Below are 144,179 nucleotides of genomic sequence, written 5' to 3' on the forward strand. Positions count from 1 at the left end.
TCATTCCGTTTCCACCTAATAGATCTAAATATGGGAATGAAGTCAAACCTGCAGGGTCAAGAGGAATTGAAAACCCAAAGAATTCAGCACTCTGGGAAACCGTTTCCACTTGCCTTTGCTTTTTCTTTACCTCTTCCCCTTCTTGCTTTTATTAACAGCAAAAGCAGAATTTAAATTTAGTATATTGCACAAGATCATTTCCCCCTCTGAGCCCTGTCATGTGACTTGATTTAACACTTCTTCATCTATTTTAGAGAAGCTAGACCCACCCTGGTTTCAGGATACTAAAGTAGCTATAATTCATTAGAAAAGAAGCCACTTCTTTTCTAAAAGGAGATTTGCAAAGACACTTAGATTTAGTTCTGAGAACTGGAGATTTCTCTCATTTAGTACCATCTCCTTAGAGAAACTTTTGCTCTTTGTAGTGGTTACGGACAGCAGCCTCAGAATTAAATTCATTAAAATATTCTACTTACTCTACATTAAAATACTCTGCTTTTTATTTTTATTTTTCCCTCTTGGAGAATCCATTTCAATTGGAGATTGCATTGGACAGAGAAAACGAAATGCGAGTGGGTGAGAATGGGATTTTTCTTACTTGCCTTTTCAGGTATACATCTATAACCCCAAAAGAAAAACATGTGGAAGGTACAGCTCCAGGAGAGAGGTTGATGTTATTGAATATATTGCTTGGAAGTTGACAGCTGAGACCCAGAAAAGTTAACTGGTTAAAAATTACTGTTTGAAGTGGAGTTGAGACCTCCATCCAAATTTGCCCACCCCAAACCTTCCAGTGCACCTGTGTCTGTGTGGCTACACTAGGTACCCCTTCTTTCTCAGAGTGGGAAATATCGGTGCTAGGCCCTTTTAGAAGCAAATACTTGGCCTATTTCTGGCTTCTTTTGATTTTGAACTGAAGAAACCGAGGTCAATGTTTCTTGGTTCTGTGTTTGAATTTCTGCTTCTTTCTTCAAATTAATCTGCGGGTAAGTGGGACTCTTAGTCCTCAAGTTGTCAGTAGAAGGCCACAGCTTTTCCAAATCCTTGCAAAATAGATCGTTTTAGTCATGAAATGAGCACATGCCCAGGGTTTAAAAATATAAGGGCCATTTACTAGTGATTTTAAAAGCTGTTACTCCTTTCTGTTTTTGTCCCTCTTTTCTGTTTATACTTCTTTGTTCATCACAGCACTTGAAAATAGCTGGACAAATTTTCAGCAAATCTGGAGTATCCTTGGCATGGCCTGACTTAAAATACAGGTTAAGTGGCATATGCATACTTCTTAGTGAGGTCCTACGGGCCTACAGAGATGTGCTGACACTATCTTGACCCTTGAAAATGAGCAATGATGCCTATGGTAGGATAAGAAATACCACCTTCAAAAGATACCCATACGCTAATCCCTGGAACATGTGAATATTAATTTATGGGAAAAATAAGTCTTTGTGGATATGATTAAGGATTTTGAACTGTGATTATCTGGGTAGGGCCTAAATGCAATCACAAATGTCTTTATAAGGAGACAGCAGAGGGGGATTTTACACACACACACACACACACACACACTGTGAAGACAGAAGTAGAGACTGTAGCAATGTGGCCATTAGCCAAGGGATGTCAGCAGCCACCAGAAGCTGGAAGAAGGCAGGAAATTCTTCCCTAGAGCCTTTGCAGGGAGCATGTCTCTGCCAATACTTTCATTTCAAACCTCTGGACTCAGAATTGTGAGAATGAATTTCTGTTGTTTTAAACTACCCTGTTTGTGGTAATTTATTACAGCAGCCACAGACAACTGATACAAGGCTTATGTGACTCCACCAGAAGAGAAACAGATCAGTAAACAGCCTGATGGATGTTTCAGACGTCAGCTCTAATAGTGTCAATGAAATGAAGGTAAACACCATGATTTTTAAATGTTGCTTTTTGACTGAGTTATTTCTCCTATGGGCAGTTCCCTGTATCAGGTTGAAACATGCAATCACCATTTCCATAGGTCAAAAATATTCACATAGTAACTATATACGGCCCAGTCTAATAGTATGTCCCCAGTACATGACAGGATTTATTAATTTAGAAATTATTGAACATTGCAAACCAACTATAATTCAATTAAAAAAAAGACTGATTATGCCAGTGACAAAAATATACCATATGTTACAAGGCTATGAATTTTGACAAATTAACCATGTAAATTAGTAGTAGGGCCTACTTTTTCTTATCAAAGGACTTCCCTATCAAAAATGATAGAAAGCATTTGGCAAATTTGGAGAATATTAACAACCCTGATTCAGTTATCTTTAAAAGCTTCTTTTCAGATTAAACTAGAGCTAACTTTCATGTCAGGATCTGCAGAGATCTATCACATATAGGAAGGGACGGCTCCTTATTAAAGAGAAAACAGTGGTCTTGAGAGGCAACACAACAGTAGGTTACAAAAAGCATTTGCTATTTGCTTAGAATACGTTCACAGTAATCAGTGAAGGATACGATTTTAAATTGGAAAAAGGAAAATCCTATAACTAGCAAAATATAGGAGCTTGAGAGCAGAATCATCGTGAGAATAAAATCAAACAAAAACTTCAAAGTTTTTGAAAGACTAAAAAATTTCTCACATGTATCAGAGATAAGAAAATTGCAATGGGAGCAAACAGGGAACTTGCATGTGACAAAAAATTTTCATTTGGAACAAGAGACCAAGTCAAGAGAGCTCAAATAAAGAGGTTTGTTTTAATGACATGCAAGGATTCTCATGGAAATCAAAGGACCAGAGCTCTAACAGGGCTTGGCCTTATTGAGATCAGAGCTGTAGGATGCTCACTCTTCAACCTGGCTCTTGGTCCCTAAGCAGCAGGCATCTCTGAAATTTCAACATCTAAGGTTACATGTAAAAGGTAAGCTTTCATGGTCAAAGTGCTTTTGTAAAGTAGCTTAAAATGGTTTCTACAGGATTTGTCAAACCTTTTATCATTTACCATGTATTCTCAATTATCAAGCATTGGATATAAGGTACATTTTCCTAAAGATCTTTTAAAGTAAAAGCCCAGGAACTAGTGGACCATGACATACATTCTGAGAAATGCTGTGCTAGGCATTCTCATGGTACTGGATGATTCTCCTCTAAGCCTCTGCTACAGTTAGGGCTGACAGGGCTGGGACAAAGCTAGTACAAATTACTGGGGCCCAGAGGTCCAAAACTCAACACTACATATCAATATCAACTCCATATGACAATTGTTAGCCTGTCTGCCTTTGCTGGGCAATCTGAAGTCACTCTCAGCAGCTGTGAACCTAACAGCCATAGACTGTTCTAGGGGGGGAATCTCCAAAAACGTCTTGGACAATGACAGCCTTATCGAAGTATAAGGCCTCCCAAACATTTCAGACATATTTCATTGTTTTCTCACTCACTACACGTAGGAGTTCTAGTGTTTAACTGTCCTCATTTTCATTTACTTGAAACAAGAGACCAAAGTGTTGTCATAATCAGAATGGCAACACTCCCTTTACTATATGGGTATTACCATGTTACAGATCAGAAGAGTAACTGTAACCATAAAGAACCACTACAACATAGCAACTGACATTTTCACAGGGTATTTTGAAGCTATACATCTGACCATTTTTAGGTTTTCATGATTTCAAGGGAAATTAGCCATTTAAAACAAAATTAGGCATTTGTCTTAACCCACTGAACTATACATGCTTATAGAGGGTAAACTTTACAGTTTATAAATCATACTTCAATAAACCCGTCTTTAAAGAAAATTAGGGAACGCTATATTTTAGTATATTCTCATGAGGCAGGTACTTGCTTTAAGACTTGTGCAATTCTTGGCCAATTCTGGGTGATAAGGTTATCACTGCAGGCAACTATGGCTCAAATCAACTGAAGCCCTCTGGGAGATAATGTGGAACATACCTCTTCCTATCTGAGATTAGGAAGCTGTTGTAAACATGAAATTGTGCCTCTCAGGTCTCCTACAAGGAGAATCTGGTTGTACCGGCCATGGTCCACAGGAACTGCTCTCTACCAATTACTGAGTGTGGTGGGAATACAAAGGAAGGTAAGAAACTGGTGACATGAGCCATAAAAACCGACAACATAACGCCATTTGCAGCAACATGGATGTCCCTGGAGAATGTCATTCTAAGTGAAGTAAGCCAGAAAAAGAAAGAAAAATACCATAGGAGATCGCTCATACATGGAATCTAAAAAAAAAAAAACAAAAAACAAAATAAAACAAACAAACAAAAAGAAACAGAAATACAAAACAGAAACAGACTGACAGACATAGAATACAAACTTGTGGTTGCCAAGGGGGCGGGGGGTGGGAAAGGACAGACTGGGATTTCAAAATGTAGAACAGATAAGATTATACTGTACAGCACAGGGAAATAGATACAAGATCTTATGGTAGCACAGCTAAAAACAATGTGACAATGAATACATATATCTTCATGTACAACTGAAAAATTGTGCTCTACACTGGAATTTGACACATTGTACAATAACTATTACTTAATATAAAAATGTTTAAAAAAAAAAAACTGGTGACGTCAAATTCCTCAGAATCGTGACTTTGGATTGAGGGCTTCATCAGCCTTGCCCAAACTTTTAGAACTGCACTGATGTCTGACACCTTCCTTAATTCCTTCCCTCTCTCCTTCAGAGATCACACCTGCCTCGTGACCTCTTGGCTCTAAGGCTAGCTCAGCCCCTTCCACTTCCTCTCCTTTGCCCGTCAATGTCATTTCCCTCAACAAGTCTCTTGTACATCTAATGCCATGACAGTGACTGCTCCCCAGAGGACCTGAACCAACGCACTGGGGTATTTATCCTCCTGCTGCTTTCTTTGGCTGAGGGTTGCTCCCAGGGACATTAGGTGACAGACACTCTAGCCTGTAGCACAGGCCAAGGGAAAGCCCTCAGGTAGAGCTGCGCGTGTTTGCAAGTCACCATGGCATCAATAAGGTCACCAACACCATCTGGTACAATAGTAGTTATCAGTCTTCATGACTATGATTAATATTGTCTCAATAAAACAACTTCCCTTTTCAAAAACATTCCTCACCTATTTTGGAAGTATTTCAGAAGACCGCTCCAAAAGACAAAACTGAAAGGACAAAACCTCCACATTATTAAAATGTCACTCTCTGAATTTATCTTTTGACAATTTACTTCATAAGAAAGGATGTCCTTTAGCTATTTCAGGAATAAAAAACTTCTGGCTGCAGTGTGAGAACCACTTGTTTTCTATGATAAATTCACCTTACATTAAGGTTCTACTGTGGGTTCAAACTCATTTCTGAGAGTAAAACAGCCTGATGGATTTCACAGGATGAAAAAGCTAAGTTTACTTCAAATGTCCTTAAAAGAAGATACCTGAAAAGTAATCAGTCCAGTGGGTTTGGAAACACAAATTAAGGCACAAATTATGTGTGTCATACACACACATGTTTATATGTTCTACCCCACTGAAGGTGAGAATAAGCGTTCTCATTTTAATTCTATTTAGTATGCCACTAAGGTGTAACAAAAAATTCATCCAGAATGAATTTGTAGGGATAAGCAATGTTCCTACAAGAAAGATAAAATTGACAGCAATTAGAGTGCATGACATTGTTCTAAATATTACTTGACCAAGGGTACATGCTAAGGTCTCATTATTTAGTCACGTGAAACACTCTAACTAAAATTAGTTGTCAGCAAAATACAACAAAGGGTCTATTTAAAAATTAATTTAATGTTTGGCTAAAGCTTAATTACATATATAATTATCAAACAATAGTCCTTAATTTCCAAAAAGTTCCTCTTTTGAAAATCACAGAATCAGAAAGCATAAACTTTAAAACAAGTTCTCTGAATATTTACAGCATGGTATAAACATTATAGAAGACCATGGATATTAAACTGCCTGGGTGTAGCTAATTGGCAAGGCATGTTCTTTATTGCATATATAACTCACATATGTGGGATTTTAAATATAATGACAGACTACTAAAATTCAAATGCATGTATTTTTTTAAGCTGGTCAGGGAGTAAAATCATGAATGAGACAGGACAGTCAGCCCAAAACCATGCAGTTAGGTTGTGGGTCTATCATTCCCCAAAATTAAGCTGCTATGTTCTTTTCAAAAACCTATGTTGCATGTACCACTTAGAGCTCATGTTAAACCTGCATTTGACTGTAATGTTATTCAAGGAAGGAAAGTTCCCCATTCACCCAATAACCAAGTCCACACTCACGTCTCAACTTTAAGGCAGCATAGCTACAGTGACAGCAACTGCTAACCAAAAGGTGATGAATACTTAGTCACCTGCCAGCCCTTTTTTTGTAACAGTGTAGTATTTCCCTAAGACAATATGCTACTGAATAGTTTTCTGCTGTTAAAAGGCTTACTCTGTAGAAAAACACCACAAATTTCCAGTGTGAAAGTTAACTCCATGATGATATAAATATATATATATATGCATAATTACACAATATACAGTGCACACATCGTTTACAGAAGACAATTAACTGAAAGGGTTCATTTGAATGAACATATAAAATACTTCTGTAAACAAAGTATGACAGGCAGTAAGGAAACCATTCATAGACTTCCTAGAAATAACCCAAATTCCTTTCATTCCAAAGAAATTGCATTTAAGGACACGTATTGAATATTAATAATGTTCTTTGTATTAAAACAAGAATCCATATTTTACAGTTTAAGAAACTTTACATATATACAAAATTTGTACATTGGGAATGGTATTAGAGCAAACAGGCTTTTTTTCAGTCTCACAGATCTACTTTCCTTCAATCAAAGACTTAAATTCTTTCACATTGTGGTCACTTGCAACAGACATAGCATGATCCAGAGCTCGAACACTCGCAAGGAGTTTTACTATCTGCTTTATGTTTTCCCTAAAAAGAAAAAAAAATATAGCAGCATCTCATTAATTAGCACAAAAGCCTTGAAGGAAAAATCTGTTACTGACTTTATGATCCTTTCTGCACTTGGTAATCAATTTTTCCAAGCACATACTTTCAAAAAAGGGAAACAGAGACAAGCAAGTCACAATATGTCAAAAAAAATTATCCACATTAAACAAAACTTGCCTGTGTTCAAATGACCAACCCAGAAACAGAGGACCCATTTTCAAAAATAAAACCCTAAATTTTCATTCAGATCCATGATTTTCAATATCTAGAAAGGATAAGAAAATTTATTGCCTAACTGCTTCAGAGCCCTGCCTCCCATTCCTTCCCAAACCAGAGTCCCAGCTCTTCTAGAATATACTTGGAACACAAATTATATTTGTCTATATTCATCAAAATCCATTAAGATCCAGTATAATTCCCACTCGTCCAAAATTCACTAGTAAAGTATAAACTGGCTTCCTTTATCACCCCAGCTAGGAGTCATTCTCAGTAATCCTCAAACTTCACCGCACTTCTGAATTACCTAGAGGGGTGCTGAAACACAGACCACCAGGTCCCACCCTCAGAATTCTGTTCGGTAGGTCTGGGGTGGGGCCTGAGAATCTGCATTTCTAACAAAGCTCCCAGGTGATGCTGATGCTGCCTGCCCAGAAACTACTTTCAGCATTTAGTTTGAACCACTGTGAGAAACCACACACAACGTGACATTATTAGTTGTCTCTTCTCTACAAAATTGTAGGAAGCACCTTTTAGGGAAGAATTGTAATTTGTAAGACTTTGTGATCCATGTGGAACCTACTTTATGTGCATTGCACAGAGAAGGTGCTTAACAGCTGCTGAAATTGTTTTCTATAGAAAAGAATTTACTGTTTGTTGATATTTAACTCCCAAACAAAAACACTGTTAAACATACAAACTAAACTTTAAAAAGTAAATAGGATTTATCTAGTAAGTAAATGGGATCTATCTAGTAAACACCAATATTGAGAATATTAGTGCCGATAAATAACAACCAGCACCAAAATGACACATTAAGGATGAAATAAACATATAACCCAAAATCACCTGCCAAAGAATTTTACCACTGAAGGATTTACTATCTACTTGGCTTTTAATTTTATTGTAAAAGTTAGCAAATTTTCTCTCAAGAAAATAAGGTCCTTTTTTGTGGAAGGGGAACAAGGAAAAAGAAAGAGATTTTGTTATAGGGGTATGACTAATGGTGTGAGCTAAATGAAAATAAAACTGACATAGGAAGAATATATGAAATAAAACTTTCAAAAATAAAATTCTTCTAAATGATACTAGTTGTTATTATTACCATTTACTTACTTTTTATGCTAGAGATTTATCCCCAAATTACATGAACATCCAAGACAATGTCCCGAGAAAGGGATAATGGTTTGTTTATTCATTCCTTCCTCAAAACACTTGATTAAAAAATATGCATGAGCTTCTCCCCAAAAATCATGAGTGATGACCTTTAGTCCACAATATGGATACAGAAAACCTCAATGTAGAGCACAAATGTCCCCAAACTGGGATAGAACCTTCAGTACACTTTAGGTTTCAGTGGCCATCTTTCCTGGGGTTTACATCTGTATAATGAATCTCCAAAGACCAAGATCCATGACATTCTTCTTCTTCTTCTTTTTTTTTGAATTTAAATTTTATTCTTTTTTGGAGGGGGGGTAATTAGGTTTTTATGTATTTATTTTAGTGGAGGTACTGGGGATTGAATCCAGGACCTTGTGCAAACTAGGCATGCACCCTACCACTGAGCTGTACCCTCCCCTTTCCATGACATTCTAAGAGCCTAAGATCTTCTCAATTCCTCAAGGGAGGAGACAGAGAAAACAATGATTCATTCATTCCCCTTATGGCTGGTGCTTACCAGAAGTCTTCCCTTAAGACCTTCATATATAACACATTGAAAAAAGATTAGGTAAAAGCTGCAAAAATGAAGAAATGTATAACTTTGGTAGGTTTATCAATACTAAGTCACTGTACAGTTTAAAGTAAAATAGAAACATCTCTACTGAAAACATTTTACTAATACTAAATCTGACAACTAAAGACTCTCGATCACTGTTTCATTCAATAATTATAAATAATTACCTTGCATTTCTTTTTTCCACATCAGAGCACCCAATACTGTTTCTGTAAATTGTATCTGCTAAGTGTACAAGGTATCGACAGAAGTTTTCTAACTGAGAAATAGTTCTTTCTCCTTTCAGATTCATGAACCACTGCTTGGGGAAACAATTGATTACCTATGAAGAAGAAAGATATAAAAGTTAAAAACAAATGAGTGTCTAAAAGCTGAGTCTAGATAATGGGTATAATCTATTTAACTAAGACTTCCTATTGAGCTATATGTAACAAATTACTTAGAAAGGATTGTCTTCTAAACCTGATTTTCTACATAAATTATGCAAATATACCTGAATTTTTAACTTCAACAGATAGGTACTAAAAGCAAAATATATTTCTCCAATATTTAAGTAAATTAGGAACAAAAAGTTAATAACCAATTGTTTCATTTTGCAGTCTTCCAAGAAGCCTTAAATGAACTAAACTGTCCTTCATCAGTAGCTTTTGATGTAAAAACATGTATAGTATAAATACCAAAGTGCAGCCCCTCCTCATGTGGAACGGTTCAGTCATCCGTGCTGGCAGTGGGAGCCATGCTAGCCCAGAATGGGGTAAAGAGAGCATCACACCAGAGAGGCAGCCTAGGGCAAGAGCCTACGCAGGGGAAACAGAGCATGGTGGCAGCCTGGCATGGGGTACCACAACCCAAGCAAGGGCAGGCTGGTTCCCACAGGGGAGAAAGCAGTCAGTGGGTAGAGAAGGCTCCTCATCAAAGAACCCAGGGATGTTCGAAGAAATGACTATTTCCAGAACTGGGCCGAGCAAGTACAAAATGGACCTGGAACATTGTGTGCCAGTAAGCAAGAAAGTGCTTCCTCCCAATTACAGGACATGTCACAAGATCACAGAAGTCAACCTGGAGGGATTCCCACTAATGAAGTCTAGGACAATTCCTGCCAGAGATGCAAAATCTGAATCTAAGCATGAGATACTATCAGACAAACCCAAATTGAGGGATATTCTATCAAATAACTGAACCATGATCTTCAAAAGTGTCAGAGTTACGAAGGTCAAGGAATGAAGAAGTCTTCCAGATTAAAGCAGACTAACAAGACACGACAATTAATTGCAAAGGACAATCCTTCCTCTTGCCAATTTCTTTTGGATATTATTGAGACAGCTGATAAAACCTGAAGAGAGGCCTAGGATTAGGTGTGAGTAATATATAAATGTTTATTTACTGATGTTGATGGTTATATTGTAATCGTGTACAAGAATATCCATGTTTATAGGAAACAGACACAAAAATATTTAAGGGTAGAGAAGTATCACATCAGAGAATTACTCTGACATAGTTTAGGTAATTCTAGCAAATTTTCTTTAATCATATGACTGCTTAAAAAATATTTTTAAAAAAGATCAAACTCATGTATATAAAGTAAAAAAAAATTAACTAAAATTATTTCTTTAATGAGGAGAGACCATTTCTTTAGTAACACTCAAAATAGCATTCACTCAACTGTTAAAAAAATCCCCAAATTAAAACTATTATTAATACCTACAAAAATAAATACTGATATAGATAGATGGATAGAAGGATAAATATACACATAAATAACAATATAAATCTTTATTTAAAAAGTGCTAAGGGGGTTTGGAACTACTTGGGAAGCAAGGTGATTGTCAACATTACACCAAGTTCAATAATCAAAGGAGTTTTCATAAAATTCTCAAATCTCTTCAAACAAAACTTAATTCATTTTAACTTACATGCTTTAAAAACTACCATAAATCATTTAACTCACATTCTGGGCTTTTTTGATGCTGTCATCTCCATATTCTGAATTCTGAAAAGCCATGAGAATGTATCTATTTAACAAACCATCTATTGATAACTCCTGCAGAGTTTTGTTTGAGAAAATGCCATACCATTGGAGAAAATTTCCTAAGAGCTAGAAAGAAGAAAAAAAATTATTTTCCCCAGTTTCACTGACATATAATTGACATGTTACATTGCATACATTCAAGGTATAAAACATAATGATTTGATACAAGTATATATTGCAAAATGATGACCATAAGTTAACATACCTCACCTTATTTCACAGTTATAAATCTTTTTTCTATTCTCTTAGCAACTTTCAAATATACAAATATACAATACAGTATTGTTAATTACAGTCATCATGTTGTACATTACATCCGCAGAACTTATTTTATCTTAAAACTGGAAGTTTGTACTTTTTGATCCCCTTTACTCAATCTCCCCACCCCTACCGACAACTCCCTACCTGTGGCAACTACAAATCTGACTCTGTTATTAAAAGTTTGGTTTTTTGAGAAGGAAAAAAAAATTAGAGGCAACGTTAAGCAATTAAATTAAGTACAAAGTAAGTTAGTTACACAGTAAAACACCTTATGAAATACAGTGGACCATGCATGTCTTGCCCAAGTACTAATAAGCAGTTTTAAAAGGTCTGAATATTTCCCAGAATGACTGAGATCAACTAAAATTTAAATAGCCATGTGGAACAAGTGGTTACCGTAATAAACAATGTAAATACAGAACATTTTCCATCATAACAGAAAATACTAGTGGTCAAGTGCTGATTCTTAGGTAAATGCCCTCCTTGAAAATCATGCCTAAACCAGTCCTATGTGCCCCCGCCCCCAAGAGATGGAAATTCTCTTTGTGACTATCATACTGCATGTTTACCAGACCTCATGATCCTGGGCACTGGAAGCTACTTAAGCTCAAAACATATAAAATGGAAGCCCCCAGCCCATTCCACCGTAAACATTTTTCAGCTTCCAGTATTTCTCATCTTAGGAAATGGCAACCCTATCCAACCCATCAGGCTGGAAGCCTGCGTATCATTTTTAACCTCTTCCGCAAGTTCTTGGACCCCACCTCTGTCCATTCTGTACATTTCTCTCGGTTCCCACTGCCACCCCCTAATCTAAGCTGACATCATCTCTTTATGGACCCTACAGTTACTCAAGTGGTTACGAACATGAGCTCTGGTATAGTCTTTGTCAAACAGCATTCTGTGAGAGAACTAAAACCTACAGAAAATGATTTGAGTGATGCCTTAATTTTCCCAAGGGTGGTACAAGCCAGTACCATTCTAGATGCATACACAATGGAGGCCTTAGGGCATCAGCTATCAAAGAACCCTAGCTGAGAAGAGCTACTCAAGAGTCAGAGTGCCCTGAGTTAGACTCCCATCTTTAACACTTAACAAAGGAATGAGCCTGGGCAGGTTATTCTGTGCCTCACTGTCCCATCAGGAGCTTGAGAAAAACAATGTCGAGCTCACAGGGCTGTTGTGAGGATTCAAACAGATGATCTATGTAAGAATGTGGTGCAAGGCTTAGCACACAGTAAATATGTAAGAAAAACTAATTCCCATTTTCATTATTACTATATTCTCTATTTCAATCCATTATCTCTACAGAGCAGCCAGAATATCTTTAAAATGGCAATTTTTTCAAGTCACTTTCCTACTAAAAACCCTTCCATAACCCATATAGGATCAACTGATTTTCAACAAAAGTACAAAAAACAACTTAATAAGAAAAGGGTAGCCTTTTCAACAAACCATGCTGAGACAAACAAACTTCAATCCAAGCCTCATGCACTATACAAAATTTAACTCAAAATGTATCACAGACTCACATGTAAAACCTAAAACCATGAAATGTCCAGAAGAAACAATAAGAGAAAAATTTTGTGGCCTTGTTTTAGGCAAAGACTTCTTAGATATGACAACTAAAGGACAATTCATAACAGGAAAAACTGATAAGTTGGACTTCATCGAAATGAAGAACTTCAACACTTTGAAAGACTGTTAAGAGAATGAAGACAAGCCACAGATTGGGGGGGTGGAGGAATGAGGGGTCACAACCCTGCAAATCATGTATCTGACCAAGTACTTGTATCAAGAATACAGATTTTGGGGGAGACGATGGAAGCATTATCCAACTTGATTTGGGCAGTGATTACATGTCTATACGTAAATTACAGCTCCCGTATCATTTGAACCACTTATCTCTTCCCTAACTCTAGCCATCCTGGACTTATTCTCAGTTCTAGTATGCCCTGCTTTCCCTCACCCCAGGGTCAACTCTTATTTATTCTTCTAGTCTAATAACCGAAATATCACTTCCTCAGGGTGGACACACCCATCAAGGTCTCTGTGCCCCTTGTCATATGCTCCCATACTACTTTGAATTTCTTTATTAAAATTCATCACACCTGAAGATTACTTATTTTCTATCTGTCGATTGTGCTGGATTATAAGCATCATGAAGGCTCTACTTCTATCTTATTCAGTGCTACATTTCCCAGCTTAGAAGAGTGCGCAGTACTCTGTTTGCTAAATAAGTTAACAATGGTATAGTAGGGCATTTTGCTGGCCAGGTGGACCTTACTGGAACTCAGGATTCATTTTCTCCTCTGGACACATCAAACCTGAATAAACTTTTGGAATAAAATCAGTTTATAAAATGGAGACTTTGTATTTAGATACAGACCTAAGCCTATGAAGTTACTGAACCAAATATTAAAATACTTTTCAAGGTATAATGTGTGAAGTCAAACAAAATCTGAGGTCTTTTAGTTTAGATAGCCTACAGACACGTACCTTAACTGAAGACCAAAACTGTCGTTGAAAAAACAAGTAAGGCCCAGAATTTTTATTTTCCAAGACACTAAGGAAAAAAGACAAACACATCACGATCAAAAATATTTTGTGTTAAGTGCCATCTGATTGCTAGAACATTTGTACAAGTGAAAAAGGTGAACAAAAGAAGTAACTAATTTTTCAAATTTTCAAACAACTGTACTCCAGAAGGTAATAATTTTATTTTTTGGTTGGGGGGATAGTTAGGTTTGCTTTTCTATTCTTGGAGGAGGTACTGGGGATTGAACCCAGGACCTTGTGTATGCTAAGCATGTGCTCTACCACTTGGGCTATACCTCCCCACTCCAGAAAATAAATGTAACGGCAATTTATTCTGAGATACTGAAGAAGAATAAAGGGCATTATTTGCTTTATTCCGCTTGAGGGAACAATTTACCCACTGAACTAGTCTCTTTGGACTACAGGTTTACAATACATAAATCAAGTTTGTATTTCAAGCTATGTTTAGTTGCTTCAGGATTTAAGAAGCCTTTTCTGAAAGATAATGGAAAACGTTACCATCTTTCATGTTCTCAGGAGTTACTTACTTTTTGGGATATAAGGGCATGAATACATCATCATCTAAAGTTCTCCTCATCCTCAATAAAAGTGCTTTCAGGTACACCTAAAGGGTTAAAAGTTGAGCATGCATTTTAATAAGGGTTATGACAAAATTTTAAGAAATAAAAATAAGCTATATTCCAAATCATATAATAAACTGAGTACTCAATTTTGAGTGTACAGTTTCTCAAATTTTTTACTTACCCCACTGAAGGGTCTATGGTCTTTAATATTTACTACTCTTAGCTTACCCTTCTTCAATTACCAAGCAATGAACCCATTTAAAAATCTTCCAACCCCTTAATCTACTACTATATAAAGACTTAAGATCAAACCTATAATCCTGTTCTTCTCAAAACGAGGTCAGTGAAAATAAAACAATGATAAAGAGTACTTGTTCAAGTCTAAATAGCTCATAAGAATGTCCGGTGGGGGACAGTAGCCATTTGAAGTTTGGAAACTAGTTATAAAACAATATTTAGTTGTTTTATATGCTATTTAAATGTTTCACCATTTAAATCATCAATTGTTACCTATTCTACTAGTTTCACGTTTTCCTTTTTCCTAAAAAACACAGTTCTTCAAGAGATGTCTGATTACTCTGGTTGAGAATGGGGGTGGGGTGGTGAGGAGGGTGACAACAGTACAAACCAGAGTCTATCAAGACTAATAGTATCATCCTTACATATAGATATTTTAAAACTAAAAACCATTATCTCAAATCTTATATATTTCACGCTATAAAGGACCAAATGGTCCAAATGGGAGAATCAGATTTTCTGGCTGGCTCAGGACATAACCACTCAAATTCTCTCAACTCTTACTCATTTTCAAAAGGAAAGAAGGTAAAATAATAAATGTTTAAAAAATTTTTAAATGTTTCATGATAATAATTAAATTACCTGCGTATTTTTGTTTTCTGCATTCACTACTGAAGGATATCCATTTATTAATTTTAGTGTAATTCCAACCATTCTTGAAGTCTGTGTTGTAGAAAAGGGGTCCCACATATTTTCAGCTATCACTATTAAGGAAGAAAAGTAGCATGTAGTGAGATGCAGAAGAAATCTGCAGCTGACTGTATCTGATGTCAAGTAGTCCTCAACTTAGAAATGCCAATTGTGATTTATTTTTTCTTTTTCTAGAGTATAAGCTTCAGTCTTCCTTGTCCTACTAACTGTGGGAATGTTGAAGATTAGGCAAATGATGAGAGGGGACAGCCTCCCATTGTTTTCTGGTGCTTGGCAAAAATAAAGACTGGGGAAAGCGGGATTTCTATATCCTAGGAGGCAATGCCTCCTCCATGAAGAATTTTTAACTGAACTTGAGCTCTATTTTTAATATTTTAAATACGTTCCTGTGTCAATGATTCCTTATCTTTTGTGAGAAATTGATGAAAGTAATAAAACTGCTCCACAGAAAAATGCATATGCTCCCCTGTACCAAAACTATGTATTCAGTTTTGCTTCAGGCAGTCCTTAAATGTCTAAAACTTGCCTGTGGATCAATTACTGCCCCCAACTCCAGACCCTCCCGAAGGTGGTCTTCAAATCCCAGGTTAAGAAACGTGTACCCTTTAGGTAACTCTGGGCCCGGGGGTAACTTTATTATTTATAATGTAGTTTCTATGAGAAAATATGCTTTGATTAAAAACTCCTAAAAATAGATTAAAAAACTCAATGTGTTTGAAGATTCAATTCAGTAATCTCTACCTGTTAGTTTAGGAAGAATCACCTTTTCCACAATAGTAGGTAATAGCGCAACATCTACATCATCTTTTTCTTGCTCTCGCTCTTCACAACCATAAAACAGCAAAGATTCAAACCACAGCATGTTCTCAAAGTCACGACATTTTGCCTGGAAAATATTTAAAAGGTTAGCCAAACTTTTAAAATGGTGGATGTTTCTGCGTCTAGCCATGCGGAGTTAACAGGAACTAGATTTAGCCTTCAGTCGTAAACTAAAAACGGGATAAAATACTATGAAACATCTATTTTCAAACAATGGACCACTGACAGTACAGGACTGTGACCTCTGAAAGAAGGGAATGAAATGAGGTGAGCTCCTAGTCAGGACTGCAGTGCAGGGAAAGGAATTGCAAGCAGGGCGCAGTCCTGCTGACTTGAGAAGAAACTGAAGTTCAGGGAGGCTGAGGCAGCTGGAAGTTCTGGGGCAGAGGAGGGAGCCACATGCACAAGGTGGAGCACCACAAGGCCTAGCAAAGAGCAATCAGCAGGAGCTGTAAGTTGAATGGTTCCCAGACCTTACCTTTTTTTCCCCTGTTGCTTCCAGGGTTTCAACCTCAGCCTTCTTTTCATTATAGTTTACATACTGAGCCCAGCCCATCTCATTCATGCCCATAGCTCCATTCACATGCTGGTAACTTTCAAAACTGTATCTTAAACATGACCACTAACATGTATATAGACAATTCTAGTTTCCTCCCTTATGTAACAGGCAACAGGTCCTACTGATGCCACCTTTTAAATCCATCAGTTTATCTCATTCTCCTGATTTCCATCACCAGTGACTTAGTTCAGGGCCCCACTTCACATGGGCCTCATTGAGCTTTCCCATGAGGCTCTTACAGTTTCTGGGACCAAAGAACCAAATTCTTATTCACTCACATTCATATCTTAGTGTCATTACGTGTACTTTTAATTGATTGAGAAAGACACTGCATATAAATCAGAAAGCAAGAGACAGCTCTCTTGAAGAGGGACAGAGCATAAACGTGAACATCATAAGATTATACCCAAATATAATCTCTATTAATTATAGCCCCATGACCTATCTCCCCTGAAAAATACTTTGCTCAAGCTTACATCCCTAGCTTTGAGATTAAAATTACCCAGGCATCATGGTCTATTGCTTTCTAACAGTGACAGAAGCCACTCACCTCAAGAGGAGTCCAAGTGAGAAGCTGTAGCCTTATGAGGGGATTGAACAACTTTGGCAAACAAAGACCGATGTAAGCATCCTTGTAGGACATGTAGTATTTTGAACGCCATGCCTCAAACTGGGATTTAATACAATCGATTGAATAGAAACTCTCAAGGACATCCTCAAAAACCTTGCTGGACTCTTTCGAAATGCGATCTAAAAACAACAACAAAAACCCCCACAGAAAACCGTAACTTAATATGCAGTAGAAAAAACACAGTTTTTTTCCAGTGCTTTCTTTGCAGCTTGCCTAACAATAAAACAGGCTTATTAACAAAGGAATAATTGTTAACTGAAACTGAAAGGATAACCAGAGGTAAGTTTAGGTTCCAAATGTCTGTCATGCAAACCACAATGCAGGCAGTCTTCGTTTTGTACGGTTTCAATATGTACCATCTTCTGTCAGCACAATTTAAATAATATCTCTCCCCAACATCTTGGTTCAAATTTCAGTTACCATGGTATAGTAACTGTGAGTAACTGCTTAAAGTACAAACTCTGTATCTAGCTCTTCAGCTCACAAATCACTGTGTAAATAACAGATGTGTACCATGATCAGTGACCAATCATATCGCTTCTTTCAAAGTATGCTGGTGACTGCAGTAACTGACTTAGACAAGTATCAGCAATGGATGTTAGCATCTCTAAATGAAAGGTTATCTAATGCTTCATATGACTTCAGAAAGAGAATTCTTTATAATGGAGAGCTTTAGTCATGACAGCCTACTTCTCAAGATCCATCTTAACATCACCAATAGTGGGACGATCTAACATTTGCTCTCTGTATTATGCAATAAGAAACAGTTTAATCTGAATCTTATCAAGACTTCAGACCTAAATCCCAGTTTACAAGAAGTACAGTGAATGGAAGAACAAGTTAATACCATGAGGAAACAGACAAATCTAGAATGTAGGACGTTCTACAAGACAAATGACCTGGTCTCTTCAGAAAGTTAATGTCTTAAACAAATACATACTAGGGGTGTATGTATGTGTAAGTATTTGTGATATTCATTAATTTTAGATAAAAAGACATAACAACCAAATGCATGGCAGGAATCTTGTATGCGTCCAGGTTTGGAAAAAACAGAATAACCACAAAAACAGTCCCAAGAGTTTTTGTGGGGCTGCTACTGAGGAAAATTAAATACAGACATGGTATTAAGAAATTTTAGTTAATTTTCTCAGGTGTGCTAGTGGTGTTGCAATTAGGTAGAAAAGCATCCTTATTTTTAGGAGACACATGCTAAAGTGTTTAGAGGGAAGTGCTATGATGTCTTTAAGTTACTCTCAAATGGTTCAGCAAAACACACATATCCCTACATAGAGAGTTAAAGCAAACTTGGTTAAATGATGGTAAGAACTGTTGAATTTGGATGACAGGTATACAAGTTATCAATGTGTTATTCTTTCCAATTTCCTATGTTTGGAAATACATGTAGAAATACACTATAAAAAAGGTGGGGGGGGGGGAATAAGCTTCTCCAACTAAGTTCCAAAGGGCCTGCACTTAATATAACTCCAAATAATTATAGCCATTGGTGGGAAATGAAGACTTTTCTTTGGAAATCCTTCTGAAAATGCCTGACATGTAGCAGCACTAACTATTCCTCTTAGTTGAATTATTCAGGACTCTCTAAACCAGGAATCTCCTTTAGGGCTGAGTGCCCTAACTTTCTAGACCATACAGGCTGCATGGGGCTGCCCCTGGGATCTGAAACATATTCTTGTCACTTTCTGAATTCTATGATGCTGAAGGCTAATATCATTTACGATGCAAGTACTAAAGAAACCCCATGACAAAGTGTTACCACTGATCTTGAGAACTCATCATGATATTCAATAATAAAAAAATGGGTGCAAGTTTCTACAATTAAGCAAAAAGCGCCTGATTCTAAAGCAGAGGCCACAAAATGGTTTTACCATTTCATGGTAAAAACCACAGCCAAGTAGAAACCCTGGTGACAACGAATCTCATTTCCAAATAAATGTCTAACCTTTTTCCAGATTGAAGTTTGTAATATCTGTAGAAGTTTCTTCATCATCACTGGACAGGCCTTCAAGGTGATCTGTCGTCTTACCAGTTTGCTCTCTGGCTTGTCTACGACGAGTCCTAAACAACAAATAACAAGCTCCCACACCGGACAAAAGGAACTCCACCCCTCACAAGCAAACCAACAGCAAGCATTGGTAGAACTACCTCCTGGCCTCCCGTTCTGCAATCCGACGCTTTGCGTGCTCCTGATACAGTGCCCGATCCCGTCCAAAGGAATCAAGATTTGGTGCCATCAGAGCCTTATCTGTAAAACAGTAACAGTTAAAATTAAAAGCCTTCCTTCAACAATCTTGAGGAAAGAGTTTGCATAGAATAAGCCATAATGACAGACTGCTTACGAATCTCAACAGCAGGGTTCTGCAGTATCTGGTAAACCAGACAGTTTTCTAGTTCAGAGCAATCTCAATATTATTGTGTTCCCACAAAAAGGAGTAGAAAAATAAACAGAGAGCTCAACAACACTACACAAATGCAACTGGGCTTAATCACTGTTCTTATGTCTACTAAGAACAGAACTAGTTTATGCTATCATGATGACCAAATAAATTAAAAATCTTAATTACTTGTGCAAAGGGAAAAATAGTTAAGATTTTTTTTAAGGATGAACTTAAGCACTAAATGTTGACTGATATGAAATGACAGCAAAGAAACAAAGGTAGGAAGGATGAAAAAGCAGCTTTGTTGCAGGAGTTTAATAATTTATTCTAATTTTTCTTTGTAGAAATTAATTCTCTATTACTATTTTTAGAACAACAGCAGAGTCAACATGTAGACTGAAAATCGTATCTAAATAGGAACAAATCGTGCTTTCTCAAACACTACTTTCAAAGCACAATGCTCTTATTTCTTTTTTTCCCCATTTTCCATCTCTATTTTTTAACTTCCAGGGCAATTCTCTAGCTTTAGTTTTCAACCTTTCTATTTAAATATCTATTTCAGTTACCACATTTTTTTAGTTTCCAAGAGATGGTTCTTACTCTTAGAATATCTCTCTTCTACAGCACCCTCTACTTGTACTATGCACAGGATACCTTCTAGCATCTCTCTGAGGATATCAATTATGTTTTAAATTTTCTCCTGCCACCTGCAGTCTTTTTCCTCAGTCCTTTGGTTCTATTGCTTTTGTTGCTCTCTGATGATCATTAACTACCTCCTACGTAAGAATGAGATTGGAAATTCCATGGAAATTCCATGGAAATTCCATAGGTGGGAGTTGTCTAACTGAGGCATATCCATCACATCACTGGGTAGAAAGTCAACTTTTTGTTGGGGCCCCCAGATGTTAGTGTCTAAGGGTTTTTTCTCTGGACCCATTCTCTTTCTTCAGAGAAGAGTTCTCGAATCTCTCGCCTAGGGTAGAGGAGGAGTGGGGGAAACATCTGTCTGTGATGCTTCCTCACTTCCTATATGGAGATATTCTTATATATGGGACAGTAACAGGAAGCAAAAAATCCAATGATGGGGGAATCACATGCAAAATGAAAGACAACAATTAAGGGCTTTGGCCTATTCTTTCCCTGGTATCAAAGATGTGTCACCAATAGCAGCAACAGGAAAAATAAAAACAAAAATTAGCTCTTATCTACTTCAGTGTATCCTAACTAACCTAGATGCTACTACTTTTAAAAGTTGTCTTTTTCACTGAGTCTTTCATTCATATTTCAGAACAGCTTAAGATATTAGGAAGTGTATTCCAGAGTTTACATTACACAAAAGATTAGTAAACAAGAAAGATGCCCCAGCTCTACCTCAACTGTGACTCCACTACACACTACAGATGAATTAGCTAAGACATCCCAAACTACAGAAGTGATTCCTGCCTCTTTAAGCAGTAGCCTTCACTAAAGAAATATTTTAAAGAAAATTCACTATAGTAAATGCTTAAAATGTTACTATATTTTTTGTAAAACATATATTGAGGGAGATAAAAGAGTAGATGACTCAAGTGATAGCCTCCTTCATTTTTGTAAGAACTGCATGCAATAACTGTGAGAAGTTTACAAATCTAAACAGATGAATTTCAGGCTATGTTTTGTTTCTTCAAAAAAAGATCAGAAAAGGAATTGATACTTTAATATCCCCCACAATTTTCCTCAACTCTTTGGCAATTAATGAATACTCCCTCTAGGATAGTATTTTTCACTTTCTCATTACCTTTCATTTCTTTCCAACTCTCAATCTAATTAACATCCATCATTCAACTCTTACTTCAAATTCCATGTAAGTAAATAGCTCCAAATTATAAAGAACAGATTATAAGCAGGAAAAGGTATCTGATGAAATGCACAGCTCACACAACCTTAACTTAAAAGGAAATTACCTCCCGTCGTAGGTATAAAGATTACCTGAAATCTGCCCCAGAAATCTGGTTCTGTCTGGATCAAAAGTGATTTGGGAGGGATGCATTAGTCACTTAGATGCCCAACATGGCAACAATCCAATTCAAACATGTGTGGCAAAAACAGAAGGTCAAAGCCACTCATATGGCTTATATCTGAGCCTGACTCATCTCTGATTATCGTATTTCCACCTCTGTATGCTGTTCCAAAACCCATCGGCACAAAGAATGCTTTCTTAGGGATCCAATGTCTCTCTAATCTAGAGGACATGCTATATGGCAAAGCATTCTTTTCAGAAAGAATAGTAACTTAGGGCCCTTTGCACCTGAAACACCTAGGGTGGCTGTTTAACATGCAGATTACTGGACACTACCCAAGACCTGGGGACAGCACCAAGAAATCTGCATTTTAAACCAATATCATGGGTAATTTCAATGCATACTTCCATTTAATAACTGTTGACATAGGGACCAAAGAGATGACAAAAGAAGCCACAAGAAATTCAATGAAGGAAAATTCCCAAGCATCCAAGAATACAGAGGGCAATGAAAAAATAGAATTAAAAGGTTTAAAATGTCTGATGTTTAAAGAATTTCAGCTAAACTATTTAATACGAGGTTTCTAATTAATTTTGGTTTTTCAATTAACACATGTAATGAAAGGAATATAAATTCAATTTCCAAATTTTTACATTAGAATTTTAAGAAGTGTAGGAATCAACTGATCTGCTAAAAAACCCAGTATATAAGGCAAATTGGAAAATATTAAAAAAATGTAAATACAAAAAATTTTGCTTTATCCAAGGGGTGAAACTCAAAACTCCCCTAATCCTGGAGTTATATCGTTTGTTATATAAAACTCCCCCCTCCCATTCAAAAATTCTCAATTCCTAGTTAAAAAATCTTTGCTATGATCAACAATAGCATTTGTATCAGTGTTATAAACAAGACAAAAATGGGGGCAAAAATCAATTAAGAGTCAAATAAACAGTGGTTTTAAGATAAAATACTGACAATGTCTTTTCTATACTCAAAAGAATGAAAAAATATACCCAAAGAAGAGTAAGACTGATAGAATACTAGTGCATGATTTGAGCTCCTTTGCGAGCTATTTTTCTCAAACACAATCTAAGCACATGCTATTATAATTTTTAGATCTACCTGACACAAGAACAAGGAAATTCATTTCCTTAAAAAAAAAAAAAAGGCTCTGAGATGTCTAATTTTCAGTTAGGATGCACTAAGTAAACAAGGTTGTTTAATGAATAATAAAAACCTTCAAGATGGACTGACTTGAATGGCTTGAAAACTCCGAAGATTCATCTTTAATATCATCTTGTCGTCTTTGGACAAGGCGGGAAGCTCGCTGTTTGTACAGCTGATGTATTGCTGATTCAAGTTCATTAATCAGTGGCACCTGTAAAAATACAACACACTCCGTAACACCAAACTCCTCAGCTGCTTATTTATTTGAGGGTTCCATATTATTTCCGGATTTCTGAAAAAGTACCCTCTGGACAGAATAACCATGAATCCCTAATGGGACACAAATAGCAATTCAGTTTTAGGATGTTTGGGAAACACCACTTCTTCTTTTAATCCATATACAGAGCTATAATGTCCAGTGCCTAGTTATTGGAGCAAAAGTTTGGTTAGGAAACTTAACACTTTAACAGTAGTAAAAAGAGCAAGTAAAGAAATGTCAGAAATTTTAGTGCTTTTCTTTTAAAATAAAGTATTTGGAAGAACTTTTTGAAAGTCTATTTTTAATTTTCTAGCAACGTGATCTGCCTTGCAATTTTTATAGTTTAAAATGAACCATTATTGCAGTGTGACACCAAAAAACATGAAATGGCTCTGAGTAGACAAGAACAGGAGTGTGCTAAATGCCCAATTTTGAACACTTATATTGCTCTGCCATTCATGTGTACCAAGTACCTTACAGTAATGTTACACTATTTTGCAGCTGTGTTGTACATTTTAAATGTGAACTGTATTCATTTACATTAATAAGGTAAATAAAATTTCTATCACTAACCTATCTAAAATCAATCTATTTCAAACTCAGAAAGTTCTTCTATTCTTATCAAATGTTTAAATTTTTCCATATTCGTAATTATAAAATCCTTTGCATGAACCGCCAGTTTACAAAGTCAACAAATTTTTCCAGGTTATTATCCACAGCTAAGCATTCACTTGGTTCATATGGAATACATAAGCTTATAGAATGAAACCTAACTTAAAAAGAAGAAACCAGAAAACTTTCTCTTTATAAATACCTCATGTTATAACCAAATGCTATGAAACTTTCACAAAACACTAACAACCACTACACATACCTGAGGAAACCAGAAATTCTAGTTTCCTGATGGTTAGTACAAATGGAAAACACATTATTTAGAGTTTGGGAAACACTGGCACCAAGTGTTATAGCAGCTTCCTGAACTGAACAGACTGCAAATGGAAATAAAAAAAGGCAGGTGGAATATAAAGATGTCTGTAATAAAAGCAATTTCATACACTTGCATAATTCCATTGCAAAAGCAGCAAATGTTCAGAGGTCAGAATGATGGAGTTGTTTTATTCTTTAATATGCCACACCATGAGGAACAATGTCCCCAAATTTGCATTGATTATCTTGATATTAGCTGAGCCCAGAGACTCTAAAATTTACTATCATTGATTTTTAAAGTAATTACTTCCACATTATTGTGACTTACACTTTCCCACCCCCTCATTTTTTCAAACCACGCAGTACTAAAGACAAGTGTACCCATGGACCTATGATGCATTCTTTTAGTCCTGGAGATTGTTAACACTCCTCTACTGTAAGAACTACATGCCTGAGATTGCATCAGACAGAATTTCATTATTCAATTTATAGTTACAATTCTGATACTGTAATTTTTTTTGTTTATGTACTTGAAATACTTTTTAACAAAGCCCAGAGGAAATTTTACTGAGAATAAGAGCCCTAAAATACATTTCCAGCTCTCATTCATGTCTCTTAACAATACAATTTATCCCAACTGCACCATGACAATTTCTTTACCCTCTCCAAACTCAAAACTGTTATTAACTATTATTATTTCAGGAACAAATTTAAGGCAAAGAACACAAGGAAGATGACTACAGGAAAATAAAACAACAGAAAGTTAAAATGACCTGCAACATAATTAAAAATCTAAGTTCAAAACCACTTAAATTTTTATAAGCGGAAAAGGCAAAAAGAATATCTATCTTTCTATGGCCTTACCCTGAAACAATACTTTTTATAGTATAACTGAAATGAATATTCAAATCTATCCAATTATTCCTAAATATTTCCAAAATGACAATTTATGACAATAGTACCTCAGGAGTGGTCTCTAATAAAACCAAATACAGAAGAAAATGTCAAAACGAATTAACACATCTTTAAAAGAGGGGTTTATCTACCTCTTTTATTAATAGAGTAGTCACTATATAATAGATAAGGTTTAAGAACTGCTCCAAACATTTATCTAAATAACTCTAAGAAAACATATGAACACAATCTAAGGAACAGGGTAATCAAGGAGAGAGAAAGTGTACTACTGTTTTTAAAATAATAAGCAGTTGAAAACTATAGGAACTAGATGGACCTAGTACCTAGACTAGTACCTAGCCTCTTTCACTGAAACATGGTATACTCTGTGATCATATTATTGCCAGGATTTTTTAAGAGTTCAGTTTGCAATTACAAGTGTATGAGTTTACTCAAGTAAGTTCCAAAGCAAAGACCAAGGTACTTCAAGAAAAAGCTCCACAAAGACAAACTTCACTTACAAAGTATGGTCTAAAACAAAGATCCTTTCTCTGGTCACAGAAGATTTTTAGACCAGCCCCCACCACCATGCCCGCTTGGCTCAAAAGGGCTTTATCTGAAGAACACAACCACCAGCTCTGACCCTTCTGTCCGCTTCCCATTTTGACTCTAGCCCCTCTGCACAGAGTCTAACCCATGTTTCTTTCTCACCCCTGTACTTGTCACCCTAAGCCACAGATCTGCCACAAGGGATACTGTAGCTCAGAATGTAGCTGCTTCTCCAGAAGTTAAGCACAAAACCATGAACCCTTCAGAGAAGACTTGGTGAATGCTGTCTCAGCCTGGATCTGACCACAGACAGGTTGGAACTATTAAGACCCATTAGGAAGATAGTCTGCCATTGTTCTTTGGCCAGCCTTTGCCCTAAGGGTATACTGAATTAACCAACAGCGATAGTAAGAGTTAAAATACTCATTTAAACATACTATATGCTTACAGATTCTATGCTAATTCACATAGCCAAGAATAAGAGAAAATGTGCCTTCGAAACCTGTTATCTCTTGAAAGTATAGAGACAGGATATTCAAAAGCACCATATTTTAATTTTTTTTTTTAAAGAGAAGGCTAGAAAGTCCACAGGTGCCTACAAACCAATGCATCAAACAATACATTTATCTTAAAAGAAAAATCAATTAAAAGGTTGTCTGAGAAAAGGATTCTGTGTGCAGCTAATTTTTAAAATGCAAACAACAGAATGCAAATAATTGTGCCAACTATCATACTAAAAAAAAATGAACTTAGAAGAAATGAGACCTTAAAAGAAATTATGGCCAGTGAATGGTTTCTGAAATGGATAAAGCAGAGGCTTATTCAGATGAAAACTATCAGCAGCAATGGCAATCAATTTTATCTAGGATAAAAAATAAAAACTAACAAAATTTTGCAACTTTATGCATATTTGGAATTACTTGTAGAAAAAGTTTAAAGATAAGTTTGGATCTGACCACAAAAAAAAAAATTCTATCAGATGAGTCTCTTATAGTCTAATATTCAAGGCCAGACCAATTATCTGCCATTACATTAAGACAGGACTTGCCAAAATCTTATTTAAATATGCTTTGAATTATCTCTTTTTGTTTTCAACAAAGGTACTAGATTAGCCCCTAGGATAGAATGTCGCTAATGAAGTGAAGAAAATGAGGCATGACTTTTCATCTCTTTTAAAGCTGAATCCAGTGGGTATTTTCTGAGAAATATAGAAATGATCTCTACAAGGCTGTCTAGACTTCCCTAATTTTGCCTTATTCAAAGAGATTAATATTTTTGCATTCTTACCTTTTCACTGAAACACTCAAGCAAGTCTTGGACATACCCTCGCATTTCTTGCAAAAATTTATACCGTTCACCAATACCCCCAGAAGACCCTTCTAATCTTTCAATAGCCCTGGTGGAGTCCACTCGGCTTTGCAGATGTTTCTCATGCTGCTGTCGATTTGTTTTGTGCAGCTCTTTCATGGAGTCCAACCTTAAGAACAGAAAAGGATAAATATAACACATTTACATCCAAAAGTCTATGCTGTCAGGACTCTTGCAAAATTATAATAATGCACTTAGATCCACTATTAGAATACAAAAATGCATGGAGTGGATCTTTTCATTTGTACTGCTTTTTTCTCCAAAAGTGGCAGTTTACATACTTCATATAAAGTTATTTGGTGGGCTAACCAAAAATCTCACTGTTTTGCTTTTCCCCCCATATCTTGACTACACTTTTTCAGAGTCCAAGAGGTGCAAACTCAGAACTGTCTTCAACAAGACCATGGAGTGGCATTTTTAAAAACTTTTCGAGGCTTCCACAGAAGTAATCCAAGAAGGTAGCAGAACCAAGTATGAAGTCATCTTCTGTTTAGCTTTTGAAGGTGGGCCAGTGAATCTTCTTTGCCGATATTCTGCATCTGCTGCTACCCCAGACTACATGTTGCCTGAGGGAACAGAAAGCTAGGACAGGTCTTTAAGAAGTTGATCTGCCCTACCTGTCTTTAAGCTGTTTCTTTACCAAATCAATAGTAACGGGAGTCATCTCATTACTGGGAGTTTTGAAAGGGACTGTATTATCTGTTTTTTGAGATTTGGCATCTGATGATCCATAGGCGGTATAACTATAAGGAATGCCATAGGATGAACCGTAAGGCATTGTCTGGTAAGTGTTCTGGTAGTACATATTCACTTCAGTGGGCTGACTTGCTTGAACCTAGAAAAGAAATGGGATAGAAATGAAAACTAGTAGTAAAACTATGAAAATAATCTCATGCTTTTGGAGTTAAAAAAAAAAGCAAAAATTACACCTATTTTCTAAACAGTATAAAATAAATAATCACAGAGCTCCTTAAAATCAAATAAAAGTAGGGATAGATGAAAGTTCTAAGTCTTATGGGATTACTGGATTCATTTCTAATAATTTTCAGAAAAACAGTATCAAAGAAGTTTAGAGTTAGAAGGGACATTAAATTATGTCAAAACACTAGTAATAAAAATAGCTTACATTTATGCAACATTTCCATTGCACTATTTACTTCTATAAAACAAATTGTTGTAACTATTTAGGAAGATATTTTTCATCTACAGTGAGTTACTGCATTACTGAGAAATACATCTTCTACAAAATAATTTTTAAAGTCAGAAAATAAACAAGCTATATGAGAAAGAAACATTTTATCAATACAGTGGTCCTCATACTTGAGTGAGCATCAGAATCACCCAGAGGGCTTATTAAACAGATGGTGGGGCCCACCCCCAGAGCTTCTCATTCAGTAGATCTCACTCAGGAGGGTGAGAGAATTTCCATTTCTAACAAGCTTCCAGATGATGCTGATGCTGCGGTTGAAAGAACACTTTGATAAATATTTAACTAAGAATCTAGAAATTCTTTCACCATGTTGACTGTAAAAAGCAAAACATAATAGTTTCTTCTAATAGCTCAGTCAATTCAATATACAATGTTTTTACTTCAACAAAATACAACAAAAAATTTTAAAATTAATTTCTTAATTTTTGAAGTTTAATTCTTTCATCTTACCTGAGGGATATTAATTCCTTTTCTTATCTGCTCCTGTTCCCATCGGCTGAGCTCTTCATCTTGTTCTCCAGTTACTAAAGCATCATCATCACTCCCCTCAATACCTACAGCCATAAGCAGCAAAGAAATGTAAATTACACCAGAAAAGCAGTGATGGAAGGGATGCTATTTTACATTTATTAACACAAAAACTAAGCAAAACTATTGGTATTAACTCAATCTTACGAAAATTAAATGTCTATTATGATCTCCATCTCATTTGATACAAACTTTGCTTGTCTTATATACAGTATCCCTTAGCAGATGGCAGCATCAATGTAACAGTTAAAACCTTAGATAGGTTTCCTTACCTCTGTGAGCTTGACATGAATTCAACAAAGGGAAGAACAAAACCTAACGCCTCCTAAGAATGTTGAGCCAGTTATGTATCTCTACGTATGTCAGGTGCTTAGCACAATACTGGTCACACTGTACTCAATAAACAATAGCTATCAAAACCATGCTCTACTTTTCAAAAAATCCCAGTGAGACACTTGTACCCAAGCAAGAATGGTTCTATAACATTAAACGTAGTTAAATAAATATAGGTACTTTTTATTTGACTTTAGTATCAAATCATATTTAGTAGCATTGTAACAGGCTTATTGTCCCATTAAATCAAGTTACCTATTTCCTCTGCAATTTTTTGTCTTTGTGACTTTTCCTTCACAGAAAAAACTATACGGCGTTTCTCATCATCATCTTCGTCATCGCTGGCATCATTCTCATCTTCTCTAACAAGGCGGCCTTTCCCAGGCTCACTATCATGAGGCGTGAAATCCCCCAACTCCCGGGCCATCTGACGCTTTTTCCTTGCAGCATGTATAAAAGCTGCATCTGGAATTTCTCCTGGAAACAGTTGGTAAGGATTATAAACTATAAAGTATTAGGGCATATGTTTCTATTTTCTTAAAAATATAAAAGATAAAAGAATTTCACCAAGATAGCCTTGCATAGTGATGTTCTAATGTTAGTTGCTTGCACCCCCTTCCCAAATTGTGCTGTGCAATCCAACTGATTTATTTTTAATTTAGTTTAAATGGAAACTAAAAGTCACTAAGGAGACTAAAAAGTACACATAATGGCAATATGTATGGGAAGGGAGAGAAGGGAAAATATACTAAAGCAGTTAATTTTAATAGTAATTTTTTTTCATTTTTTAAAAAATAAGCAAAAGTAATAAAATCATTACTAAACTAGGAAACAGATAAAAACAAGGTACCCACAATTTTTTACAACGCTAAAAAACACCATTAGATTTCAAATATATTTCTCTTGCAAATAGTTTTCCGTTCACCTGTAAGCACACTGAATATATAATTCTCATCAATTTTTCTTCATATTAAAGTAAGCTTTTTTCCAAGTTGCTAAGTATAAATTTTAATTGCTTAACAACACTCACTCCATAGACAAAGTATAATCTACCACATAACCAAACTGACATTTTTACCTACAGTAAAAATTAATGTCTTGCTACTTTTCTAATTGTTATTTAAATAGCTATGTAATATCCCATCATGTAAATGCACCTTAACTGACTAATCCATTCCTCTTCTGCTAGACATTTTATCTAAATGTTGCTCATTGCAAACAATGTTGCAATCAAAACATTATTTCCTTGGGATAAATTTCTAGCTATGGAATTACAGTACAGGGTCAAAGCGTAAGAGTATCTGAAATCTACTTATTTGTATTGTCAAACGGTTTCCCATAAGGACTGTACCGATTAAAATGCTGCTGGATGTATGTACAGTATTTTCTCAACTTTACCAACACAGGGGGAGCGCTTTTAAATTTTATAGACATTAATGAGTTAAATGGAAATTCTTCATAATTTAAATTTGGCTACCAAGCACTTACTCAAAAGCTGATTAGCCAGTGAATAGGTCTGCAAACTATTTCCATAAAATAGTTTAAAAAAAAAAAGTGTGAACATAAAATAGCTAGTTTTGCCTTTAGGGACAGTTCTAAAAAAGTTAAAAATCTTCATCTGAAATTCATAAAAAAAGACTTTAATACCATTTACCTATTTACTTGACTGATACTTGCTTTGATAACTGCCTGTCTGAGGATGAACTTAGAAAGTTGGGAAGTTTCTAGTTCTCTCACTTTCTGTATTTGCAAAAGGAAACAAACACCTTGGCTTCTAACAGGGATGTCATAAGAAATACCACTTAGCTAACACCTTCCTTAACAACCATCTTTACAGATGGCTCATTCCTGAGGGCTTAATTCAGTTGTGAGAAGTATTTGCGAGCACACACCTGGACGGAGAACGTTCAAAGAAGATAAAGCATTTGAAAAGGCTCCGCCAGCTTTTGGCTTTTCTTCCTCCTTCTCGCTTTCCATATCCATTTCATCTTCCCCATGTTCACTGATGATAATTCCATCTTCTTGATTGGTGTCCTTAACATGACCTGTTTTGTCCAAAGGTGGTTCGTCTACATTTTTGAAAAAGTAATTGAAATATATTTAAAACAAAATCCACAGATTAAGGAGATACTCTTTCTCCTATTATGGGCTTGATTCATTAAAGCCTGAATTACTTTAATTGTTTATAAAAAAATTCAAATTACTGATGTGTGAAAATGAAATACCACAACAGACACAACTGAGAGGTAAAAATAATAGGGGAAACGGATGCATGAGACCCTGCTCAACCCCTAGCTCTAGTTAATTTTATCAAAATGTTACTAGTTTATCAAAACTAACCGTTCCTTCCTCTAAATTCCCATAGGTAACTGTCTGTACCTCTTGGAAGCATTATTTCACTTTATATGTCATTAATTAATTAAACTTTTAAGCCCATTCAAGGCAGCTTTCTATCAAGAACGAAGATTAAAGACCAGATAAACCTCTCTGTAGTCAACACTTACAGGTTATCTTCTAAGTTCACAACCATTTGTCACCTATCACCTTAAGGGGTGAGACCCAAACATCACTTTTACACTGCACAAAACTCTGACTCCACTGCATGACCAAAGAGCGGATTGTGTTATGTTTTAAGAGTGGATTTGTGACTGAACCTAATCTTTCTGGGAATCTGGAACTGGGACACAGAAACAAGTCAGAGACCAGGTGGTACTAAAACTCACATGCAAACTAGGAAGGGAGCTGTGGAGCAGCCCCACGGACAGAGAAGAGAACTAATTCTCAGGACGTTCCTGAAACCAGTTTCAAGACTGCTTTCCTGCCACAGGGTTCCGGGAGGCACCACTTGGTTTTACTTTACACCAAGTGGTTTACTTTACTTGTAATTAAACAGTCCTATTACTACCTTCCAAGCCAGGCAAAAGTCAGAAAGTGTTTTCCACCTTGAAGCACTGAACCTAACAATGTTCACAACAGGCACAGCGAATATAATGAAACAGTTAAAACAAAAGTTCATTCTAAATATGAAAGGTGTACTTCTGTTGTGTCCCTAGAATGTTTCCTTCCCAAAAACTGCTTCAAAAATTCTCAATTCTTCTCAAACCATATTCTACTTCCCTAAAGAATTCCAGGGATAATTATCACCACCACCCCCCCTCCTTAACTTTGCTGATAAGATTTAGGTCACTGTTTTAGGCTGTCTCACTTTATCAGACATATAAAGACATATGCTGTCAAGAACTACCCATTTCCTTCTGCTCTAAATCTAACTAAATCAATGGCTTTTAATAGACAAAACAGAACTTCGAAAGTTTTACAAGATCAGATATTCCCAGATAATGATTTCTGCAGTCCTTAAAAGACTCACTATTTCAACAAGTTTCCAAGTATTTGCTTGTGACTGAGCATACACAAGTCTAAAATACGGTGACAGCTGAAATTTTTGTAAGTTGTCAGGCATTTTCCTTCCAGACATCTTTATATGAAAGAGATGCCAAATAACCTTTTTCTAGGCTACTCTTGTGCCTCAATTTCTTTGACAACTATTTTAGCAAACTTGCTCTCACAAATATTCTCTTTACTTTGAATTTGGTCAGGCCCTCCCTCTCCTCTCTTCTGTCTACAGACACAGGCTTCTCTTTAACAACAGAACTTCTACTTGATTCCAGTTGTCTCTCTAGCTATTATCCTCTACTTCTCTCTCTGCCCAGCTTCCCAAAGCAGCAGCGTGGACCTGCTCCCTACGACTTTCTCACCAATCTGCACACCTGAACCCTGGCAAGTGGCCTTTGATTTCTCCCATTCCACGCTCACCAGTTAACTCAAAAGCTGCAGCCACAGCTAATTCATACAGTATCACTGAGCAATTTAGCAAAAGATGTTCCTTCCTCCCAACAGGCACACAGCCTGGCTAGTAAACTAGCCTCTTTTGCCAGATGCCCTCCCTTAAGAAAAAAAACATAGCAACCCTGGCAATAGCCCTTCCTCAGCCTTAACTTTTCCTGACCTTTCCCGTACTATTTCATATAACTGACAATCACCACCCTGAAACTTTCCTATCTTTTCTCCTTTGGACTTTATGATTCTTTCCTCTCTTCAGCAAATCCTCTTCTCTATGTAACGCTTATTATAGGCAGAAGTTTTTGGTTCAAAGGAATTTTTCTTTTATGCTATTCCTTTATCAATTTCATTTACTTTTGGTTTTAATTATCACTTCAATGTACCTAAATCTACATCTCCAACTATTCACTGGCTCAAATCAAGACAGTGATTCAACTTGAACTCAAATTCAAGTTTAAAAGTGAACTCACCACTGTAGGAATATCACAAAATAGGTTTTCCAAGTTGATACTCCCCTAGTTTTCAAATCAATGCACCTCTGCCTATCTCAGGAGGGTTGGGGTAGGAAGAGTTCAGGACTGTGAGTTGATTAATGAAAGAGCTCCAGAGAACCAACATTTCAGGGATGACAACTTATAATACAGAGGCTCTACCTTTGGGGAGGACATTAACTGAGTTATCTGGTGAGTGGAAAATCAGTTTTATGAAAGCAGAAGACAGAGAAGGTCACAGAAGGTGGCCTCATAAACCTCTTACTTGCTTTAATTTCTAAACTCAACACTGAATGGTCCTTTCTCGATTCTCACTTTTCCTGATCTTTCTTATATGATTTCATTATACACAGCTGCTTCTCAAATGGTTTGGAAAAACTGAAGCAGCTTCCCAGACTCCAAAATAATCAGTTCCCCTAAAAATACTCCTCCTCCCACCTGCATTCCCTATTTCTGTATGTAATATATAATTATTCACTCAGTCACCTGGCACAAAAGCTCAAATTTGACTATTTCTTTTCAATCCAATAGTTAAAGCACTCAAGTCGACCAATCCTTCCCTTGGAATACTTCTCAAATAATCCCTTTTTTTTCCATTTCCATTTTTTTCCATTTCCCACACCCATAATAAACATTTTTAACTCATCCACAATTTCCAACCGAGTCAAGAAAAGCCTCAGTCTTGCTCAACTGAGACCTTTTTAAACCCACTATTAATGGATCAAAGCTGGCCCTTGCATTTAAACTGCTTTATGCCTCCAATCTCTCCTTGTGCCAATACATGCTGCATGCTAATACCAGGTTAAGGTTTCAAAAGGCATTTGTCATGTCACCATCTCAGCAGGTCACTGAATACAGCCAACTCTAAACCCCTTACTACATACTAAACATCCTTCACAATCTGTCAACAACGTATCTTTCACCCTAAACCTCTGCTTCCTCCACAAATCATCTATTTTGGCCGTCAGGTGTACTTGCTTCTTTCCAAAGCAGCCTAAGTCATTTTAATCTTTGGTAATATCCCCATACACTCCCTAGTTTTTGGAATTCAAATTATCAAAGATCCAGCTTCAAATTCTACTTTATCTATAAGACATTCCTTGACCCACCTCTTTAAAAAGAAAGTGGTTAACCTTTAAGTCACTCATTGGACATTTTGCCAAACACTGGGGTCCAGTTATACATTTAAGTGATGCTGTCTCCAAAATTAGATTGTAAATTTGAGATATAATGATATACTTTTTCACATTAAGCCTGTAGTGGAAAACCTAGGAAACAATAATTTTACCTTGAATTCCATAAAAGAAAGATTTCCCTAAAGCATTTGCATGAGAGTAACTCAGACCACAGCATATTATAATGAAACGACTTTCCTAAGGACAAATAACTGCTTAAAAATTTTAACTGAGGTTGTGAGAGGAAGCAAGAAATGTCTATACAATGTAGGCAAGCACCATCCACTGAGGAGTCTTCATCTGCGTATCTGACAAGGCTGCTGAATGGGAGTATTATCAACATTAGACCTAGGACATTCCTAAAAATTCCCTAAGAATTAAACCAACTGTGTAAATAACACCAAAGAAACTGAAAACTTGTCTCAGCGAAGTACATTTACAGGAATTTGCACAGTACTACTTCAAATAGGAATAAACCTGCATCTCAGGTTTAAGTGGGAAACCTCCTTTCTCTGTCCAACAGGAATCTGAACACAAGTAAAAAAAAAAAAAAAAACCAGGAGAAGATTTAGTCATTGTAGCTGAAACATTCCAGCCTAATGGTTCAATCTTTTGAAAAAATGCACTTACAATGCAATTGTGTTAGAATTAAATAAAAGAACTCAATCATCACTCAACTTTGAGTCTTGACAAAGACAAAGTCAAATGAACAAGTTCACTATATATACCAAACCCATTCAATTTCTATGAGAGTTTCATTTTGTCATTTCAAAAGAATTTTATTAGTTTGACTTACTGTCAGCTGATGAGTTGAGTTCTGTCTTAATCTTCGATTTTTCAAGATCTTCTTTATATTCTTTCTTAAGCAATTTTACTATCTTTTTGCTATAACTTGATTTCTTCACTTTGAAAACTTCTTCATTTTCTTAAAAAAAGAAATTAAATGAAGTCTGTAGCAACCATTTTCAGACAGTATCTTCCATTTTAACTTTAAAATTTAAAGTGTACATACTCATACAGTCCAAATCACTACATAATATGAAGTTATTTCAAATCTATCATAGGCTCTCAAAAACTGAGTCAACTTCTTAATTTGCAATAATGTCAAGTTGAGACTTTTAAAAAGGTGTTAACACACGTAACTGAACAAAATTTTCCTGTCTCTTATTGTCTCCTTAAATCATATATTTCAGGAGGAAAAAAAAATTACTGAAAAAGCACCTAGTCATCAAATTCTTAAGGAATATGAAACAAAATATCCAAAATCAAAAGGTGCCAGTTAACAGAGCTGTCAAGTCTGAGTAACTTTTTTGATTATAAAGTGACATGTTATTTCAAAGACTAAACTGAGGACTAACCACTTTTCAAAAGTGAATTTTAATGACGTATCCATCATCTTCGATTCGAAAAATTTTAAATCAAACACACTTGACCAAACTGCCCCTATATCCTCAAAAACAAAAATGTGGCTGTACTCCTCTCAAACTTGAAATAAAAAATAACAGAAAGGCCAAAGAGAAACTCTCTATTACTGGAAACAAGAAAGTATCATGCATCAAGACGCAAGAGTGGTTTCCAAAAAATTTTAATTTCTTTTTGCGTAAAGTGGACTTAATTGAATTATATAAAAACACACTGAGCACTTCTGGAAATAAAATGATTTAAGGCTCATTTATGATCAGAAACCTAAATCCACTGCAGCCTGGCCCCTCACACCGGATTGGACAAATTGCTTTCAATTACCATTACACCTCTTCATTGTTCAAATGTCAATGCAAGGAAAGCCACATATTTGCAGCTCTATTCACTTTTACGGGGAAACTGAGGCTCAGCCATCGCAGGGGACTGGCCCAAGGTCACCCTGAACCAGAACTTCAACTCCAGACTTCTGTTCCCAGACTTACTTAGTACTACTCTTCACAAACCCGGCCTTCCTGACCAAGAATGTCTGACCAAGACCAGGATGCCAAGAGGCGTGGGCACCGTGACCTGCACAGGGCTCAAGGAACGTGCCAAGACCAGTCAGGACACTCGACTCAAGTTCTCCCTAAAACACCCGCCAGGAAAGAGGTAGGGCAGGGGACACTGAATTTCCACTTGAAAAACCCAGAATGACTGATCTGAGACCGGGCCCCTCAGAATAGGAAATGCACGGGAGGACGGTGAAGAGGAGGCGGTAGTTAAGAAAAGGCTGGTGGCGGCGCGGGAACGCGTTCCCTGCCGGAACAGAAGGCCGGAGGCGGGGAAAACTGTGCAGCAAGTCGGGCGGGAAGGGGATCGGTTCCCGGGCGCTGAGGCTGGGCGTGCAGGGAATGTGGGCACCCGAGGTGGGGGCCCGGGGTAGGGATGTCGGAGTCCCGTGGGGGGTCCAAGAGCCGCAGTTACCTTCGTCCTCGTCCTGGAAGCTGAGCAGGCTGGCCCGCGGCACCTCTTTGTTCTCTCGCTGTCTCTTGCGCGGCTTCAGCCCATTGCCAGGCTCTGCGCCGCCCGGGAAACAGCCCCCAGCCTCAATTCCGGGGCCCGGGGTCAGCGCGGAAGGCGGTGGCAGCCCCGGGCCCAGCAGCGACTCCCCCCCGGGGGCCCTGTCGCCGCCGCCGGGGCCCGGCTCTTCGCCAGTGCCCGGTGGCGGCAACAACGGCGGCGGCTCCTGCTCCTCATCACGCTCTCGCTCCTCCTCCTCCGAGTCATTCCGCTTGCGCACGTTCACTCGCCGGGCCTTTCGGAACATTCCTGTGGCCCGAACGGAGGTCTCACACCCGATCCTACACCGCGGCTCCGGCAACACTGAGCTCGCGACGGCGCACGCGCGCTCTCCGGAGCTCCAGCCGGGTCCGGTCTTCCCTCCAGCTACCGCGCTCCACTGAGTGCGCATGCGCTCCCGCTCTCACTCCTTGGAGAGGTCTCCGCGCCTCTCGCGAGAGTGTCAGCTTTTTGCACCGTCCTCTGCTGGCCTGGAAGACTATTGGTACGAAACTGTGGGACTCCCATGCTATCTGACAGGTCACAAAGAGGATCATAGAGATGAGAGGAAAGAGTAAACCCTGCCGTTCCTCAGCCTAGGGTGCTGCAGTGCGTCTTCCGCGCTTACGCAGAGTGTTCACGCGAGGAAACCTCCCGCCAAGCGCTGGGAGGGGCAGGTAGGGGAGGAGGAGGAGGGGAAGGGGGAGGAGCGGGAGAAGGGGGAGGAGCCAGAAGGTGCAGCCAGGTTTGATGAAAGTGCAGCACCGACGGTGAGGTGGTCTTCTTGAGACTCTAAACTAAGGTGTGAAATGAGTTATTATTAACTCGATTGAGTAACACTTAGTATTTCTACAGCTTTATGGCTACAGAGCACTTCCAAAAACACTGAATTTTATTCATGAGAAAATGTTACCTGGCCTGATATTTTAGCCCCCTTCCCTTTATTACACTGAAAGCAAAAGTTTTTGAAAGAATGCCAAGTTTGCTAGGCAGTTCCGAAACATGGCTGATTTCAGAAACAAACAGGAGAAAGCAGCTCGAGGGGTGGGGATGGTTGTGACACTTTTCAGACTCGTGTTACAGAGATAAGAATCTTAACGGGCAAGGGCGGGGAACCGCTTATCTGAAGTTGAACTCACAGGCTTTCTTGTTTTGTAACCAAATCTAGGGCCTTTTCCTTCACCTGTGTGCGTATATGCAAATTACTTTTCATGTCTCAAAATTCAGAAGGTAACAAAGTGCATTCATATAGTGAAAAAACCCCACAGGCCTCTAGAAGCCTTCCAGTTCAATGGCAATGTTAAAAGTTTCTCATGATCCTCCAGAGATACTCTACGAAGATAAAAGCAAATAGGTATATTTTTATGAGTTACCTTTTCTACACAGTATGCAAATGGTGTATTTTTAATCTAACATAAATTGAAGGTCAGTTCATATCTGTACATAGTGTGATTTCTTTTATCCAGCTACATAGTGATCCATTGGTAGACTGTACTGTAATTTATTTAACCAAGCCCAAAAAATTGGTATTAAGATTTTTTCCTGTCTTGCTGTAATAATCAATGCTGTAATGAAAAGCTTCAAAAAATGGTCACGAGTGAAGAACCTAGGTTTGAAATTGCTGAATCCAAACTGTGCATTCGTAATTGTGCTCATTCTGAATTGCTCTTTGTAGAAGCTGCAACAATTTGTACTCCCCATCCTGTCAAAATTTCCACTTGATCTTTAAGTTCCAAGTTGAAGCAACAGATCCTAAACCCAAGAACCTCTGTGTCATACACATCTGCCCCTTTTCTTTGGTTTCCTTTGATTGGATTTGAGATCTGCCCACCCATGACTCACTTTTGGAAACTAGAAAGATGGTCTAGGCTGAGAGCATCCTCTGTAACATTTTCTTTCCAGTTAATAGGGAAAGTTACTAACATCTGGCTTCCATTCTACTCTCATCACTCTTAAGTTCTTATATTCTGACTGTTCAGCATTGATTTAAGTTCTGATTCCAACAGAGTGTTTCATTGGTGAAATTAAACTCCAGTTCCCATCACAGAAGATTCGAATTGTGCCCGATCAGCCTCTAGACACCAACTCCAGAGCCAAGACACAAATCTGCAGTAACATGATTAGGGCAGAGGTAACAAAGATAAGGTCCCAAGCAGAATACATTAATATCTTGGCCTAAAACTTCAAAAAGATCCTCCACTGTAAAATTGGTGGTTGGCTATGAATAGAGAGGAGGACACTGTTCATTTTAAAGCAAGCCAACAAATTAAAAGACAACATGTATTTATAACTTTGACAGTCTACCTATTCAGATAATTGAAGGGCAAAGCTAAACACTGAAAAGCTATCTTGCTGCCAAAGGTCCTTCTAGAGGTTACAGACCTTGCAGAAATTAAATTCCTGAAACTGAATGGCTGCTTCAGTCGCCTGTCAGCCAGTATATTATACAAACTAATTATTATATAAAATGCTCAGTGCTTTGAGCATTAAATGAATTTGTTTATTGAATATGATATGTCATCACTATGTAATATTGGAGTGTTTTTAATATTCTGGGAAGACAAAGGTGCTTCCATAGAACTGTTACATCTTATCATGTTGTTTGAATCAATCAGTTAGTTCAGTTTTTTTTTTTAAATCAACCTTCCAAGCAGTAAGTCTTATTAGTTTTTTCACCGAAAAATTATGACTTTACATTTATTGACCCATATATTCAGACACAATAGGCAAACCAGTGTGTTTGTTTTCTTTGCTGATTCAGTACTAGACTCTGTAGTCTGGAACAGTGCAGGTCTATGAATCTGTGAAAAGTTTTCCCTAGTCAGCTGCTAAATGAGAAGAGGAAGAACAGTCTGTTCGTGTAGAATAGCCAGATGTCCTTTCTTGGGGGGAAAAGGTCCTTTATTCTGAGATTATCTTTCCCTTTCCATGTCACTATACTAAAATCTCTTTCTTTATATGAAAGAATGATGATAATATCTGGTAGAGTGTTAATTTGTTGTTACACCTTTATTTGGCAAACTAAAAAGTAGTGAAAACTGTGAGTCCTCCCAAATGGTTTATTTTAGCTGAAATTTTTATTTGGCAGGCAAAATCTAATAGTCTAGGAAGCTCTTATCTATGAATTTTTTTCTTTCTAAAACTATAACTCAATAATTCTATTCTAAGGGGCGAAAAAGCTGAAATCATTTAATTATTTAATTAAGTTTCTTTAGACCTTGCCTTGGTGAAGGCAGCTCTACATTAACTTAAAGTGTAAGCTTCATGGGGGAGGACATTTTATGTTCTGTTCACTGCTAGCTTCACAGTACCGACCTGGCACACAGTAGGCAGTACATATCTCTCGACTGAATGGTCCTGGACATTATCTGTTTGTTTAGTTAGTGGTAAATGTTTTGCCCTATGTTGCTATAAATCAACATTTTCTACAGCTTGCATCCTTTTATTCTCAAAACAAGATGGGAAGACATTTGTTATAAATTACTGGATAGATTAGTTCTTAAAATAGTCATAGATACCGCCCTCTCTGCCTTTAGGAACTACCTCCTTTGGGAGAAGGGCACCCATCCCAGCGAGGCTGGAAGCCTGGTTATACAGTGTACTAACTAGGCAGAGGATGGGCATCTGATCCAAAGGAGGCCAATCAGGTTCTACCAAGATTTTGTACTTGGAACAGAGACAGTGAGTCCCTGCTTGTGGCTGGAATTGCAATGAACTCAGAAGCCAAAGGAAAGCCATAAATTACCATGTCAATTCAGGAGCTGAGAAAGCTAGTCTGTGCAGCAGGAGAGAAGGATTAAGCAGATGTGCTAGAAAGCAGAAGAGGACAGGAAGAATAGCATATGGGATTCTCATATCTTTCCTGGTTCATGTTCTCAATTCTTCTTAAAAGCTGGACTGCACTCCTGCCTGTGGGTTCCCTTCGATACCCCAAAATCCTTAGAATAAATTTCTTTTTTGTTTTGCTGTTGATGATGTTTTATTATTTGTGTGTGTGTTTGCTTAAAGTAATTCAAGTTTATTTCCATTAATTAGGAGCTAAGAACACTAGGACCAATGAGTTCTAACAAAATAAACAAGAGTTACTTAAATTTCGTAGTAATGGTAATTTTAGCCAGTTTAATAACTCTTCAGCTATAGCTTTTGTTCAGAGAGGAGCTTTTCTTTCTTCCTTTTTTTCTTTTTTTAAAGATATTCATACAGATATGCTCAGTGGTATTTAAGCAGTGGGTTAAACTGAGTAAAGCTCTTTACCGTGCAAGTATGTAGCTTTTGCAATTAAAGAGAGCCAAGCACCTCTCTCCAGAGCATGTGAATGGTCCTCTTAAAAATGTTAGAAAATTTCTAAATTCTTTACCTCAAACTGCATTTAGCCATTGTATCTAATTCAGTAAGATTATCTTTTCTAGAAAACTACTATTATTGGTGTAATTCAGATTTGAAAGCTTCAGACTTTTAGAAGTTAAAAAATAAAATTTTTTTTGCCACATTAGTATCCCCACTGGAGAACCCTCAACTGTTATGAATGGATTGGCAATTGAACTGTAATGGCTATTCCTTCATTTTCTGAAATGATAGTTTCTTCAACAAAAAGAAAGTTAGTGAAATTTCTTTCCATCCAAATTTAGAGTATCTTAAAAGTAAACAATGTTTTATTTACTTCCATGGAAATATTGAGCTTATTCAGTATTTTAAAAATACATCTGCTATTTAGACCAGGTAATTCTATCATCATCCAATCATCCATTCATTCAACAAAATTTATTTAGCATCTGCTATGATCTGCTATGATGCTAGGTAATAGGAATATAAACAAGACAGATGTGTTTTTTCTCCTTTTAGGTCTTTAATCAGGTACTGGAGATAGATAATAAAACAAGTAAAAAAACAAAAATTAATTACCGATTGCAGTTAATATTATGAAGAAATCAATAGGATATTATAACTTAAAACCCACAGATACAATAAAATGATATAAATTTCAACTTGATTCATTTTTTCTCTATGTGCCAATGGCCATTTAAATCTCTTTATCATTAGTAAATGTGGAAAGATTTCTGGGATTGAGCAGAACATTTTCCTTTAAGATGATTACAATTAATAGCTCCAGGATGTCTCCTCTTGTGAACCTTTCTTTGAGTATTTCATGCAAAATAAGGAGCAGCTGAAATTATTTTATCTGGTTTAGTATTTTATGTCTTCAAGTGTTACTGTGTGAAAGTGTAATTCATTATTGTAGTATGATATTTATATTACATTCACAAGGCACACTTTATGAATACATCTAAGAACTACACAACCGTTGCAGAAGCAAAAATAGCAGTGCATCCTGTCTAAAAGAACATACTTATCTCTGTTAGCGCAATACCATTCATGCAGTATTGTCTTTCCTTCTTGGGGGAAAAAATCAAAAGCAGATACATTATTAAAGACAACAGAGTTGTAAGTATCTCTTCTGGGTATAAAAGAAGTTAATGTTTCTTTTTTCTGTTATTTAGTTTTACTCAAGGGCAGCAAATTGTACACTAAATACACTGTAGTATGGTTATAGAAGGAAGTATCAAATCAAGCTTTGAATTTTTAAAAAACTAAGTGGACTTTTAAAAATAATCTTTTTCTAATTATAAAAGTACTACCTGCACATTTTAGAAATTTAGGAAATGCAGAACAATACAAAGAAGAAAATAAGAATCACTGATAATCTTAATACTTCATTTTTGGTACTTTTTTTCCAGAATTGTTTTATGAATATTTGCTTATTCATTCTTAGTGGTTTCAACCTTCCAGTGCAACACCTACTTGGAGTTTGTTCTCTATCCTCCTGATCTCCTCCGTCAGCCTTCTATCATAATCATAATGATTGCACCCTGGACCTTCTCAAATTACTAGGGAGTTACTGGGAGTCTTCTCTAGTTCACTTTCGTCCTTTCAGACTACTGACTCTACCTCCAGTCCAATGAGCCCTTCACTTTTCACCTCCCATCCTCTTCTTCCTGCCTTTCCCCCCTCCTTATCCAGATTGGATTTTTTGGGACAAGATTACAGTCACTTCCTTGCAACAACTTCAACTCCCTTCCCCCTCTTCCTTTGTTGTTCTCACCCAGAAAAACCCTAGCCATAGTTGAGCCAGACTGTGGCCTTCTCTGTATCTGTCTCTAATTAGTTAACCTTCCTGATTTTCCCTTAAATTGACTACAAACTTCAAATGGACACTAAATACGTAATTTTTTTTGTAATGCATTATTTTACTATGCTTCTTAGTCCGAATTTTATCCCCAGATAAAACAGTCAAATAATATGCATGGTTATATGGGATTTTAATAATAGAATCAGTGAGCTCAAATGTACAGATAGAATTTTGTACTCTGCACAGACTACTTAATCTCCTATTTGTTACTATCAATCATTAACCTGGCTACAAAACAAGCAAACAATAACCTGAACAAATTCTTCAAAGCAGAGATTGTATAGGGCACATTCTCCAACCAGAGAAAAAATTAGATGACAAACCAAATTCAAGAAAGTGAGAGATCCTTCCTAATTAAAAAAAAAAAAGGCCTTAACTACTTGGGAATTAATGAATAGTCATCTAAATCTCTGAATCAAAGAAGACAAAATACATGTACATTATCTGAAAACTCCAGAAACTAATAAAAATGTTATTTCCATATAAAAATATATGGTACATAGCTGAAGGGGCACTCAGAGAATAATGTGTAACTTTAAACTAAGTTTATAATTATAAAAGTAATAACAAAAATAAAGTATTCAGCCTCAGAAATGACCCCAAAAAATAAAACTAGCAAAACAATTCAAAGAATTTGAGAAGTAGGACTATTCAAAGATAAAATAGTAATTTATAAATTAGAAAATAATAAAATAAAAACCAAAAACATAGAAATTACAAGAAAAATGAAGCCTAATAATACAGAGCACACACACATATCACCCACAACTTCAGATATAACCAGATACGAGGACGAGCCAAATTAATTATGAGAAAATGTTATATGGAACCCAAAATACATTTGAAATTCTGCAGGAAATGTGTATTCTAGCAAAACACAAATTTCACAAAACTGTCCTAAGAAGAGACTTATAGGTCTTAACAAAATGATAGATTAAGAAGCTGGGAAGATTTTTTAGTAAGAAGTAAAGAGACTTTGAGTAAAGATGTGAGAATGACTGTGTTTTTATCAGTTCCTTTCCCCATCATTCCAGTAAAACAATGACAGAGACTTTAAAATGTATGAACATATGGCAATGAAGAGCTCACGGGAGAGCCAAATGCAGAAATTTCCACAAATTTATCTATGCAGTATTTTTAATGTCTCCTTGGTAAGTTTGCTTTCCCACACCATGAGCTTATTACTATATACCTCTTCCCTAACCCTTCATGCCTCCCCAACTGATAACTACATAATTCTTTACTGAAAAGATAGAACCATCAGAGGGAGCCACATAGACAACCTACTTGTGTCTGGACTTGTCTCCCTTGCCTCCACTCAAATGAAAATGTGAAAAAAAGTGAAAATGTGAAAATGAAAAAAGTAGCCTTCTTCCTATCAAAGATGAATTCAGCAACTTGATCTCAGGATTCTGTTTCCTCAAGGACTTCTCTCTTTTGTCCACCCTGTCTTCTTTTTTTTTTAACATTTTTTATTGATTTATAATCATTTTACAATGTTGTGTCAAATTCCAGTGTTCAGCACAATTTTTCAGTCATTCATGGACATATACACACTCATTGTCACATTTTTTTTTCTCTATGAGTTATCATAACATTTTGTGTATATTTCCCTGTGCTATACAGTGTAATCTTGTTTATCTATTCTACAATTTTGAAATCTGTCCACCCTGTTCTGCCTCATCAACACTTTCCACTGTGTCGTTCCCAGCAGCATGCATACCTATTTTAGTATGTTCTGTCCTAAAACTTCTTTTAACATCTCTTTTCAGCCACTGCTCCTTTTCTCTGGTCTCCTTCATAGCCAGGCTTCACACATTTGTCTCCACTCCCTGCCAGCCCTTCCTCCTGTCCCATTCATTCCTCAAACCTCTCCAATCTGACTGTCCTCACTACTTCACTAACACTCCTGTTATGGAAGTCACCAATGACCTACCTCTTGCAAATTCAGTGGACTCTTCTGTGTCCATCTTATTTGACCCATATACAGCCCTCAGCCCAACTGACTCCAGTCTCCTACTTGAAACACTCTCCTCTCAAGCGTGTGCTGGAGTTAAGGCCCTTTTGGCTTACAAGAGCTGATTGTCCACTCTCCTCTCAACTTCAGGGTCAGTGATGCCACCTTGTAGCTTGAAATTGGCCATGGTAGGAGTATTTACATCATGGAAATCAGCAAAAGCCTCAGATTAGATCTCTTTTTCCTGGAGATTAAGTATTTACCAGTTATTAAATATTTACCAGAACACCATTGCTTCAAAAACACCCTAAGCTTATGTTATTTCCTTCTTCACAAATCTTGTCAACCCCCTTATTGGATCTCCTCTAAGTGATCCCTGAGTATTCAGGTGCTTTGTTGTTTGACCCCGGGTCCTCTTTTTCACTCTCTTTTTAGGGACCAAATTAAGCCCTATGGCTTTAAATACTCTTATAATAAGGATGCTCTTAGGTCCGTGGCCAATATGGATCAGGTAGTAAGGTGAAGTGGAATTCAATTAAATGACAAATGAGTTGTTTTCTTTTGAGAAATTGCTCCTGGCTTGATGTAAGTCCTAATAGAGACTGAATGCCTAACCATGGGACACCAAGGGACCATGTGATCTTAGCTGCCCCTAATAAATGGAAGTTATCTGATCTACTAAAAATATAATGTTGGGCAAGCAAAACAGAGTGGACGTAGTATATAGGTGACTGGATGCTAGCAGTCTCCAAGACACGAGCAAGTTGGGAGAACCTTCCTGCTCCCTGTGCTTTTCTGCTCTCACTCTTTATACATTGCTGTCTGTCCCTTGAACTATACTTGTGGCCTCTTGAGAAATTCCCTATGACTTACTGATTAAGGAAGAAAAAATTCAAGTCTAGGACACATATATTTCCACACATTGTGCTGGCATCATCTAAAGTGGGCTCTGTAGCATTACAGCCCCAGTCAGAAGTGGACATGAGGGAGGTGGTGAAGGGGAATCCTTCCAGTATCAGAATACTGAGCAGTTCATCTGGTTGTCTGCTTTACCTGGAAAGAACATGGTGAGAAGTACAAGTCTATCCTGACTCATTAATAGTAACTGATGGCTTGGCTGTTTCACCACTTCTCAACTGGGATTCCTAGAGAGAATTAGCCATAATGCCTAAAGGCATCCATTTGATGTAATAAATTAACTTATTTTGTATGCATCTAAGTATGTTCCATCTTGGAAGAATTGAGAAAATAGTCATTCAGGTAATTTTCTATATGGTTTACTTCTCTCATAAAACCCAGAATGAGAAAGGCTGGAGTGGATGATTGGGGACTTGGAAGGAATAAGAATAAGGGGGTATTTGTGTCTATGTGAATACTCCAAAGTGCCCCCACCAAAAAGGATGCTCTCAATAAGCAGGTGGGTGAGATGACTCATTCTATAGATACCAGTCTACCTCTTTCCCTGCCTATGCCAGTGCTTACACAATGGGCTCGTGAACAAAGTAACCATGGTATCAGGGATGAAGGATGGATTCAACATGGACTTCTGATCTGGTTAGTGCTCAGCCTGTCAGCAGCAGAGGCCAGTGTTGATCCCCCAATATGGAACACTCCCTGGGAGGATCAGCCAGTTTCATTATATTAGACCCTTTCCATCATGAAGGGGGCGCAATTTGTTCTCACTAGATAAAGTGATTGCTTATTCTATGGATTTGCCTTTTTTTGTCTGTGATAGTTAATTTCATGTGTCAACTTGACTGGGCTAAGGCATGCCCAGATAGCTGGCAAAACATTATTTCTGGGTGTGTCTGTGAGAGTGTCTCCAGTAGAAATAAGATCACCCTCACCAATGCAAATGGACATCATCCAATCCTTTGAAGGCCTGAATAGAAGAAAAAGGCAAAGAAGGCGAAGTTTACTCTCTTTGCTTGAGCTGGGACGTCTGTCTTCTCCTGCCTTTTATAGCTGTTGGTTTTTCCCCTAACTAGGGTCCAACGATGATCGCACGTTACATTTAGTTGTCATGGCTATTTAGTGTCCTTCATTCTGGAACAGCCCATTCCTTTTTTAAAACTTCCATGACATTTTTTAAGAGTTCAGGCCAGGTCTTTTTTTTTTTTTTTTTTTTTTTTTTTTGCAGTGAGGGAATGTTTATTTGTTGTTTTTGTTTTTGCAGAGTGTCCCTCAATTTGGGTTTGGATTAGATTCAGTCTTAACATTTTCGGGAAAAATACTACACAAGGAATGAGTGCCTTCTCATCAGGCAGCCTGCGATGCCAATTTGTTCCCTTAAGTTGAGTCACTCACTTATGGACCTTTCTCCATCATAAAGGTACAATTTTTAATGAATAAGTAATCTGAAGGATCATGATACTTTTAGCCAATATTTCATCCAATCATTTTAGCATCTACTAATGATTCTGTTCAGAATTCATCATTACTGTGGTGTTTGTAAAATGCTGATTTTGGTTTCTAATATTCCTTTTATATGTATTAGTTGCCATTCTTCTGAAAAGCAGTACTTTCCCTTCCCATTCCCACTTCATTCCTTTTTCTCTCTTCCTCCCTCCCTCTTCCCTTCCTTCCTCCCTCTCTCTTTCTTTCCATCTTCTTCCCTTCCTTCCTCCCTTCCGACAGTACTGACTCATGGAATCTTTTCCAAATCAGTATGCTATGATCACTCCTGTAATTGATCACACTGATGTTCAGATGGTCCTTCTGTAGCTAGTGAAATCCTCTAAGCTGACTCCTGTATTTTTTAAAATGTCCCCTTCAATTTATTGAGCTTTTCTTACTTTCTGTCACATTAAGATGTTTCATACTCACCTTAAGTGTTTTGCTGCCTTCGCCCCCTGGAATCAGTCCTTTCTTTAAGGCTCTATTTTCTTTGTTGTGGTGGTGTGTTTGTTTTAATGGGAAATGGTTTTGAGAAACTAAAATGCAGATATTGGTGTGCTCTTTGCTACAGGAGTGTCATTGCTTCTTGGCTGTCTCAGTGGATAAAGCTAAGAAATACATATCTTAAAAATGTCTCAAAAAACACTACATGTCAGGGTTTGATTTATTGTTTTGTTCAGTGTGATAGAAAAGAAAGGTTAACAATGCAACTGAACTTAAAAATGTATCATGTCTGTAGCCCTTACATTGTGAGTAGTCCCCAAAAGTGAGGAAAATTTCTTTCAGTATTTGAAAACTATTACTTGATTCAGCAAAGAAGTTGTTTACAGCACTGACTAGCAAGTGACATTCCCACACACATCTTTATTGTTTAAATTTCCTCTTACTCCTCATGTAAATGAAAATATCCACCAACATTTATGCCAGAATTATACTTGCTCATTAATTGTAACCCTAGGTTGGCTTTGGATACAAGCATTTGGCAAAAATCAACTAATGCATTATTTGAAAATTAATTGTATACAGAGTTTATTAAAACAAAGATCATTATATATTTTATTATCATTTGTAAATTATGTGCTACACATCCTTTGTATCAGTAAAATTTATAATAAACTCATGGACATTTATATACACACATACTTTCTGGGGGAGAGCTGGTGGTTAAACTTTCACCAGCACATCACTGATCAAACGGCTAGCCCCAGATTAGCTGCAGACCACTGACATAGTTTGACCCACACAGTGCTATTTAAAGCAATGAATAAAAAAGTGAGAGAGTGTGCTGACATTTACAAATTACCTGGAATTCCTTCTTCTCCTAAAGGATCAGATCTGGCCCCACTGTGTTCTCCCCTTGCAACACTCAGCTGGCCTGAGCTGCTGTGGCCCCTTCAGGGGGGATGTACACTCTCAGTTTGCCACCATCCCCACCACTCCCTGCTGTCCTCCCAACCCTGTGGCTGAGCACCACATGCCATTTTCCGCCATGTATAGGCTGTAGATTTTCTCTGCTCCTTGTTTATCCTCTGCCACCACAACCTGAAATGCATTTCAGCCCAGAAATCTGGCAACCTCACGTTTGATTTATAACTTAATTAGCTTTCTTCTTCTATTGATTTAAATCCCAGTGACCCACAATTATTTCTTAGAAGAAGCACTTAAAACATGTGATAGGGCTTTGAAACTCTGAAAAGCCATCAAATGGAAGATACGCACTTTAAGATGCTCATAATTTCTAAAGTCATTTAATTTTATACTCTATTAATAAAAATCCATTAAAATTCAATTTGTTACATTTTAAGTAACTAATGGCAGTATATTTATTATTAATCTTTTCACGTATATCCTTCTTACTATTTTTTTCTCTCCGTCTTTTTTTTCCTTCTTTGTCTTTTTCTATTACTTTAATCTTACCTCTCAAATACAATGTCAGTAATGAGGTCACTATATTTTTCTATTAAAATTCATACTTTGGTCTTAGTTTTGGCCTAATTTAAACACTGACATTATAGACTCATGCTAATTAGCCTGAATGACCAAATCCCCCACCAATTAAGCAAATGTAGACATTTCAGGTTGTTTCAGTTACCCTATGTTAAGAATTAAAAGAAAAATGTGATAAATGTGATTTGGAGTCATCAATCCCAAGACATCCTGTTATTTCATAATAAAACTATTTCTTATCATTATGGTATCATAAATTCAATAATGTTTCAACTTCTTTGCACTCTGAATTTAGACATTTATACCACAACTACCACAGATTCTTTACATTCCACTTTGATGGTGAGCTGTGTCTCTGTGAGGGAAAATTTTCTTTATACCGTGATGAGCCAGTTTATTTGAAAAAAAAGTTGGCTTGGTTCCTTGTATCAACACACATAAAATTATTTTGTTAACTTGGTTGTACAAAGTGTCTTAACTTTTCAGTCTTAAACTTCCATGTGGACTGAGCCCTAAAAGCTCTCTTGTTAATTATCTATTAGTAATAGAAAAAAAAAGTTGCTTCTGTGTAGCACAAGGAAATATGTTCAATATCTTGTAATAACCTTTAAAGAAAAAGAATATGAAAATGAATATATGTATGTATATGCATGACTGGGACATTGTGCTGTACACCAGGAATTGACACATTGTAACTGACAGTACTTCAGTTAAAAAAAAAGTATCTATTAGTAATCGGAGCATATTTACTCACGGGAATAACGCTATCAGTGGCTACTGTATTTGCAGACTAGCCCTTAATGTAGCTCTAATGGTATTAATCTAAGTTCTGAGTTCTAGAGCAGGAGAAGGAGAGAATGAGAATGATGAGAGGAGGAATAGGGAGGTGGTACAGCAGGGCCAATGACGGAAGGAGGCCAGGAAAGAGAAGCAAACTGAGAGGAGGACCACAAGAGGAAAACTTCCTCTGGGTTTAAGCAAAACACCCTATGCAATTGGGTTTTGTGGCTTTCAATTTTCATTTCTGTTTCCCCCTCCTCAGGACCCCAGTGCCCTCATGTGGTCCTAAGCTCCGCCCTATCCAGGCCTGTTCTTCCTCCAAGCTTCAAACCACCCCCACCAAACACACACAAGACTCCCTCGCTCAGTGAGAATGTTCTTAGCAAGATGATCGGAAAATACCAGTCTGAGAGAACCTAATCATTTTGTGGGGCTCACAGTCCTAAAAACCTCTGAAATCAATCATTCTCTACTTAGGGGAATTCCAGCCCATGTGACAAAATGGAGCAAAAAAAAAAAATCTGATGCAGTGTTTCACAGGAAGATAACTTTCTTGAGGGTCATCCCCTATGCTGGGCACCTCCAAGCAGTCCCTGGTGGGCTTTGCTCTCTCCATTTCTGATCTAACATTTCTCTACCCATCCCTAGCAGCAAGGGCCTACCCTCTAGCTGGCCCTCGAGACATGTTTCCGGACTGAATCAAGTAGGTTTTTTGGTTCTTTTTATTTTGTCTTTCAGAACAGCAACCATGGTTGAGCATGGATGGGGCAGAGGGGGCTGTGTGTGAATGGGGGCTGGGGGAGAAGTGAAGTTGCTCAGAGGAATACCCATGACCTTGTTCACAGATTCCTTATTGAAATGATCCATGGTGTGCCTGAGTTCCCGGGGGTCGGACACAGCTACGATGTTAGTAAATGAATGTGACAATATAGCTTTTGTTGCTTAGAATTGGGAAGGTTTTAAAGTAGGAAAAGTAGGGGAAGTTGTTGGCCATGCTGGCAAAGTTTTCAATACTATATGATTTTAAGGATGAGTCCCTGTTGAAAAGTGCCATATCTAAGAAGGAAATATACATACAGTTTTGCCAGCCTTCATGTGGCAACATGGGCTTCTCCCTGGATTCACTCTCCCCACCATCGTGGATGAGTAAACTCTGCTCTGGGGAGGGACGCTTGGCCTCCGTGTTGATGCGAAGCCTCTTCAGACCGCAAATGGCCAGGTACTCAGTGGGGAGAGTGGTCGCACTGCACAGAGAAAGCTTCAGGTCCCGGACCTGCGTGAAGTTCAACAGGAGGCCCAGTGCAGTTGTGTCTGTGAACCAGATGGTCAGATGATCATCATAGCTAGTTTGCTCAACCGCAAAAGGTAACACGGTTTTACAGCTGCACATCAGGTTGGCCAAACTGTAGTCACAGTCCCGGATGTCCGCAGAGCAGCTGCAGTTCCGGATGGTGTTTTCCTTCGTGAAAATTAGTGTGCTGTTCCTCTGAGCTCTTGGGAAGCATTCGAGTGCAAAGATGCCGAGTGCCCCGATCAGAAGGAGGCTGCGCCCGGAAGGCAGTGCCATTATTGTCTCAGTGTGGGCCGGCGAGCTTGTGTTTCCCCTTCATGAGCCAGTTCATTGGAACTCTCCTGCAAGCAAAAATGCAGCTTTGTTATCACAGCCTCTCATTAGAAATGTGCAGCTTGTGGAAAGGGAGCCCCCCAAGTAACCCGTCATAAGCTTTTCTCTCTTGCGGTTCTAGCAAAGGCAGGCAAGGCTGGGAGCCCAAGTGCAGGCAGTGCTCTTTTCTCAGAGTCTCCTGAGAGGCAGCAGCCTGCTCCCTGGTCTCTGCTCACCTGAGCTATGAGACTCCCCGCGATGTCTGCTGGTAGGAAGGCTAACACACCAACAAGCAAGCAAGAGCAGATGCCAGAGACGAGACCTACCGCATCCTGTCTGTGGGCAGGGATTCAGAGTGATTTGAATGTGTACCTCCTCCCTCCAAACATCCCGTTACCAGTGCTGAGTACCTGTCTACCCCCTAAACATGCACGTTCCCTCCTCCTCCTTGATATCTGACTTCCTGGAATTCAGCAGACAAACAGTTCCTTGTTGGATTCAGTTACCCACGTGCTACCTGTTAATTCAGCATGAATACCAGTGAAACATTTAGTTAATGGTAAACTTCAGTTTCTAACTAGACAAACATACTCCCCTCAATCATATTAATCCAGTCATACTTTTCCTGGTCTCCTAGACCAGTATTAGAGTTGATTTTAACTGTGTTACTGGACAGTGAGAAGACTAATCACACACCAGTTAGTCACAATGATTTTGATTTATCTACTCCTTTCCCAGAACAACTTTTATGAACTGGTTTTAATCAAAGAACATACTGTAGTAAGCAATATATAAGCACTGTTAAATAATCTAAATAAGGTAGGAATGCATGTATGATTTAAAAAGCAACACCAATGTCCATTTCAGGGGGAAATTGCCCTACAATGCCTGGCATATAATAGATGTGCAGTCTTCTTTTATGGAGTGTTGGAATAAGGCACATATTATGAAATAAGGCACCAGATTTCAGCTTTGCAAAAATAATTGAATTTCCCCTGAGTTAGCTGATGACTGAAGAGACCAAACAATACAGTTCAGTGCATCTATATGTCTAGTAGTGGGCAAGACAAGATACTTGGAATGAGGTGTCCAACTAGGACAGTCCAGAGCTAGTGATGGGGCCCCGGCAGGAAGAGTGGTAGGGAGGGATTGATAGAAAGTGGAAAGGTCAGTCCAAGGAATTAAACACGTGTCCAAAGAAGACGGTGACAGCAGGAAAGGGGCTAGGCAGACTTGTAGCACTTGGAGAGCAAGATGAGGCTACAAGGTGGCAAAGCAAGGTGACGTGAAATCCAAGGCGGGCAGAGGGGTAGGTATAGCTCAGTGGTAGAGTGTGTGCTCAGCATGCACGAGGTCCTGGGTTCAATCCCCAGTACCTCCATTAAAATAAGTAAATAAATAAACCTAATTACCCCCTTCAAAACAAACAAAATAAATAAATAAAATATTAAAAAAAAAAGAAGAAATCCAAGGCAAGCAGGGCTGAAAATGCTGGGGTCAGGCAGACAGGCAGGCAAGCCTGAGTTCATCAGCTGATGGCTGGAGCACAGGGAGATTAAAACCCAGCTCTGCCAAGTAAACTTGAACAGAAGGTGAGACATTGGTTCAGGGTAATCATAGTGTCATTCATTCGTTCATTCATTCAACAAACGCTCATTGGGAGTTTACTGGGAGGCAGACACTTTGCTGGCCCTGGGGATATAGCCTAGAATAAGACCATGAGCTTAAGGAGCTTCTGCTCCTAGGGACTTGATTCTGCTTCCAGAGTCCAAGGCAGGCCAGGCCTGCGTGTGAGGATCAAGGGGGTGCAACAGTAGGGAGGGAGAGGGAGGCAAAGACAGGAGTCAGATAGCACTTGGCATGTGCTGTATGCCAAGGCCAAGTGGAAGAAACAGAAATGAACAAAGCCTGGACCCTGCCCTCCAAGGACTCTTATGCAAAGAGGAAGACAAATAAAACTGGACTGAGAAAGTCTCTCCTGAAAGTACACCCAGATACAGGATCACAGCAGAGAGATAGGTGAAGTCCATTCAGGGGACCAGATAAGGTGTTTTATAGTGTGTTGTGTTTATTTTGAAGTTGGCACAGGGTTCTCTTAAAGGATTTATTCATTGGCTCCTTTTGTGACAAAAAAGGGCTTTGAGAAACACGTAGAGCCAGAGTTCTCCCTGAACGAGAGGCTTGTTTGACATTGTGCTAGAATGTGGTGGTGACTACCCAACTTGGTGAGGAACAGTGCTTAATTTATTAATTACAAGATAATTTTAGATGATCAGCTGTCCCAGATTCCATTGGAGGTTTCTAGGACTTCCTGTCCTGGTAACCCCATCATCCCAGAACTAGGAATACTGTCGTTGGCCTGCTCTGATCCCAGCCTTAGAGGGAAAGGAAGGGACAGGCATCTATACATCAGCTGGAACCTGGTGACAGACGTGTCTCCCTCATTCTTTAGGTGCTGATGCTGTTCAGAGGCATGCATGGAAGAAGAAAAGGGGTAAGAAGGAAAAAGGACATGGATTTCCAGGAATGAGTGCAGCTGGATTTCCTGGAATGAGAGGGATTTGTGAGCAACTTCCCAGATGTCCAGCTGCCAGCTGGACCTCAGAGGGACCCCTGCCTTCTGGACATCAGGGAGCTCGAAGGCCAGAACAGGGAGGCCAGATGTGTGAAGCCTCATGAAGGGGTACAGGGTGGGACAAGTATCCCTGGTAAACAGTTTATGCGGTTCCCATGGAGATGCTAGTTGGACATTTTTTCCTTCAGTTTCACCTTGGATTTCTTTCTTGAGGTTTGTTGAACATGGATTGTGAACACCCTCATTGCACTACGTATCCATTCATTTGTGGGCACGTTCCAGCACAGCATAAGCAGAACGGGTGCAGATCCCTCACCTTGTCCCTGACACTTGATCTGCCCTTGCCTGTGGTAGTGGGGGCACTACTCGGAAAGAGACTTTTTTCTCTGGGGGTTTCTCAGCTTGTAGAAGGGAAATATGAATCTATTGGTGACTGCCTTGTATGAGCTTATCTGAGAATGAAGCCAGTACAGAGGAAAACAAAGACAAGAAATGGAGAGATACTCCTAACACTCTTTTTTTTTTTGAGCACCCAGATCAAGCCATACCTGACAATCTTCCTTGATTTTTTAAAGTATATGAGCCAAGTTTTTTTTTTTTCCTACTTAAGCCAATCTGAATTGGGATTTCTGTAACAAGCAGTTAACAGAGTCTTGGTACCCTGACATTTGGTAAACTGTGCCTTTTTCATTCATCCAATAAACATTTGTTGAGCGCTTGCTTTGTGCTAGACTCTGTGCTAGAAACAGAGAAAATAAAGCCAATCAGAGCTCCATCGAGGAGTTATACCCCAGTCAAAGAGACATTGGAACCAATAATCACAGTGTAATGTGATAATAATTATAATCACAACTTGCATGAGATGTTAAGTCTGCACCTAGGACTGCCTGGCAGTGGCAAAGTTCATAGAGGAACTAATATCTGATTAGAGAAATATTTTCTTCAGTGGGAAAAATAAAAGGAAAATATTGATGTAATTAGTATAGAGTAAGCAGCATTTGAAATATCCAAAAGTAGGACTGAGAGATTGACAGGCTATGGGGATGGCAGAGGTGGCAGTGGGAAGTTGGGAATCCAGGGGTCCTGTCGGGCTGGAATCCTCTGATTGGAAAATGACACATCATTTTCTCAGCATCCCGGCTTTTTGTGAGCTCCATCATTGAGATTTGCCTACTGTTTCCTAATATGCTTCACATCCCCAGGGGCAGGGGCATAGTGAGGGGTAGGGGGAGTGAGATGGCTTTGTTCCTACTCTACTTATGCCGTGCTGGAATCTGCCCACAAATGAATAAATGTGCCATGAAAGAACGGCCAAGGTTAATTCCTCCCTTACATCACGGTGTGATGCCGTTGGTGGGTGGGGGAGGGTATGCTCTGCTCCACACAATCATTCAGGGATTCAAGCTTTATTATTTTTTTTTAATACCAACTTCTAAGGCCCTCAGGTCCTCCACAGTATTTTCTACATGCATTTCATGGGCCAGAACTCAGCCAAGTGGCACCACCTCATTACAGGCAGCTTGGAAATAAAGTCCAGCAACTGTGCCAGGAGAGGAGAGGAGAACATGGGTACCGGTGGGCACTAGATGTGCCTGACATAATAAGGTTGTGAGATACAATGAATGACTTTCTGCAACCGTGACCAAAGCTCAGGGGTTGTCAGTCCACCTAAACTTTTCAGGCAAGATGCTGAAAGCCAGGTATGATCATTAAATCTTTGACCACTAAGTCACTGAGCTTGTTTAGAAACCAGAGCTCCTATTCAGACTCAGTTCAAATATAATTTTTATATTGCAGTTGGAGAAATTTTGATAGCAAGTAATACTAGCACGAAAGTGAAGATTCCTGAATTGAGCAGATACAGACATCAGTGACTTCAAAACAAATTCCACACAGATTCCTTCTCAATCTAGGATTACACTCAAAATTTAGATAATGTTTATACTTGGCTCCAAAAGGAATGTTTCAAACTAAACTAGTTCTGTTTATAAGAAGATATTACTGGTAAGGAGATATTGTGTCAGTGGGAGGATAGCGTTTGGACCATTTGCCCAAAACAGTTTTGAAATATCATGAATAATGATGTTTTCAACTCTATAGTCTTAACACAAAAGACAAGAAATATGATTGTGGGAAAATAGAGGGCCACTCTCCAAATCCTTACAACAATTAAAAATCAAGAGTGATTTCGAATTTTAATTCAGAAGTAAGTTTAATTTGAAATTAGAAAGGATTTTTTTTTAAGTGGAAAGTCAATAAAGGAAAAGACTCAATTGAAGAAATTAGAGAAATAAGAGGACCCGAAACTGATGAAATGCTCCAGCAAGAAGCAGACGGTCTGCAGTGTAATTCTGAGCTGCTGCCTGGGGAGGAAAGGCAGAGGAAAGTCGGTGTCTGGCATCCCAAGAAACCCACTTTGAAGCCAAGACTGGGGGAGCTCGGCAAGGGAGTGTCTCACAAATGCAATCCCAAAAGTGTGTCCCTGCAAAAATCCTCAAAGATTCGGAGGCAGTTAAAACAAGAGGAATTCCTGAAAAAAGACAATTTGGAATCGTGGGTGCATCCCACAAAGTGAGACGTGTCCCCGCACGTTTGGAGTGTATTTTATCCAGAGGGTGCCCCCTGCTTGCTAACACTGATGGCCTCGCTCACCCCAGGGATCTAATGTGTCGCCCAAAGAACTTCCGTGTGTACTCTGGGCACAAACAGCTGGGCAACTGATTATAACGCGATGTGAGTGCTGAGTGCTTATTAAAGACACAGATCGAGTGTTAGACACAAAGTAATAGGAAAGACTCCCAAAGAGGATGCTGTTTGGGCTGAGCAGAGAGGGGTTGGGGTGAGGAAAGCTGAGATGCTGTCGACAGAGGAGTCACTTGGGCAAAATCTCAGACTAGATTACTTGATGTGTTGTGTCTCGGGGGCCCTGAGGCTGGGAGCAGAGGCAGGGCTGGGTAGATGGGGGACTGTGCCGGCCACGCTAAGGGGTTTTGTCTACAAACTCCTGATCTTCACCCCATCGATAAAAACCCACTCCAATAGATGTAATTTTTTATTTTTAAAGTTATACGAAATGCCATACTTCTCTACATTGTAAACAATACACAAAGAGTAGAATCTTAAATATTTGAGACAAAAAATAAAAATGAAAGTTTGAGTCTTTTCAGTCCTACCCCACTGGCATGGCTTGTGGACTCCCTTGGATGAACACACCCCCTTGAAAAGCCCCTGCAAGAGGCAAAAAAGCAGTGCTGAAGGTTTGTAAGCAGGGAGACCTGTCTGCATCTGTGCTTAAGAAGTTCACTTAGATGCCAGGTAGAGATGGAATGAGAGGCGTACAGAAAAGAGGACAATGAGTTCTGAGTAAGAAAATACTTTTCTTTGGCATTTTCTTTGAAGGTGTATCGCTCTCCATCTGCTGGCTCCTTCTAACTTCAGGCTCTCCAGATAAATCTGTTTCAATATCTGGAATCCTTGAAGGACAGAGAGGACCAAGAGAGTAGGATTGAGGAGGTAGAATGAGGTCAAGGCTCCTGCCCTGCTGTCCCCTTGGCCATCCCCTCCCTACTCTTTCCAGATGCCCGGGGCTAAAAACTCACTCTCTAGTAGGGGTCTGATACCGCTGTTAAACCTTAATACAGATTTAAGTAAACACATTCTCACCCAAGGGTATTTGCACTTTAAGCCTTATCCCTACCTTGCCCCTTGTTAGAGGGATAGCAAGGGTTAAATAGAAGTACAGGGCAAGTGTGGGGCCAAGACGCCTCTTTAGGACCTAGAATTGAGCAGTCAGGGTTCTCAGGTCCAGTTTCCACTTTCATGGCTAGGCAATCACCCTTCCCACGTAGGCCAAGGAGGAAATGTTGGCTACTCTGTATTATGTGCATAAGATGCTCACGGTTGAGAAGGATTTTTGAAAACAGGATTTTTAGCACTTTTCTTTTCCTTGGCTCTGTTCCACAAGTTCACTGCAGGAGGTAGGTTAGAGAGAAACATTACGTAACATGATATTTAAAAGAGGAGTGATATTCTTGTTGTTTAATATATCAAAGCTTATAATGTTGAAAGTTAAGTTAACTTGAGTTTCTCCCCAGTGTTTTCTTACTGGGGTAAGTGTTGTCTTTGCTTGCTTCCTCGCATTCCACGATAGCACCCTTCCCGACCCCGGGACTAGCCACTGGATTTTCACATGCCCTAACAAGTGTCTGATTCTGAAGTCACCGCCTTTACAGTCTCTGTTGACAAAGATCACTACCCTTTCATCAAGGTTTACACAGTTCATTGTGAGAGGCAGGAAGCCGGGTTCACTGTGATTCTGATGTGATCGGCTTCTTGTTTGATTTATGCAGCAGGACCTAAACTGCTATCACCTGATTTATTTCCTTATCTAGAAAAAGAGGAAGTAAAAGTTCATGTCTCCGTAAGTTGGAATTTAGCGTCAAAATTAGCGTCAAGCATGCAATTTGGGCCTTCAGGAGACACAATGTAAAGTATTTTTGTGATTGTTCGTGTTCAACTCACTGGGCATCTTGGGGCCAGAGAGCCTTTCTGAGTCATTTTTCTCAATATGGTGTGGAGATGATAATACCTACCACACAGGGTTAGAATACGATTAAAGCAAATGCATGTGGTAGTGTATACAGTCTATCAGTGCTAATCGTAAGTATTATACTATTACTTATAAGTAACTATAATACACAGAGTACTACAGTCCTGTTCATAAACTATGATATTTTGTAATGTCAGAACCACAGTGATGACAGGAACATATTAGCATGAGATCAGAGCACCCCAAAAGCCAGCCACCCCCCACCAAAAATCTAAAATAACAGTTCATTTAATGCACCACTTGCATTGAAAATTTGAATGGAGAACAGGCTCAGCATAAAACAAAAAAGGCCTCTTGTGTCATTTTTCCTTAAACAAACAAATCCAATTTACAAATGTCCTCCTGTAAACTCTGGGGAAATGGGAAGCCTTGAAACTGTTAGTAAGCAAGTCTGGTAGATGCAAAGAATTGTCCAGTTCCCATTTCTGCCAATCTGAATGTACGTAAAACGTTTACAGAGACAGCAGGAGTATGGGATATGATCAAAACACTTTCCTTCTGGTCTCCTGCTGTGTCTGCTGGATATGGCAGCGGGCTGCATAATGGCCCCTAGAGATGTCCACACCCTAATCCCTAAAACGTGTGAATGTTACAAAGCGGGAGGGATTTTGCAGATGTGATTAAATTAAAGATCTTGAGATGGGGAGATTATCCCAGATTATCTGGACGGGCCCAATGTAATCACAAAGACCCTGCTAAAAGGGATTCAGAAGGAGACAGAGAAGAAAAAGGCAAAGTGACAACAGAAGCAGAGATTGGAGTGACATGGCCACAAGCCAAGGAATGCTGGGAGCCTCTAGAGGCTGGAAGAGGCAAGGAATGGATTCTCCCCTGGAGTCTCCAGGATGAACCCTGCCAACACCTTGAATTGAACCCAGTCAGACTGACTTTGGACTGCTGACCTCCAGAAATGTAAGAGAATAAATTTGTGTTGTTTTAAGCCACTCAGTTTGTGTGAATTTGTTACAGTAGTGATAGGAAATGAATAAGAAGTTATGAGGAAATGCAACCAAACACATCAAACTGCTTTTGGACCAAACACACTAGCCCCTCTTTATTCACAGCCCTGCAGAATTTATTAGTTGTTTCATATGTCCTTTTACGCTCGCTAGACTGGATCATAAGCTCTTAGGGTAACCATGTCCTCAGTTCCTTTCAGTTCTCCTGTAGTACCAAGCTCGAGGCTGTCATAAAGTAGTCACCCTGTATTGGATCCGGCCCAGCATAAACAGGTGCATCCAGACATGACTCGTGAGTTCAGGTGATGACTGGATCCAGGTGGTTATTTGCATGCGGAATTGTTGAAGAAAAAAGAAGGAAGAGTCAAGATGATGTGTGAGGGTCTGGGGCAGGAAGAGTGGAGGGATGGGAAGGCACTTGTCTCTTCTCAGCCCAGACTAGTTAATGCCTTGGGCTGAGTCCAGTGGAGTTGTAGGCAGAGGCTGCCTGGACAGCTCTCAAGAACTCTGAGATGTGGAGCACAAGTGGTTTCTGCCCATGTGACAAAGTGTGACACAAGCAGGGGACAGAGGCATTCTCCCCACTTCTGCACTGAGGGCAGCCCAGCTCTGGCACAGTGAGGGATGAAGGGCAGGCAGCACTTGGCCCCTCCTGGAGGCCAGACTGGGATGCCTCTGGATACTGCTCTCCAGGCAGCCAATCAACAGGGAGCCCCACGGCAGTGGCACAAGACAATCAATCTCCAGTGGTGACTAGGGGCAGAGGCACATGAAGGATCATTTGTGAACTCCTGGGGACCCCACAAAATGATTAGAGGAGACTCCATTGTGTAGACATGGTGGTGGGAAGGAGGCAGGTAGGTGGGAGCATGAACCAGCCAAATACAAGCAATTAGTATTGATTTAACCTTATTTGTTCTTACTGGTTGTTGAAGCCAGGATCTCTTCAAGTACCCGTTGGATTGCTGCTTTCAGATTAAATGTATTTCACAGTAGAAATGAACTGAAATCCTCAAATCTTCTAGACTAAGATAATTAACTGAAAAGCAGACATTTTATGTTTTGAAATCATTCAACTTAACTGAATGCAGATTTCGCCCACTAATTTGCTTATTGGATGCTGGACCCAATGCCTTTGCTGTGCTGTGTCAGCCAGGTTTCTGATCACAAAGCCCTGGTCTTCCTGTTGACCGTGGTTTCGCCAGCCCTCAGCCCAGGGCCTGACACACAGAGGCACTCCATACTTCTCTAATCCGAGTGAATCCCTGCATTAGCTAAGTCGGAGATGTATGTTATTGATCCTATACTTCCCCTCTTACCTTTTACCTCCTAGAATTGTGGAGAGTATCGTATTATCAAGTCAACTAGCAAAATTCATCTTCTTTAGCAAGAATTTCAGCGTATGGCCTAGCCTAGAGGAAGCAGAGTCAGATTGTGGGTATGAATAAGGGGGTGGGCCACTTGAGCTCAGTGTCCTATGCTTTGCCTGTGAGCCTCCTTAAAGGTCACTGAATGACGTCTGGCAAAAGTCCCACAGAAGTCCCGTGAGACATCCCCGACCTCTTATGACTTCACCAATGAGCATTGTCTAAGTTTGCAGGTGTCTTGGGACTTTTCTGTGGATCTGCTGGAGACACAGGGAAAACACACTCAGGATGGGGACCATGAGCCGCACGTCAGGACCCCAGGTCAGGGCCCCAGGTCACTGATCTTCTGCCTCACTGCAGACAGCTTCCCAAGCTGAAGGAAATCATGAGCAGAGTCAGCATATATTGATCTCACAGACATTTGTGAGCATCAGAAGCCATCACCCCAATTACTCTCGGCTGAGGGATTATAATAACCCCTGCTGCAAACTTCCCCACAGTCTAACATTTAAGCATCCAGTCTTATAAAACTAACTCAGGGAGAGCTTTGCTCAAATTACTGGGCCTGTATTATATGAGTGTGAGGTTGCCAAGGAAAATAAGTCAGAGTAATCCCTTTGCTAGGAGATGAGAAACAAAAAAAATGCTGGCAGACATTTAATATTTTAATTACCTGCTTCCAGAACAATAAAAAGGGATTCAGACCTTCCACTTACAGTTGTACATTATTATAACTCCATAAATACTTTAAACTATTTCCTTAAGATGTAAGCCTTAAGCTTTTTCCTTTCATCTGTATTCAACTATTAGATTTTAGAAAAGTAAGAATTAAATTTTCCTTTAGTGGTTTTAGTTATAAATATTGGAACCAAAGACAGTTTAAACCTTGCTGCTTCCTTGGAAGATGTTTAAGGGTTTTTAAATGCCTCCTGGGAATGACAACTAAAGGTAATGTGGGATCCTGGAACAGAAAAAGGACACTAAGTAAAAATCTAAAAAATTGGAATAAACTATGGACATTAGTTAATAATAATAATGTATCAGTATTAGTTCATTAATGGTGATGAACGTATTACCATAGTTACGTAAGATGTTAATAACCGGGGAGGCTGGATGGAGGGAACTCTCTGTGCTATGTTCACAATTTTTCTGTATGTCTAAAGCTATTCTAAAATAAGACTTTTATTTGAAAAGAATGTCTCCTGATCTCATTGATGACTCATTGATGGTAATTTTGGTGACAAGAGCAGAGCTCCAGTGCATAATCTGGGCATCACAATTTGGGCTACACTGAATATCCATGAAGTGGTGACTAGGCATGGCTCCAAATGAATTTTTTAGAACTCCTGGCCACAGAGAAGATCCCAGCTTCCTTAATAACCTTGGGGACCAGGCATTTCAGAGACGCAAATGAGCAGTGATCCTTTTATGGGAAATGGATCAAAACTAGAAAGGAGAGGCGTCAGGGGATATTGGGAGAACAAGTCCTGATGGGGGTGTGTGTGTGTATTGTCTCCTTTTGTGTGTGGCCTCCCTCGTGCTGCTTATGTTGCCCTCTGTGTCTAGGACTGTTTTCTGTTTCTCATCTGCTGAGGAACCACCCTCATCTCTTAAACTGTCTTCAGATCTTTCATGAATCTTTAGTAAACTAGGTGCATGGATGATAGTTCTTGCCTGCCTCAATCCTGTTTTTCTTATTGGTCCACATCAGTCAACCATGAAAGAAATTTAAAAACAGCATTTTGCAAGCAAATCCATAATCATACAGAGAGCCCAGTGCCTGCTGGTGTTAGATTTTAAGCCACTCTACTCAGGCTGTTCTTCTGGTCACTCTATTGGGGTGCTTGTCACCAGGTTCCCAATGACTCTCATCTCCCAGGGTGCAAAATCCTATGGTTAATTTCCTCGTCTCATTCTGCTTGACTTCTCACCAGCATTTGACGTGGTTGCCTACTCCCTCCTTCCTGAGCAAGGACTTGCTGTTCTTCCAGGACACCACATCCTCCTCTTTTCCTTGCTACCTCAATGGCCACTCCTTCCCAGTAGTTGGCTGGAATCTCCTCTTCCCTGGGGTTGTTGCACGCCCCTGGATCAGTGCCTGGCTCTCTTCTCTATGTGCATCCACTCCCTTGGTGACTCCATGCCAACTCATGGATTTAAATATTATCTGTATGCTGATGACTAACCAGGTCCCGAACCCTGCCCTGAGCTTCATGCTCATATATCTAGCATCTTACTTGCTAACTGTACCTAAATAGCTAACAGACCCCTCCAACTTAACTTGTCAGATACACAGCTCTTGATTCTCAAGAGAGTTTAGACTACTAGGTAAGGATGCTATTGTAACAGCATCTTACTGCACCAACATTTACTGCCCCTCAGCCCTGAGTTCCCAAGGCTAACCTAGCTAGCCATAGAAAATTGATGAGAGGGAGTGGACTTCCAAATAAGAAATGTGGGTTGAAAAATGACTGAAATTAGGAATTATATGTGTTTTTTAATGATTAGTAATAACATTTAATAAGTGCTTCTTTCATGCTGGGTACTGCTTGAAGCGCTTTACATGTTTTATGCCACTTAACTCTTGCAGTAATCGTAAAGGTAGATATTATTGCTCTATTTTCATATCAGAAAATGGAGACACAGAGAGGTTAAATAGATTGGTCAAAGTCACAGAGCCAGAAGGAAGCAACTAAGACCTGAAGCCAGATAGCCAAATCTACTTGAGGGAGTCGTGGTAGAAATTACAGTGTTATTTCCCACCCCAGGGTCGTGTTCCTACTCAAATCACATTCCATGCCTCATATCCTATTTATTGCTAGACTCTGCGGTCTTTAAGCTAAAGTGTGTATAGAAACCTCATGCTAGATGAATAGGATACAAAAGATGCAAAAGGAATGAAGTAAATTCTGTTATGCACAGACATTATAACACTTTCTTTTTTAAGAAACATGTAGATTTTAAAATAAGGGCAACACTGGTTGAATGCTGCTTCTGTTAACAGTCGTGGAATGTGGGACAAAGACAGAGAGCGAGCCAAAGGGGAAGTCTCAACTAAAATATGTAGCTACTGCTCCTTTCTGCTCAACACAGGTCCTTATAAGAGTTAATTAACCAATGGTTGCACCCTCCTCAAGCCTTTCCCGTGGATGGCTTGCTATACACTCAGCTAATGAGCAGCAATCAGTGGTGCTCCAACCCCAGCTTGGCACATCTGGCCCCTAGATTATACACTGTGTGATTTGTCTCTTCTCTCCACTCACATGGAGACATGATCCGTCAGAATCTGAATTTTAAAAGTGGGTTGTATAGTACGTTTGAGCAATAAAAATGTTGATGGGAAAAAGAAAATTGGGAGATCCAAGTCAGCTGTTGAAAAATACTCATTTCCATAGACACTTTACTGAAACCGTTATTTTCACGAAATGCCCAATTTTGTTTTAAAAAAAAAAGTAATGAGAAATCTTTTTATCTTTCAAAAAAATTTTTTTAAATATTGCACTACATTGCATTATTTGGTCTAAAAATATCCTAAAGATAGTTCTTTTCATTAAAAAAATTTCAAGCAAATGAGGTCTGATATTTTGGGGTAGTTTTTAAGGACAGGTTTTTATAAATACTGTGCACAATTCTTTCGAAACACTTTCTTTTCTCAGTGCACGCCAATACACTTATTGCTAAAAACAAACAAACAAAAAAACCTGCCCCAAAACATACTTATTAAAAAGTGAAAATATGCAGGACCGTGTAAAGATTACTGGTTTTGACAAAAACGTCCCCAGCATCTTCCCTTTTACTACAATATTTATCATGTTTGTTTCACTTTTGAATACAAGGATCAATTTTTGTTTTAAGTTAACTAACCAATCCAAATGTTAATGCTCATCTGAGCTTGGTTTCTTGTCTTCTTATGTTTTCTAATGCATTGTGTGAAAATAAGCAGTAAATTCAATACCACTAGATAAAAGCAGAGCAAAGGAACAATAAAAGCTGATGTTTTGAGAATTCCTAGTTTTGTTTGTGATCATGATGAGGAAAAGAGATACCGCCTTCATTTGTTACTGAGCATTAAAGACTGACAGGAAAATAAAGCCAAATTTTCAACATGGAAACAAGAAAACCAGATTCCACAGAGATATCTGTTACGTAATATTAACCTAAATGAGTTTATCTATTTAGGGACTAATGAGAAGACCGTTTCATTCTTTGCTTAATGTACTGAAAACATTTCCTTTTAAAGGCAGAATCTCAGTAAAGAGCAATTCACATGCCTGGAAGTTTAAGGAGTGTTTAGTGGTGAAAATGACTCACTTATAAGTGTGCTTTATGTTCAGGAAATGCAAACACTACAAGAAGGTGACTCCAACTTGGTGGCTCTTCAAACTGTCACAGAACTTTTCCTGCCATGCAGCAGAAATTCTGAAGCTATTAAAAACCGTCCGTCAAGCTAGACATGCTTTTCCAAAAAGAACAGAGAAATTACTCACATCTCGGAGTTCCAACGCGAGGCTGGTTGCTCCGCTGCCCGGACCTCTGGCTGATCCTTCACTCTGCCTTGACAGCTGGTTTAATCTGCGAGGCAGGACCGAATGCCTGCCCTTGCACTTGCTGTTCTTTTCTGTTTTCAGAGGGCCAGTGACCCTGCTCATTTCCATGGCAACCAGAAGGAAGCTGCCGGTCTACCAGTTTCATTAAGCACACAGCAGGAGAGAACCCTCCTTGGTGACTGCTGGCCACTCTTTGGGGGTTCCAAAGTGGAAAGTTTCCAGAAGAAACTAAGGAGGCTGCTGCTCTAGGCTGATTGGAAGGGCTGACAGTAATGGAGGAAATTCTACTTCAGCAGGAAATTGAATGGATTAAGTATAGAGCGTGGAGACTCCTTGATGCTTCACTTTCATGATTTGCTGCCCTTTTTTTGGCCTGATGAAGTGTAACTTATGGCAAATGCTTGAACTAGTGTAAAAACTGTCTTATTGTGGTTGTTCCAAAGAGAAAGTGAACTCATTTCAGCTCCAAAGATGTAGTCTTGTTCTGTTTTATTAGTTCATTAAAAAAAATGTTAAAAACCACAGAGCAAATAAACATGTAAAAAACATTCTATTACATTAACTGATGAGGGCTCATTAGATATTGATGTGGTAATGGAAGAAAGTCTTTCTCTCGAAAAACACTAGAAAACTAGAGCAATTGATTTGTAATTACCCAGATATGGATTATCTAATATTTTAAAGAGGAGGGCACCTCCCTGGGGAAATGTATCCATTTATTTATTATTCATCTAGTGAACCCTGTCTACACTCCTGCACTGTACCAGAAGCTTTAAAGAACAAAAGTGATAAATGTCATCATTCTTGTCTTCAAGGAAGTTATCATATGAATGGGGTGATTATACAAGTTGACTGTGGAAAATGTTTGAAGGGAGGTACAAAGAAAATATGCGGGCGATTCAGGAAAGGTAGGACTACCTTTTGGCAGCGAGACTGGACAAGTCTTTGAGGAGAGATTGCTGCTCTGGGCTTGAATCAATGTCTAGGATTTGAGTAGTCAGATATGGGGGAAAGGACAGTTATACCTCATGGTAGGATTCTTTGGCCAATGGAAGACGTGAGCTGATAGATAAATGTTTCCTTCTCTTTCACCCAGTACAGTCCTGAAACACACATCATCTCGCTTCTCAGGTCGTCCCCAGGATCAAAAAACTCAAGCAATTAAGAACATTGCTGGAGCAAAGGTGTGGAGATGGGAGAGCACCAGGGCTCTCCAGCTCTTTGCAAGCCAGTGATTCATAGTGAGGAGCAAGCAATTTGAGACTAGAGAGAACCCACTATTTTTGGTGTTCAGTTTCAGCAAAGCAAACACATAAATTCTACCACATGAGAATTGTGGAAAATGGACTTTGGTTCAAATCTCGATTCTGCTACTTTCTTGAACATTATTTTTTTAATTTTTTATTTATTGAAGTTAGTTGATTTATAATATTGTGTTAGTTTCATGTGTATAGCACAGTGATTCACTTGGGTTATTTTTCCAGATTATATTCCATTGTAGTTATTATAATACATTGAACATTATCATTTAACCTTTAGGAGCTTCAGTTTCCTTATCTAGGAAATGGGGATAGTAATATTTCATTAAAAGGTTGAGGTGAGGATTAAATAAGATGATATATGGAGACAGGACACCTAGGATGGAGGAAAGGAAGGATGACTGACCATACACCAGCTTTCCCAAACTTCCAGAAAAATCATGGCTAATGTAATGGTTTGGTGTATTCAAGCTCTGTTCCAACATTTTCTCTCTTGCTTGCCAAATCTGCTACAGAGATTGGAAAGCTAAAATACTCACCTCGCAGAGCCTTCAGCTACCATTGCAGCTGAGACTCCACACATGATTTAAGTTTTATTAATCATTTATCCTTGATTCAGAACTGAGTCACATGGAGAGAGGACCACGAGAATTCGTTTGGGAATCAAGTTCAGTGGCAGGGAGCAAGGAAGGAGTTCTGAGGATCTCTGTTGCTGGCATGGGTCTCAGCAGAGCTGGCCTCCCCTGAGAGCTAGTGCTTTTGGGTTGAATTGCTTCCTGGCTGTGGCAGATACATCTAGGATCTGATGACTGTGGCACTGGCTTCCTGTTGGAGAAGATGGCCTCTTAATTCAGCAACTGCTGGATTGTGAAAGAGGCAGCAGCTCCCTCCCTGGATGGCCCAATTCTCTGGTAACTTTCCGGGTTCAGGAGTCTTTTCAGCCCTCCCACATGATTTAGGAACTTGCTGTATGTCTTTTAAAACTCCTTGCTGTTTAAACTAGCTAGAGTGAATTCTGTTGTCTGGAACCAGCATGAACCCTGAATAACGTACTAGGGATCAGTTCTGGCCGAATCAAGGCAAGTGGAAGTTTGTTGCTCCAGTCTCTTCTGCTTATTCCTACTTGAACATAGACACAGACTAGGGGAGTGCTTCCTATCGCTAGGAGGGCAGAGCGGGAACATGAAGGAACCTGGTGCTTTGAGGACATTGCTGAATCCCTACTGCAGCTCTGTACCACCCAGTCTGCAAGATAGAGTTAAGATCACGGTTATTTTAATAACTAACTGGGATAAGCCACATGGAGTATTGAGCCTAAACTGCGCACAAAGGAGACATTCAATAATGGGAGCTATTAAAATCATTACTTGTTGTCATGTTCTCTATTTATGACCTTGATGCTTTCCAGGACCTCTTGCTGAGTGGGGGACTGGGATGAAGGCAAAGAGGGTGTGGAGGTAGGTTCCTCCCTGGAAACTTGAAGGCAACAAAACAAAACAAAATAAAAAACCCCAGCTGCCAAAGAAATATGGCTGGAAATATGGCTAACATGTGCGGCATGTTAAACATTTATCACTGGTTTTATATCTCTCCATCTTACTAAAAACTTCATTTCCATTTGCTCTTTCTGTTAGCTGGGTCACACAGTTGAAGCTGATTTAGCAAAGATGAGTTTTGAGAAGACTAATGAAACCATGGGACTGCCTGTTCTGTTCAGCTGTGGAGTCAAGGGGTGATAGACAAGTATTTGTTCACTGTGTGCTTGAATTCTACTTTCATCCTGGACTAATTTTGTTTCTTTCATTCTTTTTAATCACAAGAGCAAGGCAGCCTCCTGATACCACATTCAAATAATACCCAGTGTTTTAAACAAGACTGAAAAAAAAAAATCTATGCTTACCTCTCCAACATATTCTGAAGAAATAATGCTGAAGTCAATCTTCATGGAAGCAAATCTTGCCTTGTCTTTAAACTTCAGCAACTGCTTTGAGTGTTAACATGCTGGCTCCTTAAACTCTTCTGCAATGAGATCTCAAACCCCACTGCTTCCTACAGTCTTTCTCTATGTGTTATCATCCGAAGTCTCAACTACCACGGGCTTAACCACCTCAAGATCATGACCAGTATCTTCTAATACCATTTATTCTGTTCTGGGAAACTTCAGGAACCATGTCAGATTCCTCCTTTCCTTCTCAGCTCCTTCTGTGGTAATGTCAGCAACTATGATGCTCACTTCACTGCAGGACACAGACACGCATGTCCTCACCTACCAGCACTGAGGGCGCTCTAGACTTCGTCATCGATATATGGCTCCGTTCCACTTTCAAGATGCCACTGCTTCCTCTTTATTCTTTCTCCCATGTTCCTGCTCTGCTCCGCTCTCACAGAAACCTCTATATGTCTGTGCCTTGGTTTTATTTTATCTGTCACATCCACTCTTGATTCTCTGATCAGCTGCTTCCATGCCTCCCTCCCCACCACTCTGATGATCCTCCCACCTAGCCGTGGCTGGATGCCCCAGACCATCCCACCACTGGGTTATTATCAGCACAGTTTGCTTTCTCAGCTCCTGCTCTGAGGAGCGGTTGGTTGAATCTGTGGATGTGGAATTGCAGATACAGAGGAAACGCAGATACCAAGAGTCCACTATAAATTATACTAGAATTTTCTACTGCAAGGAGGGTCAGCACCCCTAAACCCCACATTGTTCAAAGGTCAACTGGACTAAAGTAATTTGTCATAGGACATCATCTTAACAGCAACATTATCCATGATCTTACCTGGATCTGTAAAGAAGTATAGTGCCTACCACTTTATGATGGTTACAATATATATAGAAATTAGTCGAGAAGAGCAAAGGTGTGATATGATATAGATGTTGGCCGTAACCCACTCCTGTATGGCAGTTTCACAGCAGACAGGATTCCAGTGTGAGCCTTGGCAAAATTTAAAAACTACCACCTGTCTTGGATTGTGGAGTCATTAACAAATGGTAGGAATCAGGAATATTGAAGCTACAAAGGCCGGGGACCTATTGCATTTTGTATCTCTAAATCTTTACTGTCTGAACTTTGAACTTCAGACAAGCACAACCTCTTCATCCTGAAAAAAATAAACCTTCACTTGACTTTAGAGTGCCATCAGCTATCATTCTATTGTCAAATAGATCTACTGAAACTTCACTCTCCAAGTCCTCCATTGAGGACTTTCTTTTCAAATCTAGTGACTCTAAGCTTTAACCTATTCACCCTCTCTGTGGTATTTGCCTATTGGCCGACTTTTCCTTTTCCCCCATTGTCATCCATGGTTCTATGATTTTTCTTGGTTTACTTCTTTGACTAAATCGTCTCTTTCCTTTTGGCTCCTCTTTCTCCTTCCTTTGAGCACTAACTGAAGCCCATCCTTGACTCTGATCTTCTTTTACACTTCTTCATGAATTATTCCAATCCCTTGTGTCAATTATACTGAGGTCATTTGGAGAACAAGTAGTCAACACAGACTATTAGAAATAGGAGAGGGGAGGGTATAGCTCAGTGGTAGAGCACATGCTTAGCATGCACAAGGTTCTGGATTCAATCTCCAGTACTTCCATTAAAATAAATTAAATAAAATATTAAATCTAAATATCCCCCCCCAAAAAGAAATAGGCAGGCTGTCTTCTTGATATTAGAAATCCATCCTCAGTAGGTAAAGGGTTTACATCCTTACACAGCAGATTTTTCAGTTTTGGAAAGCTCTACTATGTAAAATGGTTTAGTATATATGGCTGAATCTGTCTCCTGGTAATTTTGAAACCTGTTTTCTGTCCTGCAAAGTAACATTGAAAAATCTTTCTTCTTTTTGATAACCCTTAGCAATACTCTGCTGGCTTATATTAAGCTCCTCTTAGTCACTCAGACCACAAACCTCAGAAACATTTTTGATTCTTCCTTCTCCTTTAGTTCATAGAGCAAACAAGTCACCAAGCACTCAAGTCTTGTTTTGAAGTTTCTTCTGCAGAAATAGCATGTTTCAAGGTAGAAAAATTAAGTATTATAAAATAATAACTCAACTCAAATGAATTTATAGAGCTAATGCAATGGCGATAAAAGTCTCCATTGGATTTTTTTTCAAAGGAGTCAATACAAGTTTTCTGAAATTCAACTGAGACAATAAACAAAGAATAGTACAAAATAAAGAGTGGTAAGGAGAGATTAGTTACATGCATTATTAAAACAAAGTCACAGTCTTTAAAATAGTGTGGTACTGACTTGGACTGATCAATGGAACAGCATAAACAACTTAGAATTACAGTTTATTAAATATAAAAATGTGATGTATAAAAGAAAGCAATCATATCAATGAGATTAAAGATTACTCAGCAATGATTCCTAAATCACTTGCTAGGAATTTATATTGTTATTGTATATTGAATAAAGTTTATATGGGATTAATGAATTTAAAAAATAAAATCATAGACAAATAAGAGGAAAATTAATTGAACAGTGCTTAAATCTCTGAAACACTGAGAAGCTTTTTTTTATTAAAGAGTAGTTGATTTACAATATTGTGTTAGTTTCAAGTGTATAGCATAGTGATTCAGTATTTTTAATTTCTTTCTTTTTTTGGTGGGGAATTAGGTTCACTTATTTAAGTACTTATTTTTAGAGGAGATACTGGGGATTGAACCCAGGCCCTTGTGCACGCTAGGCATGTGCTCAATGACTTGAGCTATATCCTCCCCGTGTGATTCAGTATTTTTGCAGATTATATTCCATCATAGGTTATTACAAGATAATGGCTGTAAGTCCCTGTGCTATGCAGTATATCCTTGTTGCTTATCTACTTTATACATAGTAGTTTGTATCTGTTAATCCCATACCCCTAATTTGTTCCCCCCCCATTCCCACACCTCTTTGGTAACTGCAAGTTTGTTTCCCATATCTGTGAGTTCTGTTTCTGCTTTGCATATACATTCATTTATATTACTTTTTAGATTCCACACATAAGTGTTGTCTTCCTCTGTCCGATTTATTTCACTAAGTATAATAATCTCTGGTTTCATCCACACTACTGCAAATGACAGTATTTCATTTTTTATGGTTGAGTAATATTCCATTATATATATGTATGTATATGTATATACCACATCTTTTTTATCCATTCATCTGTCAATGGATGCTTAGATTGCTTCCATGAATTGGCTATTGTAAATAGGGCTGCTATGAATATTGGGGTGCATGCATCTTTTTCAATTAGAGTTTTGCCAGTTTAACTTTGCCCATCTTTTTATTTTAACATTTCTGAATAAATATTTTACTGTATGCACCTCTCATGAGGTAGTTTACATTTTAATACAATCGTCTGCTGATGAACATTTAGATTGCTTCTTAATCCTCATCTTCTTAATCCAGTCATCTATTGATGGGCACTTAGGTTACTTCCATATCTTGGCTATTGTAAATAGTGCTGTTGTGAAAGTTGGGGTGCATGTATCTTTTCAAATTAGTGTTTTTGTTTTTTCTGGATATATACCCAGGAGTGGAATTGCTGGATCATATGGTAGTTCTTGTTTTAAAGTTTTTAAGGAAACTCCATATGGTTTTTCATAGTGGCTGCTCCAATTTACATTCCCACCAACAGTGTGCAAGTACTCTTTTTACTCCACGTTCTCTACATTTGTTGTTTGTAGACTTTTTGATGATAGCCATTCTGACAGCTATGAAGTGATACCTCACTGTGAGCTATTTGTATATTTTGGATATTAACACCTTATTTGTCGCATCATTTGCAAATATTTTCTCCCACTCCATAGATGGTCTTTTTATTTTGCCAATGGTTTCCTTTGCTATGGCAAAGCTTTTAAGTTTACTTAAGTCCTATTTGTTTATTTTTGCTTTTATTTCTTTTGCCTTAGGAGACTGATTCAAGAAAATATTGCTATGAGTTATGTCACAGAGTGTTCCACCTATGTTCTCTTTTGAGAGTTTTATGGTTTCATGTCTTACATTTAGGTCTTTAAACCATTTTGAGTTTATTTTTGTATACTATGTGAGGAAATGTTCTGATTTCATTGTTTTTGTTGGAGAGGGTGAGCTCCAAATCTTTCTATTCTGCCATCTTGAAGCCTCTCCCCTAATCTCATTGTTGTGCATGTGGCTGTCCATCTTTCCTAGCACCACTTGTTGAAGAGATTATCTTTTCTCTATTGTATATTCTTGCCTCCTTTGTTGTTTATTAATTGACCATAGGTGCCTGGGTTTATTTCTGGGCACTCTATTCTGTTTCACTGATCTGTGTGCCTGGTTTTCTGCCAATACCACACTTTTTGGATTACTGTAGCTTTGTAGTATAGTCTGAAATCTGGGAGGATTGTACCTCCAGCTTTGTTCTTTTTCCTCAAGATTGGTTTGGTAGCTCAGCGTCTTTTGTGGTTTTATGTACATTTTAGTTTTATTCATTCTAGTTCTGTGAAAAAATGTCCTTGATATTTTGATAGGGATTACATTAAATGTGTAGATTGCTTTAGGTAGTATTTTAATTACTTCTTTAATAATATGAATTATTCCAGTACAAGAGCATGAGGTATCTTTCCATTTCTTTGAATCTTCTTCAGTTTCCTTCATCAGTGCTATATAGTTTTCACAGTCTTTTACCTCCTTGGTTAAGTTTATTCCTAGGTATTTTATTTTTTTTTTGATGAGATTTTAGAAAGGATTGTTTTTAAGTTTTTCTCTTTCTGATATTTCATTATTGGTGTATAGAAATGCAATGGATTTCTGTATAGTAATCTTGCATCCTGCAACCTTGCTGAATTCATTTATTAGTTCTAATAGTTTTTGAGTAGAGACTTTAGGCTTCTCTGTATAAATTATCACGCCATAAGGTAAGAAGTGATAGATGGTGCAGCCACTTTGGAAAACAGTCTGGAATTTCTGCAAAAGATCAAATACAATGTTACAATATGACCCAACAATTTCACTGTTAGGTATATGAGAAAAATGAAGACACAGATTCCCACAAAAACTTGTACATGAATGTTAGCATCATTATTCATAATACCCTAAAAATGAAGGCAACCCATATAGTCTTTATCCATCCACTGACAAATGGATAAATAAAATATGGTATATTTATATAATGGAATATCATTTGGCAATAAAAAGGGATGAGATACTGACACATGATGCAATATGGGTAAGCCTTAAAAACACTACCTAAGTGGAAGAATTTGAACTGAAAGCATTACATATGGTGTGATTCTATTTATATAAAATACCCGGAATAGATAAATCTATAGAGAAAGAAAGTAGGTTAGTGGTTGCCTAAGGCTAGGGGTTGGGGTGAAATAGAGAATGATTGCTAATGGGTGTGGGTTTCTTTTTGGAGTGATAAAAAGTTTCTAAAATTGATCATGGTGATGGATGTACAATTCTGTGAATATACTAAAAACCACTGAATTTTGCATTTTAAAAGGGCATATTGGCCCCTCTCTCTCTCCCTCTTTGAAGACGGTCCTCATTCTGTCTATGGAATGTGTACCTACTTTTAATCTGAGCACCTAACCCCTACACCTTGTGGCCTTACTCTTGCCTTTCAATGTATCTCTCTGAATAAATCTACCTTCACTCAAAAATAAATAGATAGATAGATAAATAAATAAATAAATAAATAAATAAATAAATAAATAAAAGGGCATATTGTATAGTATGTGAATTATATCTCAAAACTGAAAAAAAAAGAAGTAATTGAAGAAGTCAGAAAATATCAACCTATTACATTCCAAAAGATACTAACCTTATCCTAAATCCTTTCTTAAATGAGATAGGAGTAAACAGTGTTCAAAAGGGCAGAGAGATCAAATAAGATAAGAACTGAAACCATCTGGACCATGAATCTGGAACCTTTTCCATACATCACTTACAGCCCATAGATTTCTGACCAAGTACTCCACCTACTGGATGGTGATACTGGATGCTCAGGGAATCAGACCTTAAACCCTGTCACACCAAATGTTTACCAGCAAAACTTACCTTAATGAACTCTGTTATGTTAGAGGGGGTTCTCATATTCGCTTTATCTCATTTCTACCGAAGTTCCAAATGATTGACGAAAAGTTAATGTCTGTTAGAAACACTATCTGTGAAGCAATAAGATTACTTTTGTTATAAGCCAGACACTGATAGGATGAAACCAGAAACAAAAATTAGCTTCTTGTCTTGAGAGGAGGAGGGGGAGGAGGGGGGTCCAACTAGTCAAGAGGATGGAAAGACAGACCAACTGCACTTGTTAGTCAACCTCGTCCTGATTCTGACTGATTTCTCCTAATATGTAGCCCTCAAATGGTCATTGGGATGTCTATTTTAAATCCTTTAAGTTTATTGGGGTGGGAGTGGGGAATAGTAAACCCTGGATATTTCAGGTCATAGAAGTACCATTTGTGTGGCTTGCCTAAACTAATGTTTTTATGAACTCATGGAATCCTACTGGCTTTAGGTGGCAAAGCAATGCTGCTACCTGGTCAGTTAGAAATGAAATATAGGGTCATGGTTCGCAGAATTTTTAAAAAAATCAATTTTGCAGTATTTTAAATATCACTTGCAAAAATGGGAAATGCTGCAAATGTGTTCTACTGGCTGATAAAATGAGAATGACAGTAATAAATCTTCTAATAAAAAGAATGGTATAGTAAAATTACTGCAGGAAAAAAACACACCCTTATGGCAAAACCGCAAAATGTTGTAGCTGCATAATGTTATTTGTTTGGGCAGGTGAATCATAATTCTGTACATTGCAGCTTGTCTACGTTTTAGGAACATGTAGTAAAAAGACTGTGAAATTAAAGAACTATTTTTGAAACTCTGGGAAGTCATAGATACTTGTAACAGATGAACATAAAAGACTTACTGCAAAGTCTACTGGACCTCCAGGGAGACTCTATTTTGCTCTGTGTCTGATCTCTGTGGCATTTTACCAGAAAATGTGCTTCTGAATAGACAAAGAGCACATCAAACCACCCATGTCTGTGCCATCAAGTTTGGAGATTCTGTTCACTTGATCAAAGAATTTCTATTGGGCATCCACGATGCACGATGCACAGAGCATTTCAGAATGTGGAGGTAGAGCAGGGAGAAGACAAAAATACACCCCGTGGAGCCGATTCTTGGTAGGGGCAGCTTGAAGGTAAGTGGGGCGAGGGATGCACACAGATAAAATGATTAATAGAGTAATTCAACTCATTTACCTATGTTTGCTTTTTGATAGGAGTGGATCTTGAACTCTTAATCTGTCCTCTATTGTGTTTTTCTGTTGCTTTTTCTTCTTTGCTTCCTTCCACTATTGAATATTCTTTTCCTTTAGTTACTAAAATTTCTGAACTTTGTTAGGCGTAGATCTGCCAAGTTGAGAATGCCTGCCTGTCCCTTGTAACTAGGTGTAGCTACTTCTACACAACTAGTCATAATAACAGTAACAAAAACCTAATAGCCCTTAATAAGTGCCAGGCAGTGTTTTAAACACTTTCTGCATACTACTCATATAATCCTCCCAACAACTCTCTGTGATAGGTACTAGTATTATCCTTATTTTTCCAACATGGAAATAAAGAACAGGGAGTAACTTGTCCAGGTTCTTATAACTAGTGAATCCTAGAGCTGGGATTGGAAGCCAGAGGGCCAGCCCCAGAGTCCATCCCTAATCTGAAGTTTTAAAGATATTTCTTCATATTTTCTCCTGAACATTTTAAAGTTTTGCTTTTCACATTTGAGTTTTTAATCTATTTATAACTAATTTTCAGTATGATATGATTTAGGCATCAATTTTTATACAAATAACTCATTTTCCCAGTTCCAGTTATTAGTATGCAAACATAGTATTTCTATCTATGTCTGTGAGATTGTCTCTGCTTTCTATACCATTCTCCTGGTAAATTTGTCTATCCCTGTGCCAATTTCAAATTGCCTTAATTAATTTAGATCTCAATAAGTTCTCTATCATTTTATTTCTCTTCTCCAGGAGTGTATTGGTTACCCTAGACCCATGCTCCTCTGAAAATTTTAGATCTAGCTTTTTCTGTCTCCCAGAAAACCCCCTAAAGCTTTTTAATCTTTAGGCAAATCTTTAGTTAGTTGCCACAGGCAAATTTAGAGTTGAATTTGGAGAGAATTCAAATAGTAATATCTGTGAACATGGCATATACTTCCATTATCTGAATATTCTTCAATGTCTTTTAATAGAGTTTGAGATATTTCCACTAGAACTCTTGTGCGTCATTTGTTAGACTAAGCAAATTTTTACTGAAGTAAGACATTCTTGCAACAGAGTTTTCATATCTTAATTGTATATAAGCTCCATGAATTCTCACAAAATGAATATGCTTTTGTACCAGGACTCAGATCAAGGAAGAAAAAACATTATCAGCACCTCAGAAGTCCCTTCCCCCCTGGCCCTAGGTAACCACTGTTCTGAATTTTAACACCCTAGATTGATTTTTACCAGTTTTTGGACTTTATGTATACGGAATCATTGGTTTGTTTGTTTGTTGGTTGGTTTTTTAGTTTCACGGTTTTATTAACACAAATACAACGTGCACGAGCTGTCTATTCGTTAATTTCGCTGCGCAGCCTGCGTTGGGACTGGTGACTCCGATGGCCAGCTGGGCTGCTCTCTCCACAACGGCTTTGCGGTTCTTGGAGGAGACTTGAGCAATCTCAGCACAGTAAGATTTGTTGCACGTCAGCAGCACTTCGAGCTCCTCGACGTTGTGGAGCAGGAACTTGCGGAAGCCGCTGGGCAGCATGTGCTTTGTTTTCTTGTTGCTCCCGTAGCCGATGCTGGGCATCAGGATCTGGCCGTTGAACCTCCTGCGCACCCTGTTGTCAGCGCCTCCGGGTTTCCGCCAGTTCCGCTTAATTTTGACATATCGGTCTGACTGGTGCCGGATGAACTTCTCGGTCCTCTTTTTGACGATCTTGGGCTTCACAAGGGGTCTGAGGGCGGCCACGATTCCGACTAGGAGATGGCTGCCACCTCCGTAGGTAGCGCCGAGGAAGAGAGCTGGAAACATAGTTTTTGTATTTTATTCGCTTCTTGTAATCTGCATAATGGTTACAATAATCATTCATCTGAATAATTAGAGATGACTCATTCTCACTGACTGCTGTACGTTATTCCATTGTGTGAATATAACACTATTTATTTATCCATTCTCTTATTGATGCGCATTTGGGTTATATCCAGTTTTTGACTAGTACAAACAGTGAGATCATGAACATTCTTATGAGTGTCTTTTGGTAAATATATGTATACATTTCTGTTGAATACATGCCTAGGGGCAGAATTGCTGGGTCATAGAGTCTATATATGTTTCAGTTTTAGTACATATGGCCAGTTTTCCAAGATGGTTCAACCATTTTACACTCCTACTAGGAACATACAAAGGTTCCAGTTTTTCTTTGTCTTTGTCCACACTTGGTAGTGTCTTATTCATTTTAGTCCTTCTGGTGGGTGTATGTTAGTATGGAACTGTGGTCTTGGTTAACCTTTTCTTTATACCTATTTGATGGATATCTTCTATGTGAAATGACATGACTGTCCCTAACTTTGCACATTTTTCTATTGGGTTTCCTAGCTTTTAAAAAACCACTTTGTAAGAGATATTTACATAATCCAGATAAAAGTCTTTTGTTGAGTGCATGTATTTTAATACATTCTCCCAGTCTCTGGCTTACCTCTTCCCTCTAAACGGTGTCCTTTGAGGAACAGAGTTCTTAACTGAAAGTTTTTTTAATTTACCTATTTTATTTCTTTATGATTATCACATTTTATGTGTCAGTTTAATAAATCTCTGCCTACTTCAATATCATGAAAATATTCTCCTATGTTCTATTTCAAAAGCTTTATTGTTTTAGTGGTTGCACTATATGAAATTACCAATATTCAACATGCAAAAAAAGGCAGCAGATTCATGTGGTTCAGCACAACATATTTAAGCTGCAATCAATCTGGAATTGATTTTCATGTTAGAAGTGAGGTAGAGATCAAGATATTTTTTAAATTCACCTGTCCCAGCATCAGCTTTTCATAAATCAGATGACTTCATATATGTGGTTCTCTTTCTTGATTCAGTTTTCCGTTCCACTGGTTTATTCATTTTTGTGCCAATACCATACCATCTTAGTTACTATAGCCTTGTAACAGGTCACTTATAAATAGATCTCAGTTTGATCTTCTTCAAGATTGCTTGGCTACCCTTAGTCTTCTGGGTTCCCATTTAATGTCATGGATTCCCCTTTTCTCCCAGTTATTGCTTTATATATTTTGATGCTATTTTAAGTGATGCCTTGAAGTTTAGAATTGTCATGCTTTCTTAGTAAATTGAATTTTATAGCAGAATGGTAGTTACCCTCTTTATTGTTATTTTGCCTATAATTAATATGGCTATCTTAGATATTTTTGGTTTATGTATTTTTCTCTTATGTCCTTATTCATCATTTTTCTTTGACTGATCTCTTATCCATATGTTTTGAATTTATCTTTTGTCAATAGAATATAGCTACATTTTTCATCTAATTTGTTTTAATGGGATACTTTGATCCATACTAATTTTATTTTTGATATATTTAGGCTTGTTTTTGTCATTTTCTCCACATAATAGATTTGTTTTTTATCCCAGTCACACTTCTATTTTTATTCTAAACTTTCTAAGGTTGCTTTGCCACAGTCTACCGGGGCATACCTGATAATGCTCAACATTCCAAATTTGGCTGTCAAAAATCTTAAGCCTTTACTCTGAGTTTTGGGTCATCAGTTCATCTCTATTTTGAAAGTCATTTCTTAATAGCATATTTCCAAAACAAGATTACCAGACTCCCAGATCAGGAAGTTTTGCTAATATGAGCATCTATGTAATCTGAGTCTGAAAGGGACTGAATTAGGTGAAGCTTTTGACAAAGGAATTATAACATGTAAATAAAAAAGGGGAAAGTACCAGTAATAATGAGGGAAACAGCAGATCGATCACGAACTGAAAATATTTTTATTCCCCTTTCCTGTCCAGCTTATGTTTCTGGTGATTTCCGTAGGAAAGAAGAGCCCACTTATATGTTTTTTTTTCCAATTCACTGAAGTACAACTTTTAAAGTAGGAAGAAGATCAAAAGTTTTCCTGGGAAAGCTTAAATGTAATTCAGCTTAAAATTGAGATGGTGCTATACACATTTAATCCACCATTAGCTCAGGAAAATAAACAGAAGCATTGCTTTTTCATGCACTAGATGGCAGTGTTTCTCTGCAAACCAAACTAGATTTACAGGCTTTTTGACAAGCTAGCTGACTCCCCTAGGAGGTGCCCAAGCTTTCCCAGTAGCTTTCCCAAAACAAGAAGCCAAATTAGAAGTGGTCCACCTTCTATTAACTGAGGAAGGAGAGATGCTGATGGTTCCTTGAGGCTTGTGACTGAGTTAGAACTAGAGAAGGAAAGCAAGTGAGTGAAAGAAGAGAGGGTATACTTAATTACAGCAAACACTTCACTGAAAACACAACGGGAAGCAGACGCCTTTCTGAGGAAGTGTCTTTGGCCCTAACTTTGTATTTGAGAATGGAATTTGCTCTCCTTCTCTTTGATGGTCTCTCTTCACAGGCTTTCTTCACCCAACTGTCTTGGAAAGAATCTGAATAATAGTGCAGCTTTAGGTCTCCATATGACTCAGCTAGGAATCAATTTACCTTGCGAGTTGCTTAATTTGTTACGTCATTGTGCTTCTTAATTAAAAGATTTTTTTTTCTAGAATTTCCAAAAATTTCTTTTAGTCTTGTCACTTTTCATCAATAGACATTAATGGAGACAATTCTAAGTTCAAAAAGTTGTGCTAGCAACTTCTTTATAGTTACCAAATTATTCTGCTATTATTCTGCTGTATAAGCATATTGGATTGTCAAAAATGGCCACCTGTCTATGAAGGGGCTGTGTTTTAAAATTTTTGGAACTCAAAATACGTTTTCTAATTAATATATTTTCCATGGATGTTAGTTTTCTGAATTAAGCCATAATATTCCTACTAAATGTTTTGTAGTATTTTCCTTTATCAATAAGGTAATCTGTGATTATTTAAAAAAATAGAAATAGAAATAAAAATATTTTAATCACCCCAAATTCTATCCCTAGAGATAACCGCCGGTAACATTTTATTGTCAATATTTTTCTGTTCATTACAAAGATTTGTCATAATTTTAATCATTAGGAGCATTCGCCTTCATCAGTCCAAACTCTTCCAACATGCGGACTCTGCAAGAGAGGCTGCCTGATTTGGTTTCTGGAACTAACACTGAGTTTGGTCTCTTTTTCTGCAAAGCGGAAGTAACGAGAATCCCTCCAACACAGGATTTTCTATAAATGAAACTATTCAGGGAATGTGCCTGGCATGAAAGAAATGCCCAATAAACGTTAGCTCTTATGCTGTTATTACCATTATTACATAAACTTGTCTATTCTAAAATCATGATTAAAGAAAAGTTTAGGAAAGTCAAAGGAGTATAAATAAGAACATAAAAATCACGTATAATCTCACTACACAGAGATGATCATTATTAATCTTTCAATTCTTTTTTAACGGTTTTCTTTAAAAAAAATCCAAATATGGATCATACTGTACAGTTTTGTTTGCTGCTATTTTGACTTACCATTAACTCACCAAAAAAAAAAAAAAAAAGCCCGATTTTATTGGCTGCAAAATGGTCTATTTTAAGGAAGTATTATAGTTAACTATTTCCTTGTCACTGGATGTTTGAGCCCCTTCCAGTTTTTTGCTGTTATAGACAATGATGTGATGACTGTTCTAGATAAAAAGCTTTATCTGCATTTGGCTTATTTATCTAGATGAGTGTCATAGAAGTAGAATTATTGAGTTGATGTATATGAACTGTTTTTTAATTCTTGATATACACTGGCTAAATTCTTTTTGGAACATTTGAACTAATTTGTATTTTCTCCAGCCTCAGTGAGAGTGCCTGTCACTTTAAGTACACTCCTGTTTTGAATTTTGGCTAATTTGAAAAGTAAAAAATGCAATTTCGTTTCACTTGGCATTACTTTGACGAAAGATTAGATAAGACTTTTTTTTCATATTACCATCTGTTCTGTGAAATATCTTTTTCCTTTGTCCATTTTCCTATTGTGGTCTTATTTTTTTTAAGTCAATTTGTATGAGCTTTTTATATAAAACATATACTAACTCATTGCCATATTCATAGTAGTTATTTTCAAAATGTACAGTTTACTTTTTACTAAGCTGACAGTGGAATTTTCTTGCAGGAAAGAAAATTTGAATTTGTTTGCAATCAGATCTGTTTAATTTGGGGGAGTGTGAATTTCTTCTTCTGATCTTATGCTTGAAAACATCCTTCCTCACCCAGAGATCAAGTTAAATTTTCTTCCACAATTAAAAAGGGGTGAGGCTTTGAGACTGTGTGACTCTCCTGTTCCACCAACAAACTTTGACTCACCGGTTTTGGTATCCATTGATAGCTCTTGATTGAATCAATTTATTCATTGATAATTGCAATATATAATTAACTCTTAAAAATTTAACAATTTTATTCCATATGGACTTTGGTTTGACTACAGTATGAGAGGAAAAGTTAAACTGATTATATTCCTTCCAAGTATGGATATTAACTTTTTATCAGTTTTTTTTAATTGAAAAAGTAACACATGTGTGATAAAAATGCAAAGAGTTAAAAAAAGAAAATACAATAAAAGTAGGTTCTCTTCTCACCCCATCCTTCAGTTCCCCTCTTCAAAGTTAATCAGTGCTACCCGTTTCTTATATAACCTTCCAGAATTATTCTAAGATACAAGTTCATGCATGAGTGTGGGCAGGTGTGTGTGTGTGTTCACCCATTTTTATTTACATCAAGGAAACACACTCTACATACTGTTGTGTCCCTGGCTTCTTTCTTAGCATTTCTGAAGTCTATTTCTTATCAGTCCATAAGGGGCTACCTCAGTCTTTTTTTTTTTTTTTATGACAGCAAGAGAGTTATATTTGAAAGAGATCAGATTTATTGGACCTATTTCTTTTTTCAAAATTTTAAAAATTTTTGAAAATAATTTTAAATGTTTTTTTGGAGGGGTAGGTAATTAAGTGTATTTGTTTTTTGACTCATTTTAATGGAGGTACTGGGCATTGAACCCAGGACCTCGTGCGTGTTAAGTGTGTGTGTTCTACCACTGAGCTATACTCTCCCCCACCATTTGACCTATTTCTAACTTCAAAATAGACTTTCCTGAGCTGGACTGGGAATGTGCCATGCCTTATTTTCACTTTACTGTGGGAATAGATGTGGACCCAGGAGCATTTCCAACCCCCACGGGTAGGTAAGCTCACTGAGGGTACTGGTTCTCTTCTTCTCTGCCATATCCCCAGTGTCTATCACTGGAGTATAAATCGGCCCCTTGTGCTCCCTAAAACTTCTCTTTTTCAGCCCTCATCCTCAACCTGTAGCCCCGAACGGATGAGCGCTTTGACAAATCTCCTTTTCCTTGCCCAACTGGAGGCGTCTTTGTACGGAATAGTGAGTGTGATAGCTTGGAGCCACCCAAATAAGTGGGATAATTAGAGAATTGCAATAACTGACCTCTGAGGGGCTGAGCGTAAGTGCAGCTTCTTCAGTGTCAGTTTAAGAGCACACCACTGGGTATGGCTACTGGTCCTGACCAGTAGCTGCCATTCTTGCTCATCCCAGTCTCCAACTATGACCTCTGATCTTTGGAACACCCAACGCCCGTGATTTTTGACCCAACCTGGACCTGTAATCCATTGTTGCTATTGGTTAATCACTACTTCCCACCCCCCTCCTATCCTCACTTCTTTCCTTGACTGGCTTCAATAGTCCCATCAGGATATTCAGAGAAAGGGGAGAACAGGGTGGACAAGAGGAGTCAGAGGATGCGGGACTCACACTGATCCTTGGTGAAGGAAACACCCTGTTGTGTGGGTTTAGGGGCTGCTGGAACAAGGCCCACAGACTGGGCAGCTTCCACAGCAGCAATTATTTTCTCTCAATTCTGAAGACTAGAATCCCAAGATTAAGGTCTCAGCAAAACTGACTTCTTCTGAGACCTCTCTCCTTGGCTTGTAGGTGGCTGTCTTCTCCCCACGTCTTCACATGGTCTTCCCTCTGTGCATGCCTGTGTTCTAATCACCTCTTCCTACAAAGACACCAGGCATATTAGATTAGGGGCCACCCACGTGACCTCATTTTAACTTAATTACCCCTTTAAAACATAGTCTCCAAATATATTCAAGTTCTGAGGTTCTGGGGTTAGGACTTCAACACATGAACTTGTGGGGAGGGGGAGGGGGGCATAATTCAGCCCATAACACTTGGAAAGGTGTGGGGAAGGGGAAAGAATGCTCAGGAAAAGAAACGGTGTGAACAAACACCTAGCCAAGAGTGAGCAGGGTTTGGTGAGCTCGAGGAGGTCGTCCCGGCAGCCTGGACTGGAGAGGAGGGTTGGTTGGAGCTGGGGAGTCAGGAAGAAGAGCGAGGGAGCAGGGGAGTGGGCCAGAGCGTGGTGGTGGGGGGGGTGCAGTGGTGGTGGTAGTAGAGTGGAACAGGACATGATGGAAGTGACATTTTAGGCAGGTCAAGCTTGTCTTATATTAATGCACGTAAGAGGGGACCTGAGATGGTGAAGGAACAGACAGGAGGTGTGTGGGAGGAATATGACTGAAAGGAGATGCTAAAGACTTGAGAAATAACTTGAAGGAGGAAATAATAAGACTTGGAGACAAAGGGCATAAGGAATGGTGTCAGAGTCGGGGTGCAGAGGAAGCAGAAAATTTTCTAGTTGAGGAAGTGGAATGTAGGAAGTGCCAGGTGGCAGGAAGCTAGATGACGTTCTCCATTTAAAAGTAGTATTTTTTTTAATTTTTTTTTTATTGAAGTGTAGTTCATTTACAGTGCTATTTTCAGGTGTACAGCAAAGCGATTCAGTTATACATATACACACCTATATATGTTTTCAGATTCTTTTTCATTGTATGTTATTACAAGAAATTGAACAGAGTTCCCTATTATTACAGTTGGTCCTTGTTGTTTATTTTATATATAGTAGTGTGTGTCTGTTTATCCCAAACTCCAAAGCAGCCTTTAACCTTACTGTTATGAATTCTCAGAATTGGAGAGCTGAGAAAGGACCCCAGAAGTCATTTAATCCACTCTCTTCATTTTGTCCATGTGGGCCAGGCCTGTTTGATGACAGCTTGTATATAGTCACCTCCTATGTTACTGTTCCCTCTAAATGCCTCAGTTCTAAACATCACAAACCCCACGGAAAGTGATTGCTGTTTAGCTCATTACAGGGAGGAGTTCACTCCACCAGGAGATGGGGCCTGGGGCCTGGGGCCTGGTGCTGCCCCAGTGGTCCCCCCCAGTGATGCCCCCCAGTGGTCCCCCACAGCGGACTGACAAACTAGGCAATCACCAGGCCCATCACCTTTTCTGCCTCGAGGCTGAAAGCTGAGGGCCAAGCCAGATGGCCCCTGGAGGTCCCTGCAGCCTTGAGACCTGGGGCCCTAGCAGGCCTGGTCACCAGTGCCCGTGGCTCCACTACCCCATCTGTGTCCTCGTACTTTCATGAGTGAACAATAGCTTCAACATCCTACCATCTATTTAAGAGATAAGGTTTCAGATTTGAACAGGAGCAACCCGACTACTTAAAATGACGGGAGAGCGCAAACATGGAATCAGATCTTTCACTCAGAGCTAAGACTAAGAAGGGTACAAAGGATGAGAAGAGAGGAGGCCACAGGCATCCGAGATGAATGGGGGAACTAACCCCTACTTGCCTGCTGCACGTGGCCTTTCAGCCCTTCTGTTCCCAGCTCAGAAGCTGAACCTGGAAAAGTGGGCAAAGCCAAGTCACAGCCCGGCAGATGGTGAAGGGCTCCAGGCCGAGATGTCCTAATGAACCTGGCAGAGCCGGGGCCTGGAGCAAGGGGAGCGCCCTCCTCCGGCTCTGGGTTTTCCCCAGAGGGTTGCACAGCTCTCTCGTATTTTATTTTTGTCAACAGCATTATGCTCCAAAGGTGTCAGTGTGGTTGCAGGTATAGCAAACAATCACAAATAATTACTCACTGCCATTTTTCCTTCAGAACCTTCGTAATCAGCCACACACTCATACTGAGCCCAGCCGGTTCAATCCAACTGTAAAGGTAAAAATAAAACTGTCCCTTCAAAATCACACTTCTCTGTAGAGTATCGTTTTTATTTTCTTTGTGATTTCATGGTTGTTGAAATAAGGAAAAAATTTTTCTGAAACTCGGGAAGTCAATTGTTTTAAAAATTTTAAATATTTCCCTGCTTGTTCAATGGATTTGCAAAGGTGCTAAATACAACTGACAGAGGGCCACAGTTTGCAAAACTCCAGAGACCACAGCCCTCTCCTCTGCTGTTCACACATATCCTCTCCTGCCTGCAGGTGAAAATGCAGGGAATCTGTTTTAAAATTGTGCCATAACTTATTTTTCCCAGGGCTAACTTAATTCTGTAAATTATTCACCACCACGTTCAACATAGGCGAGTCATCCACAGTTCAAGATCAAACTGTATTTTGTAATTTGCTCTATTTATGAAACAATTAATGAAACAGATTTTTGTTTCAATTTAGTTCAAAGTCATCTCCAGTTTTAACAGACTTTTTTTTTTTCATAAGACTCAAGTAATACTCACCAGGAAGAAATGACAATTTTTTAAAGCCATCAAATTGTAAATAAAACTTATATTATCATGTATTATATATAAATTATATATATATATTTCAAATTAATTTGCCATAATATGATATTAATTTAATATAACTTCTATTTCTTTTTGCAACTAAAAATTACATTTTAATAGCATCTATTTCAGTAAGGGAGGACTAGTATTTTAATTGTAAGTTTTTAAAAAGAAACCTTATGAAAAGATTCTGAGTTTTTAAAAGATTAAATGTTTACCTAGAATCATTTGCAATTATCATAACTCAAACACTGCCTTTCTAATATTTGTGCTGGATGCTTAGGAATGAAATGGAAATCAATAACAAAGCATATGAAGTTCAGATGATTAATATATTCACAATGTTGTTACATCTTCTGGAAAAGGAAGGAGTACAAATTAATATGGAACTGTGTGAGAATAATATAAAAATCCTTCTTAATAAACCACAGATTTTAAAAAGCAGAATCTGCAACCTGAACAATAAATTTTCTCTATTTATAAAAGATGAGAACATTTTCATTTTTACTTGACTTTTTTACTTGGTTAATTGTTACTTTACATTGTTAGAGTTTATAACCAGAAGGCAAAACCCAAAGAAACAGAAAATTACATTAAACCTATTTACCAACAAGCTAATAAATGAGAGTGCATTGTTTATTTGCATGTTTTAAGGCTTAAGAAAAGAAAAAAGATTCATTACCTGGAGCAAGCAGAAAATCTGTTTTCACTGATCAGCTCAAATGGCAGAGAATTTTTAGATCACGTTTCATCTTCATTGCCTGCCCACGTGAAATGACAAGTAGCAGGATTTGGCCTTATTTTTCATTGCTATGCAATGAAAATGGGAGCACGCATTTCAGAACCAAACTGTTGCATGATTGAGCTATAGCTAAATGCTGTTGGCCTCAGTGGTCCCCAGCCCACTCAGCTCTTCTGCAGAGTCACAGAGCCCCTCCCTCAGGTGGGTCCAGCAGCCTCCTGACTCTCTCCCCCAAACAAGATGCAGATAAATCATCTCCTGGGGAGGCTGGTTGGGTCAGTCATGTGCACAGCCTTTGGAGTCAGACTTCAGCTCATCCTGCTCTGCCATCAGCCACCTGCGTGATATATTTCCCTGAACCTCAATGCCATTCTATAAGCCAGGACTGACATTTCATCTGGAGAGGCTGGAGGACTGCATGAGATAACAGAAGTAAACATAAGCTTGCCACATACTTAGTGGATACAAAACAAAATGCCATTTTATGTAGGCTTCTAGGCTTCAAGTGGGTTTCACTTGGCTCCTGTGATCTTACGCAATTCACATGTCTTCTCTGAACCTCAGTGTTTTCATCTGTAAAATGAGCCCATAAGGTTCAATCAAGACAGGGAATTGAAAATGCTTTGTAAATGGTAAAGCATTAAATAATGTTACAAACGTACCCTTCCACACTCATTTTTCTTGCTTTATCTTGGTGAGCAATGAAATACTACATTCCCACAAACGAGGAAATTGAGGCTCAACTATGTTAAGGTTAAGTCAAACAGCTAGGATGCAGCCCAAATATTATTATGATGCTATCCTTAAATGTTGTACTCAAATGTTACAATATTAATATTATACTCAAATACTAATACTCAAATGTTGTACGATTGGTACCATACTCAAATAATATACTATAGTACCAATAGTCACGTATTATAATGCCATACTCAATATTATACTCAAATACTAATACTCACATATTATAATACTATCTTTTGAGATTTCTCACAGTTATCTTTTTGTTTTGTGATTTGCCATGTATTTCCAAGTTCTCTCTCCAGGATGGGTGTTCAGGAACTGAAGTTCCTCACAGTAAGGGAAAGCTGAGCTCAGTGACTGGGCACTAAATGCTTTAGGTGGACAAGCTCCTCACGTCTGTGTTTTGCTGTCATTGATCTAAGGCAGGACAGTTTTTACCTCCTCTCTCAAGACCTCCCCCATTACTCCAGGCTACACAGTCTCTCCATTTCTTCATCTCCTGGGATGCATAGAATCAACACTACCAGGTTACACAACACTACAGAAAAGGACCAGGGATGCAGGGTCAGGCATCAGATGTGAATAAACCATCCACCCTCGTGGAGGGACGCATTTCTAGAAAACAGTCGAAACTTGGGTTCTTGGTTTTTGAGAGCTCATTGACTATAGACTCCTATAAACACGTTTATTCATAAGGGTAGTTTAAGCTTAAGTTGGTTCCTCTACATGCTATAGTAACCCCCCACCTCGCTACTTTGGGGGAACTTGCATTCTTTTAAAAATGGTCTTAATACTGTATAAAAGCTCACTTATTGACAAGTGGAGAAGCCGTCACACACAAGAGGACTTATTTTCCATAAGGGAAGACATGAAAAATGTTCAGGCTTCACCAGCACTCAAAACAATGGAAGTGGCAGCAACTTATATAACCAGCTGACATGTTCCTAATGTGAAAGCTTGCTGTGTCCATGAGGCCTTGGCAAAATGCGATCTCCATGCATAGCCAGTTACAATGTAAATTGGTTCAGATCATTTGAAAATCAGGTGGCAATTTGGATCTACGATCTAATAAAAATGAGTAAAAATGTTCCTGTTCTTTTTGATCCAGTCATCAGACTCCTTGGAATCTCTGAGGCAAAGAATTCAACAGAAGTTGAACACTGTGTGGCTGAAAATGTTCACTATCATCTTTATTGTTAGGACCGAACATTTGGTAACAAGCTAATAATAACTACCACTTGCGTGGGCTTGGCAGCCCAGGAACAGCCTCCATGCACAGGGTCTCCTTTGATCTTACAGCGGCCCTGGGACATAGATGCTGTTCCCTCCCCTCACAGATGAAGAAACTCATTTTCAGAGTGTTTAAGGTACACAGATCATGCTGCTGGAAAGAGGCAGACCGGGGCTGAAGTCCTCTTACCTATAGGATTACATCCCTTTTATGTCCAGCAGTAGGGTAAATATGAACTTGATGAAATAATTATCTAGGCAAAAATGATCATTATGAAAGCAACATGGCAGTATTAAACAATACTGGCCTGAAAATAACCAAAATACAAAAATCCCATCTTTGCCGCGACTATTGCATAAAATTAGACAGCCACAGCCGATGAGGACTTAGAAGAGGAAGGAAGAGATGAAAATCACTGAGAGGTTCCCTTTTATTTTAGGGCCACTGTGTTCATAGTTTCATATTGCTCAGAACCATCTGGCACCCTTAACTCTTTCATGGCATCATAATTTTCACAGGAAAAATAATAGATGTAGAAAATGATTCCACTGGGTTGTATTGCCTTTGAGAACTCTGAATATAAAGGTGCCTGGAAATCAAAATCAGGCTTTTCATGGAATTATGGATCCCGAGAGTAACAAAGGCCTGTGAAGGATGGGCCAGTGCTGGTCACAGGGGCAGTCGCGAGTCCCCTGGACTGGCTGTTTCATCTCAATGACACTTATGAAGGGAATCTTGTGTGGCGCACGGGGAGGCGGGGACTCGTTGTGAGGCTGACAAAAGAGGGCTGGTCTCGTCAAATGGAATCAGGCTCTGGGAGGCTGGGGGAGCCTCCATTGTCCTCAGCTCCAGCGATTAAATGCCGGATTAAAGAGGAAACATTCCTTCCCCCCGCCCCCAGCCCCCAACCTCGGCTCATCGGGCCCATTCACAAGGCTCCAACCAAAAAATATTGACAAGGGGTGCCTTCTATTCATCTCCCTCACAGCTGACACTGCCACCCAGACAAAGGGGCTTCAGGAGGTTAATTAAAACCAGGTAATAGAAGGAATAGAGGACCAACACTTCAAAAAATGCCACAGCGGCTCCGGGACAGGGGAAAGGACATACGGTGTGAAAGCACCTCCTGGACACGGCTCCACTCTCACTTGGAGTCTGTAGCCGGTACTCGGTGATTTTCTCGTGCTGATGCACGTGAGGAACTACTTTCTGCCCGTTTTTCACCCTTCTCCTGACCAAGCACGCTGTGTCTTACTCTAGCACGTTTTCCACCTTTTCCAGACAAGGCATGTTGCGTCTGGCCGTGTCCTCTGCTGCCTCCTTATCAAACTGACATTTGATGACATTTGCTACTTAGTTCAGGTCTCCCTTATTACCCTGGCCATCCACACAGGATCTGCCAGGATGCCATCAGACCAAGCGAGTATCTTGGGCTAAACATAATATTCCCTCAGTCTGCGTTTCAGGTCTCAGTAGGTGAGACAGAAATATTGAAATATCAGGGAGATTTATGGAAGTACTGCCTGGACTAAAGGGATATAAACATTAGCTCCATTGCCTAGGCCTAAATATTCATTTGCTTTTTTAAAGGAAAATGTATTCTATAGTGCCTTCCAAATAGGAGGCACTCAGTAAAGCACATGTTATAGGCTGAATCAATGAGTGACTTAGGGAATCAAAGCATAAACTCTGAGGCCACATTCCCTGGACTTCGTCTTACTACTTAAACCACTAGTCTGTATTCTCTGTCCATGAGTCTATTTCTGTCCTGTATTTATGCTTTGTTTTTGTTTGTTTGTTTGTTTTTGTTTTTTAGATTCCACATATAAGCAATCTCATATGGTATTTTTCTTTCTCTTTCTGGCTTACTTCACTTAGAATGACATTCTCTAGGAGCATCCATGTTGCTGAAAATGGCATTATGTTGTCGGTTTTTATGGCTGAGTAGTATTCCATTGTATAAATACACCACATCTTCTTTATCCAGTCACCTGTTGATGGACATTTAGGCTGTTTCCATGTTTCAGCTATTGTAAATAGTGCTGCTATGAACATTGGGGTGCAGGTGTCATCCTGAAGTAGATTTCCTTCTGGATACAAGCCCAGGAGTGGGATTCCTGGGTCATATGGTAAGTCTATTCCTAGTCTTTTGAGGAATCTCCACACTGTTTTCCACAGTGGCTGCACCAAACTGCATTCCCACCAGCAGTGTAGGAGGGTTCCCCTTTCTCCACAGCCTCTCCAGCATTTGTCATTTGTGGATTTTTGAATAGTGGCCATTCTGACTGGTGTGAGGTGATACCTCATTGTAGTTTTGATTTGCATTTCTCTGATAATTAGTGATATTGAGCATTTTTTCATGTGCTTTTTGATCATTTGTATGTCTTCCTTAGAGAATTGCTTGTTTAGGTCTTCTGCCCATTTTTGGATTGGGTTGTTTAATTTTTTCTTATTGAGTTGTATGAGCTGCTTATATATTCTGGAGATCAAGCCTTTGTCGGTTTCACTTGCAAAAATTTTCTCCCATTCCGTAGGTTTTCTTCTTGTTTTACTTCTGGTTTCCTTTGCTGTGTAAAAGCTTGTAAGTTTCATTAGGTCCCATTTGTTTATTCTTGCTTTTATTTCTTCTCTTCTTTTCCAATTTGGATCCCTTTTATTTCTTTCTCTTGCCTGACTGTTGTGGCTAGGACTTCCAGGACTATGTTGAATAGGAGGGGTGATAGTGGGCATCCTTGTCTTGTCCCAGATTTTAGTGGGAAGCTTTTGAGTTTTTCACTGTTGAGTACTATGCTGGCTGTAGGTTTGTCGTATATAGCTTTTATTATATTGAGATATGTTCCCTCTATACCCACTTTGGCGAGAGTTTTTATCATAAATGGATGTTGAATTTTATCAAATGCTTTTTCTGCATCGATTGAGATGATCATGTGGTTTTTGTCCTTTCTCTTGTTGATGTGCAATAGAGATTATAATCAAAATTCAACAGCTATTTTTTATTAGGCTGTTAGGAATAGATCAGGGACATAATAAGTTCACATATAAACACATATACACATATTAGTTAAAAAGTATCATGATGCTTAAGGGCAAAATGCTAAAAGACTTTCCCATTATCAAAGACAATATTGACCACTTATGGAAACTAATATTTAATATTATTCTAAAAGTACTAGCCAATGCAATAAGAAAAGAGAAGACAAGAGAAACAAACAAACAAAACCTATAAATATGAGGAAGGAATTATTTGCAGATTATATATTTCTAAAATTCATAAAAATCAATTGAAAAGCTATTAGAAACAGGATGACTAAGTAAAGTTACAAAGTTAGTTATATAAAAATTAATAGGTTTTCTACAAGTAAAGATGATCAAGATGAAATTGATCACTTCCAAGTGTGACAGGCTAAATTATTTTTGTCTCAGCAAACTAGGCTTCATTCTGCCTCTGAGCAGTGGGCTGTGACAGGATGAATTTCTATTGGATAAACTAAAGTGGTGGCTTGGACAACAAGGCAATTCTTCATCAAGAGACACTTTTTTGTTGCTTCTGATTACCTGCTGGCAGGAACTAAGTTTGTCTGTTATATATGTGCCATGTGTGTCAAATCAGAGTCTTTGAAGTTGTTCAAATAAAGAGGATTAGTCATAGTTCTAGGGAGATATAAAGACTAAGCCAAAAGAAGCAGAGTTCATATGGCTTCATGCATCTGTTAACCTGGCTTCAACACATTTCCTTGTTGTAGTATGGGTATTTTATGCACTGTTTGCCTTAAAATGGCCACAGATTTAATCAAATCTTTATGGTACTAGACCTCTTGTATCCACAAAGAAAGAAGATGTTCCATCAGTGCCTTAACAGCACATCTAATACAGAGTAGCAGTACAATCCAGTCAGAAAGCTATTTCTCAGACCATTACATTTATATATAAATATCATATATTGCTTTTAAGCTTATTTTCTGATCTCCTGCCATCAAACATGACTTACTGCTTTGTTATGATAAACTCTATATGAGAGTTTATTTTTTTCCTCTAAAATGGGTTTTAAGAGCTGAGGCTATTTTAACAATATTTTTTAAGTTATGTGATTTAATTCTTATTTACTCGATGCTGTCAAATATACGTTTCAAAGATGTGTTATCATTTTCAAATGGTAACTAGTTAAGGAACATAAAACTTGTTAATTGACATTAAACTTCATTCATAAATCCCATACACATTTCATCCATAGTATCAGAGCAATCCTGTGTATAACATATATGCTGAAAAAAACAGATGTGCTTGTATGTTTGTAGAAATTTTTTATTTAAAAATGCTTATCATTTAAAAAAGACCTAAAGATTTATTTTAAAAGTCAGCTTGAATCAGAATTCTGATAATTTATTATTATTTTGACAATAAATACTTGATATATATGTCACCACATAAACAAAGAGAAGTGAGATGTTACTGTAAATTTTCATTTCTTTCTTTTATCATAGGATCCATATATACACAAAATTGATTCCTTGAAATAGCAGTCTCCTTCAGTACAACTAGAAGTATTTGATTTACAAAAATTAAAAATACACATGTGTTTCAGAGCCCATCCAATAATTTTTCTGAGTAAAATTTTTCTGGCAGATACATCTTTGCTTCCCTAATTGCTACCTTCTCCTCTATTGGATTTGTAATCAACTTTGATATATATTATAAAATAAAAATATATAGCGAAATTATTAAACATTTCTATGTGTTTAATTTTGAATTTCTTCCTTTCATTCATTTAACAAATATGTCCTGAAAACCTACTATGTGCCAAGTATATGTGTGCTGGGTTATAGCAGTGAACACAATTCCTGTCCTCATGGAGTTTATTCTGATTCTGGTGGAGATAAGAAACTGATGACTTTAAAAAATGTTAAAGTCCATCAGATGCTGAGTTTCTCAGAAAAGAAAAGGAAAGAAAAGGAAAGAAGGCTTAGGTCAATACTTGTATCTTGCTAATTTGAATCCTTCTTGGAAGTTGGCAAGGTGCTTATCCCTCAATTATCAACCGCTTGGGCATTCTGTGATGATCATGGTACCGCTCTAACTGCAGTGCACAAACAGAAAAAAATCCTTTTCCAACAGTCGTTCCCACTTGATGACTCATTTGATGGGAGCAATGGGCTGTTGGAATTTGCTGAGAGTTTCACACCAGGTACCATTCTGGGTTTACTTTGAGGTCAGAGAAGCCCACCTTCAAATCTCACCTCCTACCATGACATTAGACCAGTTACTTGATTTCTCTGAACCCATTTTTTCCACCTGATAAATGGGTATACTAACCCTTCCTCAAAGGACTGTCATTCCGATTAATGAAACAGTGGGTGGAGAGAGCGTGGCAGGTGGGACTTATCTTACGCAAGGTCTCCTTCTAGCGGCAGAACCCAGATTAGAACCCACCTCACTCTGGGCCTGTCCTTCGTCTTGTCCCCTGTTTGCATTTCATAACCTCTGCTGCTTGCCATGTGACAAGTATCATTTATTCAGAAGACCTGGTCCCTCTGCTGTGCTGTCATGGACCCCACTGGGCCTCAGTTTCCCCTTGTGTAAGATGACGGACTTGGATGAGATGGTCTTTAGGGTCTTTCTCAACCACGCACTTCTGTGACTCCAGGTAGGGTGACCAACCATCCTGGTCTGCCTGGAACTGAGAGGTTTTCCTGGACATTAGTCTTCTAGTGCTGAAATCGGCAGAGTTCAGGCACACAGGGATGAATTCGCTCTAACTTCAGGCTTCTCTCTCCTTGGTTTCCACATCACCCTTCCTGATATTCCACTGCACACCTGAAATTGAACATAATCCAACCAAAGAATCCAAACGTAAAGTAAGCAAAGCAACCATGCCACAGCCATGCGGGCCCCCCGCCTCTTTATCCATCCTTTCTTCTCCCTTAGCAGTTCCCCATCTGAAAGCTGGTTTGCAAACCTTGTTAATCATCTTCTTCCGTGGTTTTAGTTCTGGTACCCAGTCATCCAAAAGCGGCTGACCAGCAGTCTCAGGAGTCTAAGGAACAGTCTGGGAGACTCTCTGAGCGAGAGCCCTGCCTCCAGTTACCTCGGTGGCAAGGAATCAGTATTTCCAGAATCCCACCACCTGGCCTCATCAGGAATGGTCCCTAGTGAGTGTAAAGGCAAGTTTCTTCTCCAGCGCCTGCTTTATTTTTATTCTCCTCATCATTATTATCATTGTTACCAAAAGATAGTCACCGCTATGGGAACCAGAGCAGAAAGGGAGCACTCAGAGCACGGTGTTTTGATTATGCACGGAGGCTGCACACCTTTCTGCAGTTCCCTGGTGGGGACACTAGCTCTGCCAGCCCCAGCTGAGATATCACTTAACAGTGCGAGCCTTCAGGGGCAGGGTCTGCTCAACATGTTTACAAGATGTGTAGCTATTAGCAACATCTTACAGCTCACGCTAATTAATGGGGAGGAGAGCGGCTGAGGCAGCCCGGTTCTAAAGAGGGCCAAATTGCATCAGTGTTTGGGCTTCAAATTAATACCAAAAAATAACTCATCATAGGTGTGTTTTGAGTAGCATCTTTCCTCAGCAGGTTGGTTGTTTGCTACGCCTCAGTGACAGCAGATTCCACAGTGGCCAGAACGCCAGGGTTACGAGTCTATTAAGGTCATTTAAAGTGGCTAAGCCTATCTGTTATTTCAGCTGCGTGGCAAAGACTCTCCATGTGCACCAACCCCCATGAATCCCACTCCAGGAGCAACATGGTTATTAAGTCCTGCCCTGTCGTGGCTGGGGGCGTAGATTTGTGTGCTGTTCTGAGCCTTGTACTGGAGGGGACACTCTCCCATGTAAGACACACACACCCCAGTTATTCCAGCAGGAACACAAAGTTTCCCTCACATCTATGATATCTCTCCATGCTGAATTTTCTTTATCAGGCCAGTAGGTGAGTTTTAGTTCTTATTAAAATCACCCTTTTACTTTATTAGTAGCTTCTTTGGCAGACAATGACCTTAACAATAGTTTATTCAACTTCTGCTTCAAGTTATAAAAGTTACATTTAATTAAGGGAAAAAACTTGGAAATTTGAGGTCACTAGCATTGCCACTCTCCTGGATTTTATTGTCCTGGGTATCTAGTTATTTATTGCTTTTGCCCCCTTGGTAGGAAGGTGGTGGGTTTTATCATGTCCATTTTATGAAGGGTAAAGTAGCACCCTTATGGTACTGCATCATCCTACCAGAATTTAAAAAATAAATAAATCAAGATAAAAACCAGTATCTCTCAACTTCCAGCATAAGAGGCTGATATTTGTGAAATATTCGCACCAGGGTGAAGTTACAGGGACATTTTGGCTCATTCTCAGCGTCAGAGAGGAGATTTCAATATCCACTGGGAAACTGATCAGGCACCACCTAAGATCCCTTTGAGAACACATAACATACCAGCAACAGTGGTCACGCTGGCAGAAGGGAGAAGGATGGTCAGAGGGGATGGTCAGTTGATAAGATTTTCACTTTGTATCCTCTACAGTATATTTTTTTTAAAAAACAACATGTCTTATTTTTTCAATAATATATTTTTTAAAAGATCTTTTATTTTCAGGCTGTGATTCAGAGACTTCCTACCTGCTTGGTTGTGTTTGCCTCCATTCTCTGTCTATTTATTGAGACATAATTGACATACAGCTCTGCATACATTTAAGACGTACGACAGAATGACTTGACATACCCTATGACAATCTTAATGTAACCCCTGCATCCAGGTTGGTCAAGCCTTCTTATTCTGGGGGCGCTATGAGGTGAGGGTGGGAAAAAAAGTTGCAAATGGGAAAAGAGGAAGATGGCTTGGACACCATCCCATTCCAAGCTCACAGGGGCTCTGGGAGGAATGCTGCTTGCTAATTACACTGTGGTGAGTGCTCATGGTCCTTGGAGGAAAGACCAGCCACATAAATGCAAAATAACAACCAAACATTGCTTCTAATATTACCTAATGACTTTTTCTCTTGAAATTCAGTCTTGGCCTGGTCTTACCTTTCAGTGGCACATAAACTACCTCTTCTAAGCTCCGAGGGTTCTACAGGACCCACCAGAGGCTGATGAAGCTGCCCTGAGGCTGGCTGCTTCACAAAACACTGTCATCTCTCTGTCTTGATCATTAGAGAAAACTTCTCCCTTTCAGCAAGTCTTTTAACTGCATGTAATTATTCCTATCTTGATTCTAAAACCTACCCCCCAGTCTACTTTCCTAAAAGAGAGGGCAAAAAATAGGTTTCTGAGAGCTCAGCACCCATTCAAGTGGCAGGGCTGAGAACAGACATCTTTCCTTCCAGGATTGCTGCCACTGTGATGGAAGAACAGGAAAAGATGGACAGTTGATTTCCCCCTTTTAACCTGATTCCGTCTACTCGCCTTCATATCTCACATCCTGGCTGCGCTTCCGTTAACAGCAAGCCTGCAATTAGAAGCAACCACTTTTATGAGACATTGTTTTGCAAAAGCAAATACCCTCAATGCGTTGATTTACAAGGTTTCAGGGGAGCCACGATGGGGCCGCTTGTGCAATGCCAGGCTAACTACTTTTGAAAGAGGACCATATGTTGCCTTTACAACATCCCTTTGGTGTTTAATTTGATGAAACAATGTGCCATAATCAGCCGTGAGGACAGCAGCAGTGGTTGATGGAGAGGGACTCACGTGGTACAGCTCTGATTTCAATATCACCACGCTAATCCCATTATTCGCTTGAGTTGGCTTGTTTTGGGCTACCTTAAAAAAAGTTATTTCTTTAATGATTCAATCGCCTTGAGGTCCGGAAGATTTAATGTATCATAAAACTCAGTAAATAACCAGCCTGGCAACCCCTCCTTCTGGGTGGTGTTCTGGTGTCTGGGGGATCCTAGCGGAAAGCTTCAGCCTTCATTTACACACCATCCAACCGAAGACTCAAAGGATAAGTTGGGAGCATAGGGAGGAGTGCATTCTAAGCTAGCGTTCCTTAAACTTTAATGTGCATATGAATCAGCAGGGTCTTATTAAAACAGATTCTGATTCAGCAGGTGGAATGGAGCCTAAGATTCTGCATTCCTAACAAGGTCATGTTGATCCTGCAGGTCTAAGAACCTCACTTAGAAGAGCAGGGCACTAGACGATCTTGAGAATATCCAATATCACCCCCACCATATAGGTGAAGAAATGATGAACAACCTAGTTGAATAACCAAGGTGCAGCCACGTGGAAAACCGTATGGAGGTTCCTCAAAAAACTAAAAATAGAGCTACCATTTGGTCCAGCAATTCCACTCCTTGATATGTATCTGAAAAAAACAAAAACACTAATTGGAAAAGATTCATGCACCCTAACATTCACAGCAGCACTATTTACAATAGTTAAGACATGGAAGCAATCCAAGCGCCCATCAGCAGATGATTGGATAAGAAGATGTGGTATACATACACAGTGAAATATTACTCAGCCATAAAAAAGAATAAAATTTTGCCATTTGCAGCAATGTGGATGGACCTAGAAAATTTTTTGATGTTGTATGTATACATTTTTATTGAAGCATAGTCAGTTTACAATGTTGTGTCAATTTCTAGCATACAACGTAATGCTTCAGTCAAACATGAACATACATATATTCATTTTCATATTCTTTTTCACCATAAGTTACTACAGGATATTGAATATAGTTCCCTGTGCTATGCAGTATAAATTTGTTGTTTATTGTTTATCTATTTTATATATATACATTAGCCAGTATCCACAAGTCTCAAACTCCCAATTTATCCCTTCCCACACCCTTCCCCCTCTGCTAACCATAAGTTTGTTTTCAGTGTCTATGAGTCTCTTTCTATTTTGTAAGTAAGTTCGTTTGTCTTTTTTAGATTCCACGTATAAGTGATAGCATATGGTATTTTTCTTTCTCTTTCTGGCTTACTTCACTTAGAATGATGATGTCCAGGTCCATCCAGGTTGCTGCAAATAGCATTATTTTACCTTATTTTTATGGCTGAGTAGTATTCCACTGTAGATATACCACAACTTCTCTATCTAGTCATCTGTCGATGGATATTTAGGTGGCTTTCATGTCTTGGCTATGAATATTGGGGTGCATGTATCTTTTTGAATCGAGGTTTCCTTTGGATATATGCTCAAGAGTGGGATTGCTGGATCATATGGTAAGCCTATTTTTAGTCTTTTGAGGAATCTCCATACTGTTTTCCATACCAGCTGCACCAAATTGCTTTCTCAGAGAATATTATGCTTAGTGAAATAAGTCAGATAGAGAAAGACAAATACTGTATGATATCACTTATATGTGGAAACTAAAAAATAATACAAATGAATGCAAAACAGACTCAAACTCACAGACATAGAAAACAAACTTATGGAAGTGGGGAGGGGCAAATTAGGAGTATGGGATTAAGAGATATAAACCACTATGTATAAAATAAATAAGCAATAAGGATATACTATATAGCACAAGGAATTATCATTATCTTGTAATAACCTACAATGGAGTCTAATCTGCAAAAATACTGAATTACTATGCTGTAAACCTGAGACTAATAAAATACTGTAAATCAACTATATGTCATATATATATATATAAAAGTTAATTTTTAAAAGTCTATACAAATAGAAAAAAAATAATCAAGGTCACCCAGCTTTTAAGGAACTGAAATAAAATTTGAAGTCTTATCTTCTGACTGCACAGCCTATTTATTTTGTATTTTTGTTTTCAACCTCTACACTACATTCCTTCTCAAGTGGGATTTAATATCCAGGCCCCGTCTTTTGTTAAAGAGTGGTGGCTGTCGTTTACATCTTCCGTGAGCTGGTACTGGGTGAAATGATGAAATTTATCTCGAGTGATTAACCTTTCTGTTTCTGAATCCCTTTCTCTAAAGGATAATCTCTGCCAAACTGGAGTGCTGATATATTTGAATTTTAGAAAGAATCTGTTGAATCAAGGCGATATGTGGTCCAAGCAATGAGCGGCTGATATCCTAACCTGAGCCCTGAGTGGTAGCTCTTTCAGCTTCTGTCCTATCACATTGAATTGGTGCTTGTGATGAATCTGGTCCCCAGGAGGGGAATGGCAAAGGAGAAAACAAAAATCTTTCAAGGTTTTTAGGGGAACTTAGGGCATCTTAGAAAACCTGGATAAAGTAAAGCAAATACATTTCTCATAAACCTTGTTTTAATTGCCATTCCTGTTTGCCATTCATTTGACCCTTGGGTCATGGTTTAGGTACAGTTTTCTCAGATCAATACATTTTTTATGTGAAAAATGTATTTTGGATGTTAACATTTTTAAAAGATGCTAAAAAGTGAATAGATTTGTTTTGTTTTGTTTGACTTTACAAGGAACGAAACAATAACCACCACCTTAGCATTTAACTGGGAAAAAAGTAGACACTGTAATTAACTCTTAAAAATAGCTCTCACAGAGCCATAAACACACCTAGAAGGCAAAATGTGGCCAAACAATATCAGTTCAGAAAACTCACTAGACTCACACAAATGTCCCATTTTTTTTACAAATAATATTAGAATTATGTACCCAAAAGATAAACCAGTTTACAGCATTTATAGCGTTTCCTTTAAAATAAAGGAATAAAGACATTATTATTAGACTAGCGGGTCAGGCAGTCTGAATTTTAAACTAATGTGAATTTGAACCTTGGTTTCCTCATCTGTGAAACGAGGGAGGCAAACATCCAGGACTGGCATTTGATGAATCAGGTCTCACCTGGGGTGCAGCACAAGAGTGGCGTTTACCAACCAGGTTAGCTTATCAAGCTACATCCATGACCCCGTGCTTTCCATTGGGTCTTCTGGATGCCTCATAAGACACTAGTACTTTTCTGCTTTAGCTGGTTGAGATTTCTCAGAAACCTCATAAGGGTAGATACAGATAAAGATATAGATACTGATTTTATATATATATATATTCATATATATATAGCGAGAGAGAGAGAGACTGCTGGACCAGGTGACCAGCCGCAGTGTAACACACAAACTACTCATCACAAAAACAATATGAAATACTGTATTGCAGGGGCAGAGAAGCTCTTAGAAGGGTCATTTTGCCACCCAAGAAGACAATACATACAGGTCAACGGCATTTCCTTCTGCGGAGACCTGCGTACAATGGCTGTCCCCTTCCCTACTGCTAATTCTGCAGCTTTTTTTAGCCTCTTCTCCTTTTTAAAGCAGGAAGGCTTTGTATCTTAGCCTATCACTTGCTATTAAAAATACTTCCACCAGCAACTTTCGTTTCTCCTCACTACTAAGGCAATAAACAGCCCTAAGTATTTATTCGTTTTTTTCCCTTCAATCTTTGTATGGAACTTGGATCAGCTTTGGTCTTACTCATCCCTGGGTTCTTTTTAATCATAATGGATTGCAAGGAGAGCCTACCCCAAACAGATGACACATGACCAAAGCCCCTGCATTTTGCAATAGCTTTCCATGGTAAAGGAGTCATTCCACTGCAAGATTCATCGGGAAATGCCATTTCTCTAAGCACATTTCTCTAAAAATATTATTTGACCAAACATATGCATTTCCTTAGCCTGAAGTTCTTCACAAGTCATGGCCTCTGTCTTCAAAATGCCCTAAAATGTCATGATGAAGTAGAAAAAAATATTAGGTTTGATGGAAAAGGAATGGCTGTTATAGGGAAGCGCTGGCAAAATTCTGGGAGGAGTAGGGAGAGATGGAAACAGAAAGAGATCGCCCAAGGCTGGTCTTTGTGTAGCCTTAGTGTAGAGACCCTTGTTGTTGAGTTGTTTGAAACTTTCTCTCCTACTCCTGTCCCCAGTTTAAACGACCAATTTTGACACCAGAGCTCACGTGTGCAGTATATTCCATACTCGGACAACGTCATAAAAAATGATCTAAGCGTATCAGGGATGAAGGCTGTCCCGCTTACTCACTAGCAGCCTAATGCTTTTACTTTATCCAGATTCCCAACAGCCAAATGTCATTGACTCTGCATATTTATGAATTAAGATTATACTTATTGTTTGGAACTCAATGCTGCAAAGTAATAGTACAGGATTTCAGACACTGTTAAGTGAAAAGGTTTTAAGAGATGTTTGAATTAACTCATAATTGCTGCTTGCAAATAGCCAAGAGATCTGATTTTTAAAAATTGTCTTTGGAGTACACGGAAACGTAATGATGAACTTACTAACATATGAGACTCTTCCTAGTATTCGAAAGAGTTTGGCCTTCCTGGGGCTCAAGAAGGAAAAAGTTCTTATGTCAAAGATGAATAGATTGAGCTTGAATTTGAAAAAAGTCTTAGTCTGTTACCTTTATTTGTTCGTTTCTCCTATAAAGTGATAGAAATACATGATATTACTTTTTGTCTGCTGTTCTGCTGCAGTTATAATAAACCAAAGAGTTATATTTGCCTAGACAAAAAATTATAACCAAGCTGGTAACAAATTACATGGTAAAAATACATTCACGTTATTTCCTATAAAGCATTCTCCCGCCATAAATTAGTTTAATTTATTCACAAAACACTTGAAACTGCCATAGAAAAATAAAATGGGTTTTATCTAATTTACACATAATTGCCTCTGAAAAAGTTTCAGAAATCTAAATGACCCGTTTTAAAAGACCAATGCAATTAAAAGGAAGGGAGGTATTGTAACCAGTTTTCAGTAACAGGTACTAAAAGGAATAGAAATGAAAGTTTTGATCTCTCCCCACCCCATCTTTTAAAATCACACATCTTAAATTAATTCCATTAGATTTTCAGCTGCTTTCAGAGAAGCAGGGTGCCCGAGCAGAGCAAAATGTTTCCTGCCAAACAATGGTCCTGCTTAATTTGGTGCCTTAAGCAAAAACCCAACAATATTCCATGAGACCATTACACACTATTTTATCCTTTTCTTTTCTTTTTTTTTTTTTTAATGTTTCACTTGCAGGAGCTGGGAGGGGAGGGGAAAAGGCTAAAACAAACTAATTTTTGGTCATTTTATTCCTTTTGCAAACAGTTTGAAGACTAACCAATTTGTACTTACAAATCTGGGGCATTAGCAGGCGGGGACCCTAAATCCGCATGCATACAAGCAGTAACTGTTTGTATGCCAAGCTGTTTGTAAGCCTGATTTGACAGGAGAGAGCTATTCATTCTTTTGTCAACTGTCAGTCTAAAAACGTTAACCTGCCCGGGTCCCGGGGTATGGGAGCGCTAAATCTTCCGCCCTACAACTGTATAATGAACAGACTGTTTCATTAGTGAGACAATTCACTCGACAAATCCAGCCCAAACAACTTATTTCACAATTTGTGAGCAGAATTAAATTTAGGGGGAGCCGCGAGAGAGGGGCGGGAGGGGAGAAGGGGGAGTAGGTGAGCAGCACACAATGTCCCGAGGGATCTCTGTGTTGGGACAAGTGTTGCAGGCAATTTGGCCAGCAGTTGGGGGCTGAGGCTCGTGAGGCCGCAGCATGCAGATCAGAGGATTAGGGGGGCCAAAGCATTAGGTCAAGTGTCTCGAGGGGGGCTGATAAACACCCCAAACCTGACAACAGATTTTCCTTTCTGCCTGCACCACTTGTTAAGTGTCAGAGCAAATCTTTTGAATGGCAGTTGAGTTTACTTAGAGGCCCTTTCTTTAAGAAGACACTCTATCCATTTTCTGAAGCCCATTCCAGGCTGCCTCGGGAATAAATTTGCCCGGCATCTCGCACACAAAAAAACGTCTTTTCCTCCACATCTTGACTATGAGCCTTTGTCTCAAGGTGTGTGAACCAGAACAAAAATCCACATCGAGAGCCCCTAAGGTTTCAGAGCCTCTGGATTTAGCTTTAATACAGATTAAACACTTTGAAGATTACACAATCAAATACTTTTTTGGGAGGTGGGGTAGGGAGTGGTGGGTCTCACCAAAAAACTCATTTTTAACATTGTCAATGAATGGATTCTGCTAAATGGGAGAATTTTAAGTGGCGAATGGCCTTAGAATAACTTGAACTTAATAATATCCTATAGATACATTGCTATTAATTCAAACCAAATAAGTAGCCAGCATGCTCAATTTCTTATGTTTTCAGAATCCCCAACGGGAGAAGCCATGCTTATTGTATTAAGTTGTATCTCTGTGTTAACTCAAAGTGCATGATAGAAAATCTGTGTTGTAACATCAAATATTTTCTAACTAGGTTTGAGCAGAGATACTTTCCACTTTGATATGTTCTAAAACGTTTAAATAGGCTCAAGTGTTTGAAGATTCTTTGTTGCAGCTTGGTTTTACTTTATGGTTTTCTCTTTTATTTCTTTTGGCAATTAAGTTTTAAAAGGATCAAATAGGAATGCCCTCTGAAAATGACAATGTCATTTTCCCAGACATTTGAATTGGAACTCCTTGGGGCAATAATTTTGAAGATATTTTTCTTTTAAAGAAGTATTTTGGCTATATCTTTGTGATCCCTTTTTTGAATTTAGGTCATGGAAAATATGTCATTGAAGTATTGAAAATAGTTTAAAAAGTGAGGACTTTTAATTTCTGTTGCTAACTCCATCCACTCTATAAAGAGTCTTCAATCAGGCAAACTAGTAACCAGGTCCAAAATGCTTCTCATTTATCCCCCAATTTTTGCGCATTAGAGCTATTATACTTCTAATAGATAACTACTCACATCTTTGGTCTATGAGGATTTCAAAGCTAAATATAATAGTTACAAGGATATTCTACAGTTACTGCTGAGTCCTATTATATTTACAGTAAGAAAAAAATCCTTTGATCTCTTTTTTCACCCTCTTTTAGGAAAGAAAAATTTAGTATATCTCATAGTGCTGAATGCAACGACCATTCAGCACAGTTTGGAGCCTACCCATGGACCTTGATGATTTAGTACATCCTGTGGAACAATTTCTCCCCCACCTCGGAAGAAGGTAGCATTTCTTGAGAAAATTAACTTGGGATTTGCTTTCCCTGCACACAGGCCCTAAGCTAATCGAGAAAATCCCAGTTAGCCAGGTGGTTCCAGTGGCCCACCGAGTTCTCAGATGACTAGAATTCTATGAATACTAATGGGAACGCGCAATCCCATGTAGACTCGTGGAGAATTCAGTCTAATTGCCTCAAAATTCTGCTTCGCCACTGTCCTTTCTCTGGCCATTAACTGCCTTGGCTCACTCTTTGCTTCCACACCATTGAAGACTTTCTGTCCACCCTCAAATCCATCCACACGGGCTCCCCAGATCAGTATCCTGGGGTTTCCCAAGACTTCCCAAGAGGCTCCAGTGCCTTTCCTTTCTGCCTCCTTCCAGGACCAGATGATGAAATCCACATCCACTCTTGTCGAATGTTCAAGCAGCACAGGACAGAATAAAGAATGAAGTAAACATTTTCCTAAATTCCCCGCCTAGAGAGATCCACTACCAATAGACTGGAGACCATTCTTCCAGATGTCTCGCTATCATTTGTACATCTTGTTAAATAAAATTGACACCATACCATACATATCTTTTTATAAACTGCTTGTTTTTGCTTAACCATATGTCATGGAGATTTTTTTTTCATATCACCATCTCTCTGCCTGTATATTTTTTTTTAAAGGCAGCATAAGAGTCCCTCATATAGATACTCCTTAATTGTCTAATTAGGCCCTTTTGTGGGACATTGAGAGTGTGTCCATTTCTTTCATACCATAAAGAAGGCTGAAATGAGCATCTTTATACAAACAGTTTTGTGTAATTTTCTGGTTAGCTCTTAAAGACTTAAAAGAGGAATTACTGGGTGGAAGGACGTACATGGTTTTATATGTGTCGTCAAGTTGTCTTCTGGGAGTTAATTATATAATACAAGTCTTGCCAGCTGACTTTTGGCTGGTGGAGTACGCTGTGGCTGGGACGCCATACTTTCGTGTCCTGATCCAGCCTCTTGCAGCTCTTAGGCCTTGGAACTGTGGTTTGTACTGTATCCTTTTTAGGTTTTTTTTTTTTTTAATTTTGCACATCCTTTTCTTAAACACAGTCAATTACAGTGTGTCGATTTCCGCTGTACAGCACAACGTCCCAGTCATGCACATACATGCATATATTTGTTTTCAAATCTTTCTAGGTTCTCATCAGAGTGATTTGAAATGCTGCTCTACTGCCTTCTACCTCTTTCTTTTTCTTATCTAAATAGCCTGTGACAGTTTAGGGACCAGTTTCCTAGTGCTTACAAAAGTCTCTGGAATTGTTCGAATGAAGAGGTGATGGAAGAGAAAAATCAGAATTCTTGTACATCCCATGTTCTGTTACTTAGTTAACCTAAGGGTAATCTCTCCATTGCTTTTTTGGCTTTGTCACCTTCTTTTGTCATTTTTTTGTGAAAGTGGGAACCTTAGCACATACAACCTCTTACTTCTAGTCATAGTGGAGAATCACTCTTTTTTATTTTTAGTGGATATTTATTAAAATTGTAAAACTAACGTGGTCACATTCCATAAAGATTGAAAACCAGAAAAACAAAGCATGTCACCATTTCTCCATGTTGTGAAACATAGTCTTTGCCCCATCAGAGGATTAGCTGCTCCCTTGTGGCTGGAATGAGGTATTTTCACTTAAACCAAAGAACTACGTGGATATATGAACTTTCAGAACACTGGCTTCTCAAAATACAAATGCTTTTTCTTTATAAAATAAGATCAATGTTTTGGCTTTAAAGAATAGAGATGTCTGTTGGTGCAGTAAATATGAGATTTAGTTAAAAAAAAGATAAATAAATAAATAAATAAAGGAGACTTGTCTCAGTTTTTATGGTATCATTAACTACATAATGCGCCTTGTATAGACTGAAGTAACAGCCACAGATCTTGTGTCCTATTAGAATGCATTTCCGAATGTCTGGGATAATTTCCCATGATAGTACACGAGGGATGAAAACAGCCAAGGTGGTGGTTGTGACATCAAGATTGGTTGGTCTTCTATGTGGTCCAGGACCTACCATTCCTGTGTCTCCTCATGAGCCCCAGCTTTGGTCCACTTCAATGCTGGGTGTGCCCTGGAGCGTTGCTTCTTTGATGTGTGCGCATGGATTCTTGCTTCTGTGTATTTTGACATCCTTCATTTCCAACAGCTGTGGGATAAACACTTGCAGGCAAGGAGCGGTTTCATCCTGCAAGCCACCAGGATGCTTGCCAAAAGTTTCATGTTTTCTCATCCTGCGTGGAAAGCCTTTAAAAATGCTTAGTTTTCTTTCCTCTGATTTCCAACAGTCTTGCCCTCTGTTTTAGGAGACGTGGCTGGTGAATCTGGGTGTCCTGTTGGAACACTGTTTTTTCATGGGATTTAATTTCTCATTAAAAAAAATGAACGTATGTTCCTTTCTTTTCTCTTTGTGATTAATAGCATTGACTCATATTTGTAACCCCTACACTCATCAAATCATGACTGGAGAGCTTTTGTTCAACATCTTTGATTCTAATCAAGTGGTTCCTGAGAACTGTTAAAATAGCAAGCTCTGAATGGAAAATAGAATCAGGAACTTAAATTATATTGAATTCCTGGAACGTGAACTCCATGAAGATGGACATTTTGTTTTTTGGTCTATTTTGTTCACTGCTATCCTTTGCAGTGCTGGGAACATACTAGGCATTCGGTAAATATCTGTAGAGTGAATGAATGAGGAATCCAACAAAAAGGAATTGTATACTTTGAATAATTCAATGTAGTCACGATTCAAATCCCTTTTCTCACTCTCTCATTGATTTTTAAGTGCGTGAAAGCTCTGTGACTTTGTCAAGTCTTAAATTTGATGAATCTCAGCTTTCTCATCCATAAAATAAACACATGATAACCTCAAAAGTCCCTTCCAAGCCTGAACCTTTATCATGGCGTGCGATACACATGTATCCATCTATCAATGATACTCTAACTGGTGCACCTGCTACCAACCAGGACCACTACAGAAAAGATAGATTCAAGTGGGAATTTTCCCCAGATGGTTGGGGATGGAGTTACTGGAGAATAAATGCACAATCTCCAGGTAACACCCTTGAATGACAATACTAATTTGAACGCGTAGATTCCTTCCTGCCTTCTTCCCTTCCTTTCTTCAGTCTCAGGCTCTTAACTGATGGATACTCTCAATAAAACGAACTTGAAAATGACTCAAACAAAGCAATAAGGCATGTCCCCATTTTTCCAAACTTCAAGTACAATACATTCTTTGTGCTTTCAAACCTGGGGAAACAATATATAGCTTAAGTGGTGTAGAGTTCTGTTGGTCAGTGCCATTTTACTTGTTAGTATTAATGCAGTGCCCTGAAAAATAAATTTTTAGGCAATATATTGAATAGAATCATTCCGTAAGTAGCTGAATATGCTCTGGAATGAGTTTATTTCGCCTATTTTAAGACGACCTGAAGTGCTAGTGATTGTATTGCTTTTTACAGGTTATTTTGTATTTTGATGGTTCTCACCTTCAAACATTTTCTATTTGCTTGGCTATTTCCATGTCATTATATTTTTCTCAACTAGTTCTTTCTTAGTTCATTAAAGGAAAACATTTGAGCGGTCAGTCTCTTGACCTCTTGATATAATTTCTTTATGGTTGCTTAATCCTATATGTGAAAGATCCAGCCATTTGTCTAGTTACCCTTCTTAGTTATGTGTCTAGTTCCAATATATTAGCATGGTATTTCAGCACTGAAATATTGGGGAGATTGTAAAGACCCATCCACATAAGACGAACGGATCCTTGAGAAGAAAAAGAGGACATAAGGAGGAAAATGCTAAGATTCTCTGTAAAAAAAAAAAAAAAGATAAAAATATCTTGTGGGCCCAACACAGATGTTTTACTTTAAAATTGAAGGATAATTTAATTTTTCAATGTTGGTTCTACTCAATCATCTACTTTTGTATGGAGGTTTTAAAAAAGGAATAGAGAAATAGGAAACTAAACATAGAAAGAGAGAAAGGAGGGAAGGAGGAGATGAGCTGGCTGTTGCTAAGGTGGGACCCCTTGCTTATCTGAGTGGAGAATGTTTCAGTGATGGAAGCTTTCCAATGACAGCAACTCTGAGGAGCCCCACCATCCCTTCTTTCCTTCCAATCCTCTCCCAGTTTCACTTTCCTTCCTTCTTTCCAATTTTTTCTTCCCCTCTCAACTTCCTTTCTCCCTTCTTTCCCCGAATATTTCCCCACTCTTGCCTCTGGTTTGCCTGTAAGGTATTACGTTAGTGACAACACAGACATGATACCTCATATGTGGAGCTGAGCCTCGTCTCGGGGAGGACAGAGACAGAGCAGCAAATCACATGATCTATTCTAACAAAGCCTGTGACAAAGGGGATGACAGCAGGACAAACTTAGTCTGAATGGGTCAGCAAAGAACTCGCTAAGAAAGTGAAATATGTACACTGAGACTTGAAGGATGAGCAGAAGTCATCCAAGAGTAAGGGGTGTGTTTGTGTGTGCGTGTGTGTGTATCTGTCTGTCTGAGGTGGGAGGGGAAGATGTTGTGTCCAGGCACAATGAGTAGCGTGTGCAAAGGTCCTGAGATGAAAAAGGCTGAAAGTTAGAGGAGCCAAAACGTGGTCAGAGTGGCCAGTTGGATGGGGGCAGGGCTGGGAATGATACTGCAGTGAGGACCAGCATAGGCAGAGCATTTTGGGCTGTGTCAGTTATTTCAGATGCTGTCTAGACCATCCACAGGAATCCACTGAAGAGTGCTGAGTAGGAGTTTAATGTGATTTGAGTCTTAAGGAGATCTGAATAGTTCTGAGATTTTTCTGATCACCCTTTATGGAATGGATTGCAGTTATCTGAGCTGAGGAATGCCACGTGCACCCAACCAAAGTGTAGCTTAGAGCATAATGGTTGGAGCCAACGAGTCAGATTCGAATCCCAGCCGCTGGTCTTGGACAAGGGAATTGAATTTTCTGTGCTTCCATTTCTTTATTTGTAAAAGGAGGGTGAGAACAGTATCAATCCAAGGGCTGTTGTGAAGATTAACAAAGTGTAATGCCTGGCATATGGTAAGTATTCAATAAGCATTAGTCATTATGATGACCTATTCTCGAGCTTTTCTCTTATAAGATACAGGCTGTCAATATGTAAAATTAAAAGATATTCAAAACACTTTCTAGGAAAAATAGCCCATGTAGAATCCTTCAATAAAACAAGTAAGTAAACAAACAAAAACATTGTGTTATCTTTCTAGTTGGAAAAATCTTTCCGAATATGAGGTTGCTCAGCGCTGGGGACAATTGTGATGCCTGAGTCCTCCTCGAAGATAGTGAACCAGCCCAGTCTTCCTACTTTAATGTATCCAGCAAATTTCAGAGTATCTCCAGTCTGCAAGGTACTGGTATTGGTTAAGGTGGTTTTGGTTGCAAGAGACAGAAGACTTCTACTCAATCAGCTTAAATCACGAAGCACTCTATGATTTTATGCAGTGACAGATCCAAAGGCAGGGTGGCCCCAGCTCTGACGCTGTCTTTCTGGATTCCTGTGGATCCACCCCTTTCTCATGATGGCTTAATCTTCAGACTGGTGTCAAGATGGCGGCTTTCACTTCCTATATCTCATCCAGACAGACAACATCCCTCCTAAGCAGTGGGATAATCTTTTCCTGGTGTCTCCTTTTAAGAGCAAGGAAACCTTTCCTCAGTACTCCTTAGCAGAACCCCTCATGTCTCATTGACCACAAAATTCCCCCATGACTATGTTGGAACAAGTCATTATGAGGAGAAGGATGCCATCTTGATCAGCTTGGACTCCTTCTGGCCCACACCCGGGGGGCCCATTCTCCTCTGAAGCACATGGACCAAGCGGTTAAGGGGAGACACATGAATCAAATCAGGATTATGTCAGGAAGGGGGAGGGAGGAAGTGCCTGGAGGTTTGGTCTCCAGCAGTGCCTGTGACCTAACTATAGGGCAAACCATTGCCTTGAAAACCCCACACCCGGGGAGTGAGGTGGAGACACACACAGAGCCTGAACATTGATCAGGATGCAGTAGTTAATGAAACAGAGTTTTGATCAAAGGACATAGAAGTATGGGAGAAAACTGATTAATTCTTTCCCAGCTGGTCTCAGGGCTCGTGACAGTGCCCAGCTCATTGAAGAATAAGAGTCAGCTGAAATACAGCTTTCTTGGTAGAAAAAAATGTTTTTAAATAATGTCTCTGAAACCAAAAATTTTCCCCCAATTTATTAAAAACATTTTTAAAATTGTGGTAAAATGCACATAATGTAAAATTTACATTTTGTAAATTTTACTTAACCATTTTTAAGTGCATAGTTCAGTAGTGTTGAGTCTACTCACATTTTTCTACAACTGATCTCCAGAACTTTGCTATTTTGCAAAACTGAAACTCTATATCCATTAAACACCACCCCTCCTCCATTTCCTTCTCCCTCCAGCCCCTGGCGACCGCCATTCTTCTTTCTGTTTCTATGAATTTGACTATTCTAGATACTTCATGTAAGTGGAATCAGACAATATGTGTTCTTTTGTGTCTGGCTTATTTCACTTAGCATAACGTCCTCAAGGCTCATTCATCTTGTAGCCTGTGTCAAAATTTCCTTCCTTTTTAAGGTTAAGATTCCATTATATTTATATATCACATTCTGTTTATCAAGTCATCCATGGATGAACACTTGGGTTGCTTCCACGTCTCAGCTATTGTGAATAAACACTGCTATAAACATGAGTGTATAAATATTTCCTCAAGACTCTGCTTTCAGTTCTTTTGGATATATACCCAGAAGGGGAACTGTCAAGCTTGGTCTTTGAATCTCCTACCAGAGATGTGTGTCCTTATTGTAAATATATTAGTCGAAGGTGGATGTATGATTTGTATTTTAGAGCCTTACTGCCCAGTAACACGGGAGATGGTTAGATATTTTAGCCCCCGCTCTACTTACTGAATCGGTATCTGCAAGTCTTAGGGAATCCCCGGGTGACTCAAATGCACATCAAGATTTGAGAAACCCGGCCCTGAGTACACATTGCTTCCCTTCCAGGAGTTTACGATCTGGTATATTTTGCTGTTTCTACTTTCATTCAAATATTTGCTCTTCTCTCCTCTTTGTGCTAAGTAAAAGTCATTTACTTTCAGAGACTTAATATTTAACACTGCAGCTGCAGAGTTTTTTTCTTCTTCTTCTTTTTCCCATTGACTGTTTCATCTGCTGATAAAAGAGGCAGGAGTTAGTTCAGCAGGAATTAGAAAGGGAGACCCACGTAGAGGTGACTGCTAATTATGTCCCATCTTGAAGATTATTAGTTTAATACAGCAACAAAGAGAACAAACAAAAAAAGAGCATATTTTAGCTTTGGTTGAGCAGGGTAGGACCCAGGAAAACAGAAGTATGTGAAAAGAATTGCTAAGTGACTGATAAATAGGCTTAAGTTATTTAAACTGGCACCGAGCGCAGCTTAAACAGTATGTTTTGCATCATCTAAATTTCTAAATACCTGGAGTATATTTGTAAACATGGCAATCTAACATGTTATTGAACAGCACATTCATATTCAAATTAGCATAAATGAGGATTTAACAGCTGATTGCACAGTGTGAATGATAGTACCTAATTGTCAAGTCGGAAAGTTGCGCAGATAACAGTGCTAATGCGATCGGCGCGCAGCCGCAGTGATATGACTTCCAGTAGCAAATGCGCGCATTTTAAGCTGGCTGCCCAAGTCCCCGTACATGAAAGAACGAGTCTGGATTAGGGCAACGTGGGCCAAATGGGCAGTCAGAAGGGAAAAGAAGGGGGAGAAGGAGGAACCGGGAGCTAGGTTCGAGCGGCGGTGTGAAACTTTCCTTTCCTCCGACGACGCAGGGCTTCGCCTCTTTTATAGCAGCCGTCAATGGGGCTCCGTGGCCATTCAGCGCTGTCCCTCTTCTAGGAAGCAATTGTTCAGAGGTGTGGCTCATTTCAGGCATTAATCTCCCCTGAATGGCGGCTGTGTTACCCATTCTGTCTTTGCCTGGAGCCTGCAGGCAGCTGGTCAGTGGAAAGTAACAATGACCACAGGAGGAGAATGGGCAAATGCTTGGCTGCAGACGCTGCGTCCCCAACATTGACCTTGGTCATTTTCCTCCCAGGGTGGTTCGGCCCCTTGCAGCAGGAGCTGGCTTTGCCAGGCTGCCATCGCGGGCAAGGTGGCAGCTACCTGCGGATTTGTCCCCTCCTGGTAACAGACCCAACAGGAAGTCACAGTAAGGGCTGGAGACTGAGGCCAATGTGGACAAGACTGCTGAGGGCAAAACACGAAAACAAAGCCCTGCATTTTCAGGGAGGGGCTTTTCCAGCAGTGATTAGTGGCTACGTTCTCAGCGGGTCTGGTGGGTGATCTGAAGCCTGGGTGTTGGGAAGCGGCTATTCTTTCAGGCCAGCACAGCCTCCGGAATTGTCCGTCCCCCAGTCACCAGCCTGTGCTGTGTCAGCCAGGAGCACTAGGGACTCTTGGACTTGACGTGTTTGCAGGACAGTGGGAGGAGGAGAAATCTAACAAATAATCCTGCCTTCTGTCCACCCCTAGTGCCTTCTACACTCCCAGTCCCCCAGGGGAAAAATACATCCGTATCCTCATCCTTGTTCCAACCTCAGCACCATCTCCTTTCTCATCCCATCTCCTCCTCCATCTTTGTCTACCTCCGCCTTTCTCTCTCACCTATCCATTGTCTATCCATCGCCAATCATCTACCTATATATCTATTAATTTATTATCTATCAATCATCCATCTGTCTATTAGTCATAGATTATTAATCTATATCATCTATCAATTTATCTATCTAGCTATCTGTATCTATCTGTTTATCTACCTATCTATCTAATACAGAAAAGCAGATTTGGTTGAGTACTGCTTATCACCTCCCTGATTAAACCATCAACAACTCCCCTTTGACAACAGAAAGCCCAAACTCTTTACTACTACACTGCAAGTCTTTCATAACCTGTCCCACCTTGGTTTTTAAGCCTCTTCTTCCCCCTTCCCTTCCTCCCTCCTTCCCTTCCTTTTTCTCTTCTTTTCTCTGAGGTGACAGTCTCGGGCTAGGCACAGGACATCCTGACACTCCCTCTCACTCACTTCCCACCGACTTCTCTTCATCCCCCCTCTCCCCGCCTCTCCACCATCTCCATCACCACAAGAGATTGGTCTCAGAGCCTCGTTAGACCTCTCGTCTTCCCCCTAGGTCTCCTGCTCTTTCTCCTCTCTCAGCCAATCTTGGAGATTTCCTCTCTAGGATGCCTGTCCCTTTGAACCCACATCCTGTGGCATGAATAGCTCCTTCTTTAGAGCTCCCTTTGTCAAGACCAAACATGGCTGCATCTCTCCTTAGACCAAGGGTTCTTTTCTCATTGTATCTCCGTGACTAGAAGCGTTTCCAGTTTAATAATATGTGCATGTGTGGGAGGGGGCGAATAAGCCTTGACTGATACTTCCACCTGGATGGAAGTCAAGACCTTGGACTCTGGAGCCAGGCTGCCTGCTCAGTCCCACCTCGGCCACTCACTGGCTGTGCACCCTTGGTCCAGTTTCCTCAAGTCTCTGAGCCTCATTTTATCAACTGTACAGTGCCACTTGTTACAGGACATACCCCATAGAGTTGCTCTGAGGACTGAATAAGTGAATGCATATGAAGTACTTAGAAGAGTGCTTAACTTACCATAGATGCTCAGTAAATAGATCGCGAACTCCTGGAGGACAGGGACCCTTAGTCTGGTTCATGGATGGGTCACTGGCATCTAAGAATTTGCCTGGCATGAGACCGAATGGAGGGAGCTATAGTGATAACCAGATGTGAAAACTGGAGTTGGTGGGGCCTCCTGGCCTTTGCACCCATGTGGGCTGGAACAAGCCTTGGGTGATCAGCAAACTTCTTTTTTTTTTTTTCAGTTTTCAGTTTTATTAGGTAGAATTGTTACAATCTGACTGCACATGTACAATATATTGCATGTAAATACATATACACAATATACTGCATATTTTAAAAATTTACATATATATATATATACTGTTCATTGCTTCTAAGAACATTTAGAGCTTTAGCTTTTTAAGCTTACATAGTTATCAAAGGAATAGAGCCAACCACAAAACAAGAGTTAATTCAAAAAGATACATACATCCCACTATTAACAGCAACATTATTTATACTTGCCAGGGTAAGGAAGCATCCTAAGGGCATATCAATAGATGAATGGATAAAGAAGATGCATCGTATATATATGTAATGGAGTACAACTCACCCATAAAAACGAAGGGTATTTTCCAGCAAACCTCTCTTTACTCTGCATTTGGAAAGACTGTGCCCTGGACTTTGCTATTTGGTTACTGTTGTCCCAGTTCACCAGGAAACACATCTCTCTTCATGCTGCCATTCAAGCATCATTGAAAGATGGAGGAGGAGATGGGCTGAGAAGGGAGATGGTGCTAAGGTTGGGACTGGGATGAGGATAGGGATACATGTTCCCCCTGAGGGGCTGGGGGTGTAGAAGGCACTAGAGGTGGACAGAAGGCAGGAGTATTTGACGCCCCAGCTGCACTGCATGGTTTGAAGTTGTTTTCAAGGGTGCTCTCCTCCAGCTCTCCATGCTGAAAATGTTTTCTTGCCCCTGCACAGATGGTTGCGTCACCTTGTCCAAGAGGTCTTGACTTGCCCTCTCGTGTTTAACTTGGTATGTCCTCCTGCGTGGCTTTGCTAAGCCTTGTTTCCTGCAGGGCACTTGTGATGCTTCTGTTTCCCCCACTTTTATGCATGTTGATTTCCCTGACCCAGTCAAGGTATTTTGGTTACAAGTGCCTGCAACCAGCTCAAGGACTGTAAGGAAGACTAAAGGGTCGTGTGTGGTAGGGGTGGTTTACTGGAAGGAATCAGGAATATCTCAGAATCAATGATCAGGAAAGGCTGTTGGAACCAGCAATGGGGACTGGTCACTGAGACCAGAGCGTCACAGAACCCACAGGCAAGCACGCAAGAGGACTTGGCTGGATGGGTCTGGGGCAATGGGCTTTGGACATAGGTTACCCGAGAGCAGATGCCACTCCAGGCCAGGCCAGAGGAGAGAAGAGGTTTGAGGCTATAGAAACAAGTCATCCCATCCCAGCATCCCCTGCTCTGACAGAAAGTTTGGAAAAGTTAGAAGGGGGTTACTTTGGGACTGAGTGAGAAGGGACCTTCACCCAATTTTCTTCTTCAGGCAAACCGAGGGGAAGGGCATGCTGGGAAAAGAGACTCTAAGGGGATGGTTGTTAGGGCCTGGTGCAACTGGGGTCCCCAGACATGGGACATGGGACGTGGGACCCCACTTAAGTGCAGAAAGAAAGCCTGTATTGGGTTCACCCTTGCACACAGCAGATCACAGTGCTAATTTGGAGACCAAAGGACTTGGGTGGGGCTGGAGTTGGGATGGAATTTGGGTGATGAGACGCCGGTGATGTGGGGCAGGGATTCGTCTTTCCTCCTTTCCTCAAGCTCATGTTACACATAGATAATTTTGCTCCCCGAGTTGTAAAAGGCCAGTTCTTAATCCCAGGATAAACATGTTCATTTTAGGATTTTTGCATTGATAACAAATTGATGAAGACAGGCATCACTGCGAAAAATAGAGAGCCGTGTTCCTTGATATTCACTCAGTTACAGCCATCATAGGATTTGGTCTTAGTCTTACTTTTCTACGGCATATAGAACTGTTTTTCTGTTTGTTTTTGACATTTCTCTCTTTTCTTATAAAATTAATAACTTTTAAAAGAGCATTCTTACATTCACAGAAATAGAATTGGTTTTTGTTGTAGCTTTTATATGATTCCAATTTCACACACAGTGTCTACAATCTACACATTTGTATTTGTGCTGTGATAAATTCCATTTAGTTTTACTTCTAAAAGTTTTACACAGAAGAATAAAAATAAGACATTTTTAAAAAGTCAGTGATTCATGAAGGCTTGTTTGGCAACAACACAGCTATGGAGTTGGGAATGCAGAAACCCTCATTTGGACAGAATGCAGACAGTTTATTGTTCAGATTAGAACGATTCATGAAATCAAACAAAATATTAGCGAATAGAATACAGCAATGTATAAAAAGAAGAATATACCCTGACAAAGTGAGGTTTATCTAAGATATGGAATGTTTGTTGAGCATTCAAAAATCAATGTCATAAAGAAGAAAAAACCTTATGACCATATTAATAAATGCAAAGGAAACATTTGATGACTTCTAACACCCATCCAGTATATAAAAAAAAAGTTAAAACAATAAACACAAAAAGCTCTCAGCAAAACAGAAAATCAAGGAAACTTCCTCTCTAATAAGGAGTATCTATTGAACACTTAGAGCTAACATCATACTTAATGGTGAAATGTTAGATGATTTTCCTCTACACTCAAGGCAAGGGTGTTCACCCTCAACACTTCTATTCTACAGTGCAGTAGAAGACCAAGCCAGTGCAATATGGTAAGAACAAGAAATAAAAGGCATAAAGAGCAGGAAGAAAGAAGTAAAACTATCTTTATTCGCAGTTGACATCATTGCGTACATGAAATACCCAAAGGAATCTATAAAGTGCTAGAATTTTTTTAGTGAATTTAGTAAAGTTGCAGGATACAAGGTCAATGTGTAAAGATTAAATTGTATTTCTCTATACAGGCAACAAATGGTGGGAAAATAAAATTAAAATGCACTACTTAAAGTAACGCAAGAGTCAAATACTAGAAATAAATTTCAGTTTAATGAAAGATGTGCAAGACCTCTACACAGAAATTTATAAAATATTGCTGAGACAAATTAGAGAAGTCTTAAATAAATGGGGAGATATACCATGTTCACATACTGGAAGATCTAATATGTTAAGATGTCAGCTTTACTCAAATTTATCAATAGAGTATATGTAATCCCCATACTGGAAGATCTAATATGTTAAAATGTCAGCTTTACTCAAATTTATCAATAGAGTATATGTAATCGCCAGATTTTTGTAGAAATGAATAAGCTAGTTCTAAAAATTATGCAAAGGATCTAAAATACCCAAAGCAACTATGAAAAAAAGAACAAAGTTGGAGGAGTTATGATAGCTGATTTTAAGACTTACTAAAAATCTATAGTAATCAAGACAGTGTACTATAGGTATAAGGATAAAAAATAGATCAGTGGAACAGGGTAGAGAGTCCAGAAATAGATCCACAGTGGTTACTGGGCAACACATAGACACATGGTCAATTGATTTTTGACAAAAACGCCAAAGCAATTTAGTGTGGAAAGGCAAATAAATCACATGTCAGTAAATGTCAGGGAAAAACGATGGAAAAACTAGATATTGGCAGTGGAAAAAAATTAACTTTGACTCCTACCTCACACTACATGTATAAATTAGTTTGAAGTGGAAATTTTAAAAACATAGGTGAATATCTTCACTATTTGGGCAGGCAAAGATTTCTTAAGAAGTCACCCAAAGTACTACCAATAAAAGCAAACATTCACACACTGGACTTAATCAAAATTAAATACTTCTCATCAAAAGAAATATCATTAAGAAAATGAAAAGTCAAGCTTTAGATTGGGAGGAAATATTTAAGAAATATATATCTGAAAAAGACTTCTAGAATATATAAAGAATTCCCACCAAGCAATAATAAAAAACCCAATTCGTAAAAAATGGACAAAAATCTTTAAAAAGCACTTTCAAAGGAAGATACCTGAATAGCCAAGAAATAGATGAAAAGGTGTTCAATGTCATTAGGCAACAGGGGAATACAAACCAAAACCAAAATGAGATACCACAACACACTTACCCGAATGTCTAAAATTATAAGACTGACAATATCAAGTGTTGACAATGATACACTGTTGGTGAAAATATAAAATAGTATAATTTCAGTTAAACATGCATCTAATTTATAAGCCAGAAAATCCACTTTTGGGTATATACCCAAGAGACATTAACATATATTCCACAAAAAGATGTGTCCAAGAAAGTTCATGATAGTGTTATTCATAATAGCTGGGGACATCAACAAGAAAATGGATAAATAAATTACAGTATATTTTTATAATGGAATACTACTCATCAGTCAAAAGGAACAAACTCCTGGTACAGGCAACAGGCAATGGATGAATCTGAAATACCTTATATTGAGCACAAGAAGCCAAACACTAAAGAATACTAACTCTATGATTCTATTAATACAAAGTTCAAGAACAGGCAAAACTGATTGATGGTGATAGAAGTCAGAATAGGGCTGAGTGACTGGAAAGAGGCACTGGGGAATTTTCTGGAATGATTGAAAGGTGCTCTATCTTGTACTGGGTGATAGTTATATGGGTTCACATTTGTCAAAATTCAAAGAGCAGTAGACTTAAGATGTGGGCATTTGACATTATCAAGGAGTACTGTCAGCACAGAACAAAGAAAGAGGCCGAAAGAGAGAGTAAGAGAGAGAAGTGTATTCCAGGAGTTTGGGCTCTTACATTAATCGAGTAACAGAAAATGAAAACAGCCCTTTCCCCTCTTGGATTCATTCTAAACATACAAAATAAACTGTGAAGTCTCGATCCTATGACTTTTGGGTCTTGGTTGTCTTAAACTTTCTTTTAAAAAGTAAGCAGGGCTGTGTAGCACAGGGAACTATATTCAATGTCTTATAATAACCTATAATGGAAAAGAATCTGAAAAAGAATATATATATATATATTAACATTGTTGATTTACAATGTTTCAGGTGTACAGCAAAGTGACTCAGTTATATATATCACTTTGCTGTACACCTGAAACATTGTAAATGAAGTATACTTCAATAAATGCAAGGGGTAGGGTATAGGTCAGTGATAGTATGTGCTTAGCATGCACGAGGTCCTGGGTTCAATCCCCAGTACCTCCATTTTAAAAATAAATAAATAGTTAACCCTAATTACCCTCCCCCCAAAATAAATTTTAAAAATACTTGAAAAAATAAAATTTAAAAAATAAACTAGGGAATAATGATTCTCATTGGGGTAGAAAATGATTGAACTTGATTCTAAATTCAAGTCAAGGCAAGAGTTTCCAGCCTTGAGGATGGCCTCCCCACGCTCTGGGTCCCTGGTGGATCTCTAATAAGTTGGCAGTTTGGCAAGGAGACACTTGCTGCAATCAGCTTCCTTAACTTGAAAGCCCCAATCACTGAAGTTAATTGTGTCTGCACCCCCTTGGCCTCCCCACTTCTGGTGGGGTTCTCGTCTGTTCCAGCTATGCCACAAGAGGCATTTTGCTAGGCCCTTCCCAGCAAGGAAGAAAATTGCAAACAGACTGGCAGTGTCCTTTTGTTTTGTTTTGTTTTGTTTCTAAGGAAGGACTGCTTATGGCTAAGCCCTGTGACAACCAAGAGTATTAAATTGCAGCTACTGCTGCTGTGGCTCCAAGGGGAAGCAAGTGGGCTGGGTAATTTCTTCAGAGAAATTGACATCAGATTTGGGTAAAAATGTTGGGTGACTCTAGTCAATCAACAGTTCTTATTATTAATCCCGGAATCCTGGTATTTCTTTACAGAAAAGGAAAACTGCAATTCTCAGCAGCTCTTTCTGGTCCACCAAGGTAGAGACAAAGTCCATATTAATCTATGTAAACAAAACTGATGCTTCTGAAAAATTCAAGGGTTGGGTGGGCAGGACACACATGCCCGCAGGGCATCAGGCATCTTGTGGTGTAAGGATGAAGGCCACATGCTGAGGGTGGTTGGTCAAGATGACAGCACAGCCTGCTTCCTCAATGATGCTGCTGGTCTACCTGCCTCGGGCCTTCTCGTTCCATGAGGAACATCAACACTTACCTTTTTAAGCTGCAGTCAAGATTTCTGTCACTCAGTGCAAAACCCATTTCTTATTAAAAAAGATTCTTTCATAAGCAGGTAACTGAGAGGTGGATATTGCATATTGTGTACTTTTTAAAGCATCAGAGATAGAACATGGCAATCTCATTTGCACTTCTTCCCCCGTCCATGTACCCATGCCCTTTGCCATGACACCTGGCCTTTCCTCTCACACGTGGCAGCACCAAGTGTTTTTCCAACTCATTGATATGGGCTTGGCCACGGACTTGCTTGGGTCATGGAATGCTGGTGGATGTAAATGAGCAGAGGCTTTAAATGTGGTTGTGGGTGAGGCTAAGACGGTGCCCCTGTGCTGCTGTACTGGAGAGATGAGTGACAAAGGGAATACACCTGACCCAACCTGCAGCTGGGAGCCCATCCTACTGCCCCCACCTGAAGAAGAGACACCCAGCAGAGCCCAGCCTAGATCAGCCAAACCTCAGACAACCTGCCCACGTGAGCACAAGAGTGACTGTGTGTGGTAAGCCACTGAGTTCTGGGGTGTTTTGTTTTGCAGTAATACTGAGGATGATCAAGGTATAGTAAACCTACAGTTTTGTAGCCTAATCTTGCAGTTGGTAGTATATTGTAAACATAAATATGTTTTTACATCTTGAGTTTTCAAGGTTGCCTAGTATTCCATAGTACAGAACATCCTAATTCTTTTCATCAGTTCCCTATAATTGGACAGTCAGATCCAATTGTTTTTTAAGGTTTTGTTAATAGAAATAAACTGCTACAAACATCCTTGTATAACTCTCTATGCATGTTCTTATGTCTTCTGGAATAAATCTTTAAAGAATGAATTCCTGGAAGTGGAATTGCTAAGTCAGAGCAGATGCATATTTTAAGCCTTTTCATGTATATTATTACATGGCCCTTCAGAAAGATTGGAACAATTCACATTTCTACCAGCAAGGAATAAAAGTATTCATTTCCCTAAATCTTTTCAGGATTAGATACTATGATGCTTATCATTTTTGTGCCAAGTTTATTTTTTTGAGGGGGTGTAATTAGGTTTATTTATTTTTAGAGGAGGTGCTGGGGATTGAACCCAGGACCTCATGCATGCTAAGCATGTGCTCTACCACTTGAACTATATTCTCCCCCCTTACCAAGTCTTGATAGTGGGATGATAGTGACTTTTTGTTTTCTAGTGTTTCATGCATTTTTTTCTTATTATCAAGGAAATGCAGGTTAATAATGGAAACATGGGTTTGTGAAAAGAATAAGTTCAAATCCCCCAAAATGTTCTGTGTTACTGGGGTCCCTGATTTCTAGGCCACGTGGCTGCCAAGACTGAACACTATATTTCCCAGCCTGTCTCGTAGTTTGATGTGACCATGTGACTAAGTTCTGGCTAATGAGACACCAGCTGATGTGGCAAGTTTTCAGGAGCTTTCCTTGAAGAAAGCAAGCATGCTTTTCTCCTTCTCTTTTGTCCTTCCTCATGACTGGAATGTGATTGTATTAGCCGGAGTTCTAGCAGCCATCTTGGGACAATAGGATGACTCAGGGGGCTTCCAAAATGGAGTAACAAGGAGGAAAATGTCCCTGACACTGTGAAGCATAACTCTACTCTAGAATGTCTGCCTCTAGACATCTTCATTTTGCAACAGAAATACCCTATCTTACTTAGTTTCCTGTTATTTCATTTTTTTTCTATAACTTACAGCTGAACTTAATTCTAATTAGTACAGTATACTATTTGCACCTGCCTTCCGCACTCCAGAATGTTCTAGTTACTGAGATCTGCCATGCTGTGATGGGTTGGGGCTACATTCTGGAAGGGATGAACTTGGTGAGAAGCAGAGGAGGTGTGGGTGGAGTGGGGGCAAGAGGGCAAGAAATAAAGGTGGAAATGGGCTAAGCTCCAGAAGGAGCTGGACCTAGGCTTCGTCTTTTTCTGCAGGCTTGCTTGAGTTTGGCCTGAAGTCTGACAAGTGTCCACCAACAGCCAGGCTCCTCACATATTTTATCCACCATATTCTGTGCCCAAACATACCTCTGACATCTTGGCAGCTGAGGCTGGATCCACCTACTTGACCAGGCCTGGCAGCCCTGATAACCTCAGCCCTGTTAACAAGCCATGGAGGTAATAGGAAATGTGCTTGTGACTCTTCTTCATGGTTAAGGGCTGTGGGTGAAGAGAGCTAAGATGATTTGGAAGGTGGTGGTACTAGGTGTAATCAATTTTGAAAATCCATAGTGACCTGGAAATCCAAATATGGATAAAATCTAGTGGGTTAAGCCTCAGCAAACTGTGATGTAGGGAGAGCACACCTTCCACACCTTCCTGATCTTCAGCTTAGACTCTGTCCCCAAATCCCTGAGGTTCCTGGGGCCCTTAGGTTAACTCTTGGGTATCTATAGCCCCGCGGCAACACGGCCTCTGATGTGCCCTCTGCCTGCGCAAACCCTCCTCTGGTTCATCCAGGCTTCCCATCTGACGTATTTTCTATTCCTTTTAAATGTGGTTCTTTCCTCGGTAATAATAGCGCAGGTGCTCATACTCACCACCTGGTTGAAGTGTTGGTGTATTTGTTTCCTAGGGCTGACATCACAAAGTACCACAAACTAGGTGACTTAAGCAACAGAAATGTATTCTCTCATAGTGTTGGAGGCTAGAAGTCTGTGCTCAAGGTCGGCAGGGGTGGTTCCTTCTGAGGGCTGTGAGGGAGCACCTGCTCTGGGCTGTTCTGCTAGATTCTGGTGGTTGGTCATCCAGCTTTGGTGTCCTAGACTTGTGGACCCATCACCCAAGTCCTCCACCCGCACATGGCATCCCCGCTGTGTCTCTGCACGTAGTCTCCCCTCTGCGCATGTCTCTGTGTGTGTGTGTGTGTGTGTGGGTGAGTGTGTGTGTGTGTGTGTGTCTCAATTCCCCCTTTTTATAAGGACATCAGTCATGTTGGATTAAGACTCACCCTAATGATTCTATTTTAACTTAATTTGCTGTTTCCAAACAAGGTCACATCCTGAGGTGCTAGGGGTTAAAACTTCAACATAACTTTGTGGGGAGACACAATTCAACCCACAATGGTTGGTCAACCGAGTGATGCAGTTACATTTTAATAGAGGCGTGTGGATCTCCACTGGGGGCAGAATCTGAGCTATCTAAATGCAGGGAGAATCTGTTCCCCCATCCCTGTCTTCAGCCTGTGGCACATACCTCTGTCACCCCTCCCGGGAGCTGTTTTCTCTATTATGAGACAAAGTCAGACATCAAAGCTGCATGGAAGTTCAGAGATTCATACTCCCTCATCTCTGCACAAACCTCATGAAAACAGTGCTTTAATTTTGCTTCTAAAGAGTATAGCCCAAAGCAGGACGAGTATGTCTACGGAGAAGGCTGTGGACCTGCAGCCAGTGGGCAGTGGCCATTGCTTTTCAACCAGAGAAGATGCTGGTGATAAATGTTAACAGCATAGAAAATGTTCCAGAAATCAAGCCAGCAAAACTTCAGCAGGAGTGTCATGTGCAGCTTCTCATAAATGTTTCTCGGTGTTAATCCCAGTTTTAATTTCTAGCCTTATTAAAGACTTAAGGCTTTATCTCCATTTCTCCCCGTCTGGAAGACCAGATGCATGTAATGATCTGTATTTCTGTCATTTTCCTGGTGGTCACAGTGTCTGTGCTGCTTAATCTTTTTTATTTCCACGTGGATTAATGAGCACTGGGTGATTCCATCTTTGTCTCCCTGACGAGTCCCAGAGACAAGATCTGAGGATTCTGCATTGTTTGTCGGAGCTAGATTTTTACCATGAAGACAAATACCACAGCGTAGGGGGCCAAATTCTGGGCACCAGCTTTTCTGAAATGGGTTGGGACAGAATCCAGTGTCCCCATGTTAATGTCTTCTTAGAATCATGTTTATGTTCCACCCATGGACCTTGTCTGGACACCTGTTGCAATGACGAAGCCAAAGGACCCACCAACTAACAGGGAAAGAACAATGATCATAACAGTAGCGTCTTACAGCCAAAATTGACCTCAGAGACGATTTAATCCAGGCTGCCTTTAAAGAAAGGAAACAGAGCAGAACAAAACATCGGAGAGGCTGTGTAATTTTCTAAAGGACACACCACCACGAGTTTATGAAAGAGAAGATTCAGTCTTAATCTAACACTCCCATTGATCATAGCCTAATGACTTACTCACAACCAAGGGTGAATACTTGTTTTTCATCAGCTTTAAGAACATGTGCAAAGTTGGGGGATTGAAATTTCCAGTATCTGCCAGGGACACATTCTTATGCTGTGAGAAGAGCAGCACTCTAATGAATATATACTTTCCCTAACAAAGTATCTTCCCTAATGCAATATTGTAAATCAACTATACTTCAATTTAAAAAAGAAAAAATAGTATCCTTCTTTCCTATCAAAAAAAAAAAAAATCTACTTGAAGACGTTCCAAAGAGTGTAAATCATATGTGACCTATTTTTTCAGAGAGGACTTCAAGCATTTGAACAGGGAAGTAGCAAAGGCATTACTCACTTATAAATGGAACCTTAAAAAATGACACAAATGAAATTATTTACAAAACAGAAACAGACACACAGACATAGAAAATAAACTTATGGTTACCAGGAGGGAAAGGGACGGAGGTGGAAAGATAAATTGGGAGTTTGGGATATGCAGATACTAACTACTCTATATAACACAGATAAACAACAAAGTCCTACTGCATAGCACAGGGAACTATATTCAGTACCTTGTAACCCCATAATGAAAAAGAATATGAAAAGAAATATATATATGTACGTATAACTGAATCACTATCCTCTATACCAGAAATTAACACAACACTGTAAAATGACCCTACTTCAATAAAAATAAATAAATAATTAAACTTAGAAGAAGGAAAAATAAAGTACACCCTTTAGTAAGGGATGGGGTATATGCACATTTTTGGAATTAAAAGAAATAATATTTTAAGAGCTTTATTCTGGTTACTCATGATGCATTGGCCACAATTTAAAGTATTTGGGATTTAGATGAAGCAGCTACTCTTCTTGCTCCCCTAAGTTACTGAGGGATGGTAGTATTGCCGTGGGTAGTACAGAGTTTCTAGGAGAAAGTTGGTGTTCACCTGTGCATGGAGCTGATGGTATCTACAGGGAATTTCTCTCAGGACAAAAAGATGGCGTTGAAAAGGAAGTTGGAATTTGATGACTAGAAAACGAATGTGATATAGAAAATAAATGCTAGGATGTAGAGTTCCAAATAGAACATTTTACAAATAGGAAAGAGTTTGGTTCTGTGAGCACAGCTGGGAGGCCAAGCTTTCACTGGCTGGTTTGTCTTTCTTGAGTCAGAGTAAGAAGGTGGAATGCTGGGGTGAAAAGGAGGGGCAGAAATGCATGGGCCAGACCTGGCTGTGGAGGGTTGGAGTAGCAGCAGTGTTGAAAGCTTACGGAGGGCTGTGTGTTGGAAGGTGTGTGATGACTTTAGCTTTAGAGTTGACTGTTTCACACAGCTGGAGCCAGGCGGCCAAGCACATGAGTCTCAGCATCAGATAAATCTGCTTCAAATCATACCCCATTCTACTACACGTATAGCGTTGGACAAATCACTCGACTTCTCTAAGCCTCAGTTTTCTCATCTATAAAATGGGACTAATCCTACACACCTTGTAGAGTCATAAGATTTCACAGGGTAACAGATGTGAAGCACTCTGTACTGTGCCTGGCACACAGTCATTGCTCAGTAACTGATGCAATAACTGATGCGGTTATCACTATTACTAATAAGAGCAAACATTCTTTAAAATTGATTTTAAATGAATGGAATAATTATCACAATACTTGCTTATTTCAAAAGCTCTCATTACGGGTTTTATTGGTTGGCTATTTGTCCCTCCTAGGGAGTCAGGAACACTTCCTACCTACCATGGAGCAGCACAGCCTTCATATTTTGTTCTCCCTCCCAACCAGAGGGACTTCCATTCCAGGCTGCCTTCCCCCTAAATGACAGACTCATACACACAGCAATCCACTTCTTGGAACTATTTGGAAGTTTACCATCATAGTTTTGATAACACAGAGCAGGCTACTGTGGTTTCTTAAATGAAATATCATGTGACTCAAAGGAAACAATGGAAATCCACAGACAGTATAGCCTTACTCACCTCCATGTAGTCAAATAGTGACTGTAGGATGACATCCTGCCCTTATGCATGCACAAGAAGGGGGATGCAAAAGACTTGGGACACGTGCAAAGGAGAAGAGCTGGGGTGCTCAGGGGGAGCAGAAGCTGTGTTCCCAGAGACACAGCTGAAAGGAATGGGATGAAAAATTGTGGGAAGAAAAGACGCAAGAGCGCAAAATAGTATCTCCTAATATTTGAAAGGCTGTCATGGGGATGGTAGATTTGATACGAATGACTTCTCAAGAGAGAGATTTAGGGTTTGTTACAAAAAAAGAACTGTCCAAAGATGGAGTCAGTTGCTTCAGAAATGTATTAGTTAGGGTTCTCCAGAGAAACGGAACCAATAGGATCTCTCTAAATCTGTATCTATGTATATAATAAGGCTCATTATAAGGAGTTGACCTACACAAGTATGGGGGCTGAGAATACCAAGATCTGCAGTTGGCAAGCTGGAGACCCAGGTATAAGTTCTGATCCCAGAGCAAGAAGAGAGAGAAAATTCAACCTTCCTCAGCCTTTTTGTTCTACTTTGGTCCTCAAAGGGTTGGATGGTGCCCACCCACAATGGAAGGGTAAAATCGGCTTTACTCAGTTCACCAATTCAAATGCTAATCTCTTCCAGAAACCCCCGCACAGACATACCCAGAAATAGTGTTTAACCAGTATCCCATTGTTCAATCAAGTTGACAGGTTAAATTAACCATCACTAGACGGTTGTGGAGTGAGTCTCCTGTTCCTGGAAGTACAGAAGTCTTGATGACGTGGTTTCCTTCTTTCTTTCTTTCTTTTTTTTAATTGAAAAAAAAATTGGAGGGGAGGTAATTAGGGTTTGTTTGTTTATTTATTTATTTTAATGATAACGGGCATGCTAAGCACTTACTCTACCACTGAGCTATACCCTCCCTCTATGACACGGTTTCTTGACTGGACTGAGAGGGAGGGAAGGAAGGCATTATTAGATGGGAAGTCTAGATGGCCCATGAGTCCTTTTTTATCCTGTGTGGATAGCTGCCTCTGTCTCTGCCTCTTACCTAACCCACCAACATAATTCCCCCTCTGTATGGAAACTCAAGCCCCTCTGTATGAGTTTTCTGGGGCTTCCATAAAAAATGTACTATAGACTTGTTGGCTAAAAACAACAGAAGTTTATTGTCCTATAGTTCTGGAGGCCAGAAGTCTGAAATCAGCTGTTGACAGGGCCACATCCTCCAAAGCCTCTGGGGGAAACCTCCCTTGCCTCTTCCAGCTCCTGGTGCCTTCAACATTTCTTAGTTTGTAGTAACATAACTTCAGTCTGCCTCCATCATCACAATACCATCTTCTCCACATCCTCTCCTCTTCCTATCAGGACAACAGTCACTGGATTTAGGGACCACCCTCAATCCAATATGGTATCTTGAGATCCATAACTATATTCTGAGAATATGAGTGGAGATGAATTTGGGAGGACACTATTCAACCCATTCCACCCTCATTTTGGGTTATTCCCTTTGTCCTTGAGTCAGAACTCTCTGGTAAAGGATTTCCTGGTAATTAGTAAGGAACATTTTGCCAAACATAAACCACCTCTGCCCTAAAGATGCAAACTTCTCCCTCATGTAGTCTTTAAAAACCTTTTCCTGAAAGCCATTGGGAAGTTTGGGTCTTCTGAGCATGAGCCACCCATACTCCTTGCGTGGCCTTACGATAAACACTGTGCTTTCCTTCACCATAATCTGGTGTCAGTAGAATGGCTCTACTACATGTGGGTGAATGGACCCAAGTTTGGTTTGGTAACAGAGGGCTGGCTAAAAACACTCCCAGAAAAAAATGCTGTTTGAGCCATGCTGGGAAGATATGCTGACACCAAGTTTTTTTCATTTGCAAATTTTAGTATTCTTCCTTGTTTGGACCCAGGACTTGATAAGCAACTTTCATAAAAAACACTTTTCTCTCTCTGTATCCAACATTTGCTCTCATTTTCAGAGAGAAAATTTTAACGACTCCTTCTCTCACAGGGAAGTGGCTGCTCTTTTTGTAGAAGTTTAGCTAATGGCTTCTCAGCAAGATCAAAGCAGACAGGTCACCACAGCCATCCAGAAGTCTCACTCCCAGATAGAGCCGAAGGGGTGACAACAGAGGGGAGGATGAGTGAGGGCAGGTGGCCAGCTGGCTGTGTGCCTGTTCTCAGCCTGTTTGCTTGTTAGTTCCTGGAAAAGTGTGGGATTTCACAGCCTGATCTGAGGAACAAACCTACGTGTGCCAAACACCCTGGGACAAAAAGGCTGATGATGGGTCGTGAGGCAGTTGGTGCTAATCAGACTTCCTAAATCTGCACTTTTCCGCTTCATCCTCAGCAGTAAAAGTGGGATGCTGCCTGAATTCCTTGGTTGAACAGCATGCAGGAAACCAGATCATCAGGCACTCACGGGCCCATGACAGTGTGGTCTGTCTCAACAAAAATTATCTGCAGTCACTTGGGAGCAGGCATTAGGGTAGAGGGGGAAACTAAAATATTAACCAGACCAACCCATTCCAAAGCTATTGGCTGCTAGAGGAAGGAAGTAGAGGCCCATGTGAAGGGGGAGAAAATTGCCTTTTTGCTACATAATACCAAGGCAAATGCAACACACAACACACATAGCATCCTCATTCATTCACCAAACATTAATTGAGGACCAAATATATGCCAAAGACTGTTGGAGGGGGTTCTGGGGTGAGTAGAAAGAATCAAATGATCAAAGGGGATCTTACACTCTCAGGAGGTAATCAACATGTGAGATAATAATTAGGATACAGTGGGATAAGTATCTTAAAGTATCCAAAAGTAACTAAAAGAAGGGAAGCCAATCAGGATGGGCTTCACAGAGGAGGTGACATTTGATAGAGGTCCAGAGAGATGAATGCACTTTGCCAGGTGCAGAAGAAGAAAGGCTATTTTAGACAGAGCAAGTAGTAAGAGGCGAGAAAGGGTAGTGAGTTTTTGCATCTGGCGAATTGGTGAGTAATCCAGTAAAAGGAGACCTGATGGTAACTGATGTGTACCTGAGGAATCATGAGGAACGTCTGCATGGTTGAATTGGAGTCAGGCTGCACAGGGCCCTTGGCACATACTAGGCACTCAGTTAATATTTGCTCAAAGGTGAAAGAAAGAAGAATAGCAAGCATGTAATGGTAAACATGATAATGACAGTAAAAGTAATAGCTATTTACTGGTGGCCTACCCGTTGTTTTACAAATTTAAAAGATATTGGGAAAGAAAGAAAGAATTACACAAATTCATCTACTTATTACATCGCACAACATATCTATCTATCTATCTATCTATCTATCTATGAATGAAAGAGACAGTAAATGAGTAAAAGACTATACAAGAGAACTATGGGCTTCTCTGACCTTGAGTCCTGTGATGGGATGGCAGTGGGTAAGAGATCAATGTCAGACCATCTGGCCTTCCCATCCCAGCATCTGTCGTGGTCAGTGGTCGCTCTGAAGATGGGACCAGGCCCCTGTCTGATGCTAAGGGCAACATCTTAGGGGTAAGCTTCCCTCCCTGGGGTCTGGATCATGCCCATTCATGGAAGCCTTCCTGCAGGGTAAGGGCATGACATCAGACAGAATTCGCTGAGCTGGCCAAGTCTGAGTCTTGACCCTTGGGTGAAGAGGGCATTGAGTTACCTAGCAAAGCATAGTTCCTTTTTCAGAACACGAGCTGAGTTAAGAGTACATATGTTAACACGGAGAGCTTTAAAGACTTTTGGGGTGAACAGCAGCAATAGGCATCTGTATGGGTTTCTGAGATGATCCCTTCACCTGTTCTGAGGTTCAGATCACCGCCCAGGGCACTGCCTTCTGGCAGGTCAGCAGCAGGGAGCTGCTTCCGGCAACACAGGGGAAAGTGTGTAATGGATCCTCCATGTCACAGAAACTCTCTCTCTGGAGTAACGGGAGAGGATATACAAGGACTCTCCCTGGGGAGAAGGTGTCACTCACGTGCTTCACGTAGGAGGTGGTTAGCATGCCTGAGAGTAAAGCACCAGCACGCCCTGTCCTCCGTCATAAACATTCTGGCCCACCGTCCTCCTGGGAAGCTCAGTGTGCATGTCTCTGCTCCACTGGCACTGCTGCTGTGCAAGCCTCTTTTGGAGCTCCCCAAACTGCACAGCCTGTTTGTAAGTCACAAAAGAAAATAGGTCTCATTAAATCATGTCCCATTTTGGACCCAAATTAAGATGGTGCAGATCAATCTCAACCTTATCCCCCAGACCAAGATCAATCACAACAATAGTAAGACCTAAATTCTATTAAGCTCTTATACATGCCAGATGCTATACACAGCATTATTGAATGCTCTCAGGGGCACTCAGAAGTATAAATGATTATTATCTCCATTTGACAGGTGAGAAAATAGAGGCACAGACTTGTAACCACTGATTATAATCGGTGGGATCTTTGCTCTGCAGTGTGGTTGGGCTCCATGGCTCCGGGGCGAGCCTTCTGGCCCTCCTAGAGACTCTGAACTACCTAAGAAATCTTTAAGGAGCAGCTTCTCTCCTTAAGTTAGCTGGAGTGTGTTCTGCTGTTTGCTGCTAAGAATCCCACCAGACTTCTGTGATCCCATTTTCCTGACTATTTTGATTTCCTCATGTGCCAAATGGGAATTGAAGTAACGCTCACCTCACAGGGTTTTCATTAGGATGTTATGAGGTTTTTAAAGGAAAGATAACTTTGAAAATTCTAATTGTATAAACATCAGTTATTTAAATTTAAAAAGCCACAACATTATGCAGTCACGGTGGAAAGCAGTTTGGCGAGTTCTCCAAAACTTAAACATAGGATGACCTTATGATCCAGCTATCTGCTTCAAAAGAATCGAAAGCAGATACATGTACACCAAGGTTCATAGCAGCATCATTCACAATATCCAAAAGGTGGAATCAATCCTAGCGTCTATCAACAAGTGAATGGATAAAAAAATATTGTCTATTCATACAAAGAAATATTGCTCAGCCTTAATAAGGAGTGAAATTGTGATACATGCTACAACATGGATGAACCCTGAAAAAATACTAAGTGACAAAAGCCAGACACAAAAGGACAAATACTGTGGATTCCATTTATGTGAGTTATCTAGAATGGAAAAATTCATAGACACAGGAAGTAGAATGGTGGTTGCCAGGAGCTGGGGACAGAAAGGAATTGGAGTTTCTGTTTAATGTGTATAGTTTCACTTTGGGATCGTGAAAAAGTTCTGGAGATGGACGATGGTGCCAGTTGCAGAATAATGTGAGTGTACTTAATGCTACTGAACTGTACACTTAGAATGGTTATGATAGTAAATTTTATGGTGTTATTTTAGCACAGTAAGAAAAATCCTGGAAACGAGGAAAGAGGGAAGGGAGAGGACAAGGAGAAGAAAGGGGAGGAGGAAGCAGAAGAGAAGGGGGCAGGGAGAAGGAGAAAAGGAAATGTTACCAAACTCAGGTTTGGCTGCTCACTTCCCAAAGCCAATAATTTGAGAAGCAAGTGTCAGTAGAAAGGAAAGGTGCTTTAATCAGAAAACTGGCAATCTGGGAGAAAGGTGGACTCATGTCCAGAGACCCACTCCAAAGATTCTGCTTAGCCATGATAGTTTTTAAGGGAAAAATGGGGGTGGGGGAAGCATCTCAGTGAATCATCAAGGTGGGAGTTTGGGTTCTGCCTCATTCTCTGTTGCATGCAGACTGGCTGACTCTCTCTTCAGATGTTATCTTGCCTACATGATCTGCCTTCAGGATTGCTAAGGGGCCTTTTGAGGGTAGAGAACTAATCATTTATTAACTGCTTTGTTCTTCAATCTTCTTTTTGTCTAGGAAAAGAATCAACAGGTTAAGCAAGGCATGGTGTGCATTCAGGAGAGCATTAGTCAGGAGTTAATTTCAATTATTTAGTGATCTCATTCTTATAATTAAGTTCTTTTAAGGTTAGAGGGGGACAGAAATGGGCAAACAGGAAAGGGGTAAAAGAACTACTTTCAGAAATATCCTAGTGACACACTTGATTTTCAGAAACTGGTATCAGCCCTTTTTCATTTAGCAGATTGAAAAAAAAATCCATGAATTTGGTAATGTTCTGCTAAGCAGACTGGGGGCGGGAGTTGGGTGGCAGATGGGACAAGGCATTCTTGAGTAAGTGTGGTGAGAATGTACATGAGTACAATCCCTACAGAGGGCAGTTGGGCAATACTATAAAAATAGCAAATGTATATACATATCTTTTGACCCAGCAGGCTTGTGTAACATAGCCTGACAAATACCATCCCAGCCTGCTCACATCTGGTCTCTCCATCCTCATTGCTACCCTTGGATTTTAGCAGAAAAGAGATCTCAAAGAGTGGGAATGACTCAGCCCTCTGTATCCTTGGGTTCTGCATCTGCAGATTTTGATTCACGGAAGCAGAATCTGCAGATAGGGGCTGGAGGGCGGGGACCCTCTCTATGCCATTTTATATAAGGGACTTGAGCGTCTGCGGATTTGGGTGTCTGCTAGAGACCCTGGAACCAATGCCAGGCAGATACTGAGTGACGACTGTATGTGAAAGCTGACATTCATTTTTCTGGAATAGCTGAACATTGAGAGGAGATGTTTGTTTAGAAAAGTTTTCACAAATCCTTTGTCATGAGGATTTTCAGGAAAGGTGACAGCGAACCAGGTTAAGGTGACTTTTCATACACCAATTAAGAGTCCTGATTCAAGGACTGCAGGGCATGAAGAGAGCTGGCGGCAGCCCGGGGTGTTCTGATCTGAGCCGCTCATCAGCGCCTAATAGCACCTTTGCTGCTTGTGGAGATGAGTGACCGCTCTCAGGCTTTTTCACCCTCTCTCACCCAGATTTTCTTTCCCTAAGGAAATATGAAAATGTCGCTGGTCGCTGTTATATGAAAATGTAGCATCCTATAAATTTATGTCGCTATTTTGTGTTCTGGAGGAAGAAAAACTCACCATCAGAGAGAAAACTAATTTTTCGTGTTGCTAATAAGCTATGTATGTGCAAAACGTTCATTTCTGAATTTCTTTCAAAGAGTCTATGACTCAAAGTAAGAGATTTTGTAAACTACAATGGGTAACTATGAGAAATGAGAAATGAAACGGAGTTTGGAGTCTTCTACATATTTCAAGTTTAAAAACGATTTGGTCTCAGCATCATTAAAACTAAACTTTCACCTGCTGCAAATTGACTTCTTTGTTCCCAAAGCTATTGTTTGTTTGAACAGAGAGGAAAGGAAGCTGGCACAGACCTTTTACACGGTGCAAATGAGAGCAACATCGGCGGGGCCACAAGTGTTAATGAGAGAATGGTGCTGATCAGAGGGTGGACTCAGACACAGAAACTTTGTCTTGGATTTAAGTAGTTTTTTCAGTTGGTGATTGGGGGTCACAGTACAATGAATCCGTTTTCAAAAATAAATATTGAGTGATTCAAGATATTTTAAATTATCATGATCATATTTTGTTGCTCTTGTGTTATGCCTTATCCTTTGCATTTAAGCAATCAACCTATACTTAGAATTTTTAGATCTTATATCTTACTGCACACATATTTTGGAAAATATATACATAAATATATATTACTGAAATCAATACATGTAAGAACACATTTCTTTCAAAAGAAAGATGATGACTACAGTTTCTTCACCCGTGGGTTCATTGAAGCAATGCTCCTTAATCCACTTTTTAAGGATTTAACATTTCATACATCAATCTGTCAAATGGTTTTTCCATCCAATAATAACTCACTTTATCTTCAGAACTCTACAGAACTCTACAGGTCAGAGATTACTATCCCTACTTTAGAGATAAGGAAACAGAGGCTCAGAGATAATGTTGACTAAATGCTGAGACAAATGTTTGAACCAGAGAGATGATGCATCTCTGAGGAGGGCAAAGAAATTAAAATGGAAGGGTGAATTCTTGTGAATACTGTGAACTAATTTTAAAAGATAAGAAACGTTTTTCTCCCACTGGAGTGGGGAGGCATTATCAGTGCAGGACAGTGACATGCAGAAAGGCATTTAATCTAGGGAATTACACTTACGTAAACGTCCAAAGGTCTGGAGAAGCAGAGGCAGACGGCATTCACTAGGCTTTAAGGTCACATCACAACACCTATGTCCAGAGGGAGGAAATTTCCATCATCACCTGAGCATCCTGGTCAGCAAAGCCGGCGCCAGAGTAGGGCAGAAAATCCATCTGGTGCAATGCTTGCGTCTATCGGCGACTTCCCTTCAGACACGTCCCTCAAAGGCAGAACAGCTCTGCCTCACCACCGACCTCCAAATGGTGCACAAGTGCACCTGATTGGTAGAACCTAAGCTGTATCCAGAACCCTTGTGGGAGAGTCTGGAAGATGTAGTTCAAGGCTTCCAGTTTTGGAATACGGAGGGGACCTAGAAAGGCGACTGGAGTCAGTGTAGTCTGAGCTATGGTAACAAATAGTCTCCTCATATTCAGCATCTTTAAGAATAAACGTTTATTACTCAGGTGGTAGTCCAAGGCAGTGGCAACCCTGTTCCATGTCATCACTCAGGGACTCAGGCTGATTGATGATGGCTTTGCTGTCTTCAGCATAGGTCTCCCAAGGATGTCCTGGAGTGGGTCTTCCAAGGATGTCCTGGGTGTTCATCCTCTCAGTCGGCTAGAAGAGGGACAGAGCATGGAGGAATGGCTGTGAGCTTTTGTGGGTGGGCCTGGAAGTGGCAATATTATTTCTGTTTGTATTTCATTAGAAAGGACTTAGTCTTCTGGCCACACTTAACTGCAGGAAAGGCTGGGAAACATTGTGTCGCTGGATGAATACGGGCTTGGTGCCACCACTAATGTGAAAAAATCAAAATACGAATTTTAAGACAGCCAGAAACCTCTTATAACCAATGGAAAGGATGCCAATTTCCAATGGGTGATATCCAGCACATGGACAGAAATTCTCTCTTGCCAATTTTCATTTATATTATTTGCAGGTATAATTTGGAGTGAAATTGCCCAGAAAAATCTACGTGGCTCATTATAAGAGGAACTGTACATTTTCTCTCTTGCTTGTCACAAAGTTAAGGTGTGTTTTCTGTAACTGAGGATTAATACATTGTACTCAAGATATGTTTCCACTTAGGGTCAGTTGTGATAATATTGCAATTCATTTCTCTTGTCAAAATAAAAATTCCCTGAATCCCATGTGCTAATCTGTTGTTATATGTTTTGGTTTGTAAATTCACTATTGGAATATTTCTCCTCACCCTTCACACACCCTCCCACACTCACAAACCACTCCCCACCCCACCACACAATTTTATTTTGCCTGCAATTAGAGGTGCTGCCAACAGGTGGTAGTGGTGCACTACTCAGGCAGATACTCTGACCTGAGAACTGACCTGGTCTTAGAAATAAAATACAGGTTTTAAACTGATTTTAAGAAAATAAATAATTCTTTAACAAAATAGCCATCCTTAGAGAATATTAATAAGACTATATTTTAAAATCTATCCTCCTCAGACCTATATGTACACACCCTTGGAAGTCAGATTAAACTTACTTAAGCACAGGTCAGCTCTCCCAGGATGCTGTTAAATTCATGGTCTTCTCTCTAGTTTAATCCTTTATTATTCTTATTCACTTACTGTGCCCTCTGGTCAAACTCCATAGCTTTAAATTTCCTAAATCCTAGCTTTTGCTCAAGACATGACTTCCACCTGAGAATCTTCCCCTTCTCATTTTTCAAGGACCATTTCAAATATTACCTCCTCCATGATGCTTCTCATGATGCCATAGTATCAGGGAGCTCCCTTTCCTTAGACTTTCTACCTCTCTCATATATGAAGTTCATTATTCTTCCCCTTGTGGTCAAGTAACTTGTCAAGGTCTCATATTTTCCATTAGACTGTAAGCTCCCTGAGGGCAAGAGCGATAACTTACTTATCTTTATACTGCTGGACAACCCATCTCTCCTATCTATTTTTCTAATTAAAATCACTGTTGTTAACAAGTGAATAAAAGGGTAAATCAAACAATGCTTAAGGTACAAATTTGATACCTCTCCCTTTGAAACTCAATTCTTATCGGCCATGGCTCAATTCAACCCTTATTCCTAGAATTACTTTGCAATGATTCTGACTGCTGCTATTAGCAACTGTCTTTGGGCAGAGAAATTTTGTTGATCTTTAATTTTTGGCTTATCTTATTTCTACATTTTTTTAATTGTAGAAACTATGTATAACAAAAATTTGCCATTGTAACCATTTTTAAGTGCACAGTTCAGTGACATTATGTACATTCACATTGTTGTGCAAGTATCACCACCATCCATCTCCAGAACTTTTTAATCTTCTTAAACTGAAGCTCTGTACCCATTAAACATGAATTCTCCATTCCCACCTCCTTCCAGACTCTGTTAACCTCTATCCTACTTTCTGTCTCTATGAATTTGACTATTCAAGGTACCTAATATAAGTGGATTGTACAGCATTTGTCCTTTTGTCCCTGACATTTCATTTAAAGTAATGTTTTCAAGGATCATCCATGTTGCAGCATGCATCAGAATTTCCTCCTTTTCAAGGCTGTGTAGTATACCATTTATGCAATATGCAGTGTATATATACCATGCTTTGTTTATCCATTCATCCATTGATAGCCATTTGGGCTGCTTCTATCTATTGTGAATAATGCTGCTGTGAACACTGGTGCAGAAATATCTGTTCAAGTCTCTGCTTTCAATTCTTTGGGGTACACACCTAGAAATGCAATTGCTGGATCATATGGTGATTCTAGGCTTAATTTTTTGAGGAATCACCATACTGTTTTCCACAGCAGCTGCACCATTTTACTTTCCTACTAGCAATGCACAAGGCTTCCAACTTCTCCACATTCTTGCCAATAGTCATCATTTTCTGGTTTTTGATAGTAGCTATCCTAAAGAGTATAAGGTTGCATCTCATGGTGGTTATTTCTATATTTTAAATAATGAAAACACATTTATTTAAATTTTCAAAAACTTAAAGGGAGAAATGTCCCTATTTTTCTCTCATCACCAGTTAATTTGCAGGCAAAGCCTTCTCAGGGCCAGGGAAGGCTTCTGCGGCTTCATGCTGAGCAGACTAGCTGGCACCTGACTTATCACATATCTACTCTTACTCTTCTGTGAAATGAGATGATGTGTTTAAGCTGAGGAGTTTCACTTCAAATTGTTTGATCAATCAAGGGACATGGAAGCGTGAGCAGAAAGTGCTTTAAGGCAGCCTTTCAAGGAACCCATGTGGGCTATGATGAACAATAATGTTTTTGAGAATAAGACTTAAGGGCTGTGCTTGTGGGGTTTTTTTTTTTAACAGCTTTACTGAGATATAATTCACATGCTACACAAGTCACGCATTTTAAGTGTACAATACAATGGTTTTGATATATTACGTGATTAATTTAAAAATGTGTATATAGTATATATCATAAAATTTGCCATTTTAAACATTAAAGTGTACAATTCAGTGACACTAATTACATTCAGAATGTGCAGCCATCACCACTATCTGGTTCCAAAATTTTTTCATTATTAACCAATAACCTTCCATTCCCCCTCCTTCCAGCCCCTGGTAAACTTTAATCTACTTCTGTCTCTGTGAACTTGCCTATTCTAGACACATATAAGCAAAATCATACAATCATACAGTATTTGTCCTTTTGTTTCTGGCTTATTTCATTTGGCATGTTTTCAAGCTCCATCCATGTTGTAGCGTGTATCAGGACTTTGTTCCTTTTAATGTCTGGATAATATTCCATTGTGTGGACATACCACATTTCATTTCTCCATTTCACCTGTTGATGGACAAGTGGGCTGTTTCCATGTGGTTGCCTTTTGACATGAGCTGTACTGTCCTTAGTCCCAGTTCCCCCACTTCCTGCAAAGCTGCTCAACCAGCAGCAGCTTGGGCAGCACCTGGCCACACCCAACCTGTCGAGGGCTATCTTGGCCTCCATTCAGATGGCGCACACTGGCCAGTATGGCTGCATTGAAGCCCAACTATTACTGCTTTGAGAGACTATCTTTCTTGCCATGCAGCACCCACTGTAAATCCACATGTGCTGTATCTTTTTGACAGACGCCATCATTTTAAATCTGGAGGTGTGGCAGTGAGTCTTCTCTTTCAGTTCCAAACTCACCCTTCAGAAATCTTCTGTATGCTGTTGGATTGGGGCAGGCCGTCCAGATGATGGAGAAAAAGTGGCTTCTGATGAATTCATCAGATTTTCATCTCACATTTCTTCTGTGATGCCCACAAGTAAAGACCGGCTTAAACATATCAAACTAAACGTACCAACTCTGCTCCTGCCAGAAACTTAGTCCCGCTAGGGAGGATTAAGGCATGGGTCCTGTATCCAAACCTGAATCAAATGTAGAAGGAGTAGTGACCCTGTCCCCCAGGGGTGAGTGGCAGCCCTAATTCATAAGAACTCTTCACTGGGGAGCATGAGTCCCCCAGGATTGAACTGATGACAGACTTGGGGCTTAAGACAAGAATTTCAAGGGATGCTAAAATTAGTGGATTAAAGTTTGAAAAGAAGCAAGGTATTGAATAGTCTGAAAGTATTTCCCCACAGATTGCTTATTAATTACAATGGGAATCAGAATAATTACAGAGAAGAGAAACATGGCAGACACCACCTTACCCAGGTGACCTAAGTTGACATCACCAGTAACAAGAGAAGCTGACATCATGTGTCCCCTGACATGATATATTGAGAACACACATCACTTATGTAGTGCTCCTGCCAGAAATGCAGAAACTGACCCTTCTCAGCTCAAACCCAAATCATGGAATATTCTTTGAAGCAAAAATATCAATGTTTTGAAAGCCACAGGAAGGCTCTTGGAATTCGTCCCAATTAACAGACACTAAAGAAATATGGCAACTAAATGCCACATATGATCAGAATTGGAGGGTGGATCAGGGGGACATTTGCCATTAAGAACATTTTTAGGATGATTAGCAAAATTTGAATATGGGCTGTATATTAGATTATAGTTTTATGTCAATGTTAAATTTTCCAAATTTGATAGTTACCATGTTTATGTCCGTTAATCTCCATGTTCTTGGCAACACACACGAGTGTTTGTGGGTAAAGGGGTTGATGTCTGCAATTCTCTCAAGTAGCTTAGGGAAAAAAAGTGGGAAAGGTGAATCTCAGGTGGCAGGTGAGGGGGGGCAGGAAGAATGAATGACAAAGGAAATGTGGCAAAATGTTTAGAATTTGTCAGTCTATGGGAGTTTTTGTACTATTCTTTCAACTTTTCTGTAAATTTGGAATTATTTCAAAGCAAACAATATGGGGGAAAAAAGAACTGATTGAAACATGCAAGCAGCTTACATCTTATCAGATAGAAGATGTTTGGAAGGATCTAGTCCTTGGCCACTGTTTTTCCATTGTGCAGGCCTGTTGGACAAGGAGGCACTAAGAGGTAGCCCAGTGAATCTCCTGAGTCCACGCACAGAACTCCATTCCCCTATTATGTAATTTGCCCCTTGGTTACTGGGGTCAATCTCCCTAGACAACACAGTGGTCCCCTCCTCTGCCTGCTGGTAGGGCAGCATGAAGTTCCCCCCAAAACAGCCATGAGCCATGACTCGTCTTCTTGGGCAAGTCATTTTCCCCCGAACGTGGTGTCATGCTGCGGTTCACAGAGGACGTTTCAGGAAGAAACTGCAGGGTTTCCTTGCATCTGCCTCTGCAGGGAAACCTCAGTTCTGTTCTTAAAGCCTTTCAACTGGCTAGTTCAGGCCCACCCAGTCCGTCAAGGATAGTCTCTCCTTTACTCAAAGCAGATTGGTTTAGCTGTTAATCACATCTACAGAATACCTTCCAGCAATGCTTAGACTCGTGTTTGATAAAATAACTGGGGGGTAAGTCTAGCCAAGGTGACACATCAAACTGACTGCAACAGGCACTAACGACAGCTCCAAACCCTCCAAGTCCAAGATGCTAGGGAGAGAAGCAAGCCTCCTTCAGGGGGTGACACAGTGCAGCAGTGAGGGGGACACTCTCTCAGCAGCCCCTTGCTTCCCAGGCCCCTGCATTCTGGCCCAGGGGAAGATGGCCCACATATTAGCTCTCTGTAAAGGCATGTGGGGCAGATGTGACAGCACTCCAATCTCCGGCCTGTCACCTCTCAGCTGGCACTGCACATGAGCCTTCAGCTGGCCGCTACACTCTTCTATTAAGCCAGCAGCTTCCCGGTGATGTGACCTTTGGGCATTAGCTCATGGCCACACTTCCTTTGTCCTAGAGTGTAGGCAGACAAAAGAGGGAAATTTTGATAAAGGAGGTGTCAGTCCCTTACATGGTAAAGCTTATTTTTATGGCTGATTACAAATGATCATGCTTTTTACAGTGTATCAAATGATGCATAGCAACAGGATGTTCTCCCTAGCTCTGAGGTACTTCTATTTGAAAAATAGTTTCAAATCATCTTGATTTCTATGAAGAGTTCAACATAACTGAAGAAAATGTAAAGCAAAAGACTGTTGATACCATGTCTAAATAAACCCTAGACTTTGTTCATCTACCCACATATTTGGCTGACAGTGCAAATGTAAATTCTCACAAATTCTGTTCAGACTATAAATTTCTTATGAGAGGAAATAAAAAGATCTTACCTGCTAGTGGTTCTGCACTCAGGGAGTGTAATTTGCTTATTTGAGATATTGCTGCCTTCATAATGAAAGTTTGGGGTAACCTTGTAGTTTTCTCAAAACAGGCAGAAGCACCTAAAGAGAATTTTGACTTTATAGAAACGGAAGGAGAGAGCTTCCTTTGCCATGTGCCTCAGCGATGGCCCTCATTATCGCCACCGCAGAAGAGATGTTGACCTGTTACAAAATCTTACTTTCAAAGTTTGGAAAAAGAAGAGTGTCCTTCTGGGGTTTGGAGAGAACACTGAGAATGAAGATGGAGAAAAGGATTGCAGGAAAACAGAATCACCTGCTCTTTATCCGACTGTGTGCTGATCTTTGAAGAGGTACCGTATCTTGATCGTAATCTAGCCTACAAGATTTAAATATCCAATGAAGAGTTGAAATACATTGAGGACAGAAAGAAACATGATCAAAATATTATTTTTTCTCATATATTATTTGGTTAATTAGTGCTGCTACTAACTACAATCAGCCCTCCATATCTGAGGGTTCTGTGTTTGTGGATTCAACCAACCGCGGATTGAAAGCTTTTTTATAATTCCAGAAAGGTTAAAAAAGCAAAAGCTGAATTTGCTGCACTCAAGCAACTATTTACATAGCATCTGCGCTGTGTTAGGTATAAGAAGTAATCTAGAGATGATTTAAAGTACATAGGAGGGTAGGTGTAAGTTATATTAAAATACTACAGTATTTTATATCAGGGACTTGAACATCGGTGGATTTTGGTATGGATGGTGGGGTCCGCTGTATATACCAAGGGACAACGATTCTAACTGCCATTGGTAACTAGTCTTACTGTTTTGTTTAAATAATAGCATTTCTGTAACAGAAAAGTAAGTAACATAGAATAATATATCATTTCAGATAAAAACCTATTTTTCATATTTTCATTTTAAAGGAATAGCAGGCGTGTATCTGAGTATCTACTGTGTATTACATTGCTATAGGTGGTTACTGTTACTTTTCGGTCTTAAATGGCCATGTCCCAGGTTGACATTCTAAAAAGTTGGTCACCCTGCTCATTGGCCAAACACAACCAGGAGCCAGAGGGCACGGGAGCCTGTGGCTGTAACTCCTCCAAATCCAGGGCACAGAGCAGAGTGGAGGCGACTGGGGGAGTGGATTTGGAGGGGGAAACAGAAGCGCTCTCGGTTGTTGGGGCACGCATTGCTGGGAACGTCAGGTGCCCGAGACCACCGGCAACGTAGCTGCGTTGACAGACCTGCAACATCTGGGAGATGGAAGGTGCTGATTTCCATGAAGGATCCAGAGTTTTCTTAATGCTGCTTCCTAATCTCTTTTTAAGAAATGGTGGCACTGCTGGTGCCCCAGAGTGTCCAGTGAGTGTAACTTTTCACTCACGTGCCTATGGGCAGTCACTAAAAGCGTGCAGTGATCCCGAGGTTCAACGTTCTTATCCATAAAATGGGGAAACAAAGCACAGATGTGTTGTGGGAATATGGGTAGTAGACAGGAAAGGGCCTTGAGAAGCTCAGTGATTCAATCATTTCTCTGCATTTAGCTCTTCCGCCTTTCAGGACACTGGAGCCTTTCAAATAATAATAATTCTCTAAAGTTGGATATTGTTTCAAACCAAGCAGTAATAACCACCACCACAACAGCAAACATTCATTGAGGGCTGACTATGTGCCAGAATCTGTGGGAAGTGCTTTTACACAGATCATCTTATTTAATCCTTATAAGAACCTTAGGAAGGTGTACTACTGGTTTGTTTCGCAGAAGAGGCTCAAAACATTCAACAACTTGGCCCACGTTTCCAAAACGAGTAAGTAGCAGATCTGGGATTTGAACCCGGGCAGTCTGACTCAGCCCACTGTTTTGACTAGTAAGCATTCTGACTCCCTAATACATCTCTTTGTAAATGTAAAGCCAAGATTTCATACACACACACACACACATATAACTGAATCACTTTGCTGTACACTTGAAACATTGTAAATCAGCTCTAATGACAAATACTTAAAAAAAAAGTCAGTTTGCTTTTGTTTTGTTGATT

The 144,179-nt window shown here is 39.3% G+C and overlaps 2 protein-coding genes and 1 long non-coding RNA gene across 3 annotated transcripts; 1 reads left to right on the top strand and 2 right to left on the bottom strand.

Annotated features, from left to right (window-relative positions):
- Window positions 1–6,660: 6,660 nt before the first annotated feature.
- Window positions 6,661–37,261, bottom strand: PAXBP1 (PAX3 and PAX7 binding protein 1). The gene is made up of 18 exons (XM_072968593.1): window positions 36,772–37,261; window positions 35,183–35,311; window positions 30,773–30,949; window positions 29,136–29,357; window positions 28,470–28,573; window positions 27,427–27,644; window positions 26,729–26,918; window positions 22,900–23,023; window positions 19,413–19,512; window positions 19,210–19,325; window positions 17,169–17,368; window positions 15,982–16,126; window positions 15,172–15,293; window positions 14,257–14,333; window positions 13,670–13,736; window positions 10,829–10,975; window positions 9,048–9,202; window positions 6,661–6,911 (listed from the first exon to the last, which is right to left on the bottom strand). The coding sequence occupies exons 1-18, from the start codon at window positions 37,256–37,258 to the stop codon at window positions 6,794–6,796; spliced, it is 2,898 nt and encodes a 965-aa protein (XP_072824694.1). The 5' UTR covers window positions 37,259–37,261; the 3' UTR covers window positions 6,661–6,793.
- Window positions 37,262–37,425: 164 nt separating this feature from the next.
- LOC140698362 (uncharacterized) lies at window positions 37,426–54,452 on the top strand. Its single transcript, XR_012076112.1, has 3 exons — window positions 37,426–37,523; window positions 47,167–47,322; window positions 54,170–54,452. It is a non-coding gene; the product is annotated as an uncharacterized lncRNA (long non-coding RNA).
- On the bottom strand, window positions 50,819–65,788 carry EPCIP (exosomal polycystin 1 interacting protein). The gene is made up of 2 exons (XM_006216021.4): window positions 65,715–65,788; window positions 50,819–51,746 (listed from the first exon to the last, which is right to left on the bottom strand). Exon 2 carries the CDS (start codon window positions 51,679–51,681, stop codon window positions 51,022–51,024), a length of 660 nt encoding a protein of 219 aa, XP_006216083.1. The 5' UTR covers window positions 51,682–51,746; window positions 65,715–65,788; the 3' UTR covers window positions 50,819–51,021.
- Window positions 65,789–144,179: the final 78,391 nt, after the last annotated feature.

The sequence above is a fragment of the Vicugna pacos genome, chromosome 1 (assembly GCF_048564905.1).
Source record: "Vicugna pacos chromosome 1, VicPac4, whole genome shotgun sequence".
Lineage (NCBI taxonomy): Eukaryota > Metazoa > Chordata > Mammalia > Artiodactyla > Camelidae > Vicugna > Vicugna pacos.

Bases quoted from the DNA above. Each gene is read 5' to 3' on its own strand.
- PAXBP1 (XM_072968593.1), bottom strand. From the start codon at position 37,258: ATGCGCACTCAGTGGAGCGCGGTAGCTGGAGGGAAGACCGGACCCGGC. The intron at 30,950-35,182 runs GTAAGTCAAACT...TCAAAAATGTAG, and splicing joins ACTCAACTCATCAGCTGACA to ACGAACCACCTTTGGACAAA. The intron at 19,513-22,899 runs GTCAGTCCATCT...ACTGTTTTACAG, and splicing joins GGAGTTTTCAAGCCATTCAA to ATAAGGCTCTGATGGCACCA.
- EPCIP (XM_006216021.4), bottom strand. From the start codon at position 51,681: ATGGCACTGCCTTCCGGGCGCAGCCTCCTTCTGATCGGGGCACTCGGC.